General features: G+C 45.6%; 3 protein-coding genes across 9 annotated transcripts in view; all 3 read left to right on the top strand.

Annotated features, from left to right (window-relative positions):
* Positions 1-2,702, top strand: part of LOC142214685 (CD59 glycoprotein-like) — a 5,955-nt gene extending 3,253 nt beyond the window's left edge. The window contains exons 3-4 of the mRNA XM_075283637.1: positions 926-1,024; positions 2,090-2,702. Of these exons, the coding sequence (XP_075139738.1) occupies positions 926-1,024; positions 2,090-2,286 (296 nt within the window). The 3' untranslated portion in view covers positions 2,287-2,702. The remainder of the gene's footprint in view (positions 1-925; positions 1,025-2,089) is intronic.
* Positions 2,703-8,243: 5,541 nt separating this feature from the next.
* Positions 8,244-23,652, top strand: LOC142214684 (guanylyl cyclase-activating protein 2-like). Its single transcript, XM_075283636.1, has 4 exons — positions 8,244-8,725; positions 11,645-11,794; positions 12,139-12,247; positions 23,427-23,652. Exons 1-4 carry the CDS (start codon positions 8,531-8,533, stop codon positions 23,552-23,554), a joined length of 582 nt encoding a protein of 193 aa, XP_075139737.1. The 5' UTR covers positions 8,244-8,530; the 3' UTR covers positions 23,555-23,652.
* A 3,216-nt stretch (positions 23,653-26,868) lies between these two features.
* LOC142212896 (uncharacterized) lies at positions 26,869-80,508 on the top strand. 7 transcript variants are annotated; one of them, XM_075281019.1, is made up of 30 exons: positions 26,869-26,996; positions 32,189-32,248; positions 32,331-32,474; positions 32,913-33,059; positions 34,944-35,066; positions 36,204-36,368; positions 36,902-37,078; positions 38,429-38,551; positions 39,433-39,546; positions 41,033-41,303; positions 42,107-42,216; positions 43,319-43,436; positions 43,915-44,006; positions 44,630-44,780; positions 49,434-49,543; positions 51,045-51,165; positions 52,897-53,033; positions 53,251-53,292; positions 58,943-59,052; positions 59,190-59,358; positions 60,013-60,117; positions 62,522-72,895; positions 73,643-73,794; positions 74,327-74,471; positions 75,035-75,187; positions 75,386-75,538; positions 75,767-75,864; positions 76,328-76,462; positions 77,753-77,864; positions 78,628-80,508. In XM_075281019.1, exons 2-30 carry the CDS (start codon positions 32,204-32,206, stop codon positions 78,784-78,786), a joined length of 14,055 nt encoding a protein of 4,684 aa, XP_075137120.1. In that variant the 5' UTR covers positions 26,869-26,996; positions 32,189-32,203; the 3' UTR covers positions 78,787-80,508. The 7 variants fall into 7 exon arrangements, with proteins under 7 accessions (XP_075137120.1, XP_075137124.1, XP_075137121.1 ...); XM_075281023.1 differs by having other exon boundaries at positions 32,328-32,474; positions 42,107-42,132; XM_075281020.1 differs by having other exon boundaries at positions 32,328-32,474; positions 51,045-51,132.
* The last annotated feature ends 63,671 nt before the right edge of the window (positions 80,509-144,179 follow it).

Here is a 144,179-nt window from a genome sequence, read left to right as displayed (position 1 = left end):
TAGAATGGAACCTAAGGAAAGAAGCTAAGAACAGAACCTAAGGCGGATTCTGCCTCAAAATCGGCTCCGAATTCCTCCTAAAACCCGGTCTCCATTGATTTCAGATGCTGGTTTTCAGCTTCATCTTCATCTAAAATTCTGCACACGCCAGGTGGAATTTTTATCCTCTCATTCATTTCAATGGGAGTTACCGGGTCGAATCCGCCTGACGATGGAGCTTGACGCTTACTTGTTCCAAAAATCAGCATTGAAATAAATGGAGACTGGTTTCAGGCAGAATTTGGGGCTGATTTTGGGACGGATTCCACCTCCTACTCGGCGCCAAATTCCGCCAGTCCTAGTGAAATAGTAGCAACTACTATTATAGCAAGTGCAGAGGTAGCAATTGCTACAAGGCCTAGGAGCCTCGGGGGACCCAAAGGTTTCCCTGCAACATGAAGGGACGCCGATGTCATAGATGACACATGATCTAGTCAATGGCAACAGAGGGGGCTCTTTCCGTATCTATAACCCTACTACCGTTAATGTCTATTGCTCTTATCCTATGATGGATGACCCCAATGAACTGTAATAACGGTAGGGTGAACACGGCCTTAGATATTTTGCATTGGGGCCCAGAAACCTCAAGTTACGCCACCTGGTCAAGGAGCTACATAATACATATGCGACAGGGTGTGCCAAGGGTGTATACTGAGGAACAGGTCAACGGAAACCAAAATGGAGTCTTCTGGTGTACTATAGTATGTACGCACAAGCAATACAAGTAATACAGCAAAAAGGACAATGGGGAAATGATAGAAAGCTGGCCCGATGTGTGTGTTATGTATTGTACGCAGGTTTGGGTTTTTTTGGTGGGGCGGGGGGGTGGTATAACCAATGCTTTCCAATATGTTCTCATGGGTATATTTGCCGCTTCTTTATACAGGCCAGGCTTTGGATTGTTACAACTGCGACTGGTCTACGTCATTGTGCATCAAGACTCGAACCTGCACCGGAACCGAGGACGCGTGCATGTGGATTAAACGTACGTCTAATTTTGTGTCAGTCTGCAGGGTAGCATTAGCTTCTTAGAACAAAAGGTATGGGTAGGTCATCCAGCTCAAGTCCCAAAGGAAAGGTCTTTTTCCCTCTTTTTAGGATATTGGGAGGAGCCATAAAAATCTTATTAAACCCTGTGGTATATACATACATGTGCCAAGGGTCTAAAGTCGGTATTAGCTAAGAGGGCCTGGGTTCTGGAGTCAGATTTGGGGTTTGCATATAGGATCTCCATTCTGGGGTTTGGTTTGAAGTCTGATCTGGGGTCCGGTTTCAGTCTGTAATTAAGGGATGTGGTCCAGATCTGCATTTAGGGCCTCTGCTCCACGTCGGTTTTTAGAAGATGTGGTCTGGGGTCTGTTTTGAGGGGTCTGCTCTGTATTTAGAGGCTCTGGTCTGCCATCCAGTTTGGGGGTTTGTATTTAGGAGGTATGGTGTAGGGTCTAGTTTCAGTAGTTTTTTTTGGGACTTTGGTCTAGGAGTGTGTTTAGCGACATTTGTCTAGGTCTGCATCTGTTTTGGGGTCTATATTTTGGGATCTGGTCTGTATTGATCGTTTGTGGTCTAGGTCTGTATTTATGGGGTCTGGTCTGTATTGAGGGGCTGGTCTACGTCTCTATTTAGGGGTTCTGGTCTCCGGTTTATATTCTTGGTATTGGTGAAATAGATGTGTTCTTCGATCTGTATGCGCTTAGGGGTCTGGTCTGAGATCTTTAGTTATAGGGTTTGGTCTAGGTTTGTATTTGGGGTCTGTTCGTTTAGGGGTATCCCATTAATTTTGGAGAGTGATACAGGGGGTCAATAGTTGAGAGCAAGACATATGTTTTAGTCCGGTATGGTTTCTCAGTCTCTGATGTCACTTCTCAGAAGTTTGGGTTTTTTGGGGTGCTTTGCAGGTTGTAAAGGAGTCATTATTGGGGCAGGAGATGGGGGGGGGGGGTATGAAGGAATGGGGCTCACTTTCTGATAAGTGTACGCATTCCCGGTGTGCTTGTGTAATGGTTGTTGTTCACGTATCTCACAATAACGCCATCCATTTCTCTTCTTCCAGAGTTAGACGGCAGAGTCCTACAAAGCTGCAGACAATTCAGCAAATGCTCTCTTGAAGCCGTGAAACCAGAATACAACATCCAAAACGTTGAACTGGCGTGTTGTCAGAAAAACCTGTGTAACAGCGGTGTTGTGGCCTACCCCAGCATAGTCCTGCTCCTGAGCCTGGCCACAGCATTGATGATGATGATGTCATGATGATGTCACCGCTGTCTGTGTGTCAGCTAATCCAGCTAGGGCTTATTTAAACATGTAAATGCCAATATAATTTATACTTAGAAGCCGCCTGAAAGCTACAGTATGAAGATTATGATCTGATGGGCTGCTGTGAGCCATGACTACTGTGTGTGTATTATGTTTTATGTTTGTTTCTGAATGAGATCAGCAGAACTTTACGTTAGAAAGAACTTTGTCATGTGTACATCTATTCAATCTATTCACTCCTGGAAGATTTTTTTTTTGGTTTTTGTTTTTTGAGGAAGAACTTTCATTTCTGGAGGCTCTACACCTTCATATGTTTTAAAAAAAAAATGGTTCATTGAAGCCCTTGTCCATCCTTACAAAGAGCTTTTATATGGTATAAATATGCATAAAACGTTACAAAACTTGTTAAATATGTTGTAGCTTATATTGATCCTGAGTTATATCCTGTATTATACTCCAGAGCTGTGCTCACTATTCTGCTGGTGCAGTCACTGTATACATACATTACATTACTTATCCTGTATTATACTCCAGAGCTGCGCTCACTATTCTGCTGGTGCAGTCACTGTGTACATACATTACATTATTTATCCTGTATTATACTCCGGAGCTGTGCTCACTATTCTGCTGGTGCAGTCACTGTGTACATACATTACATTACTTATCCTGTATTATACTCCAGAGCTGCGCTCACTATTCTGCTGGTGCAGTCACTGTGTACATACATTACATTATTTATCCTGTATTATACTCCGGAGCTGCGCTCACTATTCTGCTGGTGCAGTCACTGTGTACATACATTACATTACTTATCCTGTATTATACTCCAGAGCTGCGCTCACTATTCTGCTGGTGCAGTCACTGTGTACATACATTACATTACTTATCCTGTATTATACTCCAGAGCTGTGCTCACTTTTCTGCTGGTGCCGTCACTGTGTACATACATTACATTACTTATCCTGTATTATACTCCAGAGCTGCGCTCACTATTCTGCTGGTGCAGTCACTGTGTACATACATTACTGATGAAAATAGCATTCGTCTACAACTTTATTGACTGCCAGAGCAGCCAGGACGTGGTCACGATCACCAGACAAGCCAGTAGTTGATCCACACATCTAGAAGATCACCACTGCTGTGTTCACAGGTCGCAGCAGTGGTAACACTTCTATCTATTTCCGTGTCATTATACGACATTTATATATTTTTATGTTTTAGAGTATTGCACTGACACTCCCACAACCAAGAAGTGTAAACCAGGAACTATTACATGAACTTGCAAATACACAGTCCAGCGACATTAATGTGACCACCTGGCAAAATCCAGAATAACCCCCATTGGCAGAGCGGACCGCTGCGAGACGTGCAGGAAGAGAGGGGATGTTGTGATGATGTCACTGGGATGTTGAGCCATGCCGACTCCAGTGCCGTGGCCAGTTTACGCGGTTGAGCATCGAACAACCCGATCAAGGTGGTCCCACAGATTCTCGATTGGGTTCAAGTCCGGGGAATTTGCTGGCCAAGGGAGTACGGTAAACTCATCCTGGTGCTCCTCGAACCGCGCACGCACACTGCGAGTTTTATGGCACGTGGCATTGTCCTGCTGGTAGATGCCATTTGGCAGAAACTGATTATAGGTGTTTATAAAACGCGTGTCAATTGTTATCGTGTTTTCTTTATTATAGGTGTTTATGAGGGTTATGTAAATAGTTACAGTATAAATCACTTCCTGCGAGATGGCGGCGCCCAAAAACTCAGGACATTCTGGCACATTTATGTTCTGCTGCTGTTTCTTGTTGGTTTTGTGATTTTGAGGTTTCTCTATTTTCGGCCGCTCCTTCTGCTTTTTATTCTTTGGGTTCCTTAGAATTGGGGAATTGTTTACCAGACGTAACTGCGACCTTAATAGACTATTTCGATCTGATGTCAGGTAACGCTTGGTTCACACTCAAATCAATTCTCCTCCAAGAGACCAGAACAACGGAAACCGCCAAAAAAAGTGGTTACATACGGAGTAGGGGGTGCAATGAGCAGACAGATGTCCTGATGTGTATATAAGGCTTGAGTGTATGTTTAAGCTGTAATTCTGGTATAAAAGGGAAAGTTAGATTTTTCACAATAGTAATTTTCATCATCATTATAGATTCACGCTAGAGTCGGCTGTCCGTTGTTCTGGTCCGGTGAAGGTCCATAGCAAAATAGCGGTTACATTCAGAGTCCAACAGACCCCATTGACTATAATGGGGTCCATCGGGTGTCTGTTGTTGCACAACTTTCTCGTTTTAGACGGAGACTGCGACTGAGACTCTGACGCAAATGTGAACGAAGCCTAAGTAGTCGTGTCCTAGTTAGAATTAAATAAGTGTTTGGTTAAGGTATCTCTTATAATCCCACGATTACAACGATAAACTATACTGGGTCGAGTTTTGACACACTGTGCTAATGCTATACCTACGTTAGACCATACACGGAATCTGGACAGCGGTCTAACCCAATTTTGTTGCAAACTCTTAGGACAAGGGGAAAACAACCAACTGTTAAAGCTGTTTGTCTGCACCATAGTGCTGTATTGTATAGTGTGCATGAGCCAAGTTCTGCAGACTATCTCTTCCTCCTTTCACTAGCTGGGACTTCACACTTGTTGTGCGCTATGACCACATCGAGGCTTGTAACCAAAGTCCTGGATTGTTTGTATGCTGAGAATAATAACGGACAATTGGCAAGAAATAAGCCGGATGTGTGAATTTCTTTTATGCTATGACAGTTCGCTGAAAAGGGATCAGGAGCGTAGCAGTAGTACAGAGGTAGCCGTCACGCTAGGTTACGCAGTTGAGCATCCATGGCGCAAACAACCCGATTGAGATTCTCCATTGGGTTCAATTTGCTGGCCAAGGGAGTACGGTAAACTCATCCTGGTGCTTTTCGAACCACACACGTACAGTGCAAGCTTTAGGACACGTCGCATTGTCCTGCTGGTAGATGCCATCATCCTGAGGAAAAACAATTCGCATGTAGGGGTGAACATGGTCCACAAGGATAGATGCATACTTGTGTTGATCCATCGTGCCTTTCACAATGATGAGTGCACCCAGATGGCTGATGACACGCGCCTTCTGCGATTGGTTATATAACGGTGATGTCAAAAGTAGGCGGTGGTCACATTAATAGGACTGGACTGTCACGGAAATTCCAGTTCACCCTTTATAAAGAGATTATGTCACCAGACCCAGCATATCATCCTAGTCCTACAGATTATTGTCACCTGAATCATGCAATGTTTTCCCCTTGGGAATCACTGCAGTACTTCAATAGGCAAAGAAGCTCTTTGGAGCAACAAGGGTTTTGTCATTGCTCCAAAGGGGTAAGCGGCAGCGCCCTTATATGCTTCATGCTAGGACCACATGGTGGTTGCAGGTTTGTGGATTACTATATTTCCTGTGACAGCAGATATATTACATAGCCTGTGCTAATGTTGGCCATACATAGAGTTCAGTTGAAAACAATATCACCCGATCATCTCCCATACACACGCACACTCGGAATAGTGCATGTGTATAAAGGGGAGCAGGAAACAACTGGTGTCAGGGAAGACTTGGGAAGCCCCTGTATGCTTTATAAGAACAACTGGCCCACCAAAATCAAGGACTTTGGTCGAATGTGTATGACCGGCTTAAAGGGGTTCTCCGGGAATCATGGCCAAGGTGGGTGTATATCAAAAATAAAGTCATGGTCGCCTGTGTCCAGCGCTCCGCTGTATAGTCCCGCTCCTGTTTCACTCCCATGCCAGGACTCACCGGGCTGGAAGTGGAGAGGATCACATGACCACTGAGACCAATCGCTGGCCTCGGGTGTCCCTGGTAAGGGACCGATGACATCACTCAGATAAGTCACCAAGTCCTCACCAGTAACTGATGAGGTCACTGATCGGTCTCCGCAGTCAGGTGAGACCAGAGGACCCGGGAGACTATGACCATCTAATGTGTATACGAGTGTCCCAACAACAGGTGTCACAGTAGATAGGGATCAGGCTGTCAGAGTTTGACATGTCCCACCCTTTTGTTTTCATGAGATATCATTATTATTATTATTATTATTATTATTATTTGTATTATGTGAACGATGTATGTAATGTATATGTGTGCAATGTGTGTGTAGCGTGCGACTTGTATTGTGTATTTTTTATATCCACTAGACTTTATGAACCATTGTAAATCATGAACCATCATAAATGTCGCGATGACGTGTTACGGTGTTTGCCTTATGGGGATGCGGCTTTTATTTCATTTTTCTTCATCATTTTACAAGAATCCTCCGATTGTCCCATCTGAAGACTGTCGATAACTTCATCACATATCGTAACCAGCCACCAAACACTTAGGCCTTGGTTCTTATTTGCTTTTTTCCTATATCTTTATTGGCTTTATCATCCTCTATCACCTACATAGAATCCTTCTAATATGTCTTCTCTTGTTCCACGGATACATCAGATGGTCCTGGCAGTCAGCAGTACAAGTCAGCAGTACAAGTCAGCAGTACAGATCAGGACCCGGGTACCCGCTGACGGTGAGTAATGACCTACATCTTCTATGTGCTAAAGCAAGTATCCCCAACTACCCAGTGCCATTTATAATACTCGTGTCAAGAAAAAATTGCATCACTTCTAACTCTGCAAGGACTATGCCCTTGCAGAGTTATCTATCAACTGACTGATGAAGTCAATGGGCAGTCAGCAAGTGGTTAATACGAACTCATAAAACAAGACGTCGGTGACGGTGAATATGGCGATTCCTTCTGTAAGATCATGTATCACTCTTATTCCAGGTATATCTTCTTGCTTAGGCTTACAGGCTAATATGAATACATAGACGGCGGCTTCTGTCTGTTCCTTAGAAGTAATCTGAGTAATAGGCTCGGCTTATCACTATGTGAGATACTGAAGGTGAAAGAGATTAGTGATCCAAGGTTAATGAGCTGATGCATGGTATGTCCAGTATATGTCATTTGTTGTTATAACATATACAAAATCATGGCCTATCCTTAAAGGGAGTGTCACCAGAAACCAGCCTATCAACCTAGCAGTGCAGATAGATAGGCTAGGGTCAACTGAATAAAACCGGGGTTTCCCCTTGTGAATCGCGGCCTCCGTTGCAGAGATATCGCCATTGATCCCTGCAAAAATCTAATTTGCATATTATGAAAACTGACGGAGGCCGCGATTCACAAGAGGAAAAAACACTGTTTCATTCAGATCACTTGATATGCCAACCTTCCGTTACCTCTTTTAGGCCTTGGGCCTGCTCATCTTCCGTTACCTCTTTTGGACCTTTTGCCTACTCACCTTCCGCTACCTCTTTTGGGCCTTGGGCCTACTCACCTTCCGCTACCTCTTTTGGGCCTTGGGCCTGCTCATCTTCCATTACCTCTTTTGGGCCTTGGGCCTATTCATCTTCCGTTTCCTCTTTTGGGCCTTGGGCCAACTCATCTTCCGTTACCTCTTTTGGGTCTTGGGCCTACTCATCTTCCATTACCTCTTTTGGGCTATGCTTCCTCCACAGATAATTGGTACCGAAACAGTGTAGTTTGCGATATTGCTTACATACCGTATATGTATACAATACCACAAACCTCCCTGTCTCGATACTGGTGGCCTGTGGGGGTCCCAGGTGTCAAATATTGATGGCCTATCCGAGGTTCCTGGTGTAGATTTCCATTCTGGTGCTGAGACTTCCGGCAGATTTATTCATAAATCTCTCAGTCCCAGCGCAAGTCGGCCATTCATTAAGACATAAGGCATACGATGTACCAGTCTTAATAAGGGCTATGAATGATTCATGCTAGTTGCAGGGCCCTGTATTAGAAGAGGTATTATGGCCTAGAAGGAATCAAGTTACAAAACATACAGAGTCCTAATTTTTAGAAATACTTGCATAAGCTTTAGCCATCAGCCGTAATAAAGGATCTGTAATCTCCTTGAGTTAAAAAATGTTCTTACTGAAGGACGGCTTCTTTTTTGGTCCTCGGATCACAGACGTAGATGAAGGGATTATCAGAAGATAATGTAATGAACCAGCCGATGTTCACATTAAACTGGATTGTCTCTGTTTGATTCAGTCAATATAATGGTAATGGGCTGGGCCGTAGTATAAGTTGTACTGGCGCAGAGGAGCCCGGCGGAGGTCATGGCGGTCAGGGACGACTGACTAACTGGGAAAATTACATGTAGAAAATTAAGGTAATGGGACAAAACCAGAGCAGCACCAAGGAGGAAATTGATATAGTGGACCTGCAAGAAATGTACAAGAAGTTTGTCAGGGAATGTCCCAGTGGAGCCCTGCACCTGCACGAGTGTAAGAGATTTTTTGGAGTTTCAGCAAATAATGAAGCATCGCAGTTTGTGGATCGCATGTTCAGTACTTTTGATAGAAATGGGGTAAGTGAGCTGATATTTTCATGTGTCTATCTATCTATCTCCTATCTATCTATCTATCTATCTATCTATCTATCTGTCTGTCTGTCTGTCTGTCTGTCTGTCTGTCTATCTATCTCCTATCCATCTATCTATCTATCTATCTATCTCCTATCCATCTATCTATCTATCTATCTATCTATCTATCTATCATCTATCTATCTATCTATCTATCTATCTATCTATCTATCTCCTATCTATCTATCTCATATCTATCTATCTATCTATCTATCTATCTATCTATCTATCTCCTATCCATCTATCTATCTATCTATCTATCTATCTATCTATCTATCTATCTATCTATCCATCTATCTATCTATCTATCTATCTATCTATCTATCTATCTATCTATCTCCTATCCATCTATCTATCTATCTATCTATCTATCTTCTATCTATCTATCTATCTATCTATCTATCTCCTATCTATCTATCTATCTATCTCCTATCCATCTATCTATCTATCTATCTATCTATCTCCTATCCATCTATCTATCTATCTATCTATCTATCTATCTATCTATCTCCTATCTATCTATCTATCTATCTATCTATCTATCTATCTCATATCTATCTATCTGTCTTTCAATCGCCTATCTCGTATCTTTCTGTCTGTATCTAAACAACACTAATATCTATCCTCTATCTATCTCCTATCTATCTATCTATCTATCTATCTATCTATCTATCTCATATCTATCTATTTATCTATCTATCTATCTATCTATCTATCTATCTCCTATCTATCTATCTATCTATCTATCTATCTATCTATCTATCTATCTGTCTGTCTGTCTGTCTGTCTATCTCCTATCCATCTATCTATCATCTATCTATCTATCATCTATCTATCTATCTATCTCATATCTATCTATCTATCTATCTCATATCTATCTATCTGTCTTTCAATCGCCTATCTCGTATCTTTCTGTCTGTATCTAAACAACACAAACAAGCTTTCCCTATCTATCTATCTATCTATCTATCTATCTATCTATCTATCTATCTATCATCTATCTATCTATCTATCTATCTATCTATCTAATATCTATCTAATTTCTATCTATCTATCTATCTATCTATCTCATATCTATCTATTTATCTATCTATCTATCTATCTATCTATCTATCTATCTATCTATCTATCATCTATCTATCTCCTATCTATCTATCTATCTATCTATCTATCTATCTATCTATCATCTATCTATCTCCTATCTATCCCATATTTGTCTGTCTATATCTATAGCAACACAAAGAAACTTTTCATATCCACCTACTGTGGGAGGACAGTCAGAGACAAACACAAAAGCTCAAGTTCCAGCAGGTTTTACCCTGTATGTACGGTATATTTTACAAAAACAGCAAAACAAAATAAGCCTTAACTTTCAGTCACAGAAATAACAGAAAAACCTGCTCGTCTGAGCTACTAACTAAATAGAGAATACCTCAACTATACGGATGGCTTGCTTCAGCTACACGATCAATATACAGGAAAAAAAAGTGACAGCAGTTCACACTGGAAACTCACCAGTCTTGTTAGTCACCCGTATTGTAACCTCACTCACCACACATAAGTGAGGAATTTGGGAAACATAGTGACCTTCCAGGACCTTACCTGTCACCTTCTCAGACTATCTATTTACCCCCTATTAGAGATGAGCGAGTAGTATTGGATCGAGTAGGTATTCCATCGAATACTACGGAATTCAAAATATTCGTACTCGATCGAATACTGCTAGCTATTCACAGTAAATATTCGATTCAGAAGCAGCGTTGATTGGCCGAATGCTATACAGTGTATAGCATTCGGCAAATCAATGCTGGTTCTGCAGCAGGCTCGTCCTTGCTAGGAGCAGGCAGCTTGTTGTTATGAGGGAGCTGACTTTTTCTCATAGGAATGAATTGACCAGTGTTGATTGGCCAGTGTACAGCATTCAGCCAATCAATGCTGGTTCTGCCGGAGGCTCGTCTGTGAGGAGGCGGAGTCTAAGATTGGACCACAGCAGTCTCTATTGTGGTCCGATCTTAGACTCCGCCTCCTCACAGACGAGCCTCCGGCAGAACCAGCGTTGATTGGCCAAATGCTGTACACTGGCCAATCAATGCTATCTATCTATCTATCTATCTATCTATCTATCTCCTATCTATCTATCTATCTATCGATCTATCTATCTCCTATCTATCTATCTATCTATCTCCTATCTATCTATCTATCTATCTATCTATCTATCTATCTATCTATCTCTCTATCTATCTTCTATCTATCATCTATCTATCTTCTATCTATCATCTATCTATCTATCTATCTATCTATCTCCTATCTATCTATCTATCTATCTCCTATCTATCTATCTATCTATCTATCTATCTATCTATCTATCTCTCTATCTATCTTCTATCTATCATCTATCTATCTATCTATCTATCTATCTATCTATCTATCTCCTATTTATCTATCTATCTATCTCCTATCTATCTATCTATCTATCTATCTATCTATCTCCTATTTATCTATCTATCTATCTATCTATCTATCTATCTATCTATCTCCTATCTATCTATCTATCTATCTATCTATCTATCTATCTATCTCCTATCTATCTATCTATCTATCTATCTATCTATCTATCTATCTATCTCCTATCTATCTATCTATCTATCTTCTATCTATCATCTATCTATCTATCTATCTATCTATCTATCTATCTATCTATCTATCTATCTATCTCCTATCTATCTATCTATCTATCTATCTATCTATCTATCTATCTATCTCCTATTTATCTATCTATCTATCTATCTATCTATCTATCTATCTCCTATCTATCTATCTATCTATCTATCTATCTATCCATCTATCTACCATTTTAATTTCCAGGACAACACAATAGATTTTCTGGAATACGTAGCCGCCCTGAATCTTGCTTTTCGTGGAAAGCTGGAACATAAACTGAAATGGTCTTTTAAGATATATGATAAGGACGGCAATGGCTGTGTGGATAAACGGGAGCTGAGGGAGATTGTACAGGTAAGAATGAACATATCTGTCTTAAATTCAGCTCACTCAAATATGAAGTCATCTGAAGTGACCTGAGCATAAGCTGAGATTTTTCATGATAGACCATTTGCCCATTTCACCCCACAGATAATTTAATACTTTCTCAATTCTATGGAAAAATGTAACATTGTCATTAGAAAATGTAGCTTGTCCCACTAAAAACAAGCCCTCAGTCTGCCATGTGAATGGAAAAATAAGAAGATAAGACTCTGGGAAAGCAGGAAGGGGAATAAGGAAATAAGAAAAGCATACATTTGCTGCTCTATGGCACGGGCGCTCGTGTTTTTTGACCGATTTTTGTAATTTATGTTTAGTCTGTTTATAGTATTAAGAAGGCCTGGAAAAGGGAACCCGAAGCTCAGTTGCTGAGCCCAGACGAAGTGTGTGATAGGATCTTCCAACTCGTGGATGAAAATGGAGATGGTGAGTGTCGGGAGCGTCAGGACGATAGGGCAGTAACTCCGTATATAAGTTAGGCCTCCACCTTACAGACGACAGATCCAGACTTAATAAGTAACACATTCACTTATCTTAATGGGTTGTTATATTGGAACGTCTAAGCTTTTCTGACCATCACAACTAGCGATACGGAGCTGATAAATTGCACAACAACTTTCTATGACTAAAGTCCAAGACTATTGGCCATTGTCCTTATCTAGCTCCATAAAAGCCATGTTCCTGCTAAGTGCCATGACTCAAGATGTCAATGACTGGAGACAGTCACACCGGGGCATGGAATAAGAAAAGAAAAGATGTTTGCGGAAAGTGAGATAATGTTAAAGAGTTTGTACAAGATTGGAAATAAGACATCCATCTTCTTTCAATAAAACAGCGCCACTTTTGTTCATGGGTTGTGTCTGGTACTGCAGCTAAAAAACATTAGTATAAAGAGGACCTTAAACCAACTCCACCAATGCCGTTCCACTGATTCCGTCGCAGTTGGATTGTTTTCTCTAGCCCTGAACAAATTACTGAAGTTATTTTTGGTGCCTGATATGTTAACTAGACTCTCTAATGTCAAGTGGGTGGTGTCAGGCAGGAGCAGGCAAGGGGGCGTGACCCGTAGCGCCAGACAGAGACAGACACTGTCAGAGCTCAGACCCTTGTCCCTTTGCCAGCTCCTCCCTGTCACCACCCACTTGGTATTAGGGAATCTAGTTCGCTTATCAGGTAACAAAACTAACGGAACTGATTGCTCAGGAACAGTGGGGGCTAGAGCAAAAATTCCAATTGATAAAGAGCAGCCTATTACAGGATGAAATGAAGTGGAGCTGATGGAGGAGTTGAACAGTCCTCTTTAAATGGGGATGACCTGCAATACTGTAGTGCCAATGTAAATTCTGTTTTTACCACGTGGCAGACAACCAGTTGTGGTGTGTTGCAGCACCATCGTGTGAGTGATTGAAGGTTTGATGAGGGTCTATTGAGGACAGTAACCCTGGGAAGTGGTCTGACCTAACCTAAGAAGAGCCTAGGTACTGGCTAGGGGACAGAGCCACTACACTGATAGGAAGGGGCTACAGAGAGTCCGAAAATAGAAGAGATTTGGCTCCATCGAAGGACAGAGAAGTCTAACCACGTATGGTGCCAGACCCTTGTGCAGAAGGTTGGCACTTATAACTAGGCTGGGACCTGTTCGCCATAGAATTATCCTTCAGAAAGGTGGAAGGAAGACTAAAGGTTGTGATATGGTAATGAACTGGAAGTCGGGAGGTGAGATGGGAAACTTGTGCTGCACCACCTAGAAGAAGTCCTGGAGAAGAAGAAGGTCCAGCCTTGTTGAGCAAGAGGTGCTGAGGACATGTCACTGAGTAGATAGTGACCAAGCAGGTGACCATTAGTGTGGTCAGGGAGGTATCAGAAAAGTTCTGAGTGGGCTACATCCGGAAAAGTGGTAGGGTGGGATCACTCCATAGGGTCAGCTCTGAGAGGTCCACCAAGACTATAGGAATGGACAGACTGGTTTGGCAGTCACAGTTGAGACAAGTGGTGCTGTGCCCCAACCCAGGGGAGACGAGACTAGAGAGGATCCCTCTGTCCGTGCACCCAAGAAAGAGCACGGTGGAGACCTGAAATGTGGCCAGTGGTGGGAAGTCCTGAAAAGACAGTCACTTGAATGGTGTGAAAGACAGAACCTGTGAGATGTTCGGAACTGTTAATGACATTCCCAGAAAGTAGGGCGAGGCTCAATGAGGAAGCTGCAGTGGATATGTTCCAGAAGTGTTTTGTTTATGTGACATTGTGTGCTGTATTATAGTCTGGGTGCGGCCTCTGAGAGACAAACTGAGACCTGCCATAAAACGCTCCTTCGGTTCTTTAATGTACTATTGATCTGTTTGCAACAGTCAAGAAATTGTGCCACCGTGTACTGCAGCAGGCAAAAACTACACAAGATGCAACGTATTAGTAAAGTTAATTTGGTCTGCAATAATTTCTTAAAATGGACCTTTCACCACCTCCACCAACTCTTTGCACCCTTTAATAGGCACTGCTTGACTGATTCTGGCGCAGTTGGAATTTTTTTACTAGCTGCTACTAGAGATGAGCGAACAGTGTTCTATCGAACTCATGTTCGATCGGATATTAGGCTGTTCGGCATGTTCGAATCGAATCGAACACCGCGTGGTAAAGTGCGCCATTACTCGATTCCCCTCCCACCTTTCCTGGCGCCTTTTTTGCTCCAATAACAGCGCAGGGTAGGTGGGACAGGAACTACGACACCGGTGACGTTGAAAAAAGTAGGCAAAACCCATTGGCTGCCGAAAACATGTGACCTCTAATTTAAAAGAACAGCGACGCCCAGCTTCGCGTCATTCTGAGCTTGCAATTCACCGGGGACGGAGGTTTCCGTCCAGCTAGCTAGGGCTTAGATTCTGGGTAGGCAGGGACAGGCTAGGATAGGAAGGAGAAGACAACCAACAGCTCTTATAAGAGCTAAATTCCAGGGAGAAGCTTGTCAGTGTAACGTGGCACTGACGGGCTCAATCGCCGCAACCCAGCTTTCCCAGGATCCTGAATGGAATACACTGTCAGTGTATTCCCGTATATCCGATATATACCCCCGATACCCGTTCCAACGGTGTGCCCCCCCACCTTCACCCCAGAAATACCCTGCAAGTCCCCTAGCAATAGAATTGGGGCTATATACACCCACTATTTTTGCTACTGCCATATAGTGCCATTGTCTGACTGGGAATTCAAAGAATATATTGGGGTTACAAATACCCTCATTTCTTGCTACTGGTATATAGTGCCATTGTCTGACTGGGAATTCAAAGAATATATTGGGGTTACAAATACCCTCATTTCTTGCTACTGGTATATAGTGCCATTGTCTGACTGGGAATTCAAAGAATATATTGGGGTTATAAATACCCTCATTTCTTGCTACTGGTATATAGTGCCATTGTCTGACTGGGAATTCAAAGAATATATTGGGGTTATAAATACCCTCATTTCTTGCTACTGGTATATAGTGCCATTGTCTGACTGGGAATTCAAAGAATATATTGGGGTTATAAATACCCTCATTTCTTGCTACTGCCATATAGTGCCAGTGTCTGACTGGGAATTCAAAGAATATATTGGGGTTACAAATACCCTCATTTCTTGCTACTGGTATATAGTGCCATTGTCTGACTGGGAATTCAAAGAATATATTGGGGTTACGTGCACCCACAATTTTTGCTACTGGTATATAGTGCCAATTTCTAACTGGGAATTCAAAATGCGCAAGGCTCCCGGAAAGGGACGTGGACGAGGCCGTGGGCGAGGTCGGGGGAATGGTTCTGGGGAGCAAGGTAGCAGTGAAGCCACAGGGCGTCCCGTGCCTACTCCTGTGGGGCAGCAAGCATTGCGCCACTCCACAGTGCCAGGGTTGCTTGCCACATTAACTAAACTGCAGGGTACAAACCTTAGTAGGCCCGAGAACCAGGAACAGGTCTTGCAATGGCTGTCAGAGAACGCTTACAGCACATTGTCCAGCAGCCAGTCAGACTCTGCCTCCTCTCCTCCTATTACCCAACCGTCTTGTCCTCCTTCCTCCCAAAATTCCCAAGCTTCACAGAACAATAACCCCAACTGTCCCTGCTCCCCAGAGCTGTTCTCCGCTCCTTTCATTGTCCCTCAACCTGCCTCTCCACGTCACGATTCCACAAACCTAACAGAGGAGCATCTGTGTCCAGATGCTCAAACACTAGAGTCTCCTCCATCTCCGTTCGATTTGGTGGTGGATGATCAGCAACCCACCCTCATCGACGATGATGTGACGCAGTTGCCGTCAGGGCATTCAGTTGACCGGCGCATTGTGCGGGAGGAGGAGATGAGACAGGAGTTGGAAGAGGAAGTGGTGGATGATGAGGACACTGACCCGACCTGGACAGGGGGGATGTCAAGCGGGGAAAGTAGTGTGGATGTTGAGGCAGGTGCAGCACCAAAAAGGGTAGCTAGAGGCAGAGGCAGAGGTCAGCAGCTTAGGCGAAGCCAGGCCACACCCGGAATCTCCCAAGATGTTCCAGTTCGTACCCAGCCCCGAAAAACTCCCACCTCGAGGGCACGTTTCTCGAAGGTGTGGAGTTTTTTCAAGGAATGTGCCGAGGACAGATATAGTGTTGTCTGCACAATTTGCCTCTCGAAATTGATTAGGGGCTCTGAGAAGAGCAACCTGTCCACCACTTCAATGCGCCGTCATTTGGAATCCAAGCACTGGAATCAGTGGCAGGCAGCAACGGCAGGACAAAGGCCGCCTGCCGTTCACGCCACTGCCACTGCCTCTGCCACTGCCTCTGCCTCTGCCACTGCCACTGCTGACTGTGCTGGCGATGCACTCCAGAGGACGAGCCAGGACACCACTTCATCTGCCTCCGCCACTTTGTTGACTTCTCCCTCATCCTCCCCTGTTCCTGTCTTATCTCCTTCTCCTGCACCATCAAAGGCACCATCAGGCGCTTCTTTACAACAACCCACCATCTCTCAGACATTGGAGCGGCGGCAGAAATACACTGCTAACCACCCACACGCGCAAGCCTTGAACGCCAACATCGCTAAACTGCTGGCCCAGGAGATGTTGGCGTTCCGGCTTGTTGAAACTCCCGCCTTCCTGGACCTGATGGCAACTGCGGCACCTCGCTATGCCGTCCCTAGCCGTCACTACTTCTCCCGGTGTGCCGTCCCCGCCTTGCACCAGCACGTGTCACTCAGCATCAGGCGGGCCCTTAGTTCCGCGCTTTGCACAAAGGTCCACTTGACCACCGACGCGTGGACAAGTGCATGCGGACAGGGACGCTACATTTCACTGACGGCACACTGGGTGAATGTAGTTGAGGCTGGGACTGCTTCCCAAACTGGCCCGCTGTACCTCGTCTCCCCGCCTAACATTCCTGGCAGGGACACGAGAAGAACACCCCCCTCCTCCTCCTCCTCTACCGCCTCCTCCTCCGCCACCGCCTCCTCCTCCGCCACCGCCTCCTCCTCCGCTGTTAGATTGACCCCAGCTACGAGTTGGAAACGTTGCAGCACTGGCGTTGGTAGACGTCAGCAGGCTGTGCTGAAGCTGATCAGCTTGGGGGACAGACAGCACACTGCCTCCGAGGTGAGGGATGCCCTCCTCGATGAGACGGCAATATGGTTTGAGCCGCTGCACCTGGGCCCAGGCATGGTCGTTTGTGATAACGGCCGGAACCTGGTAGCAGCTCTGGAGCTTGCCGGACTCCAACATGTTCCATGCCTGGCCCACGTCTTCAACCTAGTGGTGCAACATTTCCTAAAGAGCTACCCCAATGTTCCAGAGCTACTGGTGAAAGTGCGGCGCATGTGCGCTCACTTTCGCAAGTCGACAGTAGCCGCTGCTAGCTTAAAATCTCTCCAGCAACGCCTGCATGTGCCACAACACCGGCTTTTGTGCGACGTCCCCACACGCTGGAACTCAACGTTTCAGATGTTGAATAGAGTGGTTGAGCAGCAGAGACCTTTGATGGAATACCAGCTACAAAACCCTAGGGTGCCACAAAGTCAGCTGCCTCAGTTTCACATCCATGAGTGGCCATGGATGAGAGACCTTTGTGACATCCTACGGGTCTTTGAGGAGTCCACAAGGAGGGTGAGCTCTGAGGATGCGATGGTGAGCCTTACAATCCCGCTCTTGTGTGTTCTGAGAGACTCAGATCACACAGAGGAGTCAGGGATAGCATCCGATCCGTCACAGCTGGAGAGTAGGTCCACACATCTGTCCGCTTCACTGCGTTTAATGGAGGAGGAGGAGGAGGAGGAAGAAGAGTTGTCCGATGATGTGATGGTGATACAGGAGGCTTCCGGGCAACTTCGAATCGTCCCATTGTTGCCGCGCGGATGGGTAGACATGGAGGATGAGGAGGAAATGGAGATTGAACTTTCCGGTGGGGCCAGAGGAGTCATGCCAACTAACACTGTGGCAGACATGGCTGAGTTCATGTTGGGGTGCTTTACAACCGACAAGCGTATTGTCAAAATCATGGAGGACAACCAGTACTGGATCTTTGCTATCCTTGACCCCCGGTATAAAAACAACATCTCGTCTTTTATTCCGGTAGAGGGGAGGGCCAATCGCATCAATGTTTGCCACAGGCAATTGGTGCAGAATATGATGGAGATGTTTCCAGCATGTGACGTTGGCGGCAGGGAGGGCAGTTCCTCCAGTAGGCAACCAAGTTCTCACCGGTCCACACAAACAAGGGGCACACTGTCTAAGGTCTGGGACACCTTGATGGCACCCCCTCGCCAAAGTGCCGCCACGGAGGGTCCTAGTGTCACCAGGCGTGAGAAGTATAGGCGCATGTTGTGGGAATACCTTTCCGACCACAGCCCTGTCCTCTCCGACCCCTCTGCGCCCTACACGTATTGGGTGTCGAAGTTGGACCTGTGGCTTGAACTTGCCCTATATGCCTTGGAGGTGCTGTCCTGTCCTGCCGCCAGCGTCCTATCTGAGAGGGTGTTCAGTGCAGCCGGTGGCATCATCACTGACAAGCGCACCCGTCTGTCAGCTGAGAGTGCCGACCGGCTCACTTTGATAAAAATGAACCACCACTGGATAGAGCCTTCATTTTTGTGCCCACCTGTGTAAAGCACCCCAACATGAAACTCCATGTCTGTACTCAACCTCTCCAATTCCTCCGCATCCTCATACTCATCCACCATAAGCGTTGCACAATTCTGCTAATACTAGGCTCCCTCCACCCTGATTTCCCCCAACTCTGCTGGTTAGAGGCTCCCTCCACCCTGATTTCCACCAACTCTGCTGGTTAGAGGCTCCCTCCACCCTGCTTTCCCACAACTCTGCTGGTTAGAGGCTCCCTCCACCCTGATTTCCACCAACTCTGCTGGTTAGAGGCTCCCTCCACCCTGCTTTCCCACAACTCTGCTGGTTAGAGGCTCCCTCCACCCTGATTTCCACCAACTCTGCTGGTTAGAGGCTCCCTCCACCATGAATTGGTCCAAACTGGGCTGTTTAGCGGCTCCCTCCACCATGAATTGGTCCAAACTGGGGTTTTTAGAGGCTCCCTCCACCATGAATTGGTCCAAACTGGGCTGTTTAGAGGCTCCCTCCACCATGAATTGGTCCAAACTGGGGTTTTTAGAGGCTCCCTCCACCATGAATTGGTCCAAACTGGGCTGGTTAGAGGCTCCCTCCACCATGAATTTGCCCAAACTGGGCTGTTTAGAGGCTCCCTCCACCATGAATTTGCCCAAACTGGCCTGTTTAGAGGCTCCCTCCACCATGAATTTGCCCAAACTGGGCTGTTTAGAGGCTCCCTCCACCATGAATTGGTCCAAACTGGGGTTTTTAGAGGCTCCCTCCACCATGAATTGGTCCAAACTGGGCTGGTTAGAGGCTCCCTCCACCATGAATTTGCCCAAACTGGGCTGTTTAGAGGCTCCCTCCACCATGAATTGGTCCAAACTGGGGTTTTTAGAGGCTCCCTCCACCATGAATTGGTCCAAACTGGGCTGTTTAGAGGCTCCCTCCACCATGAATTGGTCCAAACTGGGGTTTTTAGAGGCTCCTTCCACCATGAATTGGTCCAAACTGGGGTTTTTAGAGGCTCCCTCCACCATGAATTGGTCCAAACTGGGGTTTTTAGAGGCTCCCTCCACCATGAATTTGCCCAAACTGAGCTGTTTAGAGGCTCCCTCCACCATGAATTGGTCCAAACTGGGGTTTTTAGAGGCTCCCTCCACCATGAATTGGTCCAAACTGGGGGTTTTTAGAGGCTCCCTCCACCATGAATTTGCCCAAACTGGGCTGTTTAGAGGCTCCCTCCATCATGAATTGGTCCAAACTGGGGTTTTTAGAGGCTCCCTCCACCATGAATTGGTCCAAACTGGGGTTTTTAGAGGCTCCCTCCACCATGAATTGGTCCAAACTGGGGTTTTTAGAGGCTCCCTCCACCATGAATTTGCCCAAGCTGGGCTGTTTAGAGGCTCCCTCCACCATGAATTTGCCCAAACTGGGCTGTTTAGAGGCTCCCTCCACCATGAATTGGTCCAAACTGGGGTTTTTAGAGGCTCCCTCCACCATGAATTGGTCCAAACTGGGGGGTTTTAGAGGCTCCCTCCACCATGAATTTGCCCAAACTGGGCTGTTTAGAGGCTCCCTCCACCATGAATTGGTCCAAACTGGGGTTTTTAGAGGCTCCCTCCACCATGAATTTGCCCAAACTGGGCTGTTTAGAGGCTCCCTCCACCATGAATTTGCCCAAACTGAGCTGTTTAGAGGCTCCCTCCACCATGAATTGGTCCAAACTGGGGTTTTTAGAGGCTCCCTCCACCATGAATTGGTCCAAACTGGGGGTTTTTAGAGGCTCCCTCCATCATGAATTGGTCCAAACTGGGGTTTTTAGAGGCTCCCTCCACCATGAATTGGTCCAAACTGGGGTTTTTAGAGGCTCCCTCCACCATGAATTGGTCCAAACTGGGGTTTTTAGAGGCTCCCTCCACCATGAATTGGTCCAAACTGGGGGTTTTTAGAGGCTCCCTCCACCATGAATTTGCCCAAACTGGGCTGTTTAGAGGCTCCCTCCACCATGAATTGGTCCAAACTGGGGTTTTTAGAGGCTCCCTCCACCATGAATTTGCCCAAACTGGGCTGTTTAGAGGCTCCCTCCACCATGAATTTGCCCAAACTGAGCTGTTTAGAGGCTCCCTCCACCATGAATTTGCCCAAACTGGGCTGTTTAGAGGCTCCCTCCACCATGAATTGGTCCAAACTGGGGTTTTTAGAGGCTCCCTCCACCATGAATTTGCCCAAACTGGGCTGTTTAGAGGCTCCCTCCACCATGAATTTGCCCAAACTGAGCTGTTTAGAGGCTCCCTCCACCATGAATTGGTCCAAACTGGGGTTTTTAGAGGCTCCCTCCACCATGAATTGGTCCAAACTGGGGGTTTTTAGAGGCTCCCTCCACCATGAATTTGCCCAAACTGGGCTGTTTAGAGGCTCCCTCCATCATGAATTGGTCCAAACTGGGGTTTTTAGAGGCTCCCTCCACCATGAATTGGTCCAAACTGGGGTTTTTAGAGGCTCCCTCCACCATGAATTGGTCCAAACTGGGGTTTTTAGAGGCTCCCTCCACCATGAATTTGCCCAAACTGGGCTGTTTAGAGGCTCCCTCCACCATGAATTTGCCCAAACTGGGGTTTTTAGAGGCTCCCTCCACCATGAATTTGCCCAAACTGGGGGTTTTTAGAGGCTCCCTCCACCATGAATTTGCCCAAACTGGGGGTTTTTAGAGGCTCCCTCCACCATGAATTTGCCCAAACTGGGCTGTTTAGAGGCTCCCTCCACCATGAATTGGTCCAAACTGGGGTTTTTAGAGGCTCCCTCCACCATGAATTGGTCCAAACTGGGCTGTTTAGAGGCTCCCTCCACCATGAATTGGTCCAAACTGGGGGTTTTTAGAGGCTCCCTCCACCATGAATTGGTCCAAACTGGGGTTTTTAGAGGCTCCCTCCACCATGAATTGGTCCAAACTGGGGGTTTTTAGAGGCTCCCTCCACCATGAATTGGTCCAAACTGGGGTTTTTAGAGGCTCCCTCCACCATGAATTTGCCCAAACTGGGCTGTTTAGAGGCTCCCTCCACCATGAATTTGCCCAAACTGAGCTGTTTAGAGGCTCCCTCCATCATGAATTGGTCCAAACTGGGGTTTTTAGAGGCTCCCTCCACCATGAATTGGTCCAAACTGGGGGTTTTTAGAGGCTCCCTCCACCATGAATTTGCCCAAACTGGGCTGTTTAGAGGCTCCCTCCATCATGAATTGGTCCAAACTGGGGTTTTTAGAGGCTCCCTCCACCATGAATTGGTCCAAATTGGGGTTTTTAGAGGCTCCCTCCACCATGAATTGGTCCAAACTGGGGTTTTTAGAGGCTCCCTCCACCATGAATTTGCCCAAACTGGGCTGTTTAGAGGCTCCCTCCACCATGAATTTGCCCAAACTGGGCTGTTTAGAGGCTCCCTCCACCATGAATTGGTCCAAACTGGGCTGTTTAGAGGCTCCCTCCACCATGAATTGGTCCAAACTGGGGGTTTTTAGAGGCTCCCTCCACCATGAATTTGCCCAAACTGGGCTGTTTAGAGGCTCCCTCCATCATGAATTGGTCCAAACTGGGGTTTTTAGAGGCTCCCTCCACCATGAATTGGTCCAAACTGGGGTTTTTAGAGGCTCCCTCCACCATGAATTGGTCCAAACTGGGGTTTTTAGAGGCTCCCTCCACCATGAATTTGCCCAAACTGGGGTGTTTAGAGGCTCCCTCCACCATGAATTTGCCCAAACTCTGCTGGTTAGAGGCTCAATCCACCCTGATTTTCAAAACAAATGTTGGTGCCAACCTCAACTTACTACAAGGGCCAAATTCACTGCTGGTGACAAGCTCTCCTCACTGCAAGTGCCAAATACACATGTTTCAAGGTGTTTTCCTACTGTCAGAGAGGTGGTATTGAGTGTGTAAAGTGTGTAGTTGTTAGGCTGTGATGTTGGGGTAATAGAGGGTCTTTGGTGTGTTAGATGCCCCCAGACATGCTTCCCCTGCTGTCCCAGTGTCATTCCAGAGGTGTTGGCATCATTTCCTGGGGTGTCATAGTGGACTTGGTGACCCTCCAGACACGGATTTGGGTTTCCCCCTTAACGAGTATCTGTTCCCCATAGACTATAATGGGGTTCGAAACCCGTTCGAACACACGAACATTGAGCGGCTGTTCGAATCGAATTTCGAACCTCGAACATTTTAGTGTTCGCTCATCTCTAGCTGCTACCAAACCTGAGCAATTGGTAGTATTAGTTTTAGCACCCAGCTACTACTGTCAAGAGGGTGGCCCTGTGCTAGAGCAGATAGTCTGGGACCCGCCCACCTGACAGTAGAGAGCTTCATTAGCATACCGGATGCTGAAACTAAAAGCATTGATTTCTCAGGAATGGTGCAAGCTAGAGAAAAAATTCCAAGTGCGCCAGAATCAGAAGAGCAGCTCCTATTTAAGAAAACAAATAGCTGGAGGTGGTGGAGGTGGTCCCCTTTAAAGTCCACTTTAAAGATAGAAATTTTATATAGTAAATCCTTATTTTCATATTTTCTTCCAGGTCACCTCACTCTACATGAGTTTTTAGAAGGGGCCAAAAAGGACAGATGGGTATCGAAGATGCTACAACTAGATACGAATCCCTGCACTTGGGTGATAGAGCAGAGAAGAAAGAGCGCGTTGTTCTAGGAAGGACAAAGTGTCCTTGTGTTATGGATTTCACTATTGTCCCTATACATGAGAGTCTCTATACTATAAGTGATATATTATACAAAGCACTTGTCCCACTAATGACACTTACCCTGATTGATGGGGATCCTAGAAGCAATCAATTAGACATATATGTCTGATTTTGTGTCATTAGTAAATGGAAAGATTTAAGTAAACAAAAAATTATACAAAAAAATTCTGAAAAAAAAATCAAAAATTCTAAAATAAAATAAATGGAACACTATATTCTGTTATTTGTTGCTTTCTTGATCTTATAAAGCTTCAATGTTGGAGATCAATTAATTTGGGAACGTTCCCATCATCACTAAACTGCCTGGTCAGGGGGCCAATCTAGTCAAAACACAGAATAGCCAAAATACAGTTTTGCACATGATGAATGATTGGCCAAATTTAACCAATTGTTCCATACATTTGTCTTTTTGGCCGAGATTTTCCGACAGAAGGGTCGAACAATCTTTGGCTGATTTTTATGTCATTTATAGGTACAACTTAAAGGGATATTGTGGTGGCGATAAGTTACCCCCAACTTGCTGATCAGTGGGGGTCTGATCACTGGGACCCCACTGATCAAGAAAACTGTGATCCTCCAGATAGGATTAAGGCTCTGTACCCTTATGTGTAGTATATGTTGTAAGCCAATGGCTGGTCAGGTAGTGGAGGGGGTGTACATCTCCCCCAGACTACTCAGGTGGGTGGGATGAGAAAACTCCAGGAATGTTTGTTCTCAGCAGACAACTTTCGTCTGCTGAGCATTTTGGTAAATGCTCAGTATTGGGCTGGATTTTTAGGAATGGCAGGTAGGATTGGTAGTGGGACCTGTCATTCCACCCCCCTCCAGTCTACACTTTGGGGATGTTTTGGCAGTTGACAGCTGCAGAGAGTCTCCTCATCAAGGAGGTTTAAGAAGTTGCTCCAGCAGCAGACTCTTGGCAGAGCTTGGCTGGAGAGCCAAAGAGAGAGGTCATATTTTTGGAGCCGTGTCCCGAATGATTCTACTGGCTTTTGGATTCCTGTTCTTCTAGGTGAGGTAACCTATTCTATGTTTAGTTAGTGCTTAGCCGGGCAGGGATTTATTTTTGTATTGTTTCCTTTTGTTGCTGCACTATATTTGTCAGTGAAAATAAACTCTACCTTTGTTTTGAACTAAAGAAACTGGACTTTTGTGTCTATGCCACCCCACCTCGCAACCCCAGACCCTGACAATGTGTAGTGTATGTGTCAGTGCCATGGAGTGTGGCTGTGTGGACAGGGCCCTAAAAATGAATAGGTCTGTAAGTATATCCACAATTACGACAAAAACTATGGTCGTGTGCATAGAGGCTAACGGATTTCAGGCACGTTTCACCATCATTCCCTATGGACTGGGCTAGACAGACACAACACAAGGCATTCCCATAGGAAAAAAAAAGCAGTTGGGTGTGAATTGTGGTCTAACTTGTGACATTTCTGGAACTTCTTCACAAAATACAAATTCTTAACTCCTTCCTGACACAGACTGCCTTTTTATTATACATTTTTACCTCTCCTCCTCCCAAAAGTCAAAACTTTTTACATTTTCTGTTCACATAGCTGTATGAGGGCTTGTGTTTTGCTGGATAAGTTGAGCTTTCCAATGGCAATCTGAGATAAAATATATTAATGGGGAAAATTTTTCCACATTCTCTTCCATTATCCAGAGTTACCACTGATAGCACCCTAGGTCTCAGAAGAAATAGGCCACATATGTTTAAGTGCTAACGTGATGGGGGCCACTGAACCAGGGCCACAATGAGACATGGAATCCAGATGGCCACCACTTTATCCCTGTACTCATGGCCCACCGGAGAATCCTTCATTGGGCCCAGACTCTGACAGAAGGACTTGAAGCCAATGTGGGTGACTTAGGAACCCTTCACTTCTCATGAGCTGATGCACCTATTATTAGACCGTATTGATGATCCGTCCATGTTCTCTGGCGCTTTCAGAAGTCTTACCGATAGCATTCCTCGTATTTCGGCGATTCTTTGGTTTTCTTTTCTATTGTGTTTTTCTACAGTTCTGTTAAAAATAGTGACCTGCAAATTGTCTTTAACCATTTTAACATGGTGGTAGGGTGGAGGTTGTTGGAGCATATAGCTATTTCCCCTTCTCGAATGTTGGAGGACTCGCACTATTTAGAGGGAAAGTGCTGAGCCCTGCTAACTTCTGTTTACCGCACTCTACAATACGGCAGCGAGACAAAGACTTGTGATCAGACTGCACCATCTAGTGTTACACATGAAAACTATTCCAGGGCATATTCACACTGCAAGGTGGTGCATGGAAAACATATGACTGGCTTCAAATAACCTCACAATCCATTTTTGTAAAAGTCAACGTTTCAAGAATGTACACCGTATGGAATAGTCTCAGACAATCCTTTCAAAGGGGTTATGCCTCGAAAAGTATTTATTCTCTAGTCTATCCTATGAATAAAGGATAAATTGCCGATTTGGGAGTCAGACTGTGCGTGTGCCCTCAATAGGGAAACACTAAACGCCTCCATTCCCTGGGAGAGAGTCAGGGTGACCCATTAGGTTACCTTCATGTCTCCGTTTGAGATTTTGTTGCAGTGTCCTTCTGAAATCAGGGAGGAAAAAGTCCTGCACGGACGGATTTTAGTCAATGGGGTCCATTGGACTCTGTGTTTACCAATATTTTAATGGCCCGTCTCTCTGTTGTTCTAGTGCTCTGACAAACCAGGACAATGGACAGGCAACGGTAGTGTGAACCTAGCATCACCTCCCATGAGGCGACCTGAAGCCACAGCTTCAGGCGGTGCTATGCTGGGGCCCTGGGGGACCCCATTGATTATAAAAGGGATCCATCAGGGGTCAAACTTGCAGCACTTTTTTTTTTCGTTTGGCGAGGGATTTGCGCCGGATGGACACATAGCCTTATGCGATGGCGGGTAGCATTGCTGGAATTGTGAGGGGCCAGTGCTATTATGAAATAACTCTAGGGGGCGCTATAGCAGGCTCTGGGGAACTATTTAATCCAAAACATAGGAAAAAATATTATTTAATCAGGTTTTGATCACATTTATTTCCTCCCCCCTCTAGTAATATCAGCTACATTTTGGGTATAGGGTTATAAACACGGCCATCTCTGTGTGAGAGGTCATTAGAGGTCATCTCCATAACAACGGTCTATTTGTCCGCCGCCATCTTGGATTCTGGCAGCCCGCACACTCCATGGCACTGACAGACCTGGGCAGGCCCCGACGTGTGACGTCACCGCTCAGCTGTGCTGGAGATTATCCTATTCCAAGATGGCCGCCGGAGCCTAGCTGCAGCCTGGAGAGAACGAGCGTGTGTCATGGGAGCTGAGAGCCGGGGTGAGGCGGGAGTCATGGCGGCACCGTGAGGATCCCGGGGCCTAGGTGAGGCGGCTGAGTACCGGGGGAGGATAGAGACGTGTTCCTGGTGTACAGGAGGCCTCCAGGGGGTGTGATGGCTTCCCCTCCCCCTCACATTTACATCCCAGTCAGCACGTCACCTCTATGGTAGACACCTGTGGCTGTCAGACTACAAGTCCCAGCATTCCCTGCCTGTTATTCCATACTGAGGCAGGCTGGGACTTGTAGTTCTCTTATGACATCTCAACTAATCACTACTTTGTATCATTGTCCATGTGACCGGTCATGGCTGATAGAATGAAATAAGTTTTTGGGATATTTATTAGGTTTTTTTTTGCGTTCTTTAATGTCCTGTTCGCACCGTGCGGGGACAACAGGATGAAAAGAGAGAGAGAGAAGTGCTAAAAAGTTGTGGTGTCACCGGATCTGGTCACGTGACGTTGCGTTGCCCAAAACGACAGGGCTCAGGATCCTTGGCCGCTTCAGCTATGGTGGAACTACAACTCCCAGCATGCACATCAGGTCTGAACTCCCATAGAAATGAATGGAGCATGCTGGGAGTTGTAATTGAACCACAGCGGTTGTACCGAAGGTTACTCACCCCTTCACTGTAGACAGACCGTAAGGGCAAAGGTCAGCAGTCTTCGGCACTACAACTCCCAGCATGCATACTCACTCAGAGAGTCCATAGAAGTGAATGGAGCATGCTGGGAGTTGTAGTTGCAAGGCAGCCTGCGTGTCGAAGGTTGCAAAGTCGAAATATGGGACTGATACGGGATTGTTCTAGAAAATTTTGGACAATCCTGACAAATGGAGGACGCGTGACCCAGATTACAGTGTGGTGTCATCTTAAAGGGGTCTTCCAGGAGTTACTAATCGATGACCTACGCTTAGGAGAGCTCATCAATTGAAGATCAGAGATGGTCCGACGCTTGTTTGAAGTGGTAGCGGTGATCCTTCGAAATCCCACGGCCGTGTCAGATCATGTTCATCTGTCACATGGCCTGTTCGCAGACTTTTAAGTGAGCTGTAATACCAGTGACAGTCAGTATACCATGTACGGCGCTATCCTTGGCAAGTAGTGAGGAGGCCGCGGCACTCGAGTCACAGCTGTCAGATCCCTCTGATCTGCAATAGATGGCCTATGGTAAGTATAGGTTATCAATGATCAAGCCTGGAGGATCCCTTTTAGATTAAGGCACCAGGTAACGTCCCGCAGGAGAAAAGCACTATGGGAAAAACGGCGGCGGCAGCGCATTGCGGTTATTCTTGCAGCACTTTTTGCAGAAATGTTCTGCCTCCATTATTTCTGTAGGGAAACCACTGATGTTCCTATAGGTATAATTGACATGCTGTGATTTCCAAAACCGTCATGTGTCCTCGGCCCCTATTTTTTCGCACCATAGGGGATGGGAATCGTGGAACAGTTTTCCAGGACTTCATATTGATGTCCTATGGGGGCCCCCTGTTTACCTGATGCTGGGGACCTCCACCACTATAAGGGTAGGCCCCATAGATAATGACTGTTCAGTCCAACCCAACACACGATTTCTTGCAAGTTGGAACGTGACCAAATTCACTGCAGAAAACCCAAAATGTGAGACTCCGCATATTATTCTGCAGTCCTGCCATCTGGATGATCGGACACTGTTAGTCCCATCACTGTGTGCGCCAGTACGTTGCTAGATCTGTCTGCCATAATAAGCATCATATTAGTTTCGCACGGGCTATGTCTATTTTCGCCGCTCGCTCTCCCTTTGTTGCCTCCTCCATCCGGCTGGTAGGGGCAGCTGCAGAATAATCCGCGTCCCACACGGCTCCATTCAGCTGTCACTGTGGGGGAGACGAGGCAGCAATAAGTGCTCTGGATTAGACTTGCATGAGGCGGCTGAACGGGGGCCATGTGGCTGACAGAGGGGAGATCTGCCACCGTCCCTTTAATGTAGAATCAGATATAGCGGAAATGACTGGAGGGAACTAAAAACCTCAGCGTGCTCCAGGACGGCGGCACATGTAGGTTTTGGGTTTTTTACCACTGCAAACATGCCAGATTTATTATTTTTTTTGGATGGATATACAACGGGAAATCCACATCTTATAAGACGGAAGTCCGCAGCAGAAAACACTGCAAGAAATCTGCAGATTTCAACATAATTGCAAAGGGGTTTTCCAGTCTGCTAAGCTCCTATCCAAAGGATTGGGCGCTGATCAGCTGATCGGTGGGGGTGCTAGTGTTACATCCCCACCACTCAGATACGGATGACCAATCCTGCAAACAGGACTTCAGTAATAAAGACCATCTGGGGGCTGGAGAACCCCTTTAACATGCTGCAGAGCCCGCACCGTGGGTCGGTTTTCACTGATTGGTCCGTGCAGATACATTTGGTAATCTCACTTTACTGTAAGTGCTGCCGATTTTGTTTGCAGTTTCACGGTGGAAACTATCAATGTATCTGTCCAATGTGAACATACCCTTAGGTCACAAGGTTGTCCGGGAGGAGAAAAATGTTGCAGGAAATACCGCAATGCGTTTTCGCCACTTTTTTTTCTCGCATTGCTTTTTTACATGTAGGGCCTTGAGCCTAAAAGGGTTTCCAGGTTTATTGATTACCTTTCCTTAGATCTGACATCCATTTGGTCCACAAGCATCCTGGGTGTCAAACCCAAGGAACAATCCTGAAAACGCTGTGCACTGAACTGCAATACCAGACACAACCCATAGGTGTGGCCCAGTTTCTAAAAGAAAGTAGCCAAGTGGTATCTATTAATTTCAGTGGACATGGACGGTCCAGATCAAGCTGTAACCTGGATCCTCTGCTCTGACCATGGGTTAGGGTGATCATAATGGAGGACCCCTGTTAGGGCCACATCCTAAAGGGGACCCCCCACTATTATCCTGAGCACTAGAGCGGCTATGGATCTCGCCAAGTTGCTTTTGCGCTTCCGTTGCTTCACCACCTCCTTCTGAAGACTGGAAGTTTTGACGGGAGATGCCACAAAAATCATCTGAATATGACGTACAAACTGACATTGCAGATATTAGTATCCTGGAACGAAGAGCGCTGCTTCCTGTAGATTACTGGCAGAACTGGTCTGGTAACCTTCTTAAAGGGATCCTCTCCTCGGATTCCTTACTGTGCTCAGATCTTCCCCTGTGATGACAATGAAGATATCTATTTTTATGACAGTGAACACCATGTTCGCCCCCCTGTCTTGTCCCAACTTGTGTATGCCTGGGAGCGGAGGTCAGGGAGAGGCGTTTCTTGGCATCTGTGGTGTAATATTGTGTTTAAAGGGGCAGTGCAGCTAACTAAAACCATACACCCTATTAGGGAATTCTGACCCTTTGTTACAGGGTCCCTTCTAATATGCAGGGATTGTCCAAAGCAGAGATTTTTTTATGGTGAGAGCAGTGTAATTGGGGGGTTCTGCAGTGACTATTGGGAAAAGGGACGGCTCTGCAGGCACTACTGGGACAAGGGACGGCTCTGCAGTGACTACTGGGACAAGGGACGACTGCAGTGACTACTGGGACAAGGGACGACTGCAGTGACTACTGGGACAAGGGACGGCTCTGCAGTGACTACTGGGACAAGGGACGGCTCTGCAGTGACTACTGGGACAAGGGACGGCTCTGCAGTGACTACTGGGACAAGGGACGGCTCTGCAGTGACTACTGGGACAAGGGACGGCTCTGCAGTGACTACTGGGACAAGGGACGGCTCTGCAGTGACTACTGGGACAAGGGACGACTGCAGTGACTACTGGGACAAGGGACGGCTCTGCAGTGACTACTGGGACAAGGGACGGCTCTGCAGTGACTACTGGGACAAGGGACGGCTCTGCAGTGACTACTGGGACAAGGGATGGCTCTGCAGTGACTACTGGGACAAGGGACGACTGCAGTGACTACTGGGACAAGGGACGGCTCTGCAGTGACTACTGGGACAAGGGACGGCTCTGCAGTGACTACTGGGACAAGGGACGGCTCTGCAGTGACTACTGGGACAAGGGACGGCTCTGCAGTGACTACTGGGACAAGGGACGGCTCTGCAGTGACTACTGGGACAAGGGACGGCTCTGCAGTGACTACTGGGACAAGGGACGACTGCAGTGACTACTGGGACAAGGGGCGGCTCTGCAGTGACTACTGGGACAAGGGACGGCTCTGCAGTGACTACTGGGACAAGGGACGGCTCTGCAGTGACTACTGGGACAAGGGACGGCTCTGAAGTGACTACTGGGACAAGGGACTGCTCTGCAATGACTACTGGGACAAGGGACAGCACTACAGTGACTACTGGGATAAGGGACGGCTCTGCAGTGACTACTGGGACAAGGGACGGCTTTGTAGTGACTACTGGGACAAGGGACGGCTTTGTAGTGACTACTGGGACAAGGGACAGCTCTGCAGTGACTACTGGGGCAAGGGGTGGCTTTGCAGTGACTACTGGGATAAGGGACGGCTCTGCAGTGACTACTGGGACAAGGGACGGCTCTGAAGTGACTACTGGGACAAGGGACTGCTCTGCAATGACTACTGGGACAAGGGACAGCACTACAGTGACTACTGGGACAAGGGACAGCTCTGCAGTGACTACTGGGACAAGGGACAGCTCTGCAGTGACTACTGGGACAAGGGACAGCTCTGCAGTGACTACTGGGACAAGGGACAGCTCTGCAGTGACTACTGGGACAAGGGACAGCTCTGCAGTGACTACTGGGACAAGGGACAGCTCTGCAGTGACTACTGGGACAAGGGACAGCTCTGCAGTGACTACTGGGACAAGGGACAGCTCTGCAGTGACTACTGGGACAAGGGACAGCTCTGCAGTGACTACTGGGACAAGGGACAGCTCTGCAGTGACTACTGGGACAAGGGACAGCTCTGCAGTGACTACTGGGACAAGGGACAGCTCTGCAGTGACTACTGGGACAAGGGACGGCTCTGCAGTGATTACTGGGACAAGGGACAGCACTACAGTGACTACTGGGACAAAATAAAAAACAAAAAAACTTGATAGTCTTCAGTAGTTGATAAGAACGAACATTTTCCTTATATTGGGACAAGGGATGGCTCTGCAGTGACTACTGGGACAAGGGACGGCTTTGTAGTGACAACTGGGACAATATATGGGGATACCCTCATACACTTTAGGTTATCGGCCAGTCATAAAGACAAGATGTACATGACGTGTTCTCTGCTTGCTTTACAGTGCCCATCTGACACCATGTGGAATTGGTATTCTGGGGACGAGTCCCAGCCGTCGGGCGCAGTAAGTCCTTGATTTTTGCCTTATTTCCATCCTTGCCCTTCATATTGGTGAAATAGGGTCTGAATTTGTCTTGTCTCAGCAGCCACCTGCAGACCAGAGCGCCGGCACCATGTCAGTGGCGGATCTGACCGAACAGCTGGCGCAGACTCAGCAGCTGGTGGCACAGCTAAAAGATCTGATCCGAGAGAAGGACAATGAGCTACGCAAGAAAGATCAAGATCTCAAGGTTTGTGAGCACAGTCTTAGTCCTCTTCCCTTTTTTACCTGACTTCTCGTCTTCCAGGCCTTGCACACAAGTCCTAGTGTCAGCCAAGTTGTGTGTCCAGGCCCTGCAGGACATGATGCTACTACAACCCCTATAGATCCTCCACTACCATGTCACTGTATAGCACTGGTGGACGTGCCATGCAAACAAGCACAAAACCTATCCAGAACCGCAGATGGTGCACAAGGCCCCTGTTTTGGAGTCCCCTGATTTCGCTCAAGCATGTATGGGGGTGACCGAGCGATCAGCAGACCTCACACTACTAAATATATCAAAGAACCTTTTCAGAAATTCTCCAAAGGTCTTGAGAAGCCCAATCCTTGTCTCCTCTGATAATGTTTTGTAGTATTCTGCTTATCTCAGAAGTTATTCATTGACCAAGCCCTCGTGACTTTGCAGGAAGAAAAGGAATCTTCGGAATCCAAGGTCTCTAAAGCGAAGCTGCAGAACAAGGCCAAGATTGCATCATTAACGTCTCAGCTGGAGGACCTCAAGAAGCAATTGGCATCTTCTGGTGCTCAAGTCAAGAAACCTGAGAGCAAGAAGGTAAATGTTTGCCCCTAGCTTATCATGGTCCTTGCAGCCTGAACTTGTGGCTGATCTTGTTTTCTTTCCAGTCTTGGTTTGGAGGTGCGGGGTGTGACCTGCGTAAGCTGCCGGATCGGAGACGGTACATTGTCAGAATACAGTGTAGTGCAGGGTAACGTCTTAAGGCCGCACTCCAATGAATTACTATATACTAGCCATGTAGTATAGGTCATTGTAATGTATACTGACCTTGGTGCTTCATACTCCTTGGTACCCAACTGACCATGAGCTGGACGGACTGACATGCCGGATCACACATCAGCTGCAAGTCTGGATGTTACAGTCTCATAGACTTACATAGAAACCATGGACTGAATCATCAGGTCAGTCTGCAGATCACATGATCAGCCAGGGGACCATCCTGACCGCTGAATAAAGTTGTGGATACGCCCAGAGAATGGAATATCTCTGACCTGTACTACATGCTTTGTTGTAATTTGCTGGAGTGCGGCATTAAAGGGATCTGTCACAGAGTGTGGGGACACAAAACAGCTCACAGAATGCCAATGGAAGCGGCCATGAATGGTGGAAGTTTCTATGGTCTGCGAGTTGTGAGAAACTCAGCCCCGATGTCCTTATTGTGGACATTAGTCAGGCTACATATATCAGAAGATGACCAGGATACAATAAAGACATCATAAAGGGGTTTGGGCGGGTTCACGTCTGCGCCCGGTCTCCACTATAGCCAATCCGGTGGGTTTCGGTCTGGACAGGGGACGGAAACCCGGTGGTCAGATTTCAAACCTATTTCTTTGAATGGGTTTGCAAATTGACCCCCCGTGTGCGTCTTCTGCCTCTCCACGGCGAAACTGTCTTTTTTTCAGCTGGATACAAAGTCGGACATGCAGGACAAAACGTTTTGCCGCGGACAGGCAGAAGACGCACACGGGCAGTCACTTTGCAAACCCATTTAAGTGAATGGGTTTGAAAACTGACCTCCGGGTTTCTATCCCCTGTCCAGTTTTTCGGGACAGAAGACGGAAACCCGCCAGATTGGCTAAAGCGGAGAGCGGGCGCAGACGTGAACCCGCCCCTTTCTGATAAATCACAGACGTTAAAAGGAACCTGTCATAGAATTGGGGGACATTGGAGAACCTGCACAGCTCTGTGGATCAGTGGAGAGCAAAGTCCTTTATATTTACCTACAGATGAGGGTAATGGTGGAATTTTATCAAGAATGTTCTGTCCTATAACAATTTTAACAGAGGTCGTGAGTGGCACAAGATGTGCCCGAAATGTCAAGAGGTTCCGACCTCTTAATAAATCAAGCGCACAAACATATGCTAGTCAGGAATTGGCTTAGATTTCCGGTATAACTCACGGCATTTTTTGGGTCATAAAGTCATAAATATGTGGTCCTTGCCCCGGCCCACCCCCTTCTGATGCACCAAACATGCGCCATATTAATACCCATCTATGCCAAAAAACTGGTGTAAATGGGTTGATAAATTCCTGTTTAATGGGTTAGAAAAACATGTCCGTCTTCTTCTGAAATCGGCATCACGCCCGTCCACTGGTTGTTTCTGGTATTACAGTTTAGCCTCATTCACTCTGGTATCGAGAAGTTGCAGTACCAAAAACAACCAGTGTAAAGGTGTGGCGCTGTTTCTGGAACAAAGCAATCCTCTTTTTTAATGCTGTACTATGTACAGGTTACCCATACATTACACAGACTAGGCTTGTATGGCGGCTGCAATATGCCCAGGCTCCGTACTTCAGGGTTTGCACGATTTTACAGCCCAGTGAGCAACAACTATTTGTGGTGTTGAATTGGGGGTGGGGCCTTTTTGTGGATTGTTTTGCATTGTTCCCGCTCGGTGACCCTACCATCTATTATTTTAGGGTTCCGGTGATGGTGACCAAGAGAATGCGTCTGCAAACAGAGGAAAAATCCTGGTCTTGAGGAAACGAGTGGAAGAATTGGAGACACAGTTAGCGCATAAAAATGAGGAACTCAAGAAGAAGGTACCGTGAAAATATGTGAGGTCATAGGGCGGGGGTGGGGGGGATTAACACCAAGTGGGTGCGGGAGAAGTTTGTTCTATGTCTTATGTGTAATGATTAGAGATGAGCGAACACTATTCGAAACAGCCGTTTCGAATAGCATGCTCCCATAGAAATGAATGGAAGCGGCTGCTTAACCCCCCGCGTGCCGGCTACGTCCATTCATTTCTATGGGAGCGTGCTATTCGAAACGGCTCACTCATCTCTAGTAATGATCCCCGAGGGTTAATCCCAGCTTCCATGGCTATGACTGCTCCTTTGTTTCCATGGAATGTATCCACGGATGAGAAACGCGCACACAGAACCTTTCATTAAGGGTTGTTCACTTTTAATGAAAAGTTCTCCATCTTTCTGCTATACTTTTGTTACAGTTTATCTGATTTTCAATATCTTTGCTCACCGTTATGAAAGGATTCCTTGTTATCTACATCCCTTAAAGGGATCCTATCATTAAAACACAATTTTTTTCTGCCTACCATGTAGGAATAGTCTTAAGAAAGGCTATTCTTCTCCTACCTTTAGATGTCTTCTCCACGCCGCCGTTCAGTATATAATCCAGTTTTCGTTGGTATGCAAATGAGTTCTCTTGCAGCACTGGGGGCAGGCCCCAGCACTCAAACAGCACTGGGGTGTCACCAATGCTGCGAGAGAACTCTCCAGTGCTGCCTCCATCTTCTTCAGGAACAGCCTCTCTATGTGTCTTCTTCCGGTGCTGGCTTCAAACTTCTTGGCTTAGGATATAGTCGACTGCGCATGCCCACTGGCCACAAGAAAATGGCCGCTTGCACAGTATTGTAAGCGGCCATTCTCTTGTGGCCGGCAGGCATGCGCAGTTGGCTGCTCGAGGCCTAGAAGTTTGAAGCCAACCCCTGCAAGAAGACGCGGGAAGACCCCTTTCCTGAAGAAGATGGAGGCGGTGCTGGAGAGTTCTCTCGCAGCATTGGGGACGCACCCAGTGCTGTTTGAGCACTAAAGGTAAAAATTTCAGTAACTGAAAACCCTTGTATGTCTACGGCACGGGTTGTATCTGCAGGATTTGCAGGGATTTTGACCAACCACATTCAGATGTATGACCTCACGTGACTGTTTGCTTTGCAGGAGGTGGAGCTGGAGGCTCAGCGGCTGCGCGGCTCGGAACTGGACGCCATGATTATAGAGAAAGAAGAGAAACTGGCTAAAAAAGAGGCTTATATTAAAGATCTGCAATTGTCGGCGGCATCAAATATTCCAGTAGAGGCGGCCAAGGCTGAACCGAATGCCAAGGTATCAGTATGTACTGGCAGTAACATAAAGCAGCTCAGTCTCAGCACTTTAAAGGGGGTTTCTAGGCTAAAATTATTCATGACCTATTCTAAGAATGAGTTATTAATATCACACCCCACTGATGGGGTTATTAATATCTGTGTCAGAGCCCACTGATCTTCAATTGACGACCTATCCTTAGCCTCTGTTCATATGAACGATGTGCAGAGACGTTTTGCTCAGCCATTTTGCATCCTTTGGGCACCCATTTTAATGGATGTCCCCTTAGATTCAAGTCTATTTAGGAATCTGTGAAAACGGACAAGAATAGCCCATGTCCTATTTTTTTTGATGGTCACATGACCAGACCATTCGCGCAAATTGATTTTAATGCAGCCCTGTGATGATAAAGAACGTTGTTCTTCTGTAAAGAGCCGATGACTAGTTTATCAATTATGAAGCCTGAAAGACCCCTTTAAGAAGGTAAAATTGATGGGAATTGGGAGTTGGGTCTTCACGACAAGTTGTTAATTCTGTCATTTACATTGACTCAGACGACAGCAACTGAATCAACCCAAGACCTTCAAGTGTTAATCCAGAATCTGACCAGGAAAGTAGAACAAGGCGAGGAGAAGTACAGTCTACTACATGAGCAGACCGAGAGCCTGAAAGCCTTCCTAAACAAGGAGAAGAGCGATTTCCAGGAGAAGGAAGCCATGTATATGGAAAATGTGAGTGTTCTTTATGTGTATCTGTATACAGCACCAGCCGGTCCTAGTATCTGCTCATGTCTATGGGACCGCAGCATGCTACAATATATTGGTTATCCCTGTTTCAGGGATAGGTGTGTGATGATCATTAAAGGGGTTTTCAGGCCCCTGTGGATGGTCATTAAAGGGATTCTATCATTAAAATGCTATTTTTTGTACATCACACGTAGGAATAGCCTTAAGAAAGTCTATTCTTCTCCTACCTTTAGATTTCTTCTCTGCGCCGCCGTTCGGTAGAAATCCAGGTTTTTGTCGGTATGCAAATGAGTTATCTCGCAGCACTGGGGCGTCTCCAATGCTGCGAGAGAACTCTCCAGCGCTGCCTCCATCTTCTTCAGGAAGGGGTCTTCACGCATCTTCTTCCGGAGCTGGGTTCAAACTTCTAGGCCTCGGGCAGAGCAGACTGCGCATGCCCGCGGCCACAAGAAAAATGGCCGCTTACACAGTAAGCTGTGTAAGTGGCCATTTTCTTGTGGCCTTTGGGCATGCACAGTCGGTTCTGCCCGAGGCCTAGAAGTTTGAACCCAGCTCTGGAAGAAGACTCGTGAAGAGCCGGTACCTGAAGAAGATGGAGGCGGCGCTAGAGAGTTCTCTCACAGCATTGGGGACGCACCCAGTGCTGTTTCAGTGCTGGGGCCCGCCCCCAGTGCTGCAAGAGAACTCATTTGCATACCAACGAAAACCAGGATTTCTACTGAACGTTGACGCGGAGAAGACATCTAAAGGTAGGAGAAGAATAGTCCTTCTGAAGGCTATTCCTACGTGTGATCGAGACAATATGTGATGTGTCTTACTTTGCAAGATGACTGCAACTCTCAGATCTATGCGATTATGTAGAAGTCTATGGACAGAGAAGGGGAGAGAAGTTAGCTGAAGCTGAGGGACAGAGCACAGATAGCTGCAGCTAAATAGGAAGCTTCTATCTTTCCCCAAGTGCTTTATTCACATCACTACTGCTCAGTGCTTCTCTGTAGTGTCCTATAGGATCCTGCTGATGCTTCTGAAATACAGAGTGCTATGGAGCAGATTCTCCTGTAATTTCTGTGTATGAGAGACATCATTTCAGCTAGTCTCCAGCTACCCATTCAGCACACAGGTGTATTGGCAGACTGTAAGTTGTTCATAGCATATGCCCGTTATAGTGCAGATTAGATTGTGTGCCCTGCTGGTGCACAAACTAATGTAGTGCAATAGGGATGTGGCGCTTGTGTGTTGATCTATATCCACCTCCATTTGTGTGTTAGGTTATATACCATACTTCTACAGCCCCCTTGCCATTCCCTTTCTGTAATGTGATTTTCCTTTTCTCAGATACGCGTTTATCAGAATATAATTTTGGAAAAAGACAAGGAGATGAAACTGCTGGCGGAGAAACACGACCAGGAACTCTTTAAAATTGCAGCCAAGTCGGATTCCACGGCTGAGCTTCATCAGGTAGGTGAATGGAAGAAAAGCGTTTACTTATCGGCAGTGGTTGTACAAGGTTGTATCAGGAGGTTTCTCTCTCTGAAATGCAAAGGGCTTATTTCTATATCTGTATGTCTACAGCGAGCACAATGTTATGTGCTTGACCCGAACACCAACCATCATAGTGACTTATAATACTATGGTTCCCAGCTTTGCTGCTGCTCCATACTATATACATTACAGGACAGTAGGTGCCACAAAGAGTCAGGGACTTCTAGCATCAAAGATCACTATGATGCTAAGGGTCCTGGTCCCTGGATCATATTCAATATTGGAAATGTGGGCCATACAGGGTATGGATTTTTATTGCACCTTATTGGTCTGTGTACATAGGACCTAAATTATTGCACCTCTAATACAGATGCCATTAGGTCTGTAGTCAGTATAGTCCTATTTTGTGTCATGTCTAAGAATATTTCACACCAGTATGGACAACCTCCTGCAACATACTGTAGCACAGGGATCTCAGACTTATCTGTGGGATAGGCTGCACGTAGTAAAAGGTAGAAGGGGCCGGGGAGCAAAGAGGGTAAGATCTGCATTCATGCTGCCCGCAGCTACTAGGTGGCAGGCCTGATGTGCCCTGTGACTTTCAATTTGGAAAGTGGTATGGAAGGAAGCCTATGGCTCCCTGCTATGCCAGGTTACAGAACTGGGCCAGGGTTCCACTTCTCCTAGTACTCCGGTGTATCTTCTGGATGTCCGCCTCAGGGGCCGCGTGTTTGAGACCCCTGGTGTAGAAGGTGCTGTCTTACACAGGGTATTGTAGCCTGCAGGATGGTGAGGAGATGTACGAATTAATTCAGCATTCACAAAAACATCATCTTTCGCCGTCTCTGTGGTTACAGCTGCTCAAGGCCCTGAAGCAGAAACTCCACGAGGATGAAGAAGTGTTATCAGGGAAGAATCAAGTGATCGACGTTTTACAGAAGGAGCTGGATAATAAGGATCAGCAGATGGCGGTAAGACATTACATAGAGGTGACGGCTTATACCTGGTTGTAGAAGAATTGGTTGTTATATTGAGCTCCATTGAAGGCTACATGTAATGGAAATTGAGAGATATAGCTCTTGGTTGAACGACCCAGTGGCTGTCTATAGTGTGTGGCTGTCTATAGTGTGTGGCTGTCTATAGTGTGTGGCTGTCTATAGTGTGTGGCTGTCTATAGTGTGCGGCTGTCTATAGTGTGCGGCTGTCTATAGTGTGCGGCTGTCTATAGTGTGCGGCCGTCTATAGTGTGCGGCCGTCTATAGTGTGCGGCCGTCTATAGTGTGCGGCCGTCTATAGTGTGCGGCCGTCTATAGTGTGCGGCCGTCTATAGTGTGCGGCCGTCTATAGTGTGCGGCCGTCTATAGTGTGCGGCCGTCTATAGTGTGCGGCCGTCTATAGTGTGCGGCCGTCTATAGTGTGCGGCCGTCTATAGTGTGCGGCCGTCTATAGTGTGCGGCCGTCTATAGTGTGCGGCCGTCTATAGTGTGCGGCCGTCTATAGTGTGCGGCCGTCTATAGTGTGCGGCCGTCTATAGTGCGCGGCCGTCTATAGTGCGCGGCCGTCTATAGTGCGCGGCCGTCTATAGTGCGCGGCCGTCTATAGTGCGCGGCCGTCTATAGTGCGCGGCCGTCTATAGTGCGCGGCCGTCTATAGTGCGCGGCCGTCTATAGTGCGCGGCCGTCTATAGTGCGCGGCCGTCTATAGTGCGCGGCCGTCTATAGTGCGCGGCCGTCTATAGTGCGCGGCCGTCTATAGTGCGCGGCCGTCTATAGTGCGCGGCCGTCTATAGTGCGCGGCCGTCTATAGTGCGCGGCCGTCTATAGTGCGCGGCCGTCTATAGTGCGCGGCCGTCTATAGTGCGCGGCCGTCTATAGTGCGCGGCCGTCTATAGTGCGCGGCCGTCTATAGTGCGCGGCCGTCTATAGTGCGCGGCCGTCTATAGTGCGCGGCCGTCTATAGTGCGCGGCCGTCTATAGTGTGCGGCTGTCTATAGTGTGTGGCTGTCTCACACACTTCACGCAACTGTAGCTGCAACACACAACCTAAATATCTTGCTGTGAATGTGACATGGCCTGTGAAGTGGAAGCTGTGTTCTTCAGACATCTGATCGCTTGGGATCCTGGTTATTGGATCCCTGCTGATCTGTAATTGGTCTCCTATCCTATTGATACATCATTAGTTAATAAGCCCTGGAAAACTCCATTTAACCTAAAGACGATAGGTGAGAAGACGGGGTAAGAAAGCAACACGTAACCAGAGGATCACACTACACACAGGGTTGGTCTGATGTCAGTAACTTTCATAGGAGTCATACACACAATGGCGGGATAGTTCTAGATACTGTAATTTGGAAAGTTGGTTTATTTTTTATGCACCGGTGGGTCCTGTCTGGAAAGTTGCCCGTCCTTTGTTTGCTTTGTCTTCTGCTTGCACAGTTGGATCATTTTTGTTTTGCAGGAAACGGCTGAGAAATGTCGACTTCTCCAGTCTGAAAAACAAAACTTGCTCTCGAAGTTGGATGCGGAGAAGCACGTAATGAGAGCGCAGCTGAAAGACATGATGGAGAAACACCAGACGGAAATGCAAGCGCTCAGTCTGCGGCACGAGGGGGAAATAAAGGAGAAATTTCAGACTATCCTGCAACTTCAGAACCAGCTCCAAGGCTTGGCGAGCCCAGGAGATGTCCGGGATGGATCTGCCGTAGACTCCACAGTTATCAAATTACAAGGTAACCGTAAACTTACTTTGTGGAGCGCATCGCCATCATACTGCACGGCGACTACAGTACAATTACTGTCATCTGCTCCAAAAATTCTGGTGAAAGAGCACGTGACAAAATGAGTAACTGGCTGGAGTACATGGGAAATGACCCCAGGTATGGCCACAAGGTCCTTTATGTAAGAAAGCAGCCATGTTTCCTAATCCTGCATAACCTCTTTAACCCTTTCCCGACATCCGCCGTAATAATACGGCGCATGTCGGGTGTTTAACTATGGCGGCCGCCCAGGAGTTACACAGTAGACAGCCAGCAGTAATCCCTTTTAAAGCAGACAACCCCTTTAAATCCCTATGCTTCACATCCGTTGCATTGATTTATGCCTCTGGGGTTGGCAGTTGTGCAGTACAAACATGATTTTAGTGAACAGGCCAGCAGAGGGAGCTATGAGACTGACACATAGCTGTCCATGTCCTGAGAGTAATCCTATGTGTATAGAAGCAGATTGCTCCGTCCTATTTAAAGGGGTTATAAACCATGTCCTGAAAATGAGGCCTCGCGCTATTACAACCATATGATGTGACAGGGCATATGTCTATAGGTTGTCTAAAGCAGACCTCCTCTGTTAATAGCAGGGGCACTTGTAGATACAGTACATGGTAGCTGGACATGTTTTGCAGAACTATAATCCAGCTGTATTTGCGGGCACCCTATGGAATCCATACTGGACCATTGTTGAAGGATATGTGCACAGAGTACATGTCCCTTTTTTTGCTTTTAATGCTTACTTTTTTTTTTTTTTATTCTTCCCGCAGATCAAGTGAAATTGAAGACTGAAGAGGCAAGTAAATCCGAAGCAAAATTCCTTAAAATGAAGGCATGGTCAAAATCCAGAATCAGGCAGTTGGAAGAAGAACTAAAAATTGTACAAGTACCGCAGTATACCGCTATATACGGCCTGTCTTAGATCTTTTCTTGCGCTCCTGCCTGATTCTCAGATCTTTTAGATTCTACATAATAGGGGGAATTTATTAAAGGGATTCTACCATTAAAACTTTTTTTTTGTGGATAAGATGTCGGAATAACCTTTAGAAAGGCGATTCGTCTCTTACCTTTAGACGCCGCGCCGTTCCTCAGAAATACCGATTTTTTACCGGTATGCAAATGAGTTCTCTCACAGCGATGGGGGCGGGCCCCAGCACTCAAACAGCGATAAGGGCGTCCCCACCGCTGCCAGAGAAGTGTCTCCAAGCGCCGCCTCCTTCTTCGTCCACCGCGTAATGTTCAATGTCTTCTTCCGGCGCAGGCTTGTAACCGAGCAGAGCAGACTACGCAGGCACACAGGCCACAGGAAAATGGCCGCTAACAATACTGTGCAAGCGGCCATTTTCCTGTAACCTGTGTGCCTGCGCAATCTGCTCTGCTCTGCTAGAAGTTATGAGCCTGCGCCGGAAGACGTTGAAGATGACGTGGCGGACGAAGAAGGAGGCGGTGCTTGGAGACACTTCTCTGGCAGCGGAGGGGACGCCCTCATCGCTGTTTGAGCGCTGGGGCCCGCCCCCATCGCTGCGGGAGAACTCATTTGCATACCGGTAAAAACCGGTATTTCTAAGGAACGGCGCGGCAGAGACCACGTCTAAAGGTAAGAGACGAATAGCCTTTCTAAAGGCTATTCCGACGTCTTATCCACAAAAAAAAGAAGTTTTAATGGTAGAATCCCTTTAAGACTGTATGGCGTTGTGTATGGCTGCGGCCTCTTAAATAGGTTTTCTAGGGCTTTTTCATTGGTGACCTATCCTTAGCATAGGTAATCATTGGAACGCGACACCCAGGATCCCTGTGGATCGGCTCCCGCTTCACAGGCCAGGTACTTGGCTTAGTAAGTTCCCCCTTATGACTGTCCTCTTATTTCCAAATCTCTGACTGTCCCTTCTCCGCGCTCCGTCTTACAGTATCATCCTGGAGATCAGAGAATCTTCTTACGTCTTTTCTTTCCCTCTTGACCTTTGCCTTATTTTCTTTTCTAGTCTGAAACAAAGAACCAGGAGCTTTCCTTATTAACCCTGCGCATCGGCGAGCTGGAAGAGGAGAAGAAAGCCTTGGCCGTGAAGCTGGAGTCTGTCGCAGATTTGCAGTCTATTAATGGTAAAAGCACCGGATTTGGGACAGTGTCACGTCCTTGTATTATGGGTCACCTTATTACCCACAGCAACCAATTCATTCTTAAAAGGCAGGCTCAGGAAATAGGAAATAATCTGGGATTGCTCTGGGCAATATGGAGGCGGCTCCTCTGGGGCAGGTTTGATAGGTTAGAGCCCCGTCAGCTAATGGTATGAGCCGCTATGAACCTTTTTGCTTCATACTTTTGGCAAACACAACCTGAATTGACAAAAAAAATTCTACCCCATTGCCATATACTGTATTTTCTGGCAAAACGCTACCTAGTAGTTTGTGGCACCTTCACGCACTATTGCCTTTAACGTGTAAGGTTTTAGCTGCAGACGGCACAAGTACTGCTTACGTCCTTGGCGGCGATACGGCTAAGTATCTTGAAGTTGCGAATGGAAATAAGTTGTATCTTCACTCGGTGAAACTGGGATTGATTTTTCTTTTTTCTTGGTAGAACAACTGCTGACCAAGCTTGTGGTGTACGAAGAACAGCAGAGGATACTGCAGGCGGATCTGGAGCAGGTTACAAAAAGAGCGGATTCACAGGTGAACTACACACGCACTCCTCTCTGCTATTCCTGTACGGTTCTGTGCCCAGACTAGCAGTGTAAAAGCCTCTACCACCCTCTGGGTAGTGACAACACAGAATTGCTTTTGCCTGTTTGCTGCAACATAGAAATAGTCGTAAAGATATCAGTAACATGGCAGTGCCCACAGGGTACTTACATAGAAGAAGCAAGGTGTCCTAGGCATCCTGATCACTCCCCCCCCCCAGGCCCAGTACGGTGTGAGCTCAGGGCACTTAAGAGACACTATAGTAAGTTCATAGGGGACGGGAGCTTCTATGTACAAGGAAAACCATGAATTGGCTGCAGCAGTGCAACACTTCATTGTCAGGATCATTCATGTCCTAACAAATGCTGTCCCTTTGTGAGGTGGGATGATCCCTTTAAGGGTCCTGCCTTCGTCAAGCTTGTACAGTATATAAACTTTGCATGTACTGGCCAGCATAGAGAGTTCATGCATTCAGTTTCTTGGATTACGGTTCTTTGCAAGTTCATGGATTCAGGTTACAGGGCGTACAAGTCACCCATGAAATGCTCCTGTCGTGACTTTGATACCCGGAGTCCCTTCCTCTCTATACGTGACCTTTTGTGCAATGGTTTCAGACAAGCGAGTCTGGCAGCGTGGACGAGATGCAGAACCCTCTGCTGGAATGGAGCGAGATGAGCCAAGAGACTGACATAGCCCCAGATCAGGAGAGAGAAGACACGTCCGTCATGGTCTTGAGGATGGCGCAGATAGAAGAGGAAAGAGAAGGTACGTTCTGCTGTTACCGTTACCAGATCGTATGTCCTTGTCTAATTACGGTGGTTGGCGCAGCGCCTCCAGCTGTCCATTGTGGAGTCGACTTAGTGCTGGGTATCACATCAGTCTTCCAATCAGCTAATTGTAGAGAGGAGTCGGCCATCTGCAAATAGCTGTGAAGGAATCGCTGATGGAAAAAGTGAATGTCCACCGCTGAATATTCATTAGATGTTTTTCAATCTAAATTGGTCTAAAATTCTGTTCTGATTATCTGCATTGAGATAGAATTGGTGACCAACATGGTGGACATTCACAGGTGATGGGCACCCGCGGTCTCCGTGCACATTTGCCTCCTTTTGCATTATTTGCACGGGACCGGCCAAGTTCAACCAAGATTTATTTAGGTTACCTTAGCACTGCTAGGCCATGGTAGAGCCGGTTGCCCATCACTGCTTATAAATCTCCTAAAAGGTATAATAGCCCCCGTATCCCCTCTTACTCTATGGACTCCCATTGCTGCATAGAAAGGATTGGTAATGGGTCGATCATTATGGTGACACTTAGTGCCAGAGCCCGCCGCTCTCTTTGCTATCTGTGTGAGGGAGGGGATCACTTTTTTGCACTGGTACAGACTGCTTTTTATGTGATCATGGCCATGTTTTGCTTTTGCAAAATGGGATTCGCTTTTTTGTCTAATTTTAACACAAATGAATAAAAATTCTTGGTGGTCGGGACTTGACAGTGAGGTCTAATCGGTGGGAGGCCTGTCTGATCCCAGTAACCTCTTCCATAGGGTTACAGGGGGATTGCTACACTCGCTTTGATCATTTGCCATCTTTTTCCATGAAAACAAGGTTCTTTGGAGGTAACTGGAGGAGAATTTCAGACTCGGGAGCCCCTTGACATAGCACAGGGCCACTACACTTATGTATCTGGGTATTACATGGACCCTCATGGATGTCACTGAGTAGCATGTAATACGTGAAAGGATTTTAATATGGATGACTTCCCCTTAGGACAGGTCATCAATATCATGCAATATTGTTTACGTGCACCCCTTAGCCAAAGTCACTGCTGCACTCTAAAGATCCTCCAAACTTTAGAGATGGCCTCCCCTCAATCCACATTTGCATACAGGTTTCCCCTTAAAGGGACATTCCAGAACTGTGACATTCATTGTATATTGTTCATCTAGTCCATCAGTATTACAGTAGATAGTCACAAGGTCCAGCCAGAGGCATAACTTGAAGCTCTTGGGCCCCAATGCAAAATTTGTAACAGGGCCCCTATTTACCATGTGCAGCGGCTCCTGGGCCTGGTAGCAATTGCTACCCCTGCACCCCCTATAGCTACGCCCCTGGGCCCAGCTCCCAACATCCCCACTGATCAGCTTATTGAAGTGTTCATGGTGTTCTTGTGAATGCCACGTCCCTTTCCTTGTTTAACAGGCACAACTCTGTCCGTAGGGTGCTAGCTGCAATACCAGGCACAGCCTTTACAGAATATATGGCGCTGTGCCTGGTAAGAAGTAAAGAGGAAGTGGAGTCACCATCAATCGCAAACGCCCTAAGGGCTAAGCTGGGACCCCTAGAGATCACAAGAACAAGGATCCCTAAGTCCCCTGTGTGACCAATGGAGGGGTCCTATAGACGAGAACAGAAAGATGGTCGTGCATGCTCACTGTGGCTCCAGTCACACAGGAGACTTAAGGGCTCCCAATTCACGTGATCTCTGGGGGTCCCAGTGCTCAGACTCCTAGTAGATAGTTGGTAAGTGGTATTGGTGGAAAACCCTTTACATTTTGTAGGGCTACCCGGCACCATGTAGCTGTATAACACAACCTCCTGCTACTGCATTGCATATGATAGTGAATACTGACCTGATGACACGTTGGGCGACCCTATTCACGATCATTAATTGCAGTTGGTAGTAAGACCGTCCCCACCAGAGTCCCCATAATAGGCCGCATTGGATCTACATGGCCACTTCCTACATGTTCAGCTTTGTGCATGAAGCCAAACCCAAGTGTGGGTCATATCGGGAGAGAAAGTGTCCAAGGACCGGGGCTGCTGCATTTTATTCTTATTTTGCATCCACTACTTGTATTGGTTTGCAAAACCCTGAATGTGTAAGCATGCCCCAATATAAACCCCCTCACGATAATCCATCCTGTCTGTAGAGAGCTGGGTGTGGGCTTGTGGCTTTTTCCGTGTGGACGGAGCATGACCCCATCTTCTTTCTTTATTTTTTCTCCACCATTCGTGAGCTGCCCCCCGCGCTCAGCGCTCCTTCCCTTCACCCCTCCACCTCACACTGTGATTCGATCAGCCGCCAAGACCAGTTTCCCATCAGTTTTGTGCATGCAGGTTCCTCTCGGTTAGCGCCGTACTGCTGTCTCGTCCCACCCGGAGCCTTATCTCGCGGTGGGAACAGGCAGCAGTATGGCGCTAGCTGTGTTTAGTTTTAAGTCTGGTTTCCTTTTTTTTTTTTTTTATTATTATTATTTTTTAACACCATAACCAGTTTTCTGCTGTTTTCATGATTTTGTCCTTAATTCTGATTTAACCATTTCATCCTCCTTCTCTGTGCTTGCTCTTCGTCTACTAACTGGCTTCTCATGGGCTGAGCAAATATTGTAGCCAATGAAATCACAAGGAACTGATGATGTCAATGTGTCTTAAAGGGAATGTCTGTGTCTAGAAATTGTATAGAGTAGGTGTAACATGGAAGGGTACCCAGTAATGTCCATGGGGCTGAAATAAAGTCTTTTCTTAAAGGGATTTTTCTGACCTTAAATATTGATGGCCTGCTCTTATGATAAGTCATCATTATGTGGTTTTTGGGGTCTGACACCTAGGACCCCTATGAATCAGCTGTTTTAGACTATGGCGCTCACGGGTGCTGCAGCCTCTTCCCTGAGCCAATGACAACACATTTATTAGTCACATGATCCAGCAGCAGGTGAATGGAGCCACTATACAGTGTATACAGATCCACTCACCTACCCTGGGCCCTGTGTTCTGCATTATATACCCCATTCCATACTGTGCCTGCGCTAGTAGCATCTAAAGTGAAGTGTCCGACTGTATGATATAACTCTCCTGATGGCATCGGTTCCTTTTAACTTCACGGGCATTATATTTTTCCTCTGTGTTCAGCCTATGATTGTTTTTTCTGCATTGCATACAGGTGATATGAACCTGTTCTAAGTACATGTTCGCACAAGGACTGATCTACTAACGTAAAAGTCAGTAATTGAAGCTGTAGTTGGCTCTGAAGCCCCGGTGTCATCTGTACCCATATCAAACGCCAGGCCTGGATGCCTGGGGACTAAATGAAGCTTTTGAGACTGAGTTGCAAACTGATTTATTCCCCTGCTTTATAGCAAAAGTGAGAGTGATCTGATAGTGAGAGGTCAGCAAGAGGTTTAGGGATTGAAATCCCACATTTATAAACAGAATTGCGTAACTCCAGTTACATCCTGTATTATACTCCAGAGCTGCGCTCACTATTCTGCTGGTGCAGTCACTGTGTACATACATTACATTACTTATCCTGTATTATACTCCAGAGCTGCGCTCACTATTCTGCTGGTACAGTCACTGTGTACATACATTACATTACTTATCCTGTATTATACTTCAGAGCTGCGCTCACTATTCTGCTGGTGCAGTCACTGTGTACATACATTACATTACTTATCCTGTATTATACTCCAGAGCTGCGCTCACTATTCTGCTGGTACAGTCACTGTGTACATACATTACATTACTTATCCTGTATTATACTCCAGAGCTGCGCTCACTATTCTGCTGGTACAGTCACTGTGTACATACATTACATTACTTATCCTGTATTATACTCCAGAGCTGCGCTCACTATTCTGCTGGTGCAGTCACTGTGTACATACATTACATTATCCTGTACTGACCAGCAGAATAGTGAGCGCAGCTCTGGAGTATAATACAGGATAAGTAATGTAATGTATGTACACAGTGAGTGTACCAGCAGAATAGTGAGTGCAGCTCTGGAGGATGGATAATACCGCTGTTCCTATATCTGGGCTCAGTAGTTCGCTCTCACTTCTGCTTCACCTGTTACGTTTTCCTATAACCTCTTTGCATGGTAACAATCACTGGATCAGCCGAACATTGTGTCAAATCGCAAAACCGATGGGAATGTCCTGGTTACATGTCCACAATTATTGTCTGTGAAATTGTTCGTTGCGGCAGACGTGTGACCTTACATGATCCGCCTCTATCCATCACAGCAGAATCATATTGCCAATGACTACTTTCCCGGTTTGATGCTTTGTGCTTCGCTCTTGTGACTTCCTCCGTATTAATGGACATTGTCTTCCGCACTAAACCGCCATGCTTTATTGACGTGCAGGGCTGCGTATTGTCTGTACTGATCTGTTCCCGCGTTCGCCCTATAAATTCACAGTTAACTTGCACGTTGTAACGTTCCATAACACAAACCCCATTCCAGTTTGGGGGGCGGTTCGGACTCTTGTAGGGTTTTGTTGAGGCTTTTTCGTACATAGTGGGGTGGGGGGCTTACCAGATGAATGTGGTAGTTTGCTGGAGCTTTGATGTAAACTGCTTTCCTGTGGCACAAAACTGATTGAGGATGACTGGTTCTTTCCTGGCTGCTCCGATCCAGCCATGGACTCAGGGCAGGTGGAGCTGGAGGAGGAGCTGAGCGCAGCTCGAGGACTGGGGAAGCTGAGGACGGCGCGGAGGAAAGGCAGCAGAGGAGCCAACAAAATCCAGGTCAGTGCACCATGGCTTAGACATGCACGTAACCCTCAGGAGTAAAGCGAGACAGAGTCAGTCAAGGGGGCGGGTACAGATTTCATGTAATCCCGTTCTGTATAACAAGGCTACTCAGCTACTTATAGTAAATGTCCCCTGACCGGGTTCTGTCAGCAGGTGAAGGTCCAGGCTGGACAGTAGCTGCACATGCTCTTTATGTTAAGACACACCTCTAACCCCGCCCACCCCACCATTGACCCCCATGTAGTCTGTTTGTGCCCCCATACATTAATAGTACCCTTCACTATGTAACATACAATAATGAAGCCCCCTTAATGCCCCCACACAGCATAATACACTTAGTGGCCATTACCTGCTCTATTACCCCTTAGGGGGACCCACACATAATTTTGCTTATAATATAATACCCTGTTAGTGCACTGCTTAGTATAATGCCCCCTTAGTGCCCTCACTCAGTATAATGCCCCACTAGTGCCCTCACTCAGTATAATGCCCCTTTAGTGCCCTCACACAGTATAATGCCCCCTTAGTGCCCTCACTCAGTATAATGCCCCATTAGTGCCCTCACACAGTATAATGCCCCATTAGTGCACTGCTTAGTATAATGCCCCACTAGTGCCCTCACTCAGTATAATGCCCCACTAGTGCCCTCACTCAGTATAATGCCCCACTAGTGCCCTCACACAGTATAATGCCCCATTAGTGCCCTCACTCAGTATAATGCCCCACTAGTGCCCTCACTCAGTATAATGCTCCACTAGTGCCCTCACGCAGTATAATGCCCCATTAGTGCCCTCACTCAGTATAATGCCCCACTAGTGCCCTCTCTCAGTATAATGCCCCACTAGTGCCCCCTCTCAGTATAATGCCTCATTAGTGCCCTCACTCAGTATAATGCCCCATTAGTGCCCTCACTCAGTATAATGCCCCCTCAGTGCCCTCACTCAGTATAATGCCCCCTCAGTGCCCTCACACAGTATAATGTCCCACTAGTGCCCTCTCTCAGTATAATGCTCCAATAGTGCCCTCACTCAGTATAATGCTCCATTAGTGCCCTCACTCAGTATAATGCCCCACTAGTGCCCTCTCTCAGTATAATGCCCCACTAGTGCTCTCACTCAGTATAATGCCCCACTAGTGCTCTCACTCAGTATAATGCCCCACTAGTGCCCTCACTCAGTATAATGCCCCACTAGTGCCCTCACTCAGTATAATGTCCTACTAGTGCCCTCTCTCAGTATAATGCCCCACTAGTGCCCTCACTCAGTATAATGCCCCACTAGTGCCCTCACTCAGTATAATGTCCTACTAGTGCCCTCTCTCAGTATAATGCCCCACTAGTGCCCTCTCTCAGTATAATGCCCCATTAGTGCCCTCACTCAGTATAATGCCCCATTAGTGCCCTCACAATATAAACAGACAACCAAGCCTGTGACGGGCACAGTATTTACCTCCTTTTGTCCCCCGCCACATGACGCACCTCTTCTCTTCCTATCAGGATGATTTCAGCTTCAGCGACAAGAGCTTTGAAGAGCAGCACTTGGCTACGGAAAGCGGCGACGTCGTAGAGGGCGAGAACATGGGAGGTTGGTGGCCTGAATACGGTTCTTCCAACTCAGGTGTGACCCCACTAGACAGTTTATTGACCCTCTGTCTGTGCCGCCTGGCAGGCGAGGGGGGAGCATGCACTGCATCACTGCATTAGTTTCATATTTTTGCGCCACAGTTAATCTTCTTAACTATGAGCTGTCGGTTCCTGACATGTCAAACATGTTTTGGTTTATTTTTGTGCCGATTATTTTAACCATTTGTTGTCTTTTTGTTTTGAGGCATGTGCAAGCCGGATGAACTGCCTAGTTTGGCTCTTGGGTTTTGTGCCACGTTTGGTATTATGTCTCTGTTACACCGTCTTTATGATTTCCACGTTGAAGTCTTTGTGTTATTCTCCTTAAAGGGGTTTCCCGGCCCCAAATTGATCATCAGTATGTGATCTTGGGGGGGTCTGACACCTGGAACCAGCACAGATCAGCTGGTCCAGCAGCCTCTGGGTTTGGGAAGTGGATGAGGAGCACGTGCAGGAATAGGGGCATTGCACTACTGCTATTAGTATAGGAGCGATGCTGCACTTGGGGGCTGTCAGAACATCTGGTCTGTGCGGGATCCAGGCATTGGACCCCAACAGATCACATACTGATGACTTATCCTGTGTATGTGCTCTATTAGTACACAATATGAGATCTTACATTGCACAGCATAGTTTTTGCATGACGATATTGGATTGCACACATCTGCATTCACTGCGCGCCTTTGCAATCCTGTTCACTGCAGATACTGCTGAGTGCCATCATTAAAGGGATTCTACCATTAAAATCGAATATTTTCTCGCTAACAAGTAGGAATAGCTTTAAGAAAGTCCATTCTTCTCCTACCTTTAAATGTCTTCTCCTCGCCGCCGTTCTGTAGAAACCCTGGTTTTTGCCAGTATGCAAATGAGTTCTCTCGCAGCACTGGGGGCGGGCCCCAGCACTCAAACAGCACTGGGGGCGTCCCCAATGCTTTGAAATCTCCAGCGCCGCCTCCATCTTATTCAGGAACGGCCTCTTCATACGTTTTCTTCCAGGGATTGGCTTCAAACTTCTAGGGCAAAGCCGACTGTGCGTGCCAGCCGGCCACAAGAAAATGGTCGCTTACATAGTATTGTAAGCGGCCATTTTCTTGTGCAGTTGGCTTTGCCCGAGGCCTAGATGTTTGAAGCCAACCCCTTGAAGAAGAGGGAGGCGGCGCTGGAGATTTCTCTCGCAGCGCTGGGGACCGCCCTCACTGTTCGGCTGCTTCCATTGATTCCTATGGGAGCGAGGTGTTCCAAACTATAGCTTCAAATACTATTCGCTCCTCTCTGGTAAGGATGCATGCTCGGCCCACGGCGCCATCAGGACAGGGGAACAGAACACTGTTGTCCCAGTAGTCGGACTCTACTGATCATGAAGTTCCCCGTTATATTATTGGTGCTAGTTTTAGCATAAGACTTTCTGTTTTTGCAACTTTTTTTTTTCTTTACTGCATTGCAAAGCAACATATAAAGTGCCAGAAGTTCCTTTAATCCGATTTCTACTCATCCAGAATTTCTAGTAGTCCGTATATTATATTGGCTTCTTGCAGGAGGTTCTCGACCCCCACAAGTAGTTTCATGCACTTTCCTGCCACCCTCTCTTGATCCCTTTATTGCTGGATTAAAGGAATGTTTCTGCTAAGGCTGAGCTATCGGTGTCTGCTGTAACGTTCTAGATCGTTGCTGTTCCTATAGACTCCCCTGGGTTGTCTGTCTCATGTTTTGTACCTTCTCCATTCAGGATTGGGATTACGAGCCGTCGTGGAAGAGCTGGAGATGGAAAGAAATCAGCTACAGGAGCAAATCATGACCCTCGAAGAGCGATGTCAGGAGCTGGAGGACAGGTTACAGCTCCAGCTCCGCATCGAGTCCTTGCAGGTTGGTCTCTCCCAGCCTTGTAGCAATGGCCCCCGTAACACTGAGCATTTGGGTGTTTGCAGGACACCTATAGCAGGGCATGTAGTATATTAACTATAATTAATCACTATGCATTGAGCACTTGCCCAGGAACGTCCGTGTCCATCTATGTGTCACTAGCTGAAGATTCTGCCTTTGCTTCATCATTCAGGTCTTGTAACTCAGCCTTTTAACACAGGTAACATTTGATGTAGATGAAGAGACTCCGTCCTTTCCCCAGGTGTGTGGGGTTTGTTGCAGGTCACTTACGTGTGCAGTGTGATCCGGGGTTTTAACACTGCTTTGGTGTGGCCATATCACTTATCGTTGTGCTTGAGGTGTCTCTAACACGTAATACAGGATAATACACTCACCGGCCACTTTATTAGGTACACCATGCTAGTAACGGGTTGGACCCCCTTTTGCCTTCAGAACTGCCTCAATTCTTCGTGGCATAGATACAACAAGGTGCTGGAAGCATTCCTCAGAGATTTTGCTCCATATTGACATGATGGCATCACACAGTTGCCGCAGATTTGTCGGCTGCACATCCATGATGCGAATCTCCCGTTCCACCACATCCCAAAGATGCTCCTCTATTGGATTGAGATCTGGTGACTGTGGAGGCCATTGGAGTACAGTGAACTCATTGTCATGTTCAAGAAACCAGTCTGAGATGATTCCAGCTTTATGACATGGCATTGCATTATCCTGCTGAAAGTAGCCATCAGATGTTGGGTACATTGTGGTCATAAAGGGATGGACATGGTCAGCAACAATACTCAGGGAGGCTTTGGCGTTGCAACGATGCTCAATTGGTACCAAGGGGCCCAAAGAGTGCCAAGAAAATATTCCCCACACCATGACACCACCACCACCAGCCTGAACCGTTACCGATACAAGGCAGGATGGATCCATGCTTTCATGTTGTTGACGCCAAATTCTGACCCTACCATCCGAATGTCGCAGCAGAAATCGAGACTCATCAGACCAGGCAACGTTTTTCCAATCTTCAATTGTCCAATTTCGATGAGCTTGTGCAAATTGTAGCCTCAGTTTCCTGTTCTTAGCTGAAAGGAGTGGCACCCGGTGTGGTCTTCTGCTGCTGTAGCCCATCTGTAGCCTCAAAGTTCGACGTACTGTGCGGCGTTCAGAGATGCTCTTCTGGCTACCTTGGTTGTAACGGGTGGCTATTTGAGTCACTGTTGCCTTTCTATCAGCTCGAACCAGTCTGGCCATTCTCCTCTGACCTCTGGCATCAACAACGCATTTCCGCCCACAGAACTGCCGCTCACTGGATGTTTTTTCTTTTTCGGACCATTCTCTGTAAACCCTAGAGATGGTTGTGCGTGAAAATCACAGTAGATCAGCAGTTTCTGAAATACTCAGACCAGCCCTTCTGGCACCAACAACCATGCCACGTTCAAAGGCACTCAAATCACCTTTCTTCCCCATACTGATGCTCGGTTTGAACTGCAGGAGATTGTCTTGACCATGTCTACATGCCTAAATGCACTGAGTTGCCGCCATGTGATTTGGCTGATTAGAAATTAAGTGTTAACGAGCAGTTGGACAGGTGTACCTAATAAAGTGGCCGGTGAGTGTAGAACTTGGTAGTCAGCAGCCAACAAGCTTGGGATCTTCACATCACTATCATGGTGACTTCTATCCATTTTAATGAGGACTTGCCACCAACTCCTTTAATAGCATCCACTCCTCTAATTTTGGCACAGTTGGAATTTTTTCTCTAGCCCCCACTGTTCCGGAGCAATCGGTGCCTGATATCCAACTAGACTTTCTAATGGCAAGTGGGTGATGTTAGGCAGGAGCAAGCAAGGGGGTGTGAGTCTGTGCTCTGACACTGCCCATCTATGATTGGAGCTCTGAGTCACGCCCCGTAACTTGCTCCTGCCATTAGAGAGTCTAGATAGGATATCAGGCTCCAAAATAAGCAGCACGGATTACTCAAGAATTGTGGGCAGGGCCGCCGATAGGGCAGTACTACTGGTACTGGCGTCAGGGGCCCGGCCAAATTGAAAAATGGGGGGGGCCCGGTTTTGGCCCGCCACCGTGTGCCGGCCCCCTGGCGCCCGTAGCAGTCATTGTGTATGTCCTATTTCAACTCAGATCTGCATCCAGAGGACGCAGATCTGAGTTGAAGACATACGCGGCTGAAGCAAGGAGCTGACACAGGTCAGCTTCTCGCTTCGCTGCTGCGCGCCTCTCTCCCTGACACATATGCAGCTGAAGCGAGGAGCTGACATGTCAGCTCCTCGCTTCGCCGCCGCTGCTACTGGCTTGTAGACGCGATGTGATCACATCGCGTCTAAAAGCCAGTAGCCGGCGGCAGCGGTGAAGCGAGGAGCTGACACAGGTCAGCTCCTTGCTTCGCCGCTGCGCGCCTCTCTCGCTGTCACATATGCGGCTGAAGCGAGGAGCTGACCTGTGTCAGCTCCTCGCTTCGCCGCCTCCGCTACTGGCTTGTAGACGCGATGTGATGACGTCACATCGCGTCTATAACTGTGCTCCAGTGAGAGAGAGGCGCGCAGAGAGCTGCGAGGGAACGAAGGAGAAGGTAAGTCAGTCAGTGTAATGTGGAACGTGAAACTGGGGGCAGAGATGGAGAGGACATGAATATGGGGGCAGAGATGGAGAGGACGACATGACAATGGGGGCAGAGATGGAGGGGACATGAATATGGGGGCAGAGATGGAGAGGACGACATGACAATGGGGCAGAGATGGAGGGACATGAATATGGGGCAGAGATGGAGGGGACATGAATATGGGGGCAGAGATGGAGGGGACATGAATATGGGGGCAGAGATGGAGAGGACGACATGACAATGGGGCAGAGATGGAGGTACATGAATATGGGGCAGAGATGGAGGGGACATGAATATGGGGGCAGAGATGGAGAGGACAGCATGACAATGGGGGCAGAGATGGAGGGACATGAATATGGGGGCAGAGATGGAGGGGACATGAATATGGGGGCAGAGATGGAGGGGACATGAATATGGGGACAGAGATGGGGGACATGAATATGGGGCAGAGATGGAGGGCATGAATCTTGGGGTAGAGATGGAGGGGACATGAAACTGGGGGCAGAAATGGATGGGCAGACATGAATCTGGGGGCAGAGATTGGTTGGGAGACATGAAACTGGGTGCAGATGAAGGGTGTATATGAAGCTGGGGGAGAGATAGAGGGGGGACATATAATGTACGGGTGACTGTAGGAGGATTATACTGTGTGCGGGCACATGAAAAATTAATGAGAATGGGTGGAGTCAACATAACGGTGGGTGGGGCTAAATTTGCCGCGGCGCGCAAAGCCAAAAACGCAATGTGAATAAGCCCTGAGGATTTATTAAGAGAGCTCTTATAGATGGTGTTGGCTCTCTATAGGCGCGGTCACACATAGCAGATTTTACCTGCAAATAGAATCTGATTAAGCCTTGTAAAGCTGCTAAATAAAGGGAAATGTAATACAGAATTGGTATGTCGCAAAATAAAGTAGTTTTAAAATGGGGGGGGGGGCAGACACTTAGGCTGTATGGGGCCCAAAATTCCTGATGGCGGCCCTGATTGTGGGGGTTGGAGGAAAAATTCCACCTGTGCCAAAATCCATGAAGCGGAGCTTATTAAAGGAGGAAAAGAACTGGAGGTGGTGGCCATTCTTGGCATTGTACAAAAGCAGACTGACTGGGCACTTGGAAGAGGGTTGCTAGCCCTGGCAGTCGTGAAAATAACACTAATACCTGAATATCATTAAAATTTGGAATACAAGATGGTTGCAATATCCTCCTGGAGGATGCATTATGGATATTTGCTAAACCACAGCGTTATGCAACATACAGCTAAACGGGTCTTAATATGGCCTAAATAAAATGATACAGCCAGTCGGGTATTTTATTCCCTTAGTCCTTTACGCTATAGTGAGGTATAGAATTGGTGGCTGTAGGTTGCTGCAAGTTCTTAAAGGTTTTTTGGGGGGTTTACAGTATTGATGGGTTGTCCTTATGATAGGCCATCAATATTAGATCATGGGATTCCTTATCTGCTTTGGGGCCTTTGTATTGTTTGTGTTTCTTTATACGCCTAGTAGTGGCGGTTCTGGGTATTGCAACTCAGTTCTAGTCACTTGATATAACTCCTTAGACTTGCGACTGCCCACGTCTTCCTCCCAGCCTGCTCCAGGCCCTCTGCTCCTTTGTTCTTCTTTTCTCCTGTCTTGCCATGGCCACGCACATATTACTCTACCTCACTTCTCTGCTCTCAGCCCCTGTAGTGCACCATGTGCATGCTAGCCTTTGCTGCTGCTTAAAGGTCCAGTACGCTAGACTTGCTTTAGATGCCTCAGTTATCGGACCTGTTACCATCAGTGCATTGACCATCAACATCTTCCTGACTACACTCCTCTCTGCTTTTCCATGGCCTGGTGGTTACTTGTGCTTGACCCTTTGCTTGCACCTGGCAACGAATCCTTTGCCACCTTTCCTGACCATTTCCTTGTTCCCGACTCTTGTACAGTAGCCACCTGCCCTGAACATTTGCCTGGACCTGACCATTTTCTTGCCTCGCCCTGGTGCTTTGCATCGACATCTCTTGAGCTGCTAGGTCAGCTGCTACCAACCCTGGGACCACCAGTATTCTTGCAGCAAAGTCCACATCACTGTACAGAGGTTAAAGGGTAAATACTGGGGAGGCTGCCTACCCTAAGGCCTTAGAAGTGGCCCAAAGTCAAACTGGTGCAGTAAGTCCTCAACCTGATACTTGAATGGGCAAATCTGCAATACCCAGGTTGACAGTTGAACACTCACTAGCCTGATGTTGAATTTTCTTTCCTAAAAATAGGACATTAATATTGTAAAACCCCTTTAAAGGGACACTAAACCTAGGAAAAAACCATGAAAGTAAACTAGAACTAGTTATCCTCGATCTGTCACTCTGCAGTTTTTCCTGCATAATCCCGATCCACAGTGTCGTCTTAAAATCTTGCAGATAAATAGGGGTTAATCTGCTGCTGTCTTGCTCCATTTTAAGCTGATGTTTGGGTGTAAGGGCTAAGACTTAACCATCTTTTGTCGTACTGCAGACAGGGCAGTGTGGGAGAGGCTCCTGCTGCAGACAGGGCAGTGTGGGAGAGGCTCCTGCTGCAGACAGGGCGGTGTGGGAGAGGCTCCTGCTGCAGACAGGGCGGTGTGAAAGAGGCTCCTGCTGCAGACAGGGCGGTGTGGAAGAGGCTCCTGCTGCAGACAGGGCGATGTGGGAGAGGCTCCTGCTGCAGACAGGGCGGTGTGGGAGAGGCTCCTGCTGCAGACAGGGCGGTGTGGGAGAGGCTCCTGTTGCAGACAGGGCGATGTGGGAGAGGCTCCTGCTGCAGACAGGGTGATGTGGGAGAGGCTCCTGCTGCAGACAGGGCGGTGTGGGAGAGGCTCCTGTTGCAGACAGGGCGATGTGGGAGAGGCTCCTGCTGCAGACAGGGTGATGTGGGAGAGGCTCCTGCTGCAGACAGGGCGGTGTGGGAGAGGCTCCTGTTGCAGACAGGGCAGTATGGGAGAGGCTCCTGCTGCAGCCAGTTGTATTACAGCCAGACACAGGACAGTGCGATGGAGAAGGCAGACAAATAGCAGAGATTTCTTTATGTAATTCTCAGTTTTCATTGATATGAGACAGAAATTGATAAAAGGCAAAGGATTTTTATTTATTTATTTTTTTAAACTTTTTTTGTGCTTTTGGTGTGTTTAGTGTTCCTTACAAGTCATAAAGATCTTCACAGTTGCTTAGGTGTACCGTGTCTTCCGAGTTGGTGTTATGAATTTTTGGACCGATTCGCAGAATACTTTGTATTTTATTAAGAAAATCTACCCACAATCCCATGTTGCAGAGTGAAAATGAACGCTTCCAGACTCAGTTGGCCCAGATTCGGCAGCAGCAGAGCCAAGAGGCTGAGAAACACCACGACCTGATTTCAACCTTGAACGATCAGCTGAAAGGGTATCGTATCCTTCTAGATACATCTGGAGATTATTGTAACGTCACTGTATACTAATATGCCAAACCTAAATCGTAGCCGTATAACATCCCTATAAAGGTGGCTTTGGTCACGATCTCCTCCGCTTGACATTTCACAGCTTGACAAACAGGAACGCGTTTCTTGAAAATGCCATTGTGGAAAAGGAGCAAAGTATCCTAGACGCCACCGAGAAGCTGAATAAGCTGGGCAGGACCTCCAAGGCCCTGCAGGAGAAGGAGGTTCAGAACAAAGAGCTGCTGGAGAAACTGGATCAGTATGAACATCAGGTCAGAGCCATTCGGACTGCAAAGTACTGCACGAATTAAAGGGGTTTTCTGGGGACTGTACTTACTGCGCTGGGGTTCTTTAAGTGGACCTGATTCACAGGACAGGCCTTCACTCTCCGATTGGTCGGGGTCCAACACCTGGATTGGCTGCCGGAAACCATATACTAGGTCTAAGGCCTGGGAGCAGCCTTGCTCCTATTGCAGTATATGGGAATGGGGCGGCAAGTCCAGGAACCACCACTACAGTGAAGAAACCGCAAGCTGTATACAGTATATGGATCTGGTGACTTCCATCTAAAGTTACCCTGCACTTTCTGGCCCTCTGCCTTTCCACTGTGGCCTTTACTTAGTGTCTTGTGCTGCGGCGTCAGTGACACAATCAGGCACAACACTTACGTTTTTCATTGTCCTGTGTCCGTTTCTGCCATTGTAATCAGGACAGAATTTGAGTCCATTGTGGAAATACAGAGGAGTCCGAGTCGGGGCTTTGCACTATCCACTCTCCAATGTTGTCTCTATAGACAGTATACAGTTCTCTGGCTTGGAGGGTTAGACTATGGACCGGGCGCAGTTTGGCTTTGTAACATATTGAGATTTATCTTACGGTAATACTTTATGACATGAATTGATCTTTCTTTCATTTTTCATTCCTAGCTTGAAGAAGTCACCAGAAGACAGCAAGCGTCCGAGTCTGAGAACTCAATGTTAAAAATGGCCAACGCTGAGCTCACCGAGAAGGTGTCTGCGTTTAAGGACAGAGTAAGTAAGGCTTAGCTGTAGAGAGACTGCTGGTCTGAGTTCATCACGTGGTGCAATTTTCACCAGGTCATAGATACTGTGGGAGACTTCTTCCTATGGTTCATCGTTGTGGTAAGCCCAGTCCTTCCCCTGTTTGGCTTTGTAATCTAGAACCTTGGATTTCATTTATGTTCAACCTTGCAGATTCTCGCTTGGTCTGTAGTGGACACTTTCCATCTTCTTATGATGTACAGCAAAGTCTATGATCAGAGAGTAAGACTACAGTCACACCGAATCTTTTCCCCGTGTAACATTAAAGGGATTCTATCATTAAAATCACATTTTTTTTCTCGATAACACGTAGGAATAGCCTTAAGAAAGACTATTCTTCTCCTACCTTTAGATGTCTTCTCCACACCGCTGTTCAGTAGAAATCCCGATTTTCGTCTGTATGCGAATGAGTTCTCTCGCAGCACTGGGGGCGTCCCCAATGCTGCGAGAGAAGTCTCCAGCACCCTCTCCATCTTCTTCAGGAACGGCTTCTCTGCGCGTCTTCTTCCGGAGCTGGGTTCAATCTTCTACGCATGCGCAGTTAGCTCTGCCGTTGGGCCTCGGGCGGAGCAGACTGCGCATGCCCGCCTGGTGTAAGCAGCCTCAAAAAAATGGTTGCACGCATGTGCAGTCGGCTCTGCCTGAGTCCTGATGGCAGAGCCAACTGCGCATGCATAGAAGTTTGAACCCGAAAGAAGATGCGCAGAGAGGCCGTTCCTGAAGAAGAGGGAGGTGGCGCTGGAGAGTTCTCTTGCAGCATCGGGGACGCCTCCAGTGCTGTTTGAGTGCTGGGGCCCGCCCCCAGTGCTGCGAGAGAACTCAATTGCATACAGACGAAAACCGGGATTTCTACAGAACGGTGGTGCAGAGAAGACATCTAAAGGTAGGAGGTAGTCTTTCTTAAGGCTATTCCTACGTGTGATCGAGAAAAAAATGTGATTTTAATGATAGAATCCCTTTAAGGCTACGTGCACACAACCATGCTGGATTTTCCTATCTCACACATGTATGAAATATCCACAGACATGTCTGGTAATGAGTTTTGTTGGTGTTGTCATCTGTACCGTCTATTGGTCAGGGTGCTCAGAATACTCGCCTGGTCTATGTTATGGCCATATAGATAGTTGAACTTTATGGACACTTGCCATTTTGCAGACTTTCTAGCCCTTGGTGGATTCAGCTTTTTATGCTGTTTTTAGCTTCTGTACTATTCTGTGCATGCTACGACCTCTAAGGTTGAGCAGCCTGTCATGTATTTTACGTGGACACGTCATTCATCTCGGGCCGATATTTTATTATTTATTAGCGATGACAGCCGTGCAGATTGGAAACGCAATTATATCCGAGGCCACTAAACCATTACAAGGTTACATGTACATATTACAATCTGAAATATTGATCCTTGGCCTCCAAGGTGACTTCAAGTATCTGGAGTGGATGCATTATAAGATTTGTGGTATCTGTAGAGAGTCTATAGTAATTGGATTATAATTTTAATGAATATATTCATGACCTTGTAAAGACTCCTGGCCTTATTGTGTCATATAAGACATGTCAACATTGTCCTATAATCTGCAGATGTTTACTCCAACCTATGGCCCTCCAGCTGTTGTGAAACTACAACCCCCAACATAGTTATAGCCATAGTTTCACAACTGATGGAACTCACAGGTTGTAATTGTTCCATATGGTAAATTGCTCTTCATATTCTTAAGGCAAACTATAGGATAGGTGAAGGTTATTAGTACATTGCCACATGGAACTTTTTCAGTTAGCCCATTCAGTAGCATGCATAATGTCTGGACAGGTGTCGTGCTGTTTATGGAAGGAAGCAGCCATGTTTTTCTAATCTTGGACAACTTAAGATGTGTGGACAATACAGCTAAACAGTCTTCCATGGGAACATCCCTGTGAAGGGTTTTTCCATGCTTGAAGATGTTGTCTGAGACCCATGCGTAATGGATACTGATGATCTATCCATAAGATAGGTGATCTGTATCAGATCAGTGGTGTCTGACACCCCGATCCTGGACCAATCCGTGGAATGAGTTGCCAGAAGCCGCTATATGCAATGTTTACAGCCGGATCCAGCTCTGCTCCTATTGAAGTGAATGGGTACAGAGCTGCAGTTCCCATCTCTGTACACTGTATACAGCTTCCAGCTCCGTACACTGTAGCGGTCACTGTGCCAGTCACTTCAGTGTCGGATCCTTACTGATCTTTCATTGATAGGTCATTCATTAATAACTCAGTGCCAAACCTCTTCAAGTGTATTTACTCTGACATAGATTACAATTAGACAGTATGTAATGATAGTAATTCTGTGTACTGGTGATTGTAATGTCATTATCTTTGTACCGTTAATCTTCTGTAGGTGTCGACACAAGATTCATCTTTGGAAAAGCTTCAAGTTGACCTAGATCAGACGAATGACGAACTGGATCGACTTAACACAAGTCATCTAGAAAAGCAGTCGCAACTTCTTCACAACTTGCAGAGAAGTGAGAGAGAAGTAGACGTCCTGAAGGAACTTTTACAAGAGAAGGACAAAGAAATGTCCTCTCTCTCGGCAAGTCTGACGGAATACTCCGAGCAGGTCACCATCTTAAAAGAGACCATTGATTTTAAAGAAGATCAGATGGCCGAGATGTCTAACGCTCTTGTAAAAATGGAAAGAGAGCTGCACCATGCGAGAGAAGCGCAAACCTTGGATGTCCAGGAGAGCAGCTCCAAAATCTTGTCTCTGTCTGAGCAACTAAGAGAAATGGAGTCTGAGCTGAGTAATGCAAAACATGTCCACGAGACTAAAACGAAAGAATCGGAGGAGCTAAATAGACAGATAAATGAGAATGACATAACAATAAAAAACCTTCGTCTGGAGATCCAAGCACAGGCCGTAACTCACAATAATCACCTTACCGAATGTTCTGCACAGATTGTGTCCCTTAAAGAACAGATGAACGCATCTGCTGCAAAAGTTGATGAGACGGAGATGAAGTGGAGGAAGGAAGTTGAGAGCTTAAAAATACAGTTAGAGGCTGATCACGCGGAGAAAGAGAGACTTGCTGTGTTGGTGGAAGAAAAGAGCGCTCTAGAACAGAGTTTTCAGAATGAACTGAAAACCGCGAAGGAAGAATACAACAAACTTGTTTCCGAGTTGTCGAAAAAAGATGAAGCTATTAAGGAACTATCAAGTCAACTCTCGGAGCACAAAGACAGGTCCAATAGACTGGATGAAGAGTTGAGCAGTAAGCAAAAGGAATTCTCCTCCTTGCAAATGAATCTTGAAGCCCTGGCCCAGAGTAAGGAGGAACTGGTGAAAAATCTGCAAGAAAAGACGGAAGACTTTCAAAAGCAGATAGACACAAAAACAGACGTCATAAATAAACTGCATTCGGAAACAGAAAAACTCCGTGTCCAAAGCAAAGACTTGCAAGCGTCGCTTGCAGAGAAAGAGAAGTCTCTGAAGTCTGTGATGAATTCTGTTGAAGAACTTGAAAGAAAAGTTCATGACTTGGAGGATCAGCATAGACATATTTCCAATGAAAAGGAAAATTTGCTGACTCAAGTTAGCCAGAAAGAATCTGAAATATCTGCTATGACCCAGTCCCTGAAAGATATCCAGAATACGTTGTCCAAGAAAGAACAGGAGCTGTCCGACCTCCAGAACACAATCTCCAACCTCCAACGTGAGAAGGAAGATCTCCATAAGGAAATTGACTTAATTTCTGCCCAAAGTCTTCAGAATAGCAACACAACCACTGCGGAGTTACAAGCAAAGACTAAAGAGTGTTTTGATCTAGGAAATCAGTTGCGTGAGGAATGGGAAGCCATTCTTAAACTACAGGCCCAGATTCAGTCTCTAGAAAAGGATTTGAAGGAATCCAGAATTGCTGTAGAGCAGAAAGAGGAAGCACTGAAAGCAAAGTCTTCTGACTGTGATTCGGCATGTGAACGGTTAAAACAAAATGAGGAGAAAAATCTGGCTTTGCAAAGACAACTGGAAGGGGTAAACCAAATGGTAGCGAGTAAAGAGCAGGTCTTAGAGGAGAAAGAAATGCTCCTTACTAGACAGTCTGCTCAGATTGAGGAAATGCGAAGGAACTTAGATCAGCTACAGAGTGACGAACAGGCACTTAGAGAGGTCAATCTAAAGGTCTCGGAAAACGTAGAAAAATTAAATATAGAGCTTGGTAAACTGCAGCAGGATTTTGGAAATAAAGTTGAGGAAAATACAAAATTGAGGGCGAAAGTAAAAAGTGGTAGCAAGCAGATTGAAAAGTTATCTCACGAACGAGAGTCCTGCTTGCTGTCTATATCAAATTTAGAAACTCAGCGAGACGCGCTCCAATCACAGGTAGCGCAGAGTCAGTCAGTGGTAGACTCCTTAACTCAGCAGCTGAACATCTTAATGACAGAAAAAGATAAATTGTATTCTGATACCGAACTGCTGAAAACCACATTGTCCAGTAAGTCCGAAGAAGTCTCCGTGCTAAGCTCTCATTCATCGCAACAAGGCCATACGATTTTGTCTTTGAAAGATCAGATCGATTTACTACAAGTCGAGAAACGGGATCTGCTATGTATCGTCGAAGAGAAGGACACTCTTCTTCTCCAGAAGGAGGAACTTATCCGACAAACAGAAAAGAAGCTAGAAGGTGAAGGACAATATCTGCAGACTATTTCAGCCCTTCAAAACGAACTGCAAAGCTCTGCATCGGACTGTACTCAACAGCGGCAAAGAATTCACGACCAGGAGCAAGAACTGCAGAAACTGAGGCAAGAGATGCAGTTACTGAAAAATAAAAGCGAGGAAGCAGAGTTATTAAAAACTCAGTTAGCGGAACATGTCGTGATCATTTCTGACCTTCATTCTCAGGTTAAGAACCTCAAGGAAAATGTAGAAGACCTAAATGGGGCTTTAACCAAAAAGGATGAATGTCTGAAGGAAAAGGTTGATAGTTATGCCAATCTCAAGGCTCAGTTGTCTGACTTTCAAGACACTATAGACGAGCAGAGGAGGAGCGTTGAAACGTTGCTGCATGATAACGCTCAATCTAAGGCTGCGGTATCGGAAAAAGATCTCACCATTAAGAATTCCTTGTTGGAAATCGAAGGATTAAAGGAGAAATGCCAAAGTAAGGAAGAGCAATGTAATACGTTGTTAAAACAGGTGGCTTCTTTAGAGGAAACTAATACAAAGCACCTCGATGACCTTAAGAAATTGACTCTTTCTTTGGAAGAGCAAGAAACTTCACATTGTAAAAAGGAGGAAACCCTAAATGTAGAATTGGAGAAGAACAAAAACTTAAGTTTTGGTCTTCAGAAAACTGTGGATGAATTTAGTCATAAAATTAAAGTTCTGGAGCAATCTGTCTTGGAAAAGGAAAACACTGTGCAAAATCTTCAGGAGAGATATGCTTCTCTGTACGAGCAAAAGCAGGAGCTAGCAGAGTCTAATAGCCATAAGGAAGCCGAGATTTCCAAACTTATGAGCTCCGTAAGTGAAAAGGATGCTAAGCTTCAAATGTTGGAAAGCAACGTTCAGGCTTTTTCCAGTGAGGTCAATCTGCTACGTGAAGAACTAGACAAAGGTAGTTCTAACGTCAAAAACATATCCGAGGCATTGAAACTGAAAGATGATATCATATCTCAGCATCAAAAAGCGGAAGAAGGTTTACGAACTGAACTACAGTCCCTAAAGGTGGAGTACCAGGGGACGACTGCCCAACTGCAAGCATTGATGGGCGAAAGAGATGAGACTAAGGCACTGGTTCAAAACCTACAAGACCAATGTACTTCACAAAGTCAATATATCAAAAATCTGAAGCAAGATGTGGACAACTTAAACTCAAGACTATTGCAAGACCAGCAAACATTTGCTCTAGAAAGACAGCAATTAGAATCTACACGTCAAGAAAAATTACAGCTAGAAAGTTTTTTGCAAACATTACAGGTAGACCGAGACACCTCCTTGACCAAATTGCAGAACGAGTTGAAAGACAAAAACACGGTTATAGGAAATCTTCAACGTCAAGTACAGGAAGTAGAAGCGCGTATTTCCTCCGATGCAGAAAGCCTGAATACGTTGAAAGCCGAGAACACTGATCTTCAGAAGCAGGTTAGTGCTCAAGCTGAGGAAAGCTTTGCTTTGAAAGTAAATCTAGAAAATCTAAAGCTGAATCTTAGTGAACTGCAGCAACAATCTGATAAAGAGGTTACACGAGTAAATGAGGAAAATGGGAAACTTAGAGAACAGAATGAAAGCTTAGGCGAGGACGTTAAAGGAAAGGAGGAAACGCTGCAAAGCTTGCTTAAAGACTTGCATTTTGTTGATAACCAGTTATGTGCTTTGTGTGATGAGAATTTCCCAGAATGGGAAGATTATGATCCACGGTATGGTTATAGAAGCAAGTTAGAGAAGTTCTCATCAATGCTATGTAGAGCGTTGGACTACAAGTCAAAAGTAGCAGAGTTTAAGGACGTTCTTGAGGGAAAAGAGCGAGAAATTGAACAAAAGACTCAAGCTGTTCTCTTGTTTGAGAAAGAGAGAGACCTTCTACTTGGTGAGTTACAGAAGGTTAGAGAACAAAGCATAGATAATGAATCATTAATGGAGGAACTTAAAACCGCTCAAGCTGCTTCTACTCGTGTCCAAAGTATATTGCAAGAAAAAGAAAATTTTGTTATGGAGTTGAACACCAGAATATCGAATTTGGAAGAAGAACTAAAGTTATCTAAAGAAGATCTACAAAAAATCCATACGTTGCTGAACGAAGAGAGAACAAAGGTTATAGACCTTAAAGAAGACGTTAATAAGAAGGATTCTCTTGCCCAAGAACTTAATGTACAGTTGAGTCAGCAGAAAGAGTTAATATCTACGCTGAGTGAGCAAGTGAAAGACAAAGATGCTTCCCTGGTGCAAGTTACAGAGTCTATGTCAAGAGAAATCGAACAGAAGACTCAAGCTGTTCTCGCATTCGAGGAGGAGAGAAACCACCTACTTCGTGAGATACAGAAGTTTAGAGAACAAAAGATAGGTAATGAATCATTAATGGAAGAACTCCAAACCACTAAAGCTGCTTCTACTCATGTCCAAAGTATCTTGCAAGAAAAAGAAAATTGTGTTACCGAGTTGAAAACGCGAATATCAGATCTTGAAGAAGAACTAAGGTTGTCCAAAGAAGACCTGCAAAAAACCCATACGCTGCTGAACGAAGAGAGAGCGAAAATCGAAGACCTTATAGAAGATGTTAAAAAGAGAGATTCTCTTGCCCAAGAGCTGAATGTACAGCTGTGTCAGCAGAAGGAGTTAATATCTACACTAAGTGATCAAGTAAAAGATAAAGACGCCTCTCTGATGCAGGTGATGGAGTCTATGTCCAGCAAAATGGTCACGTTTTCCGAAGAAAAAAGCAAATTGAGCAAAGAGCTCGAGAATTTACAATCCGATAAAAGTTCTTGTCTATTACAAATATCTGAACTATCTGAGACGCTTGAGGCTTGTGAGAAAAAATTACAGCTGTCGGAACAGATGCTAGCTGATAAGGAGACCTATTTAAGTAAATTGACCAATGAGAAAGACCTCCAATCGGAGAAATTCAGTAAAGAAAGAGAGAACCTTAAGAGGAAACTTCAGGCAGCTTTAGTTATACGGAAAGATTTACTGCAAAAAATTGAGAAGCTCGAACAGAATAAACAAGATGAGTTAAAGGAAGAGCAACTGAAAACCTCTGAACTTGGAAGGACTGTGGAAGATCTGAATGGCAAATTAGAAATTATGAGGACGGAGAACGAAGATCTCCAGTCTTACGTACAGCTTGCCAAGCAAGAATTACTGGAGAAGAATACAAAAATAAGTGAACTTTGCGGTGCTCTGTCTGAAAAGGAACAGCATCTGGTACAGCTTCAGAATAATGTCTCCGAACTGCAGCAAAGCTTCTCTGAGAAAGACAACATGTGCCAGGAATATTCAAGAACCATTCAAGAAAAAGAACAAAATTTGCAACAGACAAAAAATGCTCTCAAAGAGAAATTAAAAAATCTAGAAGAAGAAAATATACACTTGTTGGAAAATCTCGAGAACCTGAAAATATGCCTTGAAAAGGTACGAGGCCAGGCAGTCTCTTCAGCGTCGCTTCAAGAAACATCCAACGGTGATCTAGATTCGTCTTCTGCCGAGGCTTCGTTTTCCCACGTGGAAAATTCCATTGTTCATAATAACGTCCATGCCTCTCTTTTATGCAGCCAAGGAAATTCTGAAAATAAAGAAAAACATGGCAGCCTTTTACAAAGTCTGAGTAAAAGCATTAAGGAGCTCGAGGTTCTCCAGAAAGCACATTCAGACTTACAGCATTTATACAGTGCTAAGTTCGCCGAGTGTGAGCAACAAAAGGAACAAGTGCAGGCTCTGCAACGGCAAGTTCAAGCCCAACAGGAACTGCTATTCCAGAAAGAATCTGAACTGAATAATAAAGAAATGGAAGTAGAAGATCATAAAAAGAGGATTGAAGAGATTTCACAAAAGCTGCAGGAATCAAAGGAGCTTGAGACCGCTGCTTCCGACTTGACGACCAGTATCCAGGACAAGGATGCGGAACTGCTGAGAGTTAACTCTGAACACATGCAGCTGCTGAGTGAAATGCAGGCATTGAAAACAGAGGCACAAAAACTGTCCAGGGATATTGAACAATATGAAGAGCGTATAAGCTCTCTAAACGGTGAAGTGGCTTCTAAGTCAGTTGAGGTAGAACATTGCAAAAATGAGATTTCGGCACTACAGAAAGAGGTAAACGCAGCGCAAATGATGATCGAAAATAACCAAGTAACCCTCCAGCTACTAACCAACGAAAGAGATTCTTACTTGGAATCTTGCAAAGTCAATGAGACAGAAGTTTCCAAGCTGAAGCATAGTCTTGAGCTAAAAAGTCTTGAACTAATCGAAAAAGATAACGAAATTGTTGCTTTTAAAGATTCCCTTCATGCAAACCAAAAAATCTGCGAAGAGGACATGGAAAAGATGCGTAGCCAGCTAAAAGAGTATCGCGAAGAATCAGATAAGCTGATGGGTGATTATAAACAGATCAAAGGAGAGCTCGAAGAATCGATGTCAAAATTGGAAAAAGCAGAAACGGAATTATCAGATTTTAGAACCAAGTTCAGAGATTCCAAAAGAGATGAAACACTGATGGTACAGTCGAGTGTGCAGCCCTTGCATGGCCCTGGTCTTAACCAAGTGGAATTGGCTTTTGATAATCTTCAAGGAGAAAGCTGTGAAAGTCCACTAACGTGTAAGGCTTGTGCTAAGAAACAGGCCGCCATTGAAGATCTCGAGAAGCAGATTATAAACTCCAACAAGGTAATTGAGCAGCTCAATGAGGGCCGAGAGAGAAAAGTTTCTGAAGAAAGCAGCTCGAAGGAACAACTTCAAAGAAAGCTGCAGGCCGCTTTGGTGTCACGTAAAGATTTGTTGAAGGAAAACAAAATGCTGAAGCAAAACAATGAATCCTTAACTCTGGAAACAGAGGAACTCAAGCGTTCACTTTCTGAAATTCGGGAAAGCCAACTCGCCGAGATTTCATTACTCACAGAGAAGAATAAAGATCTCCTGTCGGAGAAAGAACGCCTGTTACTGGTCAATGAGAATCTTTCTGCGGCGTGTGAAAGCTTGAAATCTACAATGGAATCTATTGTCCAAGAGAAAGAAGCGTTTTCTTTCCAGTTGAATTCCTTGAAGGATTCCCAGACGGTTGAGTTGACCGGATGGAAAGCTAAGCATGGTGAATTGAATAAAGAGTATGAGTCTCTTCTTCAAGCCTATGAAAACATTAGCGATGAAATTGATAAGATGCGACATGTCATAGAAATAGCGAAGAAAGAAAAAAATGATGTTCTAATGAAATATCACGACCTTCAGAATGACAGTCAAGGCCTGGCAAAACAAATTGAGGAGAGTGATGCGGAGATGGACAAACTTAGAACAATGCTGGAATCTAAAGAGATTGAAATACAAGAATTGAAATTAGAAACCGAGAGGCTGATGGCGACAGCAGAGAAAACATCTCACTTTGATGAAATGTCCCATGAAAACGGGAAGCTTGTAGAAGAGAATAAACACTTAAGGGAAATGTGTGAGAACTTGAAGACCTCTCTAGATAGTAAAGAGAAGGAAAATAATAGTATTTCTGTCATTAAAACGACACTAGATAAGTTGCAGATGGACATGAGCATGTATAAATCTGACATGGAGGTTAAGATCTCCCAACTGAGTTCCGAAAACGAGACCCTTTCCAAAACCGTTACAGAGTTAGACATTAAAGTTGAAGAGACAGAGCAGCGCTTGGAAAAGAGTGAAATAGAGAGACTTAACACTCTAGAGAAACTGAAGAGTTCGGAGCAGTTGCTAAAAGAGGAAAAAGCGACTGTTCTGAAATTAGAGGCCGATGTAAGTAACGTGGAGTTAGAAAAAATGAACTTGAATGAGAGAGTGAAAATTTTAGAGGACGACAAGGCCCTTCTTTTAGAGGAGATAGAAAATATACAGGAGCAATTTTGTAAAGTGAAAAACGAGAGGGAGAATTTAGAAACCGAATTACTTAGGGTTGTTAAAAACAACAGCTTGCTCACTGACAAGTTTAAGTTGCTCCAGACACAAACCAGTACTTTGAGTCAACAGATAGAGTCTCTTAGGGCAGAGAAAAACACAATTGTTCGCGAAAAGGAAGAACACCAGTTGCAGGTTCTAAGGGATCTAGAAGAAAGGATTAAATGTGCTCGGGATGATAGCAGAGGAACCAAGAACAAATCCAAAGAGTTGCAAGAACTGCTCAAAGAAAAGCAACAGGAGATAAACCAGCTTCATCGAGATTCTATAAGATTTCAAGAGCTCATCTTGGATCTTGAGGGAGCTATAAAGGAATCAAATGGGCAGAATGAAAGTCTTAGAAAAGAACTTGACCACACGTCCACTCAGCTCAACCAAGTAAGAAACGACATGTTAATTTTAAATAAGGAACTTGCAGACCTAAAGGGTAAGAGTGAAGTTGACAAAAAGTTATCACCAAATATAACAAATGAAAGAAACGGTATGGAAAGAAGGAAACTTAAAGAAACTGAACCAAGTTATGAAGCCAAAGAAACAGTTCTTCTGAATATGGAATCTGAGAAGTGGCCTGGTCAGGAGGTGCCTAAGGACCCTACAGATGTTGAGTTGAAGGCACTTAAGGATATAATAACAGAGAATGAGCAAGAGATCCAAAAACTTAAAGTAGAGGGTGAAAAAGTTAGAATTGATATTCAGAAACAGGTCACTTTGGCTCAGCATATGAAACAAATCATTGACAACAAAGATAAGGAGATCTCTATGTTGATTTCCTCCAAAGATGGAGAAATTGCCAACTACTTGGCACAAATACAAAACCAATATCGGAAACAAGCAGAAGATTACGAGTATCGTTTGTCATCTCTTGAAGCTGAAAAAACAAAGTCTGACTCGGAATATCAACGGGTTCAGAGCGAATATCAAACTCTCCAAGTGAACTATGAAAAAGCCGTCAATGAGAAGACTTTGATCTCTAGTGAAGTCGAGGCCTTTAGGAAATCAATGTCTTCGCTGCAAACTGATCGAGATCAACTTAGTTCAGAATTGCAAACTATCAATCAGCGCAGTGAACGAGTCCTAAGCCAAAAAGACAACATCATCATCTCTGCTGTCAACGAGAATGGTAGCCTTAAAGAAGAGCTTAGGAACGCATTAAATAAAGTCGATGACCTTAATGCTGAAAATGCAATGTTGGGAGCACAACTCATTCGATATAGGGAAGATCTCAACCAAGTGCTGTCCCTGAAAGACGAACAGTTAAAGGAATTGCTGAAACAGAAGTTAGAGCTGATCAAAAATCTTGAGCAACAAAAATGTGATCTTGAGAAGCAATGTCGGGAAATGCAGAGCATAAACGCAACCCTGCAAAAATCAACTGAGGTCATAGAGCTGGAGAATCGCAAACTAAAGTCGAAAGTGAAGGATCAAGAAGATCTCATTGCTGCCATCAACAAAGAAAAGATACTCGTCGAATCCAGGAAGAAAAAAGATAAGGATGATATGGAAAAATTTGATGAGGATCTGATGAGTTTCGAACAAGATGACGACCAATTGTCTAGTGAAGATAAGAAGGCAGAAGAAAACGCCGATGAAGCCTATTGGAGCCTTTTCGTTGAGAATAAACAGCTTAAATCTCAAAACGAGTCTTTCGGTAAAGCCATGGCAGCCCTACAAAATAACCGAGATTCCTTGATTGATGACTTTAAAGAGTTGCAATGGCGGTATGCAAATGAGCTGAAAGCCGAGAAGATCAGAGGAGATGATCTTGAAAGTCAACTAGGCAGCTTCAAATCCCAGATCTATAGTATTCTTAAAAACGCCACCCTCCTTAGTGAACATCTCCTCACCGTTGAAGACCAGCTGACTGTGGACCAACTGGTGACTGCAGTAGACTCCTTGTGCAATTCCTTAACCAACAAAGGCTTGGAGGTTACCAGCTTGTCTTCCGAGTGCGCTTCTTATGCTCAACAGATCAACTCTTTCTCGAAAGCGATGGCAAGCTTGCAACATGATCGCGAGAGATTACTCCAGATGCTTAAGGAAGGAGTCGTAGTTGAAAAGTCAAAGCAAGGTGGTGCGTCTATTAAAAAGGTCATCACAGAACAGGAACTTAACATGAATTTCTCACAGACAGATAACTTAACACAGGTAGGTTTTATCACTGCCTGAATATACCTTGAGTTTATGGATTTATTGCATATGTAGCCTAGATGTTCATCTAACCATACATGTTAACATTGGCCACCAATGTGTAAGCGGTTGAGTTATCAGTAGGTCAGGCGGAATTGATAAATCAGGGGCTTTAGCTTAGAAGAATGGGACAATCTGTCAAATTTGAAGATCATGGCCAAAAAACACAGGATCGAAGACTTTCGGTCGACATTGGTTGAAGTTAAAAGAGGGTGACGTGGACCGTATTGTCCTTTTCGGAAAACTTTGATCCAAAGCAATTGTTTTGGACCAGGCATAATACACAAATTTTCAACATGTTTCAGAATTATTTTAGCCAACGTTCTTTGGTGGCCAATGATCTTGCCGTAGCATGGTTAACCCTCATGGAGTCCAGTATGGAAAGTTAACATCTATGTGTGTAGGATCTTCCTTCGTGGTCTACATCCAGAGGCTTTCCAGCTGTTGGCAAACTGCAACTCCCAGTTTGGCTTTCAGGGCATGCCAGGAGTTGTTTGTCGACAACTGGAGAGCCACAATTTGGAGAAACATCATGTATGGATGGTCTTCCAATATGGACGGCATAGTCAATCAATGCAGTTTGGTACCCTTTTGGTGGCACGTGTCTTAGTGCCATGCAGCTTCAGTTGGGACAATTTCCATATTTCATCTAGTACAATTGGGACGTTCTGGTTACTTACTGGGACCGCTTTCCTGTTTTAATAGGTGACAGAACTGATCAACAATTCAGCATCGGAGTCCCTTAAACTAAGGACGAGGATTCAGGAGTTGGAGAGACTACTGCTCGAAGCCAGATCTATGCAGGAGAAGCTGGAGAAAGAAATCACGGGCTACCAGGATGAGCTGTCCGAGCTGAGGTACATTGGGTTGTCATCCATTTGCCCTGGTCCCGTTTCCCTACAGATGTGTTCACAAAAATGAGTACAATGTTTTGGTCCATTTTTTGGCATGGTGTTTGATCCAACCATTAAAAGGTTAATTGGAGTCTTCAGTCTTCCAACATACCAAGAACCTGTATAACAAATTTCTTATATTTTGGACAACGACCCCTCATAAACCTAGTGTGTGGAAGACGTCCAGTTGGTATGGGGTGCTGGATGTTGTAGGTCTGGTGTTGTGTTGGAGCCAGTCAGGAACTAGCGTAGATTTTCTGAAAACTGTTGTGAGTTGTGTTACATCTGTCATCTGAGGGATGGTGGCCCTATCCACTCCACCCATATTCGCAGAATTTGGGTCTTATGTCAAAGATATGCCACATTATCACACGTCTACACCGGGAAGCTAGCATAGATGTGTTAATGACTTCCCACCGTTATCTTTCTTAATGTCTTCACTTACCTAACCCGAGGTCCTAAGTTTCTTTGTCTACGTCTCAATTTCTGTGTCAAGGTCCGAAAAAAATGTCCTGGTGGCTGAAGCGCAAGCTCTCCGTCATCAGCTCAGCACAAGCATCGCAGGAAAAGAGCGACAGGCTGCAGAGCTGCCGAAAATCCAGGAGACTGCAAAGCAGAGCGGTACATTGTATGGAGAGAAGGTAAGGATGTGAAAAGTGTGAATTAAAGGGAGCCTGTCAGCAGGGAAATCAATATTACACCAGCCCCGGGACCTTGTATTGGACACGGTGCTGAGCATGATCAGACCTGTATACAGCAAGGAAGGAGATCCTCCATTTACAGAAAAATAACTTTTTGCCCTGTACCTTGGTCCTTCTCTCCCATAGGCTGACGTCAGCATGCGACAAAGGAAGAGTTTAGGTGACAAACTCCTTTAATCCAACGTGACACTTCGGCAGACTAACGCTTGATAAAAATGTTCGTCGCCTACCTTGTGCCTTTGTTGTGTGCCGCCGCCAGCTTATCGCATTACTTTATTATTGTGCTGGGGGAGAAAGCTGTCAATCCGCACCATGTGGGTGGCTGGAACCAATGTCACCAGGCTCGTGTCACTGCGTTGGTGTCACGCCGTAATGATTGTGCAAGTTCAAAAGGGACCTGGTTGAAAATATATTGCAGGTTACGAGTTTGACTGGACAGGGGGTTGTCCCAAGTTCTGTATATATCAGGTGACCTAGTAGGAAATCTCTCGTTGTGTGTCCAGGGTGTGGAGAGGATAGCTCTGGTGGGGGGTCCCGCTGCCACTGAGAAGGGACATCTGGCCATGGAAGATAAAGAGCAGACAAAGAATGAAATCCAGAGATACCTCCATGAAATACGACAGAGAGACCTGGTCATACAACAGCTGAATACTAAGGTAAGAGAATAGAACACCCGGGCTCCAGCAGTCCTGCCGCGTGAATGGCGTGCCCTATAGGTATCATATACGCTGCCCACGCTCCATAGAGATCAGAAGCAACAATAACATGGAATTCTCCTCCCTTATCAGCAGGCGTCTTCCTATACAATCCCGTGCGCTGTATGTTACGTGACATTGATTCTTTCTTCTCTTTAGGCGATGCAATCTGTGGAGATGAATGGCGTCCTGTCTGCTCAGCTCAAGAGCGTATCCCAGGGACTGAAAGATACTCAGATGAGATACACGGACCTGCAGAACCAGTATTACAAGCTCCAGAGAGACCTGCAGGTGACACGAGTGGCCGACCAGGTGAGATCTTAGCCCTCAAAACCGCAAAAATTTGTCTGGTTTCTGAACCATGGACTATAGCCTGGTAATGGAACGGTTAAGCCGCTTTGTTCGCTGGTTCCTGTAGTGGCGCCCATTCATCTTCTACGCTAAGTTCATCGCTCAGTTCCTTTCCTGCAGCCTATTGATTTCCATTGGCCGCGTCTCCTTTCGTCTTCCGAATTGCTAACTCCTACCTGTTTCTCGCAGAATGACATCTTGACTGAGGTTCCCCCCGGAGCTCCTCAGGAGAGGGCAAACGTTCTGGTGGAAATAGACAACGCTGAACTGGCTGACCTGAGGAGAAGGTTTGTTAATGTTGCGTCTTCTCTCCCGAGACCTTTCCTATTATATAAAGACGGAGCAATCGCTTCCTCGTCCTTGAGAGAGATGACGTCCTGTCAGGAGGCTGCGGAGTCTTATAGCCACGGTGGAGAGATCGTCGTCCTCTCGGGAGATCCTGGCGAGAAAAAAAATAGCATTTAGCCGTCCTGTAGTAGAGGAGTCACATAGATGGATGCCGAGGATAATGGCCGTGTCCCGTGAGGTGACGTACGATGACATTCGTAGACAGTCGTCCTGCTCTGACATGCGCTTCTTTATCATTGGAGGCACCCATAGGATTTCCGGACAAGACGGGACCTTCATGTTGGTCACATTGAAAGCCATTCAGACTTGTGCTAAGGTTTCCAGTCTGGTTGCTGTAGGTGACTGTTGTAGCATCGATCCTATAATCTTATGGGTATTACTTGACCTTTTCTTTGTATGTAGGCTTGCAGAGGCCGAAGTCCGCCATGATGCTACACAACAAGAACTTACTGCGTTGTCTGACAGGTTGGCGGAGGAGAAGGCCCAGAGGGAGGCTGCGGAGGAGGCGCTGCACCTCACCGAAATACACAATAAGAGGTTTGGGATCTATGTTTACTCTGGATTCTACCCGAACACACCACACGTCTCTTCCACTTGTTGATACCTTTGTAGTTTTGTTACATTTGGCATTTATTATTTAGTTGCCTCTAAAATAAAAAAAGAACATTTTGCATTTAGCAGATCCAGCAATTCCATAAAGGGAGGGGAGTCTGTCATCAGGTCCGGCCATAACACACCAGTCCCACTGTTACCTTGCTCAGGCTCTCCCCTGAATCTGTAGCTTTCTCCCTTCCTTTTGTGAGGCCGTTGCTGAGAATGAACTTTATTTCGGAATATACAAATGAGCAATTTGTTGCCGTTGCTCCAAAAAGTTACCTTTTCCCCCCTCCCACACCCAGAAATGCCCTTCGGCCCCTTCCTTTCTGGCTATGGCTGACAGGCCCAGATTTTACCTAGCCCGGTGCTCTTGTATATGTGGTGCCCCAGCGATATTCAGCGCGTGCACAGAACAGATCTGCAGCTGGTCCTCCAGGGGCGGCTGTACTGCGCATGTGCGGAATATGAATGCAGTGGTGCAAGTACAAGAACACAAGGCCAGGCGGGATCTGAGCAAAGCTCGCTGGCCCTGTCGATCAGAGGACGTTCCTGAGCACAGGGGAACTCTTTTTTGCAGCAAAGATACATCACATTGTTCCTTCTCTGCCCCACTTTATAAGAGTAGGTGGGCTGGGGGTCACCTTGGTTCAGTTAGACTTGATATCTACAGCAGTTCCGCAGACCTCAGTTTTGGCGCACGGGAGGCCGGAGCTTCTTAATTGAGGCGCATCTTGTGTCCGGCGTGAACGTAAGACTGGCGTACTGAACTTTGAGGCCATACATATTTATGATCACATGCTGCGCCACCACAGGAAAATAAAAGCATTACATGGTGTCCATCAAAATCCTTAACTTTCCGTACTTGAACACTCTACTCACAGACAGAATAAGATGGCAGAACTGTAGGGAACTCCTATACTGGTTTGCCTTGCAATCTGCCATCAGGATTCAGGCTGCCAAAAAAGCAGAGGGATGGCAGGAAAACCAGAGATCTGCTCTTCTTTGTTGATCCCTTGGACACTGCCCTATAGAGGGGTCTGCAGTATACTGTGCCCTGACGCCTATGCACCCCATTGCTCTTCTTCTGCCCCCCGATATCCGCACTAACCTTCTGCTTTGTCATCCCAAGTTTCTTATCTGCCTGTGTAATATGTCTGCAACTGCGACCCAATTATCCAAACCTGGCAGAGCCGCCCTCATGTACAAATGTGTTGTGTCTATCTGTTTTAGGCTCGAGACAAAGTCTTCTTCCAGAGACTACGAGTTCTCTCTCCAGATGGAGTCAGACGACGAGCGAGAAGCCTTAATCATTGATCCTAGTCAGAATATAGCTCTGCGAACAGTAAGTGACATGAAAGAGGGGGCCCCATAGTAGAGGTCAAAATGGGGCCCCCTTTACGGTATTGACTTTCGCAATAACATATCTTGAGTCTACATGGGCGCCCCCCCCTTACCATATCCTATGTAGGGTCGTCTTAAAGGCCTTTCTCAGGCTCCATGGCCTGGTAATGATCGCTTCCTGTGCCCCTCCTATAGCCACGTGCCCGCCCCAAGGGCCAATGCAAAATGTGCCAGGCTCTCCAACTATGTGGTGTTTATAGTACTGGACTCTTCATATGGGGGACACCTTTGGGGCCCCCTTAGGTTCCTGCACTCAAGAGAACAAGATGGCGCACAGACGGTATCCTTCCCACATACCCATAAATTTCAAAGAACGAGCCTGGATCTCAAAATGAACAGGGATAGGACCTGCCCGGAGTTCTGCTCTCAGGCTCACGGACTCCCCACATCGACCATTTAAAGGCACCATGATGTGGGTGTGTAAGAGAATGGATCAGTGCAATGTCCTTAAAAGAAAGCAAAACTGCGCCCTGAACAGAAACATGTTCATGTGCACGAGGCCTTAGGACTTGCTGATTGTTTCCATGGCCCATGAGCCAATTCCAAACCACCCATTTGTCCTTCCCAGGTTCTTGCCACTCCATTGCAAGGTGATGCAAGCAATGGAGGATGGGCCCCCTTATTTCCCTGGGGCCCCTATCACATCACTGATATGATAGAATCCGATATTCAGTCACTTGGTAACACTCGACTTCTCTTTGCAGATGAAGAGCTGTAACGTGGCTGTCCGGCGATGGCTGCACGGCCGAAGTCTTTACTGCTCGAAGCTGCTGGCCTCCAGATCCAAATCTCGCTACTTGCTCCTGACGTACCTGTTAGGACTGCACGTCCTCATCTTAATGTGCCTGAGCGGAGCGCTATAGCACCGGAGACGTTTCCGGAGACGCAGCAGACAGATATCACTATCTGGAAACTTGCATATTCCACCTTGTAAATGGCTGGAACCATGGAAATGTGAAGGTGGTTGTATGGACACGAGACAGAACGAGGTAGATATGCATGGTGTTATTGTGCAGCAGTCATAAAGTGAGGTCCTCGGGGGCCGCGGACACAATGACCTCGCAAACCAAGCCATAGAAATACAATGTTCTGTCCAGACCTCCAGAGATGAGGAAAGTCCAACCTTATATCTAGGTACTATCTATGGAGAATCCTGCTACAAATGGGGCCCATAAAGTGACCCGGCCGACTAAGGCGCGAGCGAAACACTAACCCCCATGTAACACTACATAATATGGATGTGCACTGAACGGTCCTAGCGTCCTGTATCCATCAGAGACTAGGTAATACCGGCCATGATATCTGCAGGTACGCTCCAGTGTGGACGTCTCTCACCGCTATATGTATTACATGTATATAACATAATAATCTGACATAAGATGGACGGAGATCCCAGAAACCTTACCATGGCCTGACTACTGAGTGCTGTATATGTTTACAGGTGAATGGTTAATGGGGCTATAGGAGGTCGTCTTATCCCATAACAGCGCCACATTGATCATTTGGCCGTGTCTGGTATTGCAGATCCCCCAATTTCTTGAATTAGGCGGAGATGCATTACCAGATGCGGCCAGATGGACCGGGGTGGCACTATTTCTGGAGGAAAAAGACCCCCATTTTTTAAAATTGATTTTATGCAACTCCTGTGAAGGTGCACGCTAGGTAAACTGAGCAGTACTGTTATGCCTAGTGCGGGGTCTAAGGGGGGTAAATGTATGGCACAGGGAGGATCTAGGCTCCGCACAATCTCTGGCCCTGCATTTGGTGTAACACAGTGTTTCAGTTGGCTGCGGTGTCCCCTAAAAGGTAGTTCCCTGATCCCAAATGGATTTCGATAGGTCCTGAGTGCCCTGTACAGATCGGCCATTCCCAGCAGACTCCAGACACTGCAAGCTGCTATCGTGGACTGGGAGATCATGCTGCCTGCACGCCGTCCCCATTCACTGCTACAATCTGATCTGTGCAGGGTCCGGGTGTCCCGTGGATAGGTCATCAGTATGAAAAATCCATTTGGGGGCTGGACAACCCCTTTAAGGATGAATGCACACTGTGAAGTAAACACTGCATGCGGCTTTTGTGCAGTTTCTTAATTTTACAGGTGAAACTCCTTTCTCTAACTTGTCTCTCCTATAAATTTAAGAAACTGCATCGAAACATTGCACATTTTCAGTTGCACTTTTGCATGCCCCCGCACTGTCTTGTATATACCGGGTGAGCTACACAGGAGGGCGCTGCAGGAATTCCTCCGTCCTCTCCTCCGCTCACCCCCTTCTATTGCTGCTGATGGATCTGCACTGGCCGCTGCACATCTATAGCCCCGTCACTGCTACGTGGACCTTATACTGTATATTTTGGTCATCGTGTATAATACGTATAGAAGATATATTTGCTACAAGATGAGATATTCTTACTGTATATAACCTGCTGCTCCAGATGATCTATTGAGAATCCAGACTTGAATTGCTGTAAATCGGGATCTTTTTTATAGAGATGTTATTTTATCAGTTTGGGTTGTGTAGATTTTGGTCTCCGCTTCTTGGTGTGTGGAAGGGAAGCTTTCAAGTGCAATAAATGAATGCAATACAGGATGGTGGTGTGGTCTTATAAGCGAGAGCCGCGGGCAAGGGGCCCCTGGTAAAATGGATTCTGGGGATTCTACAGCACCATGGGATTGGGACCTGCGCAATATTGTGCACACAATGACAAACAACTACATCATGAACTGTACTTGGGGTCCCATCGCAGGGGTATTCCGGCCCCAAATTGAATTTTTTTGGGTGCCAGATGCTGCTATTGGATGGGCGGCATGTGTCGTGCTACTCTTATTCAAGTAATAGGAGCAGCCCCCCAGGTTTTTGTTGTAATATGTCCACCCCATTGAGTTTTTGTACTGTTAAAGGGGTTGACCTATTATGGACACTTATCCCTTATCCACAGGACAGGAGATAGGTGTCCGACAACCAAGGACTGGATCTTAGGCGCTCCATTCACAAGGGAGACTTTCAATCCCCCCGTCCTCCAGCTCAGACACCTACTTCCTAGCCACAGGACAAGGTAAGTGTCTATAACGGGACATCCCCTTTAAAGTCCACCCCCTATACCGCAGGGACATCAGTCAGTGACCATACTGAGACTCCTCCATCATGGTGTCTCTCACAGATGGTCATATCACATTAAGCAGCCTTAGGACATCCCAATTTCCAAGTCACAATCTACATTTCTGAATAAATCGCTAAATCCTGTAATTTTCACACTGGCCACTAAACCTAATAATAGACTGACACTTGCCAATTTTGTAGGGGATTTCTTTTCAGCAGTCACCTCATTTACATCACAGACAGGATTTCAAAAGAAGATAACGCCAATGAGTCATCATGACATCACTACTGACGATGATGTCATAGTTTATCTCCTCCCCCAGAGCAGGCCTGGAAAACCCTCCCATAGATCTCAATGAGTCAGCCCGAGTCTACTGCTGCCTATGGCCAGGACTGTGCTGTAAAGCAGATCACTAAATGCTGTTATCAGAGCAAAGGAGAAGCTCAGGCAAGATGGCCGCCTCCATACTCATGGACAGAAAATAAGATCAGTTTAGGGGAAAAAAAGGTGGTGGATTTAATCATAGATCCCAGTAGGGGTGTATACATGATTTAGGGGTCCGGGTCTTGCAGCCTTAGGGTGAATTCACACTGAGTAAACGCTAGCTTATTCTGAACGTAAAACACGTTCAGAATAAGCGGCGTCTAAAGCAGCTCCATTCATTTCTATGGGAGCGGGGATACGAGCGCTCCCCATAGAAATGAATGGGCTGCTTCTTTCACTCCGTGCAGTCCCATTGAAGTGAATGGGGAGTGCCGGCGTATACGGCAAGCTCTGCTCATGCCGGAGCGTACACGCCGGCACTCCCCATTCACTTCAATGGGACTGCATGGAGTGAAAGAAGCAGCCCATTCATTTCTATGGGGAGCGCTCGTATATGTGAATTCACCCTTAAAGGGGTTGTCCATATTTCACAATACGGCCTATCCTTAGACTTCCCGTATGTAGACATTGTCCGGTAGATCCTATGAGGCAGGAGGACGGGGATAATGGAGTGTAGATGGGAAGACATATTGTCATGATGTGTAAGGAGCGGAGCCCGCAGGCTTGTGACAGATGCAGAATAGACGCGGACGCATGAAATAAGTCAGATGAGGAATTCACCGACAGCTGATGTGTGTTTAACTCATTGAGAGTCATCGGGCATCTACCGAAACAATCCGCTAAATCTATATAGAATGTCTAGGATTAGAAAAACATGGCTGCCTTCTTCAAAAACAGCGCCTCGTCTGTCAGCAGGTTGCATTTAGAATTACAACTCAGCTGCATTGTCAGCGAACTTGCCCGGGGGGGGATGGGGAAACAACAAGCGGCTACAGCAAACCCTTCACGTATCTGATCGGCAGCGTGGAGGAAGAGGAAGAACGGCGGCCGCACACTGACCTATTCATTTACTGGCCTTCGAAATTTCCACTGACACCAAAACAATTGTCTAAATGCAAAATATCAGATTTCTCCAATTAGAAAATGTCAAATGGTGACACGATCAACGAGAATCCGTTTCCATGTAGTCACAGGGAAGGTCCGAACTCCCTGCTCAAGACAACTCCACAACTATTCCAGAATAGTGAGCGCAGCTCTGGAGTATAATACAGGATAAGTAATGTATGTACACAGTGACTGTACCAGCAGAATAGTGAGCGCAGCTCTGGAGTATATAATACAGGATAAGTAATGTAATGTATGTACACAGTGACTGCACCAGCAGAATAGTGAGCGCAGCTCTGGAGTATAATACAGGATAAGTAACGTAATGTATGTACACAGTGACTGTACCAGCAGAATAGTGAGCGCAGCTCTGGAGTATAATACAGGATAAGTAATGTAATGCATGTACACAGTGACTACACCAGCAGAATAGTGAGCGCAGCTCTGGAGTATAATACAGGATAAGTAATGTAATGCATGTACACAGTGACTACACCAGCAGAATAGTGAGCGCAGCTCTGGAGTATAATACAGGATAAGTAATGTAACGCATGTACACAGTGACTGCACCAGCAGAATAGTGAGCGCAGCTCTGGAGTATAATACAGGATAAGTAATGTAACGTATGTACACAGTGACTGCACCAGCAGAATAGTGAGCGCAGCTCTGGAGTATAATACAGGATAAGTAATGTAACGTATGTACACAGTGACTGCACCAGCAGAATAGTGAGCGCAGCTCTGGAGTATAATACAGGATAAGTAATGTAACGCATGTACACAGTGACTGCACCAGCAGAATAGTGAGTGCAGCTCTGAAGTAGGATCAGTATGTGTGTGTGTGTATATAGATAGATATGTAGCAGAACATATATGTGCTATGCTGTATATTATAGAGGATAATGATCTGGTGTCTCGCTGTTTCCATCCACTTTTTCTCTCCATTTCTCTTTCCTCTCGGCCGGTTCTTATTACCGGCGATCACTTTCCTTGTCTCATTACACGGGATAGATCTCGCACATTCTCCTTACGTTATCAATACAGAATTTCTCAGTGGACTCCGATGAGGTTACACGTTTGGCTCTGCTACATGTTCTTACGCTGCACTCTCCTTTTAACACCACGGGGGAAGCTTAAGTATTGATCATGAAAGATTAAACAATTTCTTACTACAATTACCAGCATATGTCGCTCAGGCCTTCCCACCCCCAGTGCCTGAATTATTAAGCAAGTCCTTCTGAAGTGCAGGCAGAGAAAGCGAAAAGCCTCAGACTTTCCTTCTTTAACTCTTTATTACTTGCAGTCATTTCCTCAGCCGCTGGGTGTAGATAGAATAACACATTTTTATATCATCTCTCAGGATAATTCCATTGACTTCGTGCAGTTCTTTAAAGGGGACCTATCACCACCTTCACTAAACCCACCTCTTTGCATCTTTTAATAGTCTCCTTTCCACTGATTCTGGCACAGTTGGAATTTTTTCTCTAGCCCCCACCATTCCTGAGCAATCAGTGCTTTTATTTTCAGAACCCATTTAGGCTCTCTACTGTGTCCTGTGCTGAATTGGGTAGTCTGGGACCCGCCCACCTGCAGCAGAGACCATTCTGATATTATCACTGATTGCTCAGGAACGGTGGGGGGTAGAGAAAAAATTCCAACTGTGCCAGAATCAGTAGGAGGAGCCTATTTGTAGAATGCGAAGAAGTGAAAGTGGTGTAAGGTCACCTTTAAAGGGATTGATAACCTATGCATTAATATGTGATCAGTGGGGTTCGACACCCAAGATCCCTGCCAGTCAGATAGCTGGAGATGTGTCTGCATGTAGGACAAGATTTGGACGATCAGCTAGCTGGATGGAGATGGGGCGGTGCTTAGGACAAGATTTGGACATATTTATATTAAACCAATATGGCGGCCGCTGTTCCTGGAAGGTTATTGCCAGTACTTTATCACTATAGTGATATCTAATTGACTCGTATCTTGTATCTAGGACACAGTCTAAACTAATCCGCAGTGCTGGAGAAGGCTCCAGAATAATCTGCCCCATGTCACGGAATACGGATAGTTGCGCAGAGATTAATATATTCATATAAAGCGCTCCCTTCTCTCCAGTCACCAGCAGGCCCTCGCTGTTCCAGGATACATGTTACTGAAGTCCTCGCCCCTCTAAGTAATGGATATTGAACCCATGACATTCTGAGAAGTCGCCGCGGAGGAGGAATCAATGGCTCCTGCCTGGTACAATCCCATAAGCTGCGGGATGCGCGCCCCGGACGCCGAGGGGAAGGCTGTTACTGCGCATTGGCCAAATCCCTGATCAAATGTTCCATTTACGCTCTCGCTTGTTTCTCAGCACTCTGCTGCTTTCTGGAAAGAAACCAAGTAAAACTTAACATTTAACAAAATTTGTTTTTTGTAAAATAGTTGATTTTGAGAGTCTTACATAACACGGTGAGCGGCGGCAAGTATTGGCCGTCTGCTATAGGCACTAGTTAGTACACAGGTGCGGCATCCACGTGGCTACCCGAAATCTGCTTGTAAGACTGATGGGTACGGTGTATATACACCCCTATTGTCATCCGGTCTACAACATAACAATAAAACCCATAGAAACGGAAACAGACTGATGGCTGAAGGACACTCTGACACCTACAGGTTCTAGAAACCCTAAGGGTCAGTATTCTAGAACCTCCGAGTGTCAAGATCCTAGATTACTGGATATTAATGTATCAGTGTTCAAGAAACACTATGTCTTCTGGAACATTAACATCCAGTGTTCTAGACTCCAGCACTGGGGGTTCTAGGACCTTGGTACTTTAAGTTCTAGACCATTGCCACTCATATTCTAATACATTAACACTAGCGTTGATTCGAATGCTAGATTCGAATAGTTTGGAATACCTCCGCTCCCATAGGAATACATTGTAGCAGCCGCACGCCAAGGGGTTTAGCTCCGGCCGCTAACACGCATTCCTACGGAGCGAGTTATTCAAATCTCGTATTCGAATCAACTCTAATTAACACACATGGCTCTAGAACACAAACTGTGTATTCTAGAACATTAACACTGGGGGTTCTAGAACACTGATACTCATTGACATTTTAGAACGTTGGAACTTTAGTTTCTAGAACATTGCCAGTTATGCTCTAGAACACCGGAAATTAGGAATCTTTGAGCACCGATACTAGGTCTTCTAGAACATTGACACCCGGTGTTGTAGGATATTTAGGGGTTATAGAGCACTGACACTTTAGGTTCTAGACCATTGCCACTCATATTCTAGTACATTAAAGAACAGTATTTGTGTTCAAGGACCCCTAAGTTTTCTAGAATCCCATGTGTTAAAGAAAAATTTACATGTCCTTGGGCACATGCGGTATTATATACTGCTAGAAAGACAACAGTGCGCTGAATCCAGCTTTCCCATTATGTGCCCCGGGGCAAGAGATATCGGTGCTGTTACCGATAGCTCTTCACTTTCAGAAGGGCTGTGAGGAACGTCCCTCCTAAAAGTCCCCCCTCTGTACTGTCAGAGGGGGCGTTCCTCATCGCCCTGCCATGATGCTACGCTGTAAGGAACACCCCCCTTTCCCTCCCAATTGTAGTCGTTCATAGACTAGTATTGAGGGAAGGGGAGGGTGTTCCTCACCACTTAGCGTCAAGGCTGGGGGATGAGGAACGCCCCCTCTGACAGTACAGAGCTATGGACGAGTATTGTCAGGAGGGGTGCTGCTCACAGCCCGGCTAGACTGTCAGGAATGCCCTTCTGACAGTGAAGAGAAGCCGGTATCGCCACTGATATCTCTTGCCCCGGGCACATAAAGGGAAAGCCGATTGTATGCTGAATTCAGTGCACTGTTGACTTTCTAGCAGTATATAATACAGCACGTGCCCAAGGACATGTAAAGTTTTCTTTAACACATGGGATTCTAGAAGACTTGAGACCAGTGTCCTAGGTCATTGACACTGTACTGTACGGTGTAGATATATCCCTATTGTCACAATGTCTGGTTCTAGAGCATTGCCACTCATATTCTAGACCATGGAAGTGATGTGACCCGACTTCCAATCATTATTTATTCACCGCTCACAAATAGCGACCGTGTCCTTATTCATAATTTACAAGATGTAAAAGCGCAAATTCTGGACGTTGTATTTCCAGGTCATAAGATGTGAAGTACAAGATTTTAGTATTTTTGGAGCTTTCCAGCCTGAGCGGGACAATGAGCCCCTCTGCGCCCTGTAACTGGCACATTGGGGGGAGATTTAGCACGACTTGTACATCAGTTTTCTGGCATGCAAGGCATTCAAAAGTTGCAAAAATTTTTTTGCAAATATTTGGGATTTTTTCATCTTTTACATTGCCTTAACCACTTTCTTTAAAGGGGCAGAATCCACCAGCCAGATAAATAGTGTAAGCTACAGATTTAAGCCTGGAATCACACTTGTAGATTTTGGTGCAGTTTTTTTTTTTCAAAGAAATAAATATTCTGCTGGATTTTCTTCTGGCTCCAAAAAGTGCAAAAAAACTGCACGATACCATCCCAAAAGGTCATTGCCACCACAAACAGTAATCCCTATGCTATGCCTTAAAGGGGAAGTCCCACAAGAATAAAACATTAAAACAGACTGACAATGGGTTAAAAACATTAAAAAAAAAGCTGACACTTACCTTGCTGATCTCCCCTCTGTCCTGTTCCAGCACCTACTAGTTCCCTGCTGGTCTCTACTTCCTGATCCCTCACAGGAAATGCCTGCTCAGCCAATCACGGGCCACTGTGGTGACCCCGCCCCAACCCAGGATTGGCGGAGGAGGATTTCCTGTGTGTCAAGAGGGACTAGAGGTGACTGAATCGGCTCATAAGAAGAAGGATTCATTACGGATTTTCCAAAAATCTTGGGCTCGTCCAAACCCCAAATTTTGTGGGTTCACCATCCTCAAATTACTAATATACTCTCTTTAGACCCTAGAATATAATATGCAGAGGCCTAGGGGAGGTGCGGAAACGTAATGATCACTCACTAATCCTGGACTCCCTCGCGGAGTCTGGCGCTTCATTACGGTTGTCCTAAGTCATTTGGGGGATGTCACAGACCCTGTGGAGGGCTGAGGTCTGTAATTGAGCCTTGGCGGTGAAGTGGGTTACACCGATGTCATGGCACTTGCATGCTCCACAATGGAGTGACAGATACAATAGTCATGACAACATATATTACTATGACCAGAAGAGGATACGCCATCCTGTCTAGTGTAACATGGCCGTACCTGTATTTTTAGTCCTAGGGGCCCCTCCGGCCGCTGCCGCTCTGTCTTACATCACGAATGTGCTTTGAACCAAATCTACATTTTTTGCTTTATGAAGGGAGAAGAATTAATAATTGATTTCCAGCATTGGAATATCTGATGTCGCGCCGGCAACCGCTCTTTGTTATCGGCCACACGCTGGGCGCGGGGTTTCCTCCGCGCAGTAAAAACTTGTACAAATTGAGAACAAGATGGATCCTGGAGCAAAGTCTGTCAGGAAATGTGGAAGAGTTAGATGATGGATTCTGCAGCACAGTGTAAGACGCCGCACATCGCCAGGAGATATCCAGTCATATATTCACCGTGTTACCGAGCAATGGCTTCAAAAGCTCCATCATAAGCAGAAAAGTTTCTGAGCAGTTTTGTGTCTCTGGTTGTAAAACTGCCCGACCAACCAATCAGATTCCAAGTCTCATTTTTTACAGTCTACAGCCACCACTAGGGGGAGTGCAGGAACTGACTGTTTACAGTCAGCACTAGGGGGAGCTCAGGAGTTGACTACCTACAGCCACCACTAAGGGGAGCTCAGGAGCTGACTGCCTACAGTCACCACTAGGGGGAGCTCAAGAACTGACTACCTACTGTCACTGCTAAGGCAGCTCAGGAGCTGACTGCCTAAAGCCACCACTAGGAGGAGTGCAGGAGCTGACTGCCTACAGCCGCCAATAGGAGGGAACTCAGGAGCTGACTGTTTACAATCACCACTAGGGGGAGCACAGGAGCCTACTGCCTACAGCTACCACTAGGGGGAGTGCAGGAGTCGACTGCCTACAGCCACCACTAGGGGGAGTGCAGGAGTCGACTGCCTACAGCCATCACTAGGGGGAGCGCAGTAGCCAACTGCCTACAGCCACGACTAGGGGGAGCGCAGGAGCTGACTGCCTACAGCCACCACTAGGGGGAGTGCAGGAGCTGACTGCCCACAGCCACCACTAAGGGGAGCTCAGGAGCTGACTGCCCACAGCCACCACTAGGGGAGCGCAGAGCCTACTGCCTACAGCCACCACTAAGGGGAGCGCAGGAGTTGACTTCCTACAGCTACCACTAGGGGAAGCGCAGGAGCCGACTGCCTACAGCCACGACTAGGGGGAGCGCAGGAGCTGACTGCCTACAGCCACCACTAAGGGGAGCTTAGGAGCTGCCTGCCCACAGCCACTACTAGGGGGAGCGCAGGAGCCGACTGCCTACAGCCGCGACTAGGGGGAGCGCAGGAGCTGACTGCCTACAGCCACCACTAGGGGGAGTGCAGGAGCTGACTGCCTACAGCCACCACTAGGAGAAGCTCAGGAGCTGACTGCCTACAGCCACCACTAGGGGGAGTGCAGGAGCTGACTGCCTACAGCCACCACTAAGGGGAGCTCAGGAGCTGACTGCCTACAGCCACCACTAGGAGAAGCTCAGGAGCTGACTGCCTACAGCTACCACTAGGGGGAGCACAGAAGCGGACTGCCTACAGCCACCACTAGGAGAAGCTCAGGAGCTGACTGCCTACAGCCACCACTAGGAGAAGCTCAGGAGCTGACTGCCTACAGCCACCACTAGGGCGCAGCAATGGAGTCAGCAATTCACAAGGGTAAAGCGCTGTTTGATTCAGGTGATCCTAGCCTATCTATCTGTGGGGTTGGTTTGATATGCTGGGTCTGGTGACACTCCCTTTAAATACACGATATGAGCCTGAAGCAGGTGGCTTGTGACTAAAGTAATTAGAAAAAGGAGTATGTTCATTAAAGGGGTTGTAGGTCCAAAGAATGACTAGAACAGCAGCGAGCCTACATGACTGCTCCTCCTCTCTAATCAGGGTACATGGGATCCCTTTCACATGATCGGTGGATGTCCCAGGATTCGTTCCCCCACAGGTCATGAGAATGGAGCCTTGTACCCTGATCTTCATGGACTAGTAGTTGTGTTACTGCTCCAGTCACCTCTATGGGACTGCGGGTAAGAAGCGGAGCACAGCGCTGGGTATCTCTGGCCCCCCATAGAGCTGCAGGATTGGCAGGGACTCCATTCTCTTGTCGTATTATCTTTTTCTATAAACAATATTCTTGTTGTTCTTATTTCTGCTATTGTTATTATCTTTTATTACATTTTTCGCATAAAACATGAACAATTACTGAAACTAGAAAGTCAATAGGACCCGACATATGACATCCAGCGAACAATAGAAACCAAATAAAGAAAATTCTCAATAAAGATGAAGCTTTACTGAAAAGAAGAATAATGTGACAAAATATTCCCAGAGTCAGAAACTGCGAATAATCTCTGTATTATTATGTTATACCGTGTGTAAGGAAACTCATTCATTAGGTGTATATATATATATATATATATATATATATATATATATATATATATATACTATACAGATAGTCATAGATAGATAGATAGTATTCTGCCACAGATGCATGTTAGAGAAATCTCTGAAGATGTGATTGTAATTCCTGTATGTAAGCTAATGGCAGATAGCAGAACGCGCTGACATTTCATTCCCTGCTTTCCCAGGTTGCATGTGGAGAGATGCAATGGAGTTGCTTCAGGTAGTTTATTTGTCTTTACCTTGAGAGATGATATGCCATACGGTCAAAACACAATTCCTTTCTCAGTTCTACAAGATGGTTGCTCAGTGGTTACAGACTGAATAACACATATCCAGGAAGAAGATGCAACAAGAAGGGAGGAGTAACAGAAACAGAGAATTATGGGAGAAAACTACTTAAAGAGCCCTTCACACATTATCAACGTCTATGCACCAGCATTGCACAAGATATGAAACACACTGTATGAAAGTCAAACAATCAAGCATGAATGATACAATATGAACAAGAATCATTACTTCAGCAATACCCCTGCTGTAACAGCATACTCCCCGTCTGAAATCCTTGGATTTCACTACTTAACATAAATGTCCATCTGGTATATTCTGGAACCCTGAAAGACAAAATGCAAAAACAAGGAAAAATAACAATAACTGTGAACATGTATTCAGGAACAGTTGAAAATATTGAATGCGTCAAATGCACGGTATATCGCTGTTCCTGGGATAGTCCAGTGACGAGTCAACTGAGTCAATGTACTTGAAATGTTCTTAGCTTGACTCTCTCATGATAATGCCGTATGAGCAATGTAGTAACATGGTGGTGAGCAGGAATAATGAGAGGATTCTTTTCAAATGTCTCTAACTCGGCCTTGTTCAGGCGACCACCTACCCTTAGCATACCATGTTCGTCAATCACTGGCTTTAAGTTGACAATAGGGCTGTTTTTAGGAATGTCCAGTTTGTCACGGAGACATTTCAGTTCCATGTGAAAGGCACTCTGCTGTACATTACGTATCACTAACTTCTCACTTAGTGTAATATCTTCTGCAGAGAGGGGCTTGTGACAGATGTGCCAACCATGACATTCAGAGTTATCGTTCTTGGTGTGAAAACACTGTGCAATGTGAACTAACCTTGCGATGGTGCGTACAAGCTTCAGCCATCTAGAAAAGCGTTCAAAGCGGTGACAGTCAAGGCCGGACCTCCTTACAGACCTGGTGATGAGGGTACTCACTTCAGGACGAATCTCAGGATCGTTGTCAGGATCTTGAAGATTGAAGACGTCTTGACCAGATGTTTCTTTTCCTTCGTTCAGCAAGAATTCTGGACCTGTTAACCAAGAGGATTTAGCAAAGGCACTGACCGATGATGGTCTGTTGGCACAATCTGCAGGGTTGAGATGAGATGGAACATAGTGCCACTGCTCAGGTTTAGAGGATTTCCTAATCCTTTCAACACGGTTACTAACATAGACGTAGAAGCGTTTTGTCTGGTTGTTTATGTAACCCAGGACAACCTTGCTGTCTGTATAGAATTGAACATCGTCCACATGAATGTCCAGCTCATACTGTATAAAATCTGCGATCTCTACAGCCAGTACAGCACCACAAAGTTCAAGCCTCGGGATCGTATGTTCAGGTTTAGGGGCTAGTTTAGCTTTCCCAAACAGAAATCCAACATGAGCTTTAGTGCGGTTGTCGATTACCTTCAAGTAGGCAACAGCTGCGATAGCCTCAGTCAATGCATCCGAGAATATGTGGACTTCCCTTCTCTGGCTTGTGGTGAGAGATACTGGAGTGTAGCAACGTGGTATGTGAGTTCTGTCCAAGGCATGTAGGGATTCTTTCCAGGACTCCCACTTTGGCTGCTTGTCATGTGGCAGTGGAGCATCCCAGTCCTCAATCGTCTCTGAGAGCTGCCTAAGTAGGAATTTGCCCTGTACAGTCAATGGTGCTACAAATCCCAGTGGATCATACAGGCTATTCACCACTGAGAGAACTCCACGCTTAGTGAACGGCTTGTCTGCACAATTAACCTGGAAGCCAAGAGAATCGTTTAACAAGTCCCATCTCAAACCCAGACTTCTCTGCACCGGAGGATCGTCTATGCCTAGGTTTAAGTCTCTGAATTCTGTGGCATGATCGCTGGGCTGGAAAGCTTTCATGACAGCAATACTGTTGGAGGCTATTTTATGCAACCTCAGACAGGCTCTGGACAGCATACCTTGAGTCCTTCTCAGCAAGTCTATGGCTTCCTCAGCAGTGGGCAAGGACTTGAGTGCGTCGTCCACGTAGAAGTCTTTTTCAACAAAGTGACGAGCATCCTTTCCAAATTCTGATTCACCATCAGAAGCAGTCCTTCGTAGGCCATATGTTGCAACCGCAGGTGAAGGACTGTTGCCGAACACGTGCACTCTCATGCGGTATTCAATCATTTCCTTGTTGGTATCACTGTCTCTGTGCCACAGAAACCTCAGGTAATTCCGGTGGTCTTCTCGTACAATAAAACAATGGAACATTTGCTCAATGTCAGCTGTAATGGCAACTGGCTCCTTTCTGAATCTCATTAGCACCCCTACCAGGTTGTTGGTCAGGTTTGGACCCGTGAGGAGAACGTCATTCAGAGATACGCCATGATGTTTGGCACTTGAGTCGAATACCACCCTGATCTGCTTGGGTTTTCGTGGGTGATATACTCCAAAAGAAGGAAGATACCAGCACTCTTCATGCTCTTGCAGAGGTGGAGCTGGCTCTGCGTGATTGTTACGGAATATCCTTTCCATGAATGCCACAAAGTGATCTCTCATCTCAGGCTTGTTTCTCAGCGTACGTTGCAAGGAGATGAATCTAGATAATGCTTGTTCCCGGTTGTCAGGAAGTCTGGCCCTCCCAGTCCGAAAGGGTAAGGGTGCAACCCAATGGTTAGATTGATCCTTGAAGCATTCACTGTCCATTATTTTGATAAAGTCTTTATCTTCCATGGATAAAGCTACTCTGTTGTCGTCTTGTGTTATGTGAAACACTGTGGCTCCTAAGTCGTCATAAGGTGTAGGGACGATGTCTGGTGCCCTTTTTAAGTTAGGAAGATGTTCCTTTGCCTCATAGTGATGAAGGCATGGCTTAAAGTAGGTTGTGCGTCCATTGTTGAGCACAAAGGTTTTAAAGGAGTTCACTTGAGATGACATGAGACTCTTATCCTGACATACATTGCCAATGATTACCCAACCTAAGTCAAGTCTTTGTGCATATGGGGCATCATGTGGACCATTGCATTGTTGACGTACCTTATGTACTCTGAGAATGTCTCTTCCGAGCAAGAGCAGGATGTCAGCATTCACATCCATAGGAGGAATCTCCTTAGCCAGGTGTCTCAAGTGGGAATGATGATATGCAGCTTCCGGCGTAGGAATTTCTTCCCTATCATCAGGCATCTGGTCACATTCAATTAACGTTGGTAGGGATATGTGAATATTCCTGTTAATTGGAGAGATAACGTATCCAGTGGCTCTCCTGCCAGAAGTCTCTATGCGACCAGAACAAGTGTTAAGAGTGTATGGTATTGCTTCTCCTTCTATACCGAAGATCTCGAAGAACTTAGGCTTTGCTAGAGACCTGTTGCTTTGTTCGTCTATTATGGCATACATCCTTATGGCCTTTTCAGATTGCCCTTCTGGGTAGACATTCACCAAGCACACCTTGGCACAGCACTTGGGACCATTATCCTTGCCACATACTTCCATGCAGGAGGAGGAGACAGTGGTAGTAGCTGAAACTTGAGCCGATGGCTCCCCGCCATGCGCAGTGACGGCTTTAGATGCTGCTTGAGGATGTGAGTTGTCAGATGAAGAAGTAGGATGCATGGCTGCGACATGTTTGTCGCTACTGCATTCAGTACACTTGATGACAGCCTTACAGTCCTTAGCAAAATGTTTTGAAGAAGCACAACACTTGTAACACACTCCTAGCTCCTTGAGCATGTCTCTGCGTTCTTGCAAAGTCTTTGCCCTAAGTCCTCTACACTCTTTCAGGGGATGAGGCCTTTTGTGGATAGGGCACGTACTATTAGGGTCTTTATCTTTAAGGACAGGAGTGTCCTGTTTGGTGGTGCAGAGTGCAGCGATTGGGACGTCTGTCTTCCTAACAGATACTGTTCCCCTTAAGTCTCTACGTTTGCTTGTTTCATACCTTGAACATGATGATGAAGCTGGTAGAGAGGATTCTGTGAAGTCAAAGCTGGGATCATTCTTTTTCCGAGCTTGGTCACTGATAAATCTGGAAAAATAAGAGAAAGGAGGGAAGGACACATTGTGGTCTCTTTTGTATCTGGAACCTAGGTCGGCCCATTTTTCTTGCATGCCATATGGTAGTTTGGATACCACTGGATTAACACCATGAGATGTGTCAAGGTAACTCAGACCTGACAGACGTGGGTCCATTTTGGCTAACTCTAATTCCTTTAGTAGGTCGCTCAGATCTTGAAGCTTGCGGCTGTCCTTGTTGGTGATTTTTGGGAACATATGAAGTCTCTTAAATAAGGCACTTTCTATAGCTTCAGAACTGCCATAAGTCTGTTCAAGTCTCTCCCATGCCGCAGCAAGACCTTCCTCTGAGTGGCCCGCATGAACTGCTCTCAATGTCTTTATACGTTCTGCAGAATCTGGGCCTAACCAGTTAACAAGCAAGTCAAGTTTTTCTTTGGCAGTGAGGTTAAGATCACTGATCACTGCTTCAAAGGTGGATTTCCAGGCTCTATAATTCTCAGCATGGTCATCGAACTTTGAGAGACTATTGTTTATCAGCTCCCTGCGTATCATATATCTGGCAAAGTCCGACATGTCTGATCTCCCACCTTGTGTCACCAGATTAACTTGTGATATCCCTGGGACGTATAAATTCTCTGGCATATGGGGCCGAGATGAATCGGGGTGAAATGATGTAGCATAAGGGTTGAGCTGTGGTTTAGTTTCTGGAGGATCTGCATGTGTGATGCTGGAAATTACCTTGCTCTGGATAGGTGGCATCATCTGATGCTTCACAGGTACAGCCATGTAGTCGGTTTGGAGTGGTGCTGGTGCATGTAACTTAGCAGGCGGTGCAGGAGATGATTGCTTCAGCACATAATTGGCAGTGCGGTCAGCTGGGTCTTCCACTTCTGCAGGGATGGAGCAGTCTAGGTCGGCGTCTTGATCTAATGCTTGTTCAAGAACCTTTAGCTTGGCTAAGGCAGCTGCTTCCTCCCTTTCCATTTGGAGAATTTTTAGTTGAGCTTCTGTCTCTGCTTCCTTCTTCGCCATTTCAGCTTTTGCCTCTGCTTGCCTTTGTGCCATTTCTGCTTCCTTCTTTGCCATTTCAGCTTTTGCCTCTGCTTGCCTTTGCGCCATTTCTGCTTCCTTCTTCGCCATTTCAGCTTTTGCCTCTGCTTGCCTTTGCGCCATTTCTGCTTCCTTCTCAGCAAAGGACCGTCTGACACTGGCCTCCTCTGCGTCAGCACGGATCTCAATAAGCTTATCGTGTAATGCTGACCTTCTGGAACGAGAGGATCTGGAGGATGACAGCGTATGTTTGGATGAAGTAGACCGATGGGACCTTACTTCTTGTAGGTGTGCGATGCGGAGTTCTGCCTTATCTCTGGCGTTTTTCACTGCGGCATCTTTCGTTTGGAATAGGTTCTCCCTCTCAGTTAGCTCTGCTATAGCATCATCAAAATCAGCGTTACTCAGGAATGTGACGTATTTTGCAGACAGTCGCTGATGGCGTTCATAGGCGGCAGATAAGCGGTTTAGTGTGGTGACCAATTTTGCTGCGTCACTGTCATGGCGTGAGAGCGCTGCTATATAGTGTTCAGTTCTTCGCCATAATTCATCCAGATTATCACAGAACTCTTCTTTAGTTAATTCAAAGTTCTCTCTAATCTTTTGCGTGGGTTTACTGACACGTTTTAATCGCTCAATTTGTACATCCTGAAACATGGAGTCTGTTTCCTGCACATCTGAGTCCCTGATAGCAGGATGCACTGTCCCAGATGCAGTGACAGGGGAATCCACATAGCTCCTTGTGGACATGGTGCCTTTGTGTGGAAAATGTCAATAAAGATGGCGCTGCCCCTTATTTCACTGTGGTGAGGAGTACATGTGCTCAAGATGGAGGACAGCTTTGAGCTCGCCTGCAGGCTGTGTGGCGTGCTGCAGATTAAGCTGTATTCTCACTGTGCTTGCTTGCAGGCTGTCTGTAGATCCTGCAGGAGCTGCAGATATAGCTTGTTTTAACTAGAAAGTTGTGTTTTGACTATTCTGCCACAGATGCATGTTAGAGAAATCTCTGAAGATGTGAGATTGTAATTCCTGTATGTAAGCTAATGGCAGATAGCAGAACGCGCTGACATTTCATTCCCTGCTTTCCCAGGTTGCATGTGGAGAGATGCAATGGAGTTGCTTCAGGTAGTTTATTTGTCTTTACCTTGAGAGATGATATGCCATACGGTCAAAACACAATTCCTTTCTCAGTTCTACAAGATGGTTGCTCAGTGGTTACAGACTGAATAACACATATCCAGGAAGAAGATGCAACAAGAAGGGAGGAGTAACAGAAACAGAGAATTATGGGAGAAAACTACTTAAAGAGCCCTTCACACATTATCAACGTCTATGCACCAGCATTGCACAAGATATGAAACACACTGTATGAAAGTCAAACAATCAAGCATGAATGATACAATATGAACAAGAATCATTACTTCAGCAATACCCCTGCTGTAACAGCATAGATAGATAGATAGATAGATAGATAGATAGATAGATAGATAGATAGATAGATAGATAGATAGATAGATAGATAGATATAGGAGATAGATAGATAGAGGATAGATAGATAGATAGATAGATAGATAGATAGATAGATAGATAGATAGGAGATAGATAGGAGATAGATAGATAGATAGATAGATAGATAGATAGGAGATAGATAGATAGGAGATAGATAGATAGATAGATAGATAGATAGGAGATAGATAGATAGATAGGAGATAGATAGATAGGAGATAGATAGATAGATAGGAGATAGATAGATAGATAGATAGATAGATAGATAGATAGGAGATAGATAGATAGATAGATAGATGATAGATAGATGATAGATAGATAGATAGATGATAGATAGATGATAGATAGATAGATATAGGATAGATAGGAGATAGATAGAGGATGGATAGATAGATAGATAGATAGATGATAGATAGATGATAGATAGATAGATAGATAGATAGATAGATAGATAGATAGATAGATATAGGATAGATAGGAGATAGATAGAGGATGGATAGATAGATAGATAGATAGATAGATAGATGATAGATAGATGATAGATAGATGATAGATAGATGATAGATAGATGATAGATAGATAGATAGATAGATAGATAGATGATAGATAGATAGATAGATAGATAGATAGATAGATAGATAGATAGATAGATGATAGATAGGAGATAGATAGAGGATGGATAGATAGATAGATAGATAGATAGATAGATAGATAGATAGATAGATAGATGATAGATAGATGATAGATAGAGGATAGATAGATAGATAGATAGATAGATAGATAGATAGATAGGAGATAGATAGAAGATAGATAGATAGATAGGAGATAGATAGATAGATAGATAGATAGATAGATAGATAGATAGATAGATAGATAGATAGATAGGAGATAGATAGATAGATAGATGATAGATAGATAGATAGATAGATAGATAGATAGAGGATGGATAGATAGATAGATAGATAGATAGATAGATGATGGATAGATAGATAGATAGATAGATAGAATGAATATAGATAAGACTAAGCTTCTGCCCCCTATGGACCTGCCCAGGCTCTCGCTCTTATATCTCTCTCCATATCATCTGCCACAATTTCCATGACTATAGATGATATAACATCGGTTCGTTCTCTCGGTACATCGCCCCCTTCTAATCGCCACCGTTGTATGAAATTAATGGCCGCTGAGTCGTCACTTACAAGGTTGGCGGCGAGGCGGAGGATTGTGGGCAGTAATCTCACTCCTCCTTGGGTATGTATGTAGGATACAGGTGGAGCGGCGATGTGACCAGGGATGATGAGAGGGATGTGTGTTGTACCGCTGAGGTCCCTGACAGTGAAGCCTCATGTTTTATTCCCTCAGTGTGGCGGTTTATTGTTCACCCGCTATTCTGAGACGCTCGCACACTTCTTCCCCTCTCTGTCTCTGTACGGTTGTCAGGTCTCCTTCACACAGAGCCCCCGAAATTACCAGTGATTAAAGGAGGAGGGACACCGCCTGTTACCGCTCTCTATCCGCCCACTGAGTCGATAGAAGGAAGCCTTGCGTCGTGTCAATCATTTCCATACGGAGACGTCAAGGAGTCTTTTTTATGGCGGTCTTTTTATAGGGGGTTAGATCTGAATACTGAGAATTTATAGAGGCGGAAGGAGATCCGATGTAGGAATATTAAGTGTCTTAAGGTGACAGTAAGTGTATCTGGTGTTGTCTTACGCTCAATGATCCTATGGGTAGTACCTTCAACCATTACATGGCATACCGTCATAGAGTGCACAAGCAACTATACAATATAGTGACCAATTATAAAGATCATATCTAGGGTTGAGCCGATCTTGAGATTTCAGGATCGATTCTAAAATCCAATTTCTGATCATTTTCCAGCCGATCCCGATCATGAAATTTGCTCAATCGCCAATCGGAGTCCGATCTTTTCCGATCCCGATCGCTCAACCCATGTCAATGCTTCTCTATGGGAACAGTCACTTTTAGGGTTGAGCCGATCTTGAGATAACATGTCTCTGGAACGGTTGCAGACTTGTCCCATTGACAACAGATGAGTCTGTGGCTCGACTCTTCGGGTCTCTGCCCCACATTACTAGGAGATCTTTGCACCACGTTCTCCGATTCCATTTACCCCTTAAGGAGCGATATAACCATGTCCTCTGTAAGTTACAGGTTCTCCAGGATGGCAGTGACAGCTCTGGATATTATATGCACGGTTATCAGAATTGCTGACTTTCGCGTCTTGACCTTCTTCTGTCTCGTTCCTATGGGGAGCTGCTGTACAGGTTGTACTTTCCTTGGATTAGACCGCAGGCTACTACTCACCGCAGGCTTCTGTCCCCGTACCTAAGGGCAATGGAAACCAGGCTCCAAAAAATCAGTTTAGATCAGTGACTTGTTGTATCACTCGGTATAAACAGCCGCAAAATGCCATCAATTATTGACAGGGATGTTATCAATTAAAGCTACACTACATACAAACCCCTTTAAGGGAACCTGTCCGTGAGAGATCTGCCTTAAAGGAGACTTGTCACTTCTCCTGATAGGTCTATTCTACTAAATCCTCATATTCACCATTACATAACATTTTCTTACAATGTTGCATTGCTCTGCCCCTCTGTTATTCCTCCTGTAAATCCTCCTACTAATCTTATAAATGTGAAAGTTTGTTACTCAATCACGCAAAAATGGCTGAACGGATTTCGATGAAATTTGGCACACAGATAGTTTGTAACCTGGAGTAACACATCAGCTACTTTTTATTCTGGTAAATGACATGGCTTCACGACTGTTATGAATTTATGTTCACATACTATACTACACTGCTCTTGCAGCAGCTGATAAAGCCAGGTCTGTTATCTCTCTATGTAAACACTCAGCTAAGCCTCATTCCATTGTGTACATGCATTTGCACATTATCTGATCTGCTCCAGGCAGTGCTGACACACTGGATGGGAAAACACCTTTATTCCAAATTGGCAGTTTGTTACTTTTAAACATGTCGGGGGGGGGGGGGGGGGAATAAAATCTCATTTGTTGCAAAATTCTAAAACAACGACAGCTACGGTAGCCAGAAGTCACAGCGTTCTCCTCAAGCGGAGCTGAGGGGGATTATTGACGCCAACAGTTGCTGAGATGCCGGAACAATCACAGGCAGGCGTGAGGAACAAGTTCAGCAGCAAGACAGCTTGAGAGCTGCCGAAATGCTGGAGCAGGCAAACCATCGACGGCAGCAATTTGCTGAATATAAGCCGATCATCGGCGCCAACAACACGCAGACGAAGTCACGGGCCGAGGCTAGTATCTTAATAAATTAACAGCTGGTCATTACCCGTTTGCTTCTCTCTTACAGACACATATTAGATGGTTTATCCTTGTTTTTCTTTCCATCTCTCCCTGGAATCTTTCCTGCGTTTCGCACTTACACGTGTTTCGTGCACAGCTGGCGTGCCGCGCTCCACATTGGGTCACACACTGCAGTTGATCCGCAGCACACAGCGCCTGTCATCTATTTCCACAATGATCAGCGCTATAAGGACATGTTCCTGTCTTTTCCCTCTCTAATGGTCCCCCGGGGGGATGGTGTGACCCCTGGCGCCGCTTTCATGTGATTCTCATGTATTTCATAACAAGTGGGTGGCTTAGAGGGAAAGTCAGCGCTATGGAGCACATGTTATATCCGTGTAGATCTGAGGACGTGTAAATATATCTGGAAGGCGATATTCACCGGGGGCCGGGATTAATATTCCCATCAGTCCGACACTTTATGTACATTTTAATTTCCAAGGCTGAGAAATATACAAGTCATGAATTATACATGAAACAAGACGCAGGCAGGAATAGCGCGAGGTTTTTACGCACTGTCAATGCAGTTAGTGTAATAATCATGGACACCCTACGGTTATATAACCCCTCTTCCTAATGTTAGCCCGCACCGCTGAACAACTTATTGGCAATGGGATTGCCGCTTACACAATTCCCAAAATTCACCAGCAATTCTGCAGAGTCTGACGCAAGGATGGACTTTGCAGCCCGAGAGCCAGAACAAGGTGCCAGAAAACAAGAACTTGCAGGGTCAGGACCAAACCAGAAACCCTATTGTGGGCCGAGAGGCTAATAGACAAGCCAGGGCGAAAACCCAAAGAGGACAGGAAGAGATATAACGATAGTAGAGGAATATCGGAAATCCAGGCCATGGTAAGGTCAGGAAGGTCACAGACAGGGACAAAGCAGTCATATTGGTGGCCCCAAGTAACTGGAGACGCTCCCCAGGGTGCAATGGGTTACAGGTATATACACTGGAGACGCTCCCTACACTGTGATGGGTTACAGGTATATACACGCTCCCTACACTGTGATGGGTTACAGGTATATACACGCTCCCTACACTGTGATGGGTTACAGGTATATACACGCTCCCTACACCGTGATGGGTTACAGGTATATACACTGGAGACGCTCCCTACACTGTGATGGGTTACAGGTATATACACGCTCCCTACACTGTGATGGGTTACAGGTATATACACGCTCCCTACACTGTGATGGGTTACAGGTATATACACGCTCCCTACACCGTGATGGGTTACAGGTATATACACTGGAGACGCTGCCTACAGTATCAAGTGATTATGAAGATAATCTTGTTTCCCTTAGTCCTAACAGCGGCACAATGTGGGGTATTTCTGCCCCTGTGTGCTGGTAGGACAGGCGGATTTTTAATTAGCCAATCAAAAGCGTGGCTGGCCCTATAAGAGGGCACAAGAACCTCCCCTCTGCGTGTCAATACAAAAGTACCTCCATATTTATACACAGTTTTATACATAAGATATGATTCCCAGGGTGGGAAATCTTGTGCCGCTGTTAGGACTAAGGGAAACAAGATTATCTTCATAATCACTTGTTCCCTGTCGTCCGTACCAGCGGCACAATGTGGGGATATAGCAAGTAGGCCCAAAGATGGGCGGGATTACTCCATGACAGAGCTCAAAATAGTTTGGGCAAAGGCAGAGGAATCGGACACCCGGTCCCTCAGGCGGTAATGCCGAATGAACGTGGACTCAGATGCCCAGGAGGCAGCTGCACAAATCTGATCCAAGGACAACGCACTCCTCTCGGCCTGAGAGGTGGACACTGCCCTGGTCGAGTGGGCATGAAGAAAAGATGGGACCGGACGCCCTTGGGCGGTATAGGCGACTTTTATGGTATCGGAGACCCAGCGGGATATCGTGGCCTTGGCGGCCTTGGCGCCTTTATTCTTCCCCGTATAACTAATTAACAGGTTTTCGGCCTGCCTAAAAGGGCGAGTACGCTGCAGATAAATTTGCAGACATCTGATAACATCCAGCCTGTGCCATCTTTCCTCTTCAGATGAAGAGGGGAAGGGAAAAAATGCTGGAAGAGAAATAGTTTGGTTCCTATTTGCAGCAGATGGAATCTTGGGACGAAATCCTGGGAGGAACCTAAGCTGCACATGGTCCGGAAAAAATATAGTATATGGCTCCTCGGCAGACAAGGCTTGTAGCTCACTAACTCTTTTGGCAGTTGTAACTGCCAATAGTAGAGCCATTTTGCCAGTTAGTAACTTAAGTGAGACTTCTTCCAGGGGTTCGAATGGTTGGTCGCAAAGAGCGTTCAGGACCGGAATCAGGTCCCATTGGTGGACAGGGGTGTTCACCACCGGTCTCAGCCTAGTTGCCCCTTTAATAAAGGTGCTCACTAAAGGATCCTGAGACAAACGCCTCCCCAGATAGGCGGACAGGGCCGCTACGTGTACTTTGAGTGTGGCCGCAGCCAGACCTCTGTCTAGTCCATCTTGAAGGAAGTCCAGGATCGCCTCAGTCGGGGGACCAGTGGAGTCCACTTGATGCTGCAGACACCAGGCATTAAAGATGTTACCAATTCGACGGTAATTCCTGTTAGTCGAATCCGCTCTGGCGCTGGATAGGGTCTTCAAGACGGCTTGTGACAGTCCTCTATTCCTCAATAGGGACTGGTCAACCTCCAGGCTGTCAGGTTGAGTCTCCTCAGATCCTGGCATCTCAGCTCTCCTTGGGTTACCAGATCTGGGAGAGGGGGAAGCCTCCAATATATGCCCTGACTCATTAGTATGAGCTGAGCAAACCAAGCCCTTTTTGGCCAGAACGGGATTATGGCTATTCCCGAGGCTTGGTCCTGTCTTATTTTGATCAATACCTTCGGTATGATTGGAATTGGAGGGAATATGTAAAACAGCCTGAACCTCCATGGGATGGACAGGGCATCCACTGCCAAGGGATCGTCCTCCTGGTATAGAGAGCAGAAGGTCCCTACCTTGGCATTGAGTCGGGTAGCCATTAGATCGACCTCCGGGAGACCCCATCTCTGGACGATCTGTTGAAAAATGTCTGGATTGAGAGACCATTCTCCTGATACGGTAATACCCCGACTCAGATGATCCGCTACTATGTTCAGGGAGCCCTTTATGTGAACAGCGGATAACTGGGCTAGGTTCTTCTCTGCCCAGGCAAATATAAGATTCGTCTCTCTCAGTAAGGTTGGTGACCTGGTGCCCCCTTGTTTGTTTATGTAAACAACCACCGTCATGTTGTCTGACCTGATCTTGACAGACTTGCCTCTCAACTCCGGGGCAAAGTGCACTAGGGCCAAGTACACAGCTCTGAGTTCCTTGAGATTGGAAGATCCCAGCTCCGGACATCTCCATCGTCCTTGTACAGTCCTGTCCTGGCAATGGGCTCCCCATCCCCACTGGGATGCATCTGTTGTCAACAGGGTCCACAATGTTGGGACCGTGGACCTTCCGTCTTTCAGGTGTATCCACCATCTGAGGGAAAGACGGGTAGCGGGAGAAAGGCAGATCTTCTTGTGCAGTCCCCGTGGAGACCTGTTCCAGGTTGTCAACACTTCCATCTGCAGGGGACGCAAATGCCATAAAGCCCAAGGGACTGCTCTGGCCGAGGATGACATTAGGCCGAGGACCCTCATGGCGGTGCGGATAGTTACCCGCCGGGTGTGTAATAGAAACCGTGCACCGGCCTGGATCCTTTCCTTCCTTGGGCTGGAGAGGAAGATCTGCATCGTTTCTGAATCCACTATGAACCCGAGGAACTTCCTCCGTGTGGAAGGAACGATTTCGGACTTCTCCCAATTGATGATCCATCCTAACTCTTGTAGGAAACTGATGGCAAGGTTGAGCTGCTGGAGGAGAGCAGCCGGAGACTGAGCTTTCAGAAGCCAGTCGTCTAGGTAAGGAACGATGAAGAGGCCCTGTAGTCTGAGGGCCGCAGCAACCGGAGCGATCACCTTGGTAAATACCAGGGGGGCGGATGTGATGCCGAACGGCAGAGCTGTGAATTGAAAGTGCTCCCTGTGGCCGGCCATAGAAACGGCAATCCTGAGGAATTTCCTGTGGGAGAGAGCAATAGGGACATGAAGGTAGGCGTCCTTCAGGTCGAGGGTAACCATCACGTCTCCTGGCTGGAGAAAAGCAGACACGGAATCCACGGTTTCCATACGGAATGACCTCTTCTTGATAAAGCGATTGAGATACCTCAGGTCTATTATCATTCTCCAGCCCCCGGTGACTTTGGGGACCAGAAAGACGGGGGAGTAAACTCCCAGACCGAGATCTGAGGCTGGGACCTTCTCCAGGGCGCCTTTGATGACATACTCGGCGACCAAGGCCTCTAAACTGGCCTGTTGGGAAGGTGGAAGGGTTCTGGTGACAACAAACCGATCTGGAGGTGGAAGGTGGAATTTGATAAGATAACCGTGCTGTATAATTCTTAGCACCCATGGATCTTGAATATGGGTGACCCAAGCTCTGAAAAAAACCGAAAGACGTCCTCCCACAGGAAGGGGGGCCACAGGGAGCTGCCCCGCGTCAAAATTCCGGCTTCCTCTTGGTGTCCTCCCTGGAAGCACCACGTCCGGAACCTCTAGGACGATATCTGGGACGCCTTTGCTGGGTTGGGTGTCTATAATTAGAGGCGGAACCTCTGCCTCTAGAGGGGGCACGTCTGCCCCTGGCAGCTTGAGGTAAGGACTTCCCCTTACCTTCAGCTAATCCCTCTATGATAGTATCCAAGCCTTGCCCAAATACTCTTCCTGGCTCAAAAGGGAGCGCGCAAAGAGCAGCCTTGGATGCAAAGTCTGCACGCCAAGGCTTTAGCCACAGGGGTCTGCGGGCCGCAGTGGACAACGCCATCGACTTGGCTGAAATTCTCAACTGATGGCGAGAAGATTCTGCCAAAAAATCTGCGGCCCTATGAATATTCTTCATGGAAGCCAAGATGTCATCCCTGTCCACACCGGAATCAATATCCCGCTCCAAGGTGGCTAGGCGGTTACGAAGAAAATCGCCCACAGTGGTAGAGGCTATGGCTACTGAGGCTTGGGCAGAGGAAGCAGAATAAACCTTCTTTAGGGTGGCGTCAGCCCTGCGATCCAAAGGGTCCTGAAGATTTGATCCATCTTCAAGGGGCACCAGGGTTCTACGAGACAACTTCGCCACGGCTAGATCCACCTTCGGGGGAGGCCCCCAGGAATCCCACTGAGTTGAATCCATAGGGAACAGGTGCTTAAAGATCCTGGATAATGAATGTCCTTTTTCTGGCTGCTTCCACTGCTGCACCATGAGGTCGGTCAGCGTGGCGTCCGCATGGAAGGCAATATGTCCCCCAGAGGCAGACGTGGAGGCTTCCCCGTCAACATCTCGGCCCACTGTAGACCGGATGGACTTCAGCAGCCTGCCTGTTTGTTCATAGTGGAACACAGGTCTGCTGGAAACTACAGAGTCGTCCTCGGAGGAAACATCCTCTGCCACCCGTAGATGTTCCAGGGGAGGGAGGGACGAGGAACGATGCTCTGTGCATGGTCTCTTGGCGAGCTGAGACAAGGTAGACTGTATGCCTTTGAGGGAATCATCCTGCAAAAAATAAAGAGAGAGTACAAGCAAGGGAATTATCCTTACCCAAGCGATGCCCAAACTCACCATCTCCTTGACCCAGGCCATCATATCTCTAGGAGAAGGCTCCTCAGGTGGGGGGCCTCTGCAACCACGACAACGGGCCCACTCATAGCCTAAAAATAATAGGCGGGTTATAGGGCCGGTAGTACCCAGAGGGATAACCTCTTAAGCCGCTACCTACCATCAGGGAGCGGTGTGTCACAGTCAAAACAGGAAAGGTGCTTCCTTTTAGCAGTAGATTTCCTCCTATAATCCCCAGGGGGGGTAGTAGAGGAAGACATATCCTACAGAGAGACCATAGACCATGCAAAATTGTCACCAACATATTCTACCAAATATCAAAAGAAGGGGTAGATCTTACCGTGTCCTAGACCCGGACAGCAAGGTGACAAGAAACTGAAGATTTGGTTTGGAGGCAAAAAGAGACCTGAAGCTAAGCAACAACCTCTGATGCACAGCCTTCCGCCTTAGAAAGGAGAAGGTAACTAATAACCGGCCGGCCTGACCTTTAACCCGGCCGGCCGGAAATGGGAGGGGCCATAGTCACATGAACCCTCCAGGAAAAGAAAAAGGTTACCCCCCCCCTCATCATACAGCCCCAGCAGGGGCGCCTACCCCCTCAATTCCTGGCCCGGACGTGCGTGCAGGCTAGATTCTGCAATAAGCAGAAAGCCGGAGAAAACATCCTTCGCCGGCGCCAGGACCTTCAATGGCGCCGGCATACTTCCGGGCACAACAGGAAGTGTGCGCCCGGCAAATGCGGACGCAGGAAACTCTCCGCCGGGAACTTTAGTTCCGGCAGAGCACGTCCGCGAGCGACAGCGAGAGAGCCCCGCGGCAGAGTGCCGGGCCAACTCACCAGCACGAGCTGTGCTGACAGGTGAGCCAAAGGGAGAAGGAGGGGAGGGGGGGGAGGGAGGGAGGAGGGAAGGAAAGGAGCCACGCAGGCTAAAGAGAAACTTTTTTTTTTTTTTTTTTTCCCAGACAGGGGAAGGGACCTTCAATCAAGAAGGTCAGAAACTGAAGAAAGAAGAATTATGCTCCAAAGGTAGGTAACCCATAGAGCCCAAAATAAGAGGACACAAGTCCTCCCCACCTGTCCTTGACCACACAGGACAGAAAAAAACACGCAGAGGGGAGGTTCTTGTGCCCTCTTATAGGGCCAGCCACGCTTTTGATTGGCTAATTAAAAATCCGCCTGTCCTACCAGCACACAGGGGCAGAAATACCCCACATTGTGCCGCTGGTACGGACGACAGGGAAGATGGGTTACAGGTATATTCACTGGAGACGCTCCCTACAGTATGATGGGTTACAGGTATATACACTGGAGACGCTCCCTACACCATGATGGGTTACAAGTATATACACGTTCCCTACACTGTGATGGGTTACAGGTATATACACTGGAGACGCTCCCTACAGTATGATGGGTTACAGGTATATACACTGGAGACGCTCCCTACACTGTGATGGGTTACAGGTATATACACTGGAGACGCTACAGGTATATACACACTCCCTACAGTGATATAGGTTACAGGTTCCCTGTATATACACACTCCCTACACTCTGATGGCTTACAGGTATATACACGCTCCCTACACTATGATGGGTTACAGGTATATACACGCTCCCTACAGTGATATCGGTTACAGGTATATACACGCTCCCTACACTGTGATGGGTTACAGGTATATACACGCTCCCTACACTGTGATGGGTTACAGGTATATTCACACTCGCCACATATCAACCTATTTCTTTCATTCTGCAGGATCAGAGATTTAATGAAGCTTGAAATTAAGATAATCGATCCTCGCGCTAAAGAGAAACTCGTTACAGAGGGAAATGGAAAAGCTGCGTCTGTGCGAATACAAAGAGAATACCAAATATCGGAGAACGTGCGAAACTCAGATGGGAGAAGTCGTAGCCAATAGTATAGAACTGATATATATATATACACACCATAGGCTCGGAATATATCATTTTATAATAACGACCCCCCAAGATTATCCAGTTTGTCACAGTCCGGCCATCTGTCGCTGGTCCTATCAGTGGGAGATACCACTTCTGGCTGCCTGCAGTCACCATTAGGGGGCGCTGATTGAATAGTGTTTTTTGCAACCTATAACGGTATACAGTGAGCGCCCTCTAGTGATGGCAGCAGGAAGGCAGACTTTTATATACTTACCAGATCAGTGGGACCTGGAACCCTGCCGATCAGCTGATAAAGGGGCTAAGATCCAGCAAGCAGTGCAGCCCCTTAACTATCAGGCACATGATCCTCATAATAGTCTGACACTTCCTGTTCTGTAGAGATCACTTCTCAGCAGCCATCTCATGATTACCCCAGGCAGTATTACAATAACAGGTAATGCCTACATAGAGATTGCACAGGATCGACCACAATAGGTGACGTCACAGCTCCTCTCTCTTCCTGTACAGTGACCGGTCACAGAGCATGCCCACAACACTCCCCCATAGACCTCCTATGGTGCACGTGGCTGCTGTAAAGCAAATTTCTGAATGTTGTTAACAGCGGCTCAGGCAAGATGGCCGCCCCATATAACCATCTACAGTACCTAGCATATAGATCTAAAATCTGCAAATAAAAACTAATTAGAAAACTTAACATTGTATCAATGGAAGGTTGTAATTAGTTTAACAAGTCGAGGTGATCTGGTGCATTTCCTGCGAGTGAAAGCAAACAGCCCCAAGTAACCGAGCTGTATTATTCACGTACTGCGCGCTGTGTGTATGGCGTCTTCTGTGCGGAGTCACCTATGACCGCCATATGGTGCAGCTCATTACAGCAGATACTATTGATACAGTATAGATTGCACAGCTACAGATGCACATAAGATCTTCTCTACGATTACCCGCCACGCTGATAAATAATGGTCTGCGCCATTATCGGATTCCATACGTTACGTATATATTAATTACCTCTCAGCAGGGATACATACGGTCAATTAGTCGACAAATTCGTTACCGCGGCGCTTACAGAAGAATCCCTGAAGCTTAGAATTACTGGTATGGCGTAAGATTACTCTTCATCATCTACGGTACGGTGGGATTGGCGCGGCCATTAGCCATATTATAGTTACTGGGCTACTCAACGCACTAATGTACCGCCATAGATTCACATGGCCATAGGGTCTGTCCGATCCACCGCCATCATAGCCAAATGTCTACCACATCATGCACAAAGGGGGCAAGTGGTGAGCTGCGTTTCTTACAACCTTTGAATTAAGCCACTAGGGGGAGCTCACGACATGCAGATTTTTACATTGTGTTTAATCACTAGCGCCTCCTAGTGGTGGCTAATTCACATAGAATTTTATCATGTAACGCCACTATAACTTTGCACGTGTTTGGATACATTTTTACCGTGGCCATATATAAAGGAAACCAGGGAAACTGGAAGGCTCTATCTGGAAAATGCAGCTTTCTATTGGGGGAAACTCAAAGACTTAAGGGGTTTTATGTGAGTACAAAACAAAAATCCAGAAACAGCAGCACTCGTGTCTAGAGATGAGCGAGTACTGTTAGGATCAGCCGATCCGAACAGCACGCTCGCATAGAAATAAATGGACGTAGCCGGCACGTGGGGGGTTAAGCGGCCGGCCGACGTCAAAGCGGAAGTACCAGGTGCATCCATTCATTTCTATGGAGTGTGCTGTTCGGATCGGCTGATCCCAACAGTACTCGCTCATCTCTACATCGTGTCCTTAGGCTCAGTTGCATTCACATATATAAAGAGTTGCAATACCAGCCACAGCCTATAGTCATAAGTGGCGCTGTTTCTGGAACAAATGCAGACTTGTTTTTTTGCAAACCATCTTGACAAATGATCCTTATTGCATCCATGTAGATCGGGAGTGGGAAGAATTCCACTTTTACATCCCCGGATTTTTTTTTGACTACATAATGACTTCATTTACACCTCCATAGAGAAGCCCGAGAGCGAGCCGTGACGGTAATTTCAGCGAGACGTCTTCAAGGAACACAGAGCTATGCAATTCCACGAATATTATCAAATCAAGTGTTTGTGCTGGAGCGTGTCTGAACGTCGTCTTGCCGACAGGATTAATATACTATGAAAATGACGCTAAAGCGGCGGCGCGGACGGAAAAATAGAAAAATATGAAATGAAGGGAAACGGCCTCGAATAACTGCACCAAAGCCCCGAGTATTGTGCAGGGTAAGGGGGCATTGTCTGATACTTGGAGGGGTAATGCACTTAAAGGGGAGGAGTCACCTGAAAGTGACCTAGTTAAAGCAGTTTTATGTTGAATATATTTTTAAGAATTTTTGATATTTTAAACAAAAATTTTCCGGCACTATATATTTTTTTCTAAATCCTGCAATTTTCACTAGGACAGCTAAGCCTAATAATAGATGGACATATGCAAATTCTTTACAGTTGATTACAACTGTAGATTACAATGGAAAATAACACCTCCATAGATAACAACACTGAGCCATGATGACATCACTACTGACAATAGATGATGTCATAGCTGATCTCCTCCCCTGCCTGCACAGAAAATGTCTAGAAAACCCTCCAATAGACCTCAATAAGTCTGGTACAGACTATTGTTGTCTATGGCCATGAGACTGCTATAAAGCAGATCACTAATTGCTGTTAAGGCTTCGTTCACATCTGAGTCAGTAATCTGTTCAGGGAACGCATTTGCAAGCAATGTGCAGTGAAAGCACACGAGTCCATAGACTATAATGGGGTCCGCGTGCTTGCCGCGAGATTTGCGCACCGAATATGCGGACAGGAAAGTAGTTCACAATCTACTTTCCTGTCCGCATTATTCATACGGGCAGCGCGCGGCAATCACACGGACCCCATTATAGTCTATGGGGTCCATGTGCTTTCACTACACACCACTTGCAAATGCATTCAGTAGTCCGTTCGGGAGGGGGGGTTCCCATGCAGACTCCCCCGAACGGATTACCGACGCAGATGTGACCCAAGGGTAACAGAGCGGAGGAGCTAAGGCAAGATGGCTGCCCCCATAATCATGGACAGAACATACATGTGGCCATAAAGGTATATCTCTGCTCCTATTAAAGGCCCCTATTATTCGTTTGGGAGACATTTTGGACCTAAGATACCCCTTTAAATGGCCGGCATGTAATACTACATTTCACCTGTAGGGGGCGCTACAGTGGACACGCGTGTCTAGCCATAAATCTATTTCCATATCACCACAAGCTTCTCACTATCATCCAGAATAATATAAAAGCTTCACGTCCTTCAGTCTATTTGTCATCATCTGAATCTCATCAACAGGACTAAACCGCCGTCACCCGCACCGCCCACGGGCTGCGCCGTTGCTGTGGGTAATTTTAAAGGTCCTGACGCTGACAATCTGTGTTTACCTTCATATAATGAGGCCCTAACCTTATCGCAGCAGACTCACGAAGGGTTCGCCTCCGTTTTTGTGCCCCCATCTGCCCTTTCGTTACTATTGAATCGTCCGCCACTGTATCCGCGCCGAGGATATTTACATGAGCAAAGATCAAGAACAATCCGAGGATTTTCACATCCGCCTCGGCCTATTGAAGCATAATGAGGTATCACGTTTCCTAATGACTACAGGTGTTGTGCTATATTTACACAAGGAGGACGTTTCGGTCAGGGAGGAATATCTGAGAGTAACATTCAGGAAGGAGGATGGCGTTCTACGTGCTGGGTTCATTATCATGGAGATATAAATAGCAGCTCCGACTGTTTGCGAAGACACTTAGAACAATGCACACTTTGAGGCCTTAAAGCGCATCTCCATATTTTTGCCATTCTGCCATTTCTAGATCCAAAATTCTGCCCCAATTATTTTCTTCATATATCCTTAGCTCCGTTTTTGTGATACAGAGCTCCAAATCCTCTGCATAGACATAAAATTAAATAATCACATAATGTCTGCCTGCTGCCACCACTAGAGGGAGCTCATTCAGTTTACCGTATACTGATTTACTATAGAGTTCATAGTATAAACAGTCTGCAGTCAGCGCCTGAGCTCCCTCTAGTGGTGCCTGCAAGTAGACCGCATGAAATTTTACTTAATCTATATAGGGGATAAAATAATAATAATAATACATTTTATTTATATTGCTCCACTTCCTGGAAAAATATATTAAGAAATAAGAAAATGAATATTATAAACCTATTTAGGTATTTTCGTAGATTTTCTTCTAGTACTGTCAATGAAGAAAAAAAAAAATCCCACACTTTGCCGCAACGTGTTGCTGAGAAATAGTCTTGCCAGTCACATAATTCACCGGGTCAGCGGAGCATTTACTGGGAAAAATAATTCCTCCACGCTATCGGTTCCCTCATTTGTAATTGATGGCTTTTTCCATTATCTCGAGTAGGCTGAAGAAATCCGTTATGTACTAAGAGATTAGGCGGTCAATAACAAAGGGCTGTATAAATGTAGAAAATAAGATTTATTTGGCAGAAACAGCGCCCGTTGTCCTTAGGTTGTACGTGGTACTGCACTTCCTATCCATTCACTTGAATATTGATGACCTGCAGTACCAGACATAGCCAAGAGTAAGAGGGGGAGCTGTTTCTGGAAAACAAACTCCTACATAAAAACCCCTCTAAGGTTGAATAAATATAACCAATATCTTAAGGAAACATGATTCATTTACAATGCATTTACATTAGTGCGTAGATCCAGCCATGCATGTGTCTCGGATTGTCGGAGTGGCTGGACGGCTCCGGTGGGAATATTTCCTCCGCTGGTATTTTAAGCGCATAAAAAGGATTAAATAAATGAAAATGCATTTCACAATGGGGGCTGAATTATTCATTGCTCTCCATTGTTTGTAAATGGGATTTGACATGTGTTAAAGTGACTTATAGAGAATACACCGTATACTGGGTAACAATGGGAATTATAGAGAGTACACAGTATACTGGGTAACAATGAGAATTATAGAGAATACACCGTATGCTGGGTAACAATGGGAATTATAGAGAGTACACAGTATACTGGGTAACAATGAGAATTATAGAGAATACACCGTATGCTGGGTAACAATGGGAATTACACAAAATATATTGTATATTGTGTAACAATGGGAATTATAGAGAGTACACCGTATACTGGGTAACAATGGGAATTATAGAGAATATACTGTATAATGGTTAACAATGAGAAGTATAGAGAGTACACCGTATACTGGGTAACAATGAGAATTATAGAGAATACACCATATACTGGGTAACAATGAGAATGATAGAGAATACACCGTATGCTGGGTAACAATGGGAATTACACAAAATATATTGTATATTGTGTAACAATGGGAATTATAGAGAGTACACCGTATACTGGGTAACAATGGGAATTATAGAGAATATACTGTATAATGGGTAACAATGAGAAGTATAGAGAGTACACCGTATACTGGGTAACAATGAGAATTATAGAGAATACACCATATACTGGGTAACAATGAGAATGATAGAGAATACACCGTATGCTGGGTAACAATGGGAATTACACAAAATATATTGTATATTGTGTAACAATGGGAATTATAGAGAGTACACCGTATACTGGGTAACAATGGTAATTATAGAGAATATACTGTATAATGGGTAACAATGAGAAGTATAGAGAGTACACCGTATACTGGGTAACAATGAGAATTATAGAGAATACACCATATACTGGGTAACAATGAGAATGATAGAGAATACACCGTATGCTGGGTAACAATGGGAATTATAGAGAATACACCATATACTGGGTAACAATGGGAATTATAGAGAATACACCGTATGCTGGGTAACAATGGGAATTACACAAAATACATTGTATATTGTGTAACAATGGGAATTATAGAGAGTACACTGTATACTGGGTAACAATGGGAATTATAGAGAATATACTGTATAATGGGTAACAATGAGAAGTATAGAGAGTACACCGTATACTGGGTAACAATGAGAATTATAGAGAATACACCATATACTGGGTAACAATGAGAATGATAGAGAATACACCGTATACTGGGTACAACAAGAATTATAGAGAATACACCGTATACTGGGTAACAATGGGAATTATACAAAATACATTGTATATTGTGTAACAATGGGAATGATATAGAATACACCTTATAATGGGTAACGTGTCCAGTATTTCCATATAAGACACATCTCTAAATTCACCCAGTCATGCCCATACCCCATTTAACCCCACCATGTCCCCTTGTGACCAATGGTGGACATGTCATGCTCGGTTTGTAGCCCCCATGCACGCTGCTTATACTGTTACTGGAAGGCAGCAGATGGGCAATGGGCTATCATAATAATGCACCAAAGGGGTGGGCATTGGGCGGTTTTGCAGGGGTCCCCTGGAGCAGGGTGGCTGAAGAGCTCACAGTTCAATTGGACGACGGGTTAATAGTAAATCTCCCATGCCCGGGAATGACTTTTCTTTCTGTCTTTTGCAGGTTATACAAACCTATGCATCCAATTCACACAAAGACAAATGAAGGTCGCCCCATCCGAGGTGTTGATTAATTGCTGCGCTCCGTCTGCCCCAGAACTGCAGGCAGAAAATGGGACACTCTACTTCCCAGAGCTACGTGCAGGCAAACATCTGGGCTCCCAGAACGGGTTTGTGCTTCAGTACACCTGCCCGTCACGGTACCAGTCATCACCACTGACCTGGCAGGCGCTCGCTTTGTGTTTTTGTTGGCGCCAATGCTGAGAAAGACAGTAAACATTGAGAAATTCTCATCCTGGCGTTGCGCTCAACAACATAGATACTCCCAGCAGGCATTGTGCGGTGTGCCTTCTCTTAAAGGAGATTTCTGCTATATAATGAAACATATAAGGAAAGAGGACAACTGGGTCAGAGCATTGTCTACTACCGCAACATAGTGCCCAGTGAGATGTGTATTGTAATATAGTATGTGGCTTCCTATAGGCACCAAATACTTGGCGACAAAGTTAACCACGAATGCATTAGGCTCACGGACCCTGGTGTAAAATCTCAGCTTGGACCCCCCTGCACAACTTCTCCTTGGACCATCAGATCTGTGCCATCCGTACTGACTTGGGCACGTTATGTGACGATTATGTACAAAGATGGAGAGCGGCTAGCACATTTAGTACCCAAAGAAGGCATGGTGCCCCAATGGGGTGCGGCCCTTCTTAGAACCAAGCAGAAAACTGTTACCACGTATGTACTAGACCCATACAGTGCAGTAGATATATATAACACAGCATAGGTGCCCAATAATATAGCCACATGATGTTGCTCTTATAAATAATGCCGCCATACAGACATAGTGCTCAAATAATAGTGCTATACAGTGCCCTAACAATGCTCTCATATAAGCGACAGTCACTACTACATGACTACGCTTAACCCACCTATACTGCTACAACCATCTTCAGGTGCACTATATGGCAGCATAAGACTCCAACCCTATTATAAAGCATTGTGCAAATGTGACCCTCTCACACTTTATGTTAAGCATCTTAAGACCCACTTATAATGTCTTCTCAATCAAACCTGCCTGCTTGGCCCTTTGTCTAAATTCAGTAGTAGTTACAGCTTAATATCTGCAATAGAGACCTATGGGAAGAGTCAGTCCGCATTCTTACAGGTACTTATCGGGATGAGGATACTGGAAGGCGACGGAGATCTTGGCGGAGTTCCTAGAATGCATTCAGTCTGGATTAATTGTGTCATGATGAGGAGGCTTCAGAGCATCTCAAAGACTGGCGGAAGAGCCCTTGGAGGGGATAAAGAGTTAAGGGGAAAAGTAGCGGATGAAAGGAAGGTTACACAATGGCGAGTTTAGAGGTTGGTCGATAAAAACGTCTCCATAGGGAAAGTACAGAGAGGATGACAATGGAGGACACGAAAGACCTCAAGGGCCCACAGCGGCTCTACGTTAGTGGATTGTACCTTAGGGGGATCATCTTCTTTTAGACTGGGTTCACATTTGCATTATTTGATCAGTTCTTCGGTTCCGACGCAGGACCATAAAAAGTAGTAAGAATTCTCCAACTAATGATGGACCTCAACAGATCCAAAGGGACCCAGTTGACTATAATGGTGTCTATTGATATCCTTTGTCTTCTCCCGGACATTGCCAGCTCCAAATCCCCTGCATAGACAGAACATGAAATAATACAAACCTGACTACCTGCAGCCACCACTAGGGGGAGCTCGCTGCAGACTGAGTTATTGAGTACTATGCATATAGTAAGCGCCTGAGTCCCCTAGTGGTGGCTGCAGACAGCTAGTGTTTTATCATTTAAAGTGTAAACCACGTGTCATAAATGAATAGTACAAGTGAATATAAGAAACTTTGTAATAGATCTTATTAAAGAAATCTGTTTTCTTCTTCACTTATCAGGATGAGAAACAGGGTTTTATATAGAAGTCTATTGAGAGGGTAGGAGTAGGCTGCTGGAAAAGACACATAAATAACTGCAGCTGCTAAACTGTGTCTTCAGTATAAGACGCTACCACTGCATAGCATTAAATCCTCCTCTTCAGCTTTCCATAGACTTCTATGTGTGAGCTGCATATAGACGTAAACAGACTGAATGAAGATGAGGAGGCTGCATCACACTGTGAGTGAGAGCTCTTCAGGCACTGCTGTATCTTCATCTGTATCACTGCTGGCTCTACAACTGCACAAAATAGGGCAATAAATCAATAATCATCCTCTCCATAGACTTCTGTATGAAGAAAGATTTGCTACATATAAACAGTCTGAGTGAAGATGAATAGGAGAAGAGAAATCTGATACTTGGAGAAAGAAGCATTTTTCTTTGATAAGATCTATTACAAAGCTTCTGATATTGACCCGCACTGTTCATGTATGAAAGTTGCTTTATAATCGGAGGTGCACTTTAAATTTATGCAGGAGCTTTGTAGGTCTTTATCAGTAAAATAAGCTCCAATCCCTAGAAAAATATGTTACAAAATCAGGATTAAAGTCCTATCATTTATGACGATCCCAGGCAACACTTAATTTGTAGAAAAATCAGGTTGCAGAATATCAGGCTTCTCCCTCTTCCCTGGGAATTCGGAGTAGAGTATGTCTATACCCTAAATAGACTACTATTTATATAATGCAGGAACAAAGCTTTGTGGGGGGAGGGGGGATCTCATTGCGGCACCTGGGCCCTGGTGCCTGAGGGGGCCCAAAAGCTCCTCTGTCACATAAGAAGACTCCGGTATTATAAATAGCACATAGTAGCGGGGGGCCCTGATGAATATTGCATTGGAGCACGGGAGTTACACCTCTGATATAATAATGTGTATGTATAAGTTTATGTATATACACACACATATATACACAATGTGCCTCAGCTGATGTCCTTGCATGCCGGAAACATCTCTGCATTCTCGGGGGTCATCAATCCAGAAGTCCTTCAGCATAAGAGCGGCTATGTGTTCTGTTCCTGCCTTTCCAACCACAAAGCTAAGGGTAATGGGTGAAGTTAGGAGGGGTCATCAATCACGGCACAAGGTCACGCATACCTATACATTATACAGTCTGTAATAGGGCTGAGTTCACATGACCGGGAATACTACAAATATCTTGGGGCGGATTTATTAGAAGGTGCTCAGGGAGAACCGCCGCTGCTTAAAAGAGCTGATCCATGGGGTGTCGGGTGTCCTAACAGTAGGTCCTCAATGATCCCTTTTCGTACTCCCGCGGATCCTCTTCTGGCCCCTTGGCTGACACCAGGTGTCCCAGGGGTCACCCAGGTGGCCTAAGATTGGGCCTCAGTGGTGACCCTATGGCGTAGGATATCATCCAGGAGGCCAAAAGAGGAAGCTAAGGAAGTGCCAAACACCATGAGGATGCCCAGGGGAGGTGAGGGAAGGTGATTCTTGTTATGTTTCCTCCCCTGGGCCTCCACTTACTATACATATGATCTGAAAAGATCTTACATTAGGTTCTCACTAGTACTGGCTCTCCGTCATGCAGATCCGTCATGGGACCCGAACACTCCCGAGGCGGACTTCTAAAACAGCGGTTACACACGGATCCTCTCAGACCCCATTGACTATAATGGGGTCTGTCGGGTGTCCATAATTTTGAAACTGAAAGTGGCAGAGATATAGAGAAATACGCCGTGTTTGCAGGACTTTTTCTCTGCCGATTTTCGTGGGACCCCCCCAGACTCCGACACAGATGTGCACCCAGCCCTAGAGTATAATAATTTCACTTCTGGTTCGTGATGAACTTATTCAACCAAAAACGAATTGAGAGAGGTTGACCTTAAGGCGAAATTAACATTGGGAACCCATTTTTGGGACAAAAGATTGACTGTAATGGATCCCATTTGGGCCAAAAATGGTCCAGCCCTGCCTCACTTTTGGGACAAATGTGGGACGACTTGACAGGGCCCTCACTGTTCCCATAGAAACTCCATTATAATAATTTCACTTTTGGTTCGTGATGAACTTATTCATTCCGAAACGAATCTTCAGAGCTTTGCCCTCTGGATGGGACCAGAAATGTCCTCATTCACTGACAGCAAGCAAAGATCCTAAAAGAAATCCGGAAGGCGGCTTTATGGCGCTGTCTAAAAGCGAAAACCATCTTTGTTGCCCATAGCAACCAATCACAGCACGGGTTCCATTTTGATGAGCACAATAGAAAATGAAAGCTGCGCTGTGATTGGTGCTAGGGCAACGTAGGCCGTATATATTAAAAGTGCAGAAATTTTTACGATTAGTCTTGGTTTACGTTGTCGCTTCGGGTAGTTTCCAGATTATTTGATAGTATTTCTGGATTTTCAGAAGTTTCGAGTATCGGATTACGGGATTTTACGTTAAGAAGTTTTCACCGTTTCTGAATGATTTCTTTGATAAAATGTGTTTGTAGCCACCGTTCACCTGCCCAGAACATATATACACTCACCGGCCACTTTATTAGGTACACCTGTCCAACTGCTCGTTAACACTTAATTTCTAATCAGCCAATCACATGGCGGCAACTCAGTGCATTTAGGCATGTAGACATGGTCAAGACAATCTCCTGCAGTTCAAACCGAGCATCAGTATGGGGAAGAAAGGTGATTTGAGTGCCTTTGAACGTGGCATGGTTGTTGGTGCCAGAAGGGCTGGTCTGAGTATTTCAGAAACTGCTGATCTACTGGGATTTTCACGCACAACCATATCTAGGGTTTACAGAGAATGGTCCGAAAAAGAAAAAACATCCAGTGAGCGGCAGTTCTGTGGGCGGAAATGCGTTGTTGATGCCAGAGGTCAGAGGAGAATGGCCAGACTGGTTCGAGCTGATAGAAAGGCAACAGTGACTCAAATAGCCACCCGTTACAACCAAGGTAGCCAGAAGAGCATCTCTGAACGCCGCACAGTACGTCCAACTTTGAGGCTACAGATGGGCTACAGCAGCAGAAGACCACACCGGGTGCCACTCCTTTCAGCTAAGAACAGGAAACTGAGGCTACAATTTGCACAAGCTCATCAAAATTGGACAATTGAAGATTGGAAAAACGTTGCCTGGTCTGATGAGTCTCGATTTCTGCTGCGACATTCGGATGGTAGGGTCAGAATTTGGCGTCAACAACATGAAAGCATGGATCCATCCTGCCTTGTATCGGTAACGGTTCAGGCTGGTGGTGGTGGTGTCATGGTGTGGGGAATATTTTCTTGGCACTCTTTGGGCCCCTTGGTACCAATTGAGCATCGTTGCAACGCCAAAGCCTACCTGAGTATTGTTGCTGACCATGTCCATCCCTTTATGACCACAATGTACCCAACATCTGATGGCTACTTTCAGCAGGATAATGCAATGCCATGTCATAAAGCTGGAATCATCTCAGACTGGTTTCTTGAACATGACAATGAGTTCACTGTACTCCAATGGCCTCCACAGTCACCAGATCTCAATCCAATAGAGGAGCATCTTTGGGATGTGGTGGAACGGGAGATTCGCATCATGGATGTGTAGCCGACAAATCTGCGGCAACTGTGTGATGCCATCATGTCAATATGGACCAAAATCTCTGAGGAATGCTTCCAGCACCTTGTTGTATCTATGCCACGAAGAATTGAGGCAGTTCTGAAGGCAAAAGGGGGTCCAACCCGTTACTAGCATGGTGTACCTAATAAAGTGGCCGGTGAGTGTATAGCCTATACAGGGATCTTCGTGACATGATGAAGGCCCGGCGTGCCGTGTGCGGTCCTGGCAGGGACAATACTATATACGTGTAGCACATACATCATGTGTACGGGATCAAAGACGTGACCATTGTCTGCGCTGTGGGCCCGGTGGGTGAGGGGGCTATCCCACCTCCATGCCAGTGACCCTGCATACAAACTATACAAAACAGTAGACCACAGGCGCCGCTCCCCCCCCCCCCCCCGCCGCCATTCTTCGTGTTGGTTACCGTAGTTTCTGTTGCCTTGGTTACCTTGTGAATGGATGTATGCGGGGAGATGGTTAATGAGTGAGGTGACTGAAGACGACCCGGTTTGGGAAAGAAGAAAACGAGGATAAAAAAGATTCTCCGAGTCTCCGGAGAGCGTCGAGAAAACCGCGGCACATGAAAGGGTTAAGATGAAAAGAACCAATGACAACCCTCCGTTCTGCCCAGCCCATGGAGAGGATGAATGGCGTTAACATCGTATACCCCGCAGAGCTGGCAGCATTCCTGTAGAAGGAAATCCCCGCGGTCTCGCCGGAGCCTTTGACGCATTTTATTAGAAGACGTTCCTCGTCTATGTAGATTTATCTTCAATATTTTAGTCTTGACTGAAAAAAAAAAAAATCACACGGTAACATGGAGGGATCTGTAACAGTCAACTTTAGTGCGGCGTTCCTCTGTTATTCCTCCTGGAAATGGATGAATGTTACTAGAGCTGATTCGAATACCTCGCTCCCATAGGAATGAATGGGAGCGGCTGAAGCGCAAGGGGTTAACCGCCGGCCGCCCCCATTCATTCCTATGGAGCGAGGTATTCGAAACTCTACTTTCGAATACTATTCGCTCATCTCTAATTGTTACCGTTCGACTAATCAAAGGGGGCCTCTAAAGCACCCTGTTATAGTACACAGTAGTATTGGCTATGTGTCATCTACATAAACCAAGGCCGTCGGCGGTCTCTGAGCGACCAGATGACGAATATCATTGTAGTTGTGTCTACGGCGGGATACAAACACCTGTGAAGGTTATATGGCGGCAGGACGCAATATGGCGAGCTCAGATAAGGTCAAATATTTAACGCCGTAAGATTGGAAAGGAGGATGAAATAGGATTGTACAACTGCAGATGGTGTGGCTTTTATCAGCAGAGACAGACAAGTGAGGCTACGGCACGGAAAGGGGCAAATCAAAATGACATACATCTGGAGATTCCGGCTTCTGTCATTCCCCCTCTTGTTCTGACCTTCATACCTGGTTCCTCGTCCTTGGCACCTGCAGCGTCCAGCTAACCATACAAAGACATTTAATGGGAGTGTGTCAGTTTTTCGTACCCTTAATGGTATCCCATCCCGCAATGGTGGACTAGACCCCATACTGTAACCTATGCAATGCCCTGGAGTCGCTTATTAATTTGTGCGTGCCTACTTTTTATCTATATGTTCCCCCAATTTGTTTTAGGGTGGTGGCTATATAATTAGGGATGGCATGCAACTGGTTCTCCTTGGTTCCACCAACTCGGTTGGTAAACTGACCCCCTCCTAAACTCCTGATAGAGCAGGAAGCTGCAGACTTCCTGCTCTACCACTTTCTGAATTGTAGGCTGTCAGTTACTTTAGATGCAGAGAATATCTCTGTGTCCCACCTAAAGTGGCTGGGACTGTTCGGTCAGGGGACCAGAGAAACTCAGGGGACCATATTTATTGCACATTGTGGAAGAATATTAATATAAGGGCATCGGGGGGAATTGTGGGAAATAATAATAAGGAGGGCATAGAGGGACATTAGAAAGAATAATAATATGGTAGGCATCAGGGGGCATTATAGGGAATAATAATATTGGGGCATAAAGGGGAACCTTAAAGTGGAGGACAAAGTACAGGTTGCAAAAGGTGGATTGGCTTTGTGATGCTAAAAAATTTCCGTGCGCTGCCACTCCACAACCCAATGCTGCCTCATGGATCCTGTTAAAAATCTGTATCCCACCCCTGCATATAGGCCAGAAATTATATATGGGCTTCCAGAGTAACTTGGCAAATGGATCCCTGCTGAAAACCGCGGACCTATAATACATAAGGGGCTCATCCTCATTTCATGACAAATACGTATTTATAAATATTCCAGGTGATATCTCTTCCTGACAACCGTGCGCCGTCCACTTGACAACCTGATATAAAGCTCCAGGAGCAATCCTGATGTACAGCAATAGATTCTGCCGCTTTATGTCCCAGCAGGAAGACAACATTAAAAGTGCATTTCTATATACATAGTCGCTTCCCGAGCTGTGGGCGAAATCTATATCTATGCAGTCCGCTTTATTGTAAGGCATATTGAACTCTGCAAGCTCCACTTAACCCTTGTGATACATAGGGCCGTAGGGTATGAGAAGCCATAGCCTGCACAGATCCTGCAGGGTGACACCGTCCATCCTCTATAGAGACCAAGGAGCATATTCCTGGAAATGAAAACCACATTTTTGACTTAGGGGTTGCATAGAATCAGAAAACATGGCAAAAAATAGCGCCACCCCTGTCCATGGGTTACATCTGGTATTGCAGATCGGCTCTATTGAAGAAAATGGGACTGAGTTGCAATACCACACAAAATTGGCCTTATGTACTAACCATCTTCATCAATCCAACAAATTGCAAATGGCACCGCAGTGTCAGACTGTCCATCAAGTAAAATAATTCTGGGGACCCATCCATCCATATTTGGGTGCACAACCAGATTACCACTGACCACATGTTTTATCCTATTGATGAGCCATAAGACATGTTGCACAGACATGCTGTGAAGAAGTCATCATGGTGGTCTGGGCTCATAGAAGTAACAGGACACATACTTGGTGAAGAAGTTGTCATGGCGGTCTGGGTTCAAATAGAGAAGTAACGGGACACGTAACTGGTGTAGAAGTCATCATGTTGGTCTGGGCTGTAACAAGACATGTAATTTGTGAAGAAGTTGTCATGGCCGTCTGGGTCCAGATAGACAAGGAACGAGAACTATAAATGTAAGAATGGGACGGCACTGATGGTTTTGAGACAGGGGAGCCCAAGCTTTTGCAACAGGGCTTGTGAGCATTTAGTTACAACGCTTTGTCCATTCACTTCTGCCACAGTCCTTCAGTCTACAGCACCCACCATTCCTGGGCATGGGCATAGTAGTTATGCAACATCTAGAGGAGAGCGTCAGGTTTGGGGAGCGCTGCGCGCTTTAATAATCGGGTGCACGTCTCTCTCTCCTCACTATCTGAGCTCTTCCTGCAGACTTCTGTATATCGAGACTCGGTGACAGCAGCTTCAGTGCATCCTTTAAAGTTCTCCATTAGCATGGAAGCCTGAACAACTGCTCGTGAAAAGTTTCCCTTCTCGCCATGATAGAATGATAATGAATCGCCCCAGTTACCTTTTGTGATTGCATATTTTATCATGCGTCTGGAAAGATGCCGTATCCGAGAAATGAAGGCAACCGCAGCAACGCTGACCTGAATAGGAAATAAACAGGCACTACACAGGGAGCATGCAATCCTCTTACACTGTGTAGTGCTGGATTTTAAGACATCTTCGGAAGCTTCAAAGCTGACAGGATATCTGGAGCTTCTCAGGATGTGCAACCTGATCAGTGTCATACCTTACAACCATCTCTCTGCCTTCAATTGCTGTGTTCCTGGTTGAATTTTTTTGTACTGTATCAGGCTGTGTTCCCCCTTCACCGATCACTAATTTATTGTCACATTTCTCCAGGTCTCAGAACCTACAGAAAAAGATGTATATACATATGGTGGAGTGCTACTATTAGGGTATAGTTGCCAAATATTCCAAATTTTCCAAGACAGTTCCTAATTTTTGCAAACAAATTCAGGCTTGTCCTGGGTCAAAAGAAAGATGTGGCTTATGAAACCCAGCCCCACTTGGTTTGGGAGCCAGGGGCAGTTTGATGGTAGGATATAATGGGATTGTCCAGTATTTATGTTTTTTGGACTATTCTTAGGATAGGCAACAAGATTGTGAGCTGCAGAGGGGTTGAAATGGCAGCCTAGAACCCTAATAGTGCCCTCCAGGCAGCCATGTACAGATTCACTCATGTACAGGTCCACCCAGGATTAGGGTCAGGATCTAATAGGCACATTGTAAAATGTAAAGTATACTGTAATACAGAAGTGATGTAGTATATTGTGCACATGATCAAGTGCCCTTGTGGGACTGAATGAGGGAAAAGTTAAAAAAAAGTTTAGAACTCAAAAAAAAAATAAAAAAATTAAGAAATAATAAACGCTCCAAAACCCCCTTTCCCATTGCTCTTATTTAAAAGTCTCCATTAAAGTCAGAACTATTAAAAAAGAATCTTTCACCACCTCCAATTCTTTGCATCCTTCCATAGAGTCTAGTCCACTGATTCTAGCACAGTTGGAATTTTTTCTCTAGCCTGTGCCGTTCCAGAGCAATCATTTCTGTTAGTTTCAGCTCCCAATATCTTACTTGGGCTCTCTACTGTCGGGTGGGCAGTCCTAGACTACCTGCTTCAGACCAGGACCGCCCACCAGTAGAGAGCATATTTGTGCTCAAATTATCATCAATGATTGCTTGAGAACGGTGAGGGCTAGAGAAAAAATTCCAGCTGTTCCAGAATCAGTGGAGTGGACATCATTGAAGAACGCAAAGAGCTGGAGTTGGTGGAGACGGTGAAAGGTCCTATTTAAAATTGGCATTCCTTTAAGGTACTCCTATCCGAATAGTGCATCTCATGCCATCTGTGGAATACCCAGTGATCAGTTTGTCTCCTTGATATGAGAAGGGGTTGTAAAACTCAGGTTAGATGTTCCTGTCTTTGCACAGGTCACATATAAATTTTGCAACACTCTTGAAACAACTTTCGTAGTGTTACCCTATGATATAAAACTGAATCAATCACAAAAAAATCCCATCATGTCCAATTGGTTGCAAGGCCAATGACTAATTTTTTTTCTCATAGGTAAACAATGACTTGACGCCATGAGCCATGATGACATGTAGCTGGAGAACCTTGTCTTTAAAGGACTTGTCTATCCCTTTAACTCATTAGGGAGTGAATAGAGAGTGGTGTACTCTCTTCAGGATCCCCAGGCTGGTGTAGATCCCTCATAAGTCAACTTTTTTGACCTACGGAGTCCACTATAGTCGGTTCCTTAGTACCCATTCATGTCCATTATTTTCGTGGTCCGCTTTTCTGTTCTTCTGGCCCCCTGAAGGATGTTAGTCATAGTGAAGAGTGGTTACAAAGAGCGTCTCCCGCTCTGGAGGACCTGACCAGTCCTGCACCATAGAGACAGCTCATAGATATCAAAGGACACTTTGTAATACTTCTTTCCTCCAGTGGTGGTGCTGTAGGAAAATTACTAAGTCCTGCCACTAGTTATAGCAGATTAACAGACGGGCACTTTGTGATCAAATTATTGTCCAGGGACTTTTCTCACACCTTTAAAAACATTTATTGTAATGGGGGAAGCCTGGTATGAAAAAAACAAAAATTTAATAAAGTAAAATCTCATACCAAGGCATCGATCAGCGCTCAGCACATTGATCATCTCATTATCCTAGCATTAAAAAAAAAGGTAGAGACTACACAATATGGTGGAGTTGATGCAGGAAAACAGCCCCAAGTCAATACGAAGACGCTCCATAACTTCAATGATGAGAGAGACAGGAAGAAATTCAATAAGCTGCAGAAAATCAAAGACGTCTATTATACACAGAACTCTGAAGCTGGATTTTATTTCATCATTTGGTTTCCTTGTTTTTTCGAAAAAAAAAACAAAAATTGTGTGTACATCTGTGGTGCGTATAGTCCCTCCAAATAAACTCCTCAGTATTACAACATCAAGAAGGACAAGCCATTCTGCAAATCAAAGAAGTAGCCGGGGTCGCTAAGATCTGCAAAAGATGGAATTTGTAAGCACTTAACTCCAATCTGTGGCACGTGGGAGGGGCATAAAAGCCAGTTTAAAAGCAAAATTTTTTTAGCCACATGAACCTCAAAAATCAGAATAGATTATGTTGGGATGATTGTGTGATGTCTCCTGTTCACTGACATGTCACTTATCGTTACTGGAGATGGGCAACCCTCTAAGGATTTATTTTGTTTTGAGTTTGGGTGGCTCAAGTCCCAGATTTGTTTTGGATCGAACAAGTTCGATAAAGTGAAGAACACTGTCAGGGCTCCTAGGAACCTATCTATAAAACACAGTGTATAACACTGTCAGGGCTCCTAGGAACATATCTATAAACATAGTGTATTACACTGTCAGGGCTCCTATGAACCCACCTATAATACATAGTGTATAACACTGTCAGGGCTCCTAGGATCCTATCTATAATACATAGAAACACAGAACACTGTCAGGGCTCCTAGGATCCTATCTATAAAACATAGTGTATGACACTGTCAGGACTCCTAGGAACCTATCTATAAAACATAGTGTAAGACACTGTCAAGGCTCCTAGGAACCTATCTATAAAAGATAGTGTATAACACTGTCAGGGCTCCTAGGAACCCATCTATAAAACATAGTGTATAACAGTCAGGGCTCCTAGGAACCTATCTATAAAACATAGTGTATGACACTGTCAGGGCTCCTAGGAACCTATCTATAAAACATAGTGTATGACACTGTCAGGGCTCCTAGGAACCTATCTATAATACATAGTGTATGATACTGTCAGGGCTCCTAGGAACCTATCTATAATACATAGTGTATGACACTGTCAGGGCTCCAAAGATCGTATCTATAAAACATAGTGTATAATACTGTCAAGGCTCCTAGGAACCTATCTATAAAACAAAGTGTATAACACTGTCAGGGCTCCTAGGAACCTATCTATAAAACATAGTGTATAACACTGTCAGGACTCCTAGGAACCTATCTATAAACATAGTGTATAACACTGTCAGGGCTCCTAGGAACCCATCTATAAAACATAGTGTATGACACTGTCAGGGCTCCTAGGAACCTATCTATAAAACATAGTGTATAACACTGTCAGGGCTACTAGGAACCTATCTATAAAACATAGTGTATGACACTGTCAGGGCTCCTAGGAACCTATCTATAATACATAGTGTATGACACTGTCAGGGCTCCTAGGAACCTATCTATAAAACAGTGTATAACACTGTCAGGGCTCCTAAGAACCCATCTATAAAACATAGAGTAGAACACTGTCAGGGCTTCTAGGGACGTAACTATCCAATGTCTAGCTCTCTAAGTCAAACACAGCCAAAGTTATGTAAAATGGACCCACCTACATGATCTCAGTCTTCTGACTGAAGCAATATGGTAAGGTGAATTTTTTGAGATCAGTTCACACAGTGCGGTGCTGCATGGTGTCTGCCTCTCCTGTGGTGCTCTGCCCGTAGTGACTTCATTTCACCAATATTTTAGTCCATCATGGTGCACAAGACGGCAATGGAGGTCTATACTCTTCATCGATGAGTCCTGGACTGGAGGTCTGTCCTCTTCAGCTGTGAGTCCTGTTTTTGTCTTGAATACAATGATAGCCGGAGATTGGTCTGGAGACCACATGGGCAGAAGTAGAGCTCCAGTCCATATAAAGATCACAACATGAACATTCCCTCTAATTGTTCCTGTTTGGCGAGCGTCTTATCTGAACCATTCGGAATAATTGCTGTTTCAGTTTTCCTATCGCTATAAATAGATGACAACGCACAATACGCTGGGAACAATGCAATACTGGCTGACAAAAGCTGAAGAAATCCGCCTAATAGAGCGCCATAGTTATCTTTTTACTGGGAATTAACGTACATTGAAGATGAAGGGACGGAAACTAATGATATCGTATTTGTGTCCGGCCGTCTGATTATTATTCAGCTGATGGATGTGAATATTGTTGGGTCTTGTGATCGCCTGAAGTTTATTATAAGTGACTGCTGGGTCCGAGGAGAACAGAAATATATCACATAGATGGAAAAGAGAAGAGTACAAATTTTATTTGTTAAAGGGATTTCAGATATGAATTCTTAAAATATTAATAATCAATGTACACAGCAACCGCACCAGCAGAATAGTGAGCGCAGCTCTGGAGTATAATACAGGATAAGTAATGTAATGTATGTACACAGTGACTGTACCAGCAGAATAGTGAGGGCAGCTCTGGAGTATAATACAGGATAAGTAATGTAATGTACAGTATGTACACAGTGACTGTACCAGCAGAATAGTGAGCGCAGCTCTGGAGTATAATACAGGATAAGTAATGTAATGTATGTACACAGTGACTGCACCAGCAGAATAGTGAGCGCAGCTCTGGAGTATAATACAGGATAAGTAATGTAATGTATGTACACAGTGACTGCACCAGCAGAATAGTGAGCGCAGCTCTGGAGTATAATACAGGAGAAGTAATGTAATGTATGTACACAGTGACTGTACCAGCAGAATAGTGAGCGCAGCTCTGGAGTATAATACAGGATAAGTAATGTAATGTATGTACACAGTGACTGTACCAGCAGAATAGTGAGCGCAGCTCTGGAGTATAACTCAGGATAAGTAATGTAATGTATGTACACAGTAACTGTACCAGCAGAATAGTGAGCGCAGCTCTGGAGTATAACTCAGGAGCGGTACATAATCTAATGCACTGCATCTACATTACTCTACTTATTCTGCATATTAATTCTTTATGTAAAATAGTGTATAACTGAAAATCTTCTTATGCTGATTTACAGACAGATTATAATTACCGGGGCCCCTGGATGTTAATGAAGTTCTGTCAACCTAATGAAACTGAACAAAAAATTATGCAATAAAACTAGATGTACACGAACAGAATTAAAATCCATTAATATAAATGAATAGATGTATATACAGTTTGCAGACATGGAAAATAATGAATGTAAATGCAGGACACAACGCCATATAGATAAGAATTAATTACTGTGCACGGTGTCGGGGCGCAGGAGAGGAGCGGACATACTGCAGGGATTCAGATTGAATCTCTGGTCATATATACAGTCTACGCAGTCAAAACTCATTGACACAGAGAGTTACAGCAGATAATGAAAGATCAAATGTGAATTGACCATGAGAGGAAGCCTTGACACAAGTGTGGACAGAGCCTTGGAAAATATCCCTACAAGGTGTTCACTGCCTCCGCCAAATGCAAAAAACTACATCCAAACATGCAGTAGCCTCTTTAGTAGCATCCAGTTTACATATTTTGCTGCAGATTCTTGTGATCAGTGGGTGTCTCAGCGATCAGACACATATCACCTCTCCTGTGCATAAGTGATATGCTATCGTGCGGGCTCAAAAGGATATGCTGGTGACCTATCCATAGTGTAGGGGTCTGACACACAGACCATGCACAGATCAGCTGTTGCAGCAGCCTCCAGGTACTAGAAGTTTCAGCAGTGGATGAGCAGAGCGTGCAGGCTCTCCTATGCAAGTAATAGGAGCTGTGCAGGAGACCTGTCCACTGTATCGCGATGGTACCAGTGAATCGCAGCTCCATTCCTATTACTTGAATAGGAGTGGTCCTGCACAGGCCCCCTTGTCACTGCAGCCACTTCTGGTGCCTAAAGGCTGCTGGAACAGCTGATCTGTGCTGGTCCTGAATATCATACCCCCACAGATCACATACCGTTGACCTATCCTGTGAATAGATCATCATTATTAGGTTTACCTCCCTTAGGTTCACATGCCATTGAGCGCGTCAGTTATATACTATTGACAACCAACTGATGTAGGCTCAATATGGTGACACACAAAGACAAAGTTCCCTTTTAGCAATCAGTTTATACAATCCATCTGAAGGTAACGTAGAGGTAAGGAAGTATTCCATTGACCCTGATGGAGCCATATCTGTCTGCAAATGAACAGACATCGCAGGACGCAACTTGACTTTGCAATTTTGATGGCATCTCAGTCCTTTTTATCAGCAAGACCCCTGTACAAAAACTTGCAAACTTTCATCATAAACTGTTAATGGCGTGTTGTAATGTAGAGGTTAGCAGCCATTAATCCTCTCCTTCTTGCCATGTGTTTTCTTTCACGCGTCTCCTTGAAGCAGGAGCTCATGGTACCAGTGATGTAGGAAAAGAGGTCAAAAAGAGACTGCGAGCGAAACGACAGAGAATGAGGGCGCCGATAATTACCTGCTCACATCTGCTAGTGCCAGATGACCCGGAGGAGGCCAGGCACTGGGAACGTACGGCACATATGGAATATATACCCTGTGTACTTACTTAAGGCGTTGTGATATGTTGTAACTACATGGATAGTGAATTCTCTTTGCTATGATGTGAATGCTTAAAGGGGGCCGGTGGCCGAGTGTGCAGGATTAGAATAGAATGGTAAAATAGAAGATAACGCCACTATAGATAACACCACTCACCATCATTATGAACTTATACATTGTATCCAACACCTTGTGACTGAGCGTTCCATAGAGTCTCTGCTCTTACCGTAAGGAATCCTGTCTCAGATAAAGGTAGAAACTTCTTTCCTCTTTATTTGGAGGTTCCCGCGGGTCATGGTTGCAGGTGTAGGGGTAATAAGGTCATTAGAAGGATCTCTTTGTACCTTCACCCATGTAGGAGATCGAAGGACGAGATAGCAGACGCGCCAGTCCATTGTCATCGTAGAGTTAGACTAAACTAAAACTTCCATATCCTATGCGACTATGTAAAAGGACCACCGCCATATCACTTACACATCAATGACTCTACCCCATTAGTACAATAAGTTAAAATGCAGAATATGCTTAATGTGTGAATACGAGCCAAGAGGTCAGAGCAGTTTTTTGCTTTGCAGGGCTGTGAAATGTCAAGTTAATAGAATGCATTACACAGATATATCCGGAAATGTCAGCCCGGCCATGAAATAACCGGATAATTTATTTCTATTTGTCATCTCTGTTCTAATATATGCAAGGCAATGGGAGAAAGAACGGATGTAGCTTTAACCTTACCCTGATGACCCGCACCTTGGATCCGTGCACAGTATAAGAAAATATAGGGTTAATTTATTGCCAAAATTGCCGAAAAATACAGAGGAAATGCTGCGATGGATTGTGGTTTTGGAAATCGCAGCATGTGAATTATACCTACGGAAACGTCGGCGGTATAATGGAAGCCGTAAGTCTGCAGATGGAAACTCTGCCAACTTTCTGCGAGAAAAACTGCAACGTGTTACCGGCATGGTTTTTCCCACAGCGCTTTTTTGCTTCAGTCCGCTACGTGGGGTCTTTGGATAAATTCGCATGCGGCAGATCTGTTGCAAAAATTTCTGCAACTGTTGCTTATAAACTGTTCCATTGCCTGCAAAAATTCTGGTGCTTGCTACCAAACCAACCCATTCATATAAATGACGTGGAATTTCATCTGCCAAAAGATTTGCAGCAAATCTGTCTCATGTGATTATAGACTTAAAGCGAATATCAAAATGTTTGCATTTTTAACCAGTACACAAATATAAAATTCTGTGTTGGATGTTTTTGCAATGTACAGTCTGTTCACACCTATCAGAGCCCTGTCATTTGTGTAGCAAAGCTTCAATTTTGGCTGCCTGTAGGAGGAGCTAAGGAGCTTACAGCTAAACTGTATGCCCTAGAGCTCCCACTAGTGGTGACTGCAGGTAGTCAGAATGTTATTAAGTTTATGCAAGGGATTTGGCAGTCTGTATGAATTGTTATATGTTCCACTGCAAAATCGCTCTGGCAATTTCACCGGGGTCACAATGCAGTTCTATTATGTGAAATTATCATCTTTGGTTGTGCAACTACAATTGCGGCGAAAGTCGCCATATAGCCCTATCCTTATTATTATCTATTAGGCTGGGTTCACACTTGCGCCACTATCAGGCCCAGGGTTTCCGTCCTAATCCCCAGGGAACGGTTTAGGACAGAAACCCCAGGTCAACAGTGGTGGTAGTGAACGCCCCTTTAGATAAATGTCTTGGCCCTGACCTCAGATTCCATTTTTTCTTCTTCTTTTTTTCTCCTATCAGTATGTCTTTGGGAGAAAATCCATGCAAACACAAGGAGAACATACAAACTCCTTGCAGATGTTCCTGGCAGGCTTCGAACTCAGGACTCCAGCGCTGCAAGGCTGCTAACCACTGAGCCACCGTGTTGCCCCCCTGACCTCAGATTCCTTGACATGGAGTAACACATATTTCCAGGTTTATTGCTTTCTTACTACAGAATTGATCTTGTATCTGTTGTTCCTCCTGTCTCGTTTGAGCCCTGCAGGGTAGAAACAATCAAGCTTCAGCTACTGCAGAACCTCTTGGGATATGGTACTGCCTGTTAGTTATCTGATTTATCGGCTTTATAGAGTGGAACTGGCAGAATTATTTCTCATGAGATTTTCACAGATTTGATCAGTTACGTAACAAACCCCTTGTGTCTGATAAATGACTATACAGATACATCTGTGTCCGTGTCTTAGATCCAGGAGACTCACACCCAAAAGGAAAAAAAAAAGTGCACAACCTAGTAGCGGAAAAAAAGAAGCGACGTGATCTATCTCGCCACGGATTCCGCGGCTCAGTGGACTGTTAACAATCGTTGCCCCATAGCCTAAGGTACCCCAAAGGCCATGCCAGGTGGGGGGATTTTCTTATAGATTTTGTATAGCCTGCACACTTCAAGTTGCGCCTTTGCAAACAATTTCCTATGACACGGGCGACCTTCAGTGTAATTCCCTCTGCCATCACTCAATTGGTTTTCAGACCTGGCTGCATGTTCACAAAATATACGACTGCAGGCGACATTCATAGCTGATAAGCAGATCACATAGTTCCCATTAGATGAATTTGCCGTATATATTACTCATCCTCCTCTTTATGTCAGGAACGATGTTTGAGTCCCGGCCAATTCCCAGGTGCTGCTGCTGCGCTTTGTTTCATCCAGAGAGTAGATGAATTTTATATCTAAGACTCATGGGACCTTGTGGAAAGTGAACAGCCGGCTGGAGGGCTGCAAGTCAGAGGAAGAATTCCCAGGGAACGAATTCTGATTCAACAGCAAACTAAAGCGGAGTCCGAATGTCAGAAAAATCCTAGGTAGTACGTGTGATGAGATGTTTATGCAGCGTGTTTATGAGCACTACAGAATTATAATAACCACTGAACCAATAATGTGACGAATGACAGCGAATAATTAGGGAAGTAGTCAGGAAATACAATTATAGAGCAATGAACTGCGGATTACTGTATATATAGAAATAGCTACATGAAGTGTACATACATTAATAATCCTGATTTATGTGTTCTATTATACTCCAGAGCTGCGCTAACTATTCTGCTGGTGCAGTCACTGTGTACATACATTACATTACTTATCCTGTATTATACTCCAGAGCTGCACTCACTATTCTGCTGGTGCAGTCACTGTGTACATACATTACATTACTTATCCTGTATTATCCTCCAGAGCTGCACTCACTATTCTGCTGGTGCAGTCACTGTGTACCTACATTACATTACTTATCCTGTATTATACCCCAGAGCTGCGCTCACTATTCTGCTGGTGCAGTCACTGTGTACATACATTACATTACTTATCCTGTATTATACTCCAGAGCAGCGCTCACTATTCTGCTGGTGCAGTCACTGTGTACATACATTACATTACTTATCCTGTATTACACTCCAGAGCTGCGCTCACTATTCTGCTGGTGCAGTCACTGTGTACATACATTACATTACTTATCCTGTATTATACTCCAGAGCTGCGCTCACTATTCTGCTGGTGCAGTCACTGTGTACATACATTACATTACTTATCCTGTATTATACTCCAGAGCTGCGCTCACTATTCTGCTGGTGCAGTCACTGTGTACATACATTACATTACTTATCCTGTATTATACTCCAGAGCTGCGCTCACTATTCTGCTGGTGCAGTCACTGTGTACATACATTACATTACTTATCCTGTATTATACTCCAGAGCTGCGCTCACTATTCTGCTGGAGAAATTATAAAAAAAAAAAAAAAAAAAAAAAAAAAAAAAAAATCAAATAAAAATGAAATAAAATACAAAAAAAAAAAAGTCACTTCATTCTAATAATTTGTGGGGACCGCACAAGTCGGATCTCTACCCAATAACATATATTAGCTATTTCCCATCAATATCCTAGGTATTTGCTGTTAGGTAAGCGACAACCTCTTTGCAACGTCAGCCGTTTTGGTTGTCACCCCAGTTTAACCAGAAGGAGAAGAAATGAAGATTTATTACTGTGCTATTGGGCCATCACTGCAGATATCTATATTGTTCTATGGTCTATATATAGATAAAACTGAATCTGTACAGAATATTCTGTGGCTGTTCTGTACTCGAGCTGTAAATGAGCAGGAATAGCCGATAACCTATATACAGTATATACATTAATTCATCTCCTGACTGTGACAGATTGGACTGAGCATGCAATTGAGCAATGTATTGTCCTGCACCATGCAATAAATCTCTGTACGGCGCCTGCAGCTTCTCTCCTCCAAAAGGAGGTGCCATTATTATCTGCGGAGAAGCTGAAGACACGATTGATTTCTCTAACACATCGACTGCTTGTCTTGTACATCACCGATCTTTAACTCATCAATACACCATGATATAAAGGGTGGGCATGCAAAAGTCACGATCTCACCCAAGCCATCGAGTCTACAGCACATAAGACATCGACAATATATTTGGCAAATGATATGATATGGGGCCTTCATACACGTAGTGAACAGAGATGGGTGAACCTTGCAAGATTCGTTTTGCAAATATTTCCAAGGTTCCCAGGAGAGCCCTGTGATTGGGCCTCAGTGGTGACAAGGGGCAGGCCAGCATCATGACTCTTTGACACAAGTGTTGACACTGGCACATACTATATTATCTCAATCCTAGGCCTTAGATTACCATGTGGGGATGTTCTGAAAAAGTCATCATGGTGGTCTGGGCCGGATAGAGAAGGAAAGGGAGATGTAAGTTCTACTAAAATGTATGGATGGGAGTTGCCCAAGCTAAGCTTTTGCACCTGGACCCATGAGCATTTAGTTATACCCTTGACCCCACCTGTGATGTTCCTTGCCGATTTGCTCTTGGGTCCTCTTTAGCACCAGTGCACGGGTGCAACAGTTTTTTTGCACCCTCTTGGGGTATGTTCCCACTGAGCCGGTGCACTACACCACCATCCCGTCGCGGCTAGCCGTGTGGAAGTGTTCAGACGAAGAATGCAAACATACCCATAGATCTAATAGAAAATAGAGGAATAGAAAATAATCTTCTCCTGTGTCAGCCAAGGCTACCAAGACTGCTTGTAAGCACTAGAATTTGCAAAATGACACAACGTGAATATATCAGGGTCTGAGCCAGCCACTTGTCGCCTACCTCATATGTTCAAGAGACTCTTCCGCACTCGTGTTCTCGGTGGAGTATAGAGGAAAAGCTGAAGAGCCACTTCTATCATCACACGCCGAAAACAATGGGATTCTCTAGAGGACTGAATTCCATCTACACTGGTGCACACTCGGCTCTGGGGTCTGATGTGGAACGTGGATGTAATAAAGTGATTGTGTCTCTGTATATACAGGGGTGTTGCTATAGGGGGTGCAGCGGTCGCAGTCCCTACCATCCCTGGACTTGGAAGGGGATGTAAAGGTCCCTCTGCCCATAAAATATACCACTACATAGACACCAACACAGATCTAAACCTAGCCTGGGCTGCTTCTGACAACGGTTACACTTAATATTCCACCATTACAGGTCCCATAGGAGTTGTCACCCAGATTTTCCAAAACCTGAATGGCAAAGCTGGCTACATATGCAGGTTTATAAGACTAGTCCAGGGATCGATCTCTACATAGCAAGGCAAATCTACCATTCAGGACTCTAGAAAAGCTGAGTAGCGATTTCTATAAGAGCTACATTTTAAGAAAAGGCAAAACTGGAGATTTACTGATTTTATGGGAAAACGGTTGAAGACTTCTCTGTGTGTTGGACGCTTCTTGGATCACTTGTATGTGGCCTGCAGGAAGCGAGCAGCAGGGGATTTGATCACTGGCGCCTTGCAGGGGATAATGAATAGCTCACATGATGTATGCGGGCCGGCCAGTGACGCACAGAGAGGAGCTGGGGACCCAGAGAACATCACGTGTAATTTATATATGTTACCAGTGGCCACCAAGTAGGAGCAGCGTGCCAAAGGCCAAGGAGAAGAGCGACGGGACAGAACCGCACGACATGTGCTAAGTACCAGCTAAAATCAATTTACAGCCAATACGGGGTTAATATTATACCACTGAGGCAGAAGTGGAAGAGAAAAGCAGCTGTTTATTTCCTAATTTTATGGCAAACTTGTGGCTAAGAGGTTAATTAGGACTACGGCTTACTGGGTGGAAATACGCCTCGGGGTAAATGTAAACATATGGAGGGAGAGGCCCACTCTTGTAAAGTGAAGCTGCAAAATCGGATATCTTTATAATATTTTTACGTGCAGTTTTTGTATTTTGTATTTTTTTTCTTTAGTTTGTGTAGTTTACCATAGAGTATGGTGTCCAGAAAGTAGTGCCATAAAGTATAGAGTCCAGGCAACAATCCCATAGTGTACGGTGTCCAGGTAGCAATCCCATAGTGTATGGTTACCTAGGTAGGAATGCCATAGAGTATGGTGCCAGATGGCAGTACCATAGAGTATGGTGTCCAGGCAGTAGTGCCATAAAGTATAGTGTCCAGGCAACAATCCCATAGTGTATGGTGTCCATAAAGTACGGTAGTGCCATAAAGTATAGTGTCCAAGTAGCAATCCCATAGTGTATGGTTACCTAGGTAGGAATGCCACAGAGTATGGTGCCAGATGGCAGTACCATAGAGTATGGTGTCCAGGCAGCAGTGCCATAAAGTATGGAGCTAGATGGCAGTATCATAAAGTATGGTGCCAGATAGCAGTACCATAGAGTATAGTGCCATATGGCAGTACAATAGAGTATGGTGTCCAGGCAGCAGTGCCATAAAGTATGGAGCTAGATGGCAGTATCATAAAGTATGGTGCCAGATAGCAGTACCATAGAGTATAGTGCCATATGGCAGTCCAATAGAGTATGGTGTCCAGGCAGCAGTGTCATAAAGTATGGTGTCAGATAGAAGTCCCATACACTATGTTGCCCGATAACAGTGTCATACAGCATGGTGCCCAGAGAGCAGCACCACAAAGTATGGTGCCAGATAGCAGTGCTATAGAGTATGGTGCCAGATGGCATTACCATAGACTATGGTGCCAGATGGCAGTGCCATAGAGTATGGAGCCAGATGGCAGTACAATAGAGTATGGTGTACAGGCAGCAGTGCCATAGAGTATGGTGTCAGATAGCAGTCCCATACACTATGTTGCCTGATAACAGTGTCATACAGGATGGTGCCCAGAGAGCAGCACCACAAAGTATGGTGCCAGATAGCATTACCATAGAGTATGGTGCCAAATGGCAGTACAATAGAGTATGGTGTACAGGCAGCAGTGCCATAGAGTATGGTGTCAGATAGAAGTCCCATACAGTACGTTGCCTGATAGCAGTGTCATACAGCATGGTGCCAGAGAGCAGCACCACAAAGTATGATGCCAGATATCACTGCTATAGAGCAGGTTGTTCAGAAAGCAATGACATACAGCATTGTGCCCAGAGAGTCGTTCCATAGACTATGGTGCCCAGGTAGTGCAGCAACCTGTTGGAGGGAACCCCAGAGGCTGTGACTATAAAAAGTAAAAACAGCAGCTATCACAGCGACTTGTGGATTCAACCAATTCCTCCAGCTGTCTTCCTGGGCTGGTGCAGAGCTAAGCCAGATGGGGGTTGGAGTGCCCATGATGTTATTGCAGGAGATGAAACTCAGGAGACTTGTGGTTGCAGGACCCTGATGCTTTACTGAGTATTAATGCAGTAAGGCAACCAATAGCTTTTATGTAATGGAAGTACATGGGTATGCCATGAGCTTGGTGGGTGGTAGTCCCAATAGTCTGCACTTTGGTCTGTCTCTATAGGTTCCAGTCTCTATACCCAGGATGCCATGTCCACCCCATGAGTTGTCAGGGTCAGTGCTCTAAATCGATGCTATAGATTATAGTGCCCAGTCCCAGATAGCAGTGCCTAGAGTATGATGGCAGCGCCACATATTGGCTAAATATACAGATAAGCATTACCTCCAGTTCTTACTTCCCAACCTGTTACCCTGCCCACTATTCTCAGTGATGAGCTACGGACATCATTCAAGGAATTTTTTTTACAGGGGTTGTCCAGGAATTACAAGTTTCTGCAAGACTATCAGGGAAGGTATAAAAAGCCCCATATTAACCTGCCCCCGCTGCTCCGGTGCGCCCCACCGCAGTCCAGTGTTTTAGCCCACAATAAGTACAATGCAAAAGAAAATGCCCCCGATGTTGTGAGGATGTTCCAGCAGTCGTGAACCGCAGCCCAGGAATCTGAACATCAATGTTTCGGCGGGCGTTCACATATCTATTTACATTAATCTAAGTAAATGCATTGAGGAAATGAGTGCTGTAATGAGTACAGATAGCCGGTATAAAACACAAATGCTAGCCGCAGGACGCAAGTATTAATTGGAAAAAAAAATAATCTTAAAAAGAGCAGCCCCGTAGGCTGTGGATAGAAGCGGCTGTACTGCGAGGATTCAATCTGTAAACAGATGTAATTAACCAGTAGGAAACATCTCAGAGACTGCGAAGGGAAAGCTGCGGAAAGTAAGACTGTGCTGCAAATACAACTCAAGATGTTACTAACTGGAATTAACATCTGATACCTGCGACCAAGGCTGGATTATAGGGAGAGAACAAGGCGCACATGCCAAGGGAACCTAGGAAGCTTCCAACACTATTTAATGTATCTACACACTATCTATCTATCTATCTATCTATCTATCTATCTATCTATCTCCTATCTATCTATCTATCTATCTATCTATCTATCTATCTATCTATCCATCTATCTATCCATCTACCTATCCATCTATCTTTCTAATGTTATCTAGACATATCATCTAGACATCTGTGTTCGGTATGTCATTCGTGGAGTCCGCTTGGGGACCCCCGGAATGGAAACCTATACACATTAAAAAGCGGTGAGCTAAGAAACCACACGGACCCCATAATGTGGTTTCTGCTCGAAACATGTTCAGAGAAACGTAGTGCTTGTGGTACTTTTCTCTCCACATGATTTGTGCGGACACCGAGCAGAAACCACACGGACCCCATTATAGTCTATGGGATATGTATGGTTTCTTAGCTAACCCCTTTTTAATGCATATACATTTCCAATCGGGGGGGTCCCCAAGCGGACTCTCCCCATGTTTCGTGCGGAAACCGAATAGAAACTACACGGACTCCATTATAGTCTATGGGCTCTACGGGTTTCCTGAAAGTAACCGCTTTCCATCGGTATAGTTTCCGATCAGGGAGTCCCCAAACGGAAACACGAATGCAGATGTGAGCTGGGACCAATGGCATAAAAGGGGGCAGAGTGATGGTCTAATCGGGGGCAAATATATCTGCTGAGATGCATTGGGGCCACTGAAGTCTCTTATGTCTTCCACCCCTCCCCATGCCAGACCCTAACCTATGACCCTGAGAATGAGGGAGCCATAGCATTGTATGCCTATTGACTATGCAAGGAGCTCTGGCTTTATGTAGCTTTAGTCTATGATACATCATAGCAAATGTCAATCTCAACTCTACTACATCAATGTAATAATTCACTTACAAGTCTAATAGCCAATTTGCCCTTGTGGCAGTAAATCTACCTTGTGCCCACCAGCCGAGGCACCCCCTCTGATGTGCTCTGATCTATATCTTAATTCAGGCCATTGACAGTAAATAATGGCTTCCTGGAATCCTTGTAGTATCAATTACCATCAATGTCAATTAATTCATGAAGCAGCCAACAATACGGGAGTCCTTGAGCCAGCAATCCCTGGCCTGCAGCAGGTATATGACCGCCATAGTCTCCTCTGCCTCTTACCTCCTATTAACATCCAGCTATCGGGGAATCAAGTGCATAAAGCAAATGGCAGGTTGTGACAGAGAGGAAAATTAATCCGAAACGACCCAATTTATCAGGTGGATATTATAATAGAAAAGCAAGGAAAAGATATCCTGGCATGAAACGTCTATTATAAGGCCATAGTCACATGCAAAACAGAGAGGTCAGACATGTAGCTGAGAACACAACTACTACATTATAATCTACAGAGTCACACTAACAGACTGGAGACTTGTATGGGACTATTATTACCCAAAAGGCTTCAATGATCACTAACCTTTCCATACACTTTGCACAACTAAATAGTACAGGTAAATATAAGAAATTTTGTAATATATCTTATAAGAGAAAAATGCTTCTTTCTCCACTTATCAGCCTCCTTTATGTCTCTCCTCCCTGCTAAACTGACTTTCACTCTGAAATATGCGCCGAGTCTGTGTCACTACAGCAAGACAGACTGAAGCTCACTGAAGTGTCAAATTGCAGCTCACAATAGAAGTCTATGGAAGGGCTGAGCATGAGAAAGAAAACCAGGCACTGATACCCACAGGATAGTTAATCTGTATCAGACCAATACCCCGCACAGATCAGCCAAATCGGGTGTGCACAATATACAGGACCAGCCTATGAAGTATGAAGCTGTATACAGCGCGTGGAGCCCTATACTGCTGCAGTGGAACTGCAGATCTATTCCCATATAGTTCCATAGGAGCAGAACTGCTTCTAGCTGTATATTTTGTATATGGCTAATTCGGATGATCTGTGTGTGTTGTGGGTGTCAGACCCTGACTATCCTGAAGATAGGTCGTGAGTTTCCATTGACCCTTGGTCTTGGACAACCCCTTTAATGGGGTATTATGGGAACGTGAGGGGTCAACACTGCAAACAAGAATATGAAGAGGATGAAGGGGCCCCCACCTGCGCACCTTGGATGTCAGTGTCCACCCAACCAAAAACCAGTGAGCTTGGAGTGTCTTTCCATTCCCTGGTGCTGAAACCGACCAGGTCCAGCCGCCTCTCCAAGGACACATAGCAGCCGCATGGTCTCCATGGTATATATATATATATATATATATATATATATATACCCTTGGATGGGGGGCGCCCCACAATGAAACGTTAGATGGGACACAATATGCAGCAACCCGTTCCCGAGCATGTCAAACAGAGAAAGGCAGGTTGCAGGATTTGCTCGCTCTCTGTACACCAATGATTCAGTACGTCGCTCCTATTTCAGCCTGTTCATCACCCTCTGAATATGTATAAAAACAAGCGGCGAAAGATGGCGCGTCCCCTATTAATTATCCCGACTGCCATGCTGAAAACGAAGGTACATAGCGGATGAGTTGCTATGGCACCGGCTTCATATATGATGGAATATTCGCAGATCGCAGAAATTCCTTCCCTTCACTTTCCTATAAATAATGTAGATAATACATGAGAAACTAAAATCACAATTCTGCTGGCGGTCAAGTCAGATTCTGAGTCGGAGGAGATCTCGTAGTTGGGAGGCGAGCTCTTGATTTATGGGTTTATGGTTATTCCTCAGTTTTTAGCAAGAACATAGATAGAGGGGGTGCAGAGATGGATGCCGCACACCCCAGCCATGGTGTACGAGGGGTATACAAACTCATCTACCACATAGGAAACCATCATGTTTCGTAGTGAAATCTGCAAAATAAATTGACACGATGCAGCTTTACAATCTTCAGTGCAGGTCAGTTATGCTGTAGATTTTCTGTTCGTGTTCACACACCTGTGGGACAGTGCACAATATGACGGTCACCTGGCCCCGACCAGGGCGCAGTCCTCAGCAGCCGATGTGCCAGATCGTCCCTCTAAAAGTGCACAACGCCGTTCCTTGCAGGTTGGCTACCCAGACACGGGACACAGACTCCAGCCAATGGAGACTTCTCTGCAGGGATCTTTACTGGGGTAGAAGATGTTCACACCACAGGACAGTCACAGTTCTCCAGATCCCGATAGGTTCACACTAGCGTTGCCTCTCCCCTGACGGACTCGAACAACGGAGAGACGGGCTGCTAAAACAGAGTCCAATACGTTGGGTATCTGTTGTTATAAAACTGAACCCAGCGGAGGAAACAGTTCTCCGTGCAGAACTTTTTCAGCTGCCCAATTTAGGCAAACACTTGGGAAGATGGGAACCTTGCACTGCGATAAAATGAGGGATGCAACTCTCCTACAAACTTGTGTCCCCGCTATGCCACGTACAGTCGGTGCCCCCATTCCAAGAATCTGTGGAAACACGGTGGCTGAGTGGTTAGCACCATTGGTGGCTCAGTGTTGTTGTCTTGGATCCCTGGAGTCCTAGGTTTGACCAAGGACAACATATGCAAGGAGTTGGTATATTCTCCAAATGTTTGCTTGAGTTTCCTTCAGGTACTCCGGTTTCCTCCCACACTCCAAAAACACACAGATAGGGAATTTAGAACCTGAGCCCTGTATGGGACAGTGACCACGACATTTGCGGAATATGATGGCGCTATATAAGTAAGCAAAATAGAGAATAAAGAAACCTGCTTTTGTCTTAGGGTTGCCTCAAGCTGACCGCTCCTTGCAGAGCCAGACACCATACCTCTCTAGCAATCTGTACAACCTCCTCCTTCCCTATACAACAAGCCATGGATAACCTGGACAGTCCCAGACGTCAGTGGGTCGCACACAACTTGTGCAGTGCAGGTGCCCGGATTCCAAAAACTTCCTGAACCAATGACCATGAAGTGACACCTACTCAATAATACATAGGTTAGAAAGTGGATAATCCCTTTAACTACATAGCTATGAGCGGGGTTGTCCAGGGGAAAAATGGCGGCAGATTTCAAAGGTGAGATACATTATTCGCTCGCTGGGTCTTCGAGACGTGACTTTAGGGGGTCAATTAAACTAATGAATATCATTACATGTCAAGGGTAGGTAAAGTGCAGACCTCATGGGTGATAAGAATCTTCTTAAGAAGGTGATGATGATGATTCATGGTTTAATCGCAGCCTAGAAGATGGGATTTCCCGTGTAGTTTTTTGCTGTGCACAGATTCCGCTACCGAGTGAACAGCACAAGGGTGGGTGGTGTGTGGAAAACAGGATTGTTCACGCTAGATTAATGGTTCTCAGGAAACCCCTAATTGGCTGCGTTTGCAATGATAGGATCAGCATCTGGACTGTGTTGACTGCGCGGAGAAGAGGACAGAAGTGCGGTACACGAGTTATCACATAATATGAGCTGTCTGAGCGCGGCTTGTCGTACTGTATTATACGGTAAGTGGTGTGTAATGGTCGTGTCACTGACCTGTACAGCAGGACATCGAGCGCTATAGTCATAAGTCACAGGGCTGACCTCCATAGTCACATGCCAGCAGGAGCAGAGAGCTCAGGCCAGACGGGCAGGGGGCTGTTTGGCACACAGCAAGCGGCACACACAGACGGATCCCTGGGACCAATCCCTTGATATTGTGACTTTTACCATCAATGCATGATAAAATGCATTAAGTAGTAGACTTATACAGAGGGGATGTTTCAAGCCCCTATGCAAAATCTGCAGCAGGTCCCACGTTGCAAAAAAATCTGCTTTTTTTGTTGCAGATTTTTGAGCCAACGCCTGGAGCTCATTGAGCAGAAGGGAGAAGTATAAGGCTAAAGGACCCAGGTTGCGGAAGCGCAGTGCTTTTCATTGCAGATTTTGCTACAGCTTTTCAGAGTTAAAGTCAGGAGTGGATTTAACAGAAGGAAATGTCCATGAGCATCCTGTATCATTTCCATTCCCATCCCTCCTGACTTTGGCTCAATAAAATGCAGCAAAATCTGCAACAAAAAGCAGCCGCAGCAAAAAAGCACTGCAGGAAAAACCACACGGAAACGCATTGCTGTTTTTCCCGCAGCGCTTTTCACAGACAGTCCACAGAGGTTTCCTATGCAGACTTTTAGTTTCCGTTATACAGATCAGTGCCAGTGTTTCGTTAGGAATATTTGACATGCTATGATATCCAAAAATGCAATGGGGGCCAAATTATAGTCAATGGGGTCCATTGGTCTCCATGTGAAACCGCTGTTGTAACAGTCCGGGTCTAGTGTGAGCCTGGTGTAAACC

The sequence above is a fragment of the Leptodactylus fuscus genome, chromosome 7 (genome assembly GCF_031893055.1).
Source record: "Leptodactylus fuscus isolate aLepFus1 chromosome 7, aLepFus1.hap2, whole genome shotgun sequence".
NCBI lineage: Eukaryota > Metazoa > Chordata > Amphibia > Anura > Leptodactylidae > Leptodactylus > Leptodactylus fuscus.
This window is presented reverse-complemented; position numbering and strand designations above follow the sequence as displayed.

Bases quoted from the DNA above. Each gene is read 5' to 3' on its own strand.
- LOC142214684 (XM_075283636.1), top strand. From the start codon at position 8,531: ATGGGACAAAACCAGAGCAGCACCAAGGAGGAAATTGATATAGTGGAC. The intron at 8,726-11,644 runs GTAAGTGAGCTG...TTTAATTTCCAG, and splicing joins GTACTTTTGATAGAAATGGG to GACAACACAATAGATTTTCT. The intron at 12,248-23,426 runs GTGAGTGTCGGG...ATTTTCTTCCAG, and splicing joins CGTGGATGAAAATGGAGATG to GTCACCTCACTCTACATGAG.
- LOC142212896 (XM_075281018.1), top strand. From the start codon at position 32,204: ATGTGGAATTGGTATTCTGGGGACGAGTCCCAGCCGTCGGGCGCA. The intron at 59,053-59,189 runs GTATCGTATCCT...GACATTTCACAG, and splicing joins TTGAACGATCAGCTGAAAGG to CTTGACAAACAGGAACGCGT. The intron at 75,188-75,385 runs GTAAGAGAATAG...TCTTCTCTTTAG, and splicing joins TACAACAGCTGAATACTAAG to GCGATGCAATCTGTGGAGAT.